At 41.1% G+C, this 144,179-nt stretch overlaps 1 protein-coding gene across 2 annotated transcripts; it reads right to left on the bottom strand.

Annotated features, from left to right (window-relative positions):
* Positions 1 to 37,351: 37,351 nt before the first annotated feature.
* WNT7B (Wnt family member 7B) lies at positions 37,352 to 131,376 on the bottom strand (the record flags this gene model as incomplete). Of its 2 annotated transcripts, none has more annotated exons than XM_080350499.1 (4): positions 131,218 to 131,376; positions 77,261 to 77,487; positions 49,099 to 49,370; positions 37,352 to 37,831 (listed from the first exon to the last, which is right to left on the bottom strand). In XM_080350499.1, exons 1-4 carry the CDS (start codon positions 131,286 to 131,288, stop codon positions 37,352 to 37,354), a joined length of 1,050 nt encoding a protein of 349 aa, XP_080206625.1. In that variant the 5' UTR covers positions 131,289 to 131,376. The 2 variants fall into 2 exon arrangements, with proteins under 2 accessions (XP_080206625.1, XP_080206624.1); XM_080350498.1 differs by lacking the exon at positions 131,218 to 131,376 and adding an exon at positions 124,042 to 124,254.
* Between the last annotated feature and the right edge of the window lie 12,803 nt (positions 131,377 to 144,179).

Here is a 144,179-nt window from a genome sequence, read left to right as displayed (position 1 = left end):
GGTTTTCAACCTCAGCTTCATTACAAATTTCTTCTGTAATCACACAGTTGTTATTAAGCATAGTGGCCAAGACAGCAAAGTTAGCCCAGGAGATTGACCCCTAAATTAATGTAGCCTCAATAGGAGTATTTCCGCAGCAAAGTTTTTGTAAATTATTCCTACACTACTGTATAGGTACTGGGCCATATTTTATCTTCTCTTGGGCTGAGGTGCTTTTTTCTGAGTACCTGTAGAGCAAATCATGGCTAAATAATGCCCTGGGTGATTTAGCCACTGCAGATGTTGATACTGTTAAATCTGCAGAATGCCATTGGGTTTAGAAGCTGGACAACCGTCAGCCTAAAATCCAGAAAAGCAATGAGATTTACTCTACAGTAAGGGTAATAAATCAAGCTGACTCTAAAAGTTAGTGTCTCACAGAGTTAAGGTTAAATATATTAAATGTTTTTAAATAGATCATTATAATGGTGGAACATACATATATTAGATGAAAGCCTGGAATAACATTGTGAAGTAATATGCTACAGTCCAGAAATACTTAGAAAGCTGATGAAGTTATGGAACTGTGATGTGGCACACACCTACTTCTGGTACCATTTAGAGGTCTCGTAAGTATTTCCATTAGACCCAGCTTTGTGCCATGCAGACATCACTTAACATTTCGATCCTGCACCATCTGGTTTCACCCAAATACTTGCTTCCCAATGAGCAAATTCTGTGACTGGTGGAGATTTAAACTGCTCATGACAACTTGAGCAATTGCTGCCAAATGATGTGGAATTATAATCCAGTGGACAGCCATTCTTCTCAAGATGTCTAAGCCCACAAATGAAAACCTGTAATTCTATTTTGCTATTTAGGAGCATGAAAACAAGATCTATGTTTTCCATAAACCTGGGTCTGCACCTGATATTTCCTGTCAGAAGATGCCTTATACTTCAAATCTTAGAAAACCAAAGCCCGTTACCAAACTGTTCAAATAAGGGCTTAGGAATAGAGAAGTAGGCACCACTTTGGGAAATTTCATCTCTAAGCAGAAGGAGCTTGGCATAAAACCACCCTAACAATGAAACAGCCCAGTCTTCCCCAAAAGAAGTGAAAGATGGCATGGAAGCTGGCCAACGTGAGATCAAAGCAGCAGTAGCAAGGCTGGAGAGAGGTCAGCTGCAGATGAAAAGCAGACATTAAAAACTACTTCTTTTTTTTTTTCTGAAGCCCTGTGAGCTTGCATTCATGTGAGTGAGTATCACTGATTTTCTAATGAGTCACTGGAGCAGCAGAAGCAAACAATTAAATGTTTTGTGTTGTAAAAAATGCTAAAGGAAGCAGATTGTCCTCAGTCTCCTGATGCCTTCAGACAAAACCTTTTCTGGAAGATTGACACTAAGAAGATGTAAGTTACTAACTATGGTGCTGAGGGAGCTGAGAGATAATGGCTTGTTCATAGGGGAGAAACTTCTGAACTTAGGACCTGATTGGCTCTTCATTGAATAGTTGGCTTGGGTACATAGTTATGGTCCAACGTTAAAACTTTGATTCCTCTGCTATGTAGTGGGAATAGGGAACAGAAGCCAGGTCATTAAGAACAACAGCAAGAATAATAATTTGGATGTGCATCTCTGATGACTGCCTGTGGGACTGAGGGGTTGGCAAATACCTGTTCTATTATTTATTAGGCTGTAACTGGGGACCTTTTTCTCACTGGCCTTGTCCAAATAGCTCTTTCACAAGTTTTCTAGTCAGAGAATAAGCTTGGGTAGACTTATGCAACCACAAACCAGATGTTTCCTAAAGCAGTAGTTGGATTAAAATGCTCCAGGTTGTGGATACCCTCTAGGGCTTCCACATTTGCCCCTGAGTGATGATGACTTGGATGAGCTCTGTTGCATTGGAGGGTTGTTTTCATGCTCACCTGCTTTGCTGGAACACAGCATAAGTGACTTCCCTTGCAAATCTATCAGAAGATAGTGCACAAAATTCAGCGTATCTCACACTCTGCACTTCTCACATCCCACTAGTAAAGTTGTTTCCTGTTTTATTGAATCAGTTTATTTGATTTAATTCAAAGTAGTTCTGCAGCACCTAGACTAGTCTGCACTTCAGTATGTACCTTTCTTTGGTAAGAAGGAATGCAGTTCTAAGTAGCATTGATCACAGTAACTGTAGTTTTACCCTTAAAGATTTACTGTTGCTTCAAGTCTGCACCTTAACATGCAAGAAGGTATGGATAAATCTACAGGGTTCTGGGTGGGATGTTGTTTTATGTGCAGCTTTCCACAAATTATGAGTACGATTCACTTCAGGGCTTTTTCTTTGAATTGTGAGATTTACTTCAGCAACTGGAAAAATTCAGATTCAATGCCACCATGTAAATTTTCAGTTGGACAAAATGATGACATTGCCTTGTATACGATTATAAAAAGACCACATCAAACTATGCAAGTGTCCTGTAATGTCATGATTACAGTGTTATCCTCCTACCAGTTGAAAAATATGACTAATTGAATATTAGATTATTCCTTCGATTATATGTTTGGCTGTCCACATAGATATAGGCAGTCTTTTAAAATGCTGCGTCTATTTGTACTATGGTAAGCTTGGAAGGTTTCCTGAGAAGGAAAAGGGAGGCTGAAAGCGCAGCCTTTAGGCTTCATTGTGGGATCACCTAATCCTGCCATCTCATCATAGCCCACTCACAAAAACTCCAGAGAAACACCCAGATGGTACAGGAAGGTGCTGCTAGTCACCAGGGTGAAGGCTGCTTTTCCAGACCAAACCCATATCTTGTTGTGGCATGAAGTGGCATCCTTTGGCAAAAGGAGGCCTGTTTCGGATGATGGGAGAAACCAAGATGCTGGTCACAGCATGGCTTCTGTAAGTGTCTATTTGCAAGAACGTGAAGCACTTTTTCAAAGAACCTGGTTTCTTTTGCCAGATTACAGGCTGCGTAATTATATTCTGGTTGCCTCAAGTACTCCTGCAATTTCAATTGAATGCACAAATAAATAATAAATAATGTGTTTTAAAAATGCTAACTGGGCAGAATGTCAGAAGACATAGGGGTGCAGACATGGGGGTTGAAGAAGCATACTTTATTTTAGTTTTTGATACTTTTGCCTGAAATAGCCTTGTATTTTCAGGTCGGTTTATGGCCAAGAAAAACACAAATCAAACCAAAGCCCACAGGAAACAGTAACAGCCCTAAGAAAGGCCAGTGAATGAAGGGTGTAGAAAATCACTGTGAGTGATATCATTGACCACTGGCAGTGGGAAACTCTGAGGACTTGTAGCTGCTCATGAGGAGGGGTTCAGGAAATTAAATGTTAAAATATTCTGGATTTTTATTTATTTGTCTTCTGTTTTCTAAGAATCCTGGGAAAAACAGCTTCGTTATGATTGCCACCCATTGCTTTCTGACTTCTAGGGTCCCATGGACACAATTTATGCCTGAGTTGTGATAGACATAGGGTATGAAAATCCTTGGCCTTGCTGAATTTGCTGGGAGTTTTGCCATTCAGTAGGGGACAGATTTCAGCGTGGTTTTTCAGCAGCACGATCTTTACTTCCAACAAAAGACAGAATAAGTCAAAATGCTGTGACTTCAAAGCACAACACTTTGCAACAGAAATGAACCTACACTTCACCATTTGTGGTTCAGAATTGCTTCTGTTACTTTGTCGTCATTGCACATGCTAGCACAGTGTGAATTAAGTGCATGTGATAAGCATTCAGGTGTTTAATTAGAAGAAGCTTTCTGTCAGATGTTGACATGGACCTAATATTAGAAAGCAAAAGTGTGTAAGCATAGAAGAAAATTGAGAGTGCTTCAGTTAGATATTGAGCCAGACTTATTAGATCACAATCATCTTCTGATGAGACAAAAGGGCTTTATATTCAAGTATTTTTTTACAACTGGCCATGATCTTTTGTTAATGCATCTGAATGGACTGGCTTGTGGACTGGGGTTGTATTGCTCTCCTCTGCTGCCTTTCAGAGACTTGATTTCATTTGTGTGGTAGACTCCATTTTAACACAAAGCTTGTATAACAGATCACCTTTCCTGCTGTTTCTGAATACAGATTGTGCTTCTGTAGTATCTGTTGCAAAGATTTTAATTGAAACGTGATACTAGGAGAGCAGAAAAGATATTGTATATCATCAGCTCATGGTTTCCACTGCTCAAAAGTCAAGGAGCAAATGGCATGTGATGAGGCAATTCTCAGCAGACCACAATCTGGGGAAATTGGACTTTAGCTGCACTACCCTGATGCTTGCCTGGTGGGAGAGCAGGGGCATCTGGCTCTTGAGCCATTTCTGTGCTTTGGTGTGTAGGCAACTTCTCATTTCTAGTTCATGGCACAGCCTCTTTGGTGCTTTGCTGCTGCTGTTTGGATTTGGTACTGCAGCACACAAGAAACTCCAGCTTACTTGCAGTTGCAGATATTTCTACAAAAGTGTGCTGCAAGATTACCAAAGTTAAAATTGAAACAGAGGCAAAGTGATCCAAAGTCACAAATCAGCAGTAAACTGAGGACAAATCCATAGCTCTGCATCATAGGCTAATGCCATGTCCACCAAACTCGGTGTATTGGCCTATGGTGCTCCTTTCCCAGCTTCAGCATTTGGCTAATGCTGGAATGGGTTGGCTCAAGTTCAGTCCAAACAAACTGAAGGTGATGTAGGTAGGTGTTGGTGTGGTTCATCTCACAGAGATGGTGAAGGAACTGCATTAAATACCACAGTTTTCTCACTATCTTCATCCCCAAAGAATCACAAAATACTTTACAATGTTAAATTATCTGTATTAAAACAGTCTCTCTAATGCAACTAAAGACCACCCAGAACTGATCCTAGATATAGCAGCACCCTCTCCAAGGACCTAGGCTGGAATTATTTGGAGGTCACTGCCCATAAGGCATATTCTGGGCTGGATATACGCACACAGGCATTGCTCAGGGGACTTGTCTCAGAGCGCTCTGTTTCTGGTGTGCTTTGTTTACATTTGTGGAATGGAACCATTTAAAAAATAAATAACTGTTTAAAAATAAATGAGAGATCTTCATATTTCATGTTTATCTAGGATAACTGGCATCTGTGTCTATGCTAAAAAACCTTTGCTGACTTTATGAATCTGTTTATTCAAGTATCTGTATTTCAAAAGAGGCTTGTAATATTTGCATGTTAAGTAGCACACAATTTATTCTATCAAGAAAGTTTCTTCCCTATATAATCCCATGGTGAAAAGAGAACTTTGTGCCTTATTAGAAAGCTTTCAACTAGATTTGTCAGAGTCTCGGCGGGGGGGGTGGGGGGGGAAGTGCATACTGGTGTTGCCAGAGAACTTCAGAGAGAATTTTCTGTGTGATTTTTCAAATTAAAGTCAAATGACTTATCAGGCATTGATTCTATATGTGCAGTCTTCACGTATCGTTGCAGGCAATGTGGATTATTAGAGGAGGGGTAATAACAAATTGAGAAGATCAGAAGATCTAAGAAGACACAAACCATTATCACCCATTTATTTTGGATGGCCCTGTGTGGACTGTCCCTTGATTTTGCATCAGGCATCTGACAAATTGAGCAGATTGTCCCAAGTGTTCGGTGCCTCAATAGAACTGGCACTATCCAAGTCCCCTTTTTGGGTGTGAGTGTCAAACATCCTTCTGCTGAAATAGTCCTGACATTCATTTCAGCTGTGTTGGAAAGTTAGCTGATGTCCATGGTGCTAATATGAAATACAACAACACAAGTGATGTAATTTAATTATCTAAAGCCATTTTGAAAAAGCTTGAGTCTTTCTTAACTAGCCCTAGTGTAAGTTACATTGGAGTGAGCTTACTGTGGGGATTTGAAAGACAGTCGCGGGGATCAGACACCGGAGAGTTCATACCCGTACGAAAGGAACAGAAGAATTACAATGCTCTGTGGAGCTTTGATTAACTGTCTCCAGAGTAAATACAACCTCTGGAAACAAAAGCTTTCTCTCACACCAGGGCCCAGAATTGGCAACTTTAGCACATTCTCTTTGTTCACCTCCAGGATGGCTGGCAGGTTCAGCCAAAGGAGAGAGACTGTAAATTACAACAAAAAGGGAATTAGAAGATGTTATTTTAATCAGACTACTGAATGACTTCATTGCCGAGCTAGTGCATGGTGTGCACAATAATCAGACTTCTGTAGGCCCAGTGCAGTAGCTTTTACTGTGGGGTTGTGCCGGAGGAGGCTGAGAAAGAAATCTTTCAGCACACCCTTACGGTTGAATGATCAGGCAAGTCCTGTATGCCTTCCCTTGTACTCCTATTGTAGCTACTTCAGATTGCTCTTTGCATAAGCAATAGGGCTGAATTCTTTTAGCCGGGACATCAGGCACCAGATTTGCAAAACATGATCTACTCATGTAGACCCAAGTGTCCACAGAGAGTCCAACATCATTCCAAAAGAGGGTCAGGGCATCCTTTCTAGGAGCTGCTGTTGAGTGACTGATTTTCACCCAAGTCCCCTGCATTATTTTAAACTCTGTCCTCATTCTTACAGAGAAGTGCAAAATATTAGAAAGTGCTTTGTGCTGTGCTATGTTTTATGTTGTCAAAGCTAAAATCTCACTGTTAATTACTGGATTTAGTTTCCTGCCGTAGCTCTCCCATGCAGGCAAGCTGAATTTCCTTGCAGTATTTCAAGTGAGACATTTACTGCCAGTGTTAGCCAAAGAAAGGATTTTTAAATGCTCCCTTATTTTGAGTTATTTTCTCTGTTGACTGTATACTTCTTCATTCTCGCTTTCCCTGGGCTCTAGACATCTCTCAGAAAAAGCAACCTGTCTTTCCCACAGCAAGGTTCAATAGTTGTCCCCCACAGTCTGTTCCTGAGATTTGTTATGCATGAAGCAAAACCGAATTGCAGGATTGGGTTTTTCAAGGGAACATACCTGACATTATTTAAAAGCAAAGAATGTTTTCCATTGAACATTGCCATCATGTAAGTGACTGAACAAGAGGCAGCAGGACTAACAGACTGTGACATAGTTGGAAACTTAATTAATAAAATTACTGGTCATGAATCTATTTAAAAGGATAATTTACAGAAGAACATTTAGTCTTCTGAGTGTTTCTGTGTAGCTTAGTGGAGTGGATGCCATGACTATTTGAACCTTTTATACGGGGAGGAGAAACTGGTGGTGCAAGTCAGGAATATTCTTTACTGCAAGGCTGAGTCTTTGGAGAGACTCTGTGTGCAACCCTGTTTTCCAGGTGAAGATGCATACACCACCATCACCGGAGGAGGTTGAAATTACCTCACTCCATTTTTTAAAAGCTCTGGGTCAGATCTGCTCAGGACAATCTCCACATTTGTATCTTCTGTTGTCCATTCCCTTTTCCTAATACCACTCACAAATGTACATACCTGCTAAATTCACCATGTCCAGTATCACTTGGTGTCACCAGGCAAGGAGAACTTTGCTCCACAAAATTCAGCTTCTGAGTCAACCTTGCCATGCAGCACACTGCTTTTCAAATTTATTTGTACTGATTCCATTTGGAAAGTGGCTAAATTGTGTGCTTTTTAAAATATGTATATTTAAAGGTGCTAGTTGGCCTTTAATTTTTAATGATGACTATTATTATTCTGGACTGTGTTACCTCCAAGTGTTGTGAATCATCTTTTCCAACAATACAGCAGGTTTTCTCCTTTTTTTATCCTTCTCATTAAATTCTCAGGACAACAACCTGTGTTCTCCAAAGTCCTAAGTGCAAGTCAAGGATCAGAAAAAGGAGCACCAGGCAGGGAGCTCATAAGGCAGTAGGGAGTGGGTGACTTCTGAGAAAAGAAAGGGGAAGATGCATGCTGAGGGACTTCAGGTTGTGCTGAGACTGCTGCAAGCCAGGTAGGTCCTGCCTCACTGTAAGCAGAATTATGGTTGCTAAAGAGCAAGCAAGTCCCATAAGACGTACCTATTAAGATTTACCCTTGAGAAGGATGGGAGTAAAGGAGTATCCGGAGAGAGGAGAGATGTACCCGTGAGAGAGAAGGGGATAGAAGAATAACATGGATGATAGCAAGTTTAACTAATGAGATGTTAGTGCTGTAACTTGTAACCAATAGTGAAAAGACACATGAACTGGCAGAATTGTATAAAAATGCACTTGTAGCAATAAATGGCATCTATTACTTTCATCTTGAAAGAATTTGGTCCATGTCGCTTGTCCGTTTCAACCGCGACACGTCCCCTGCAATGACACTGGGATAAGGTGAGGAAATAATTACTTTTAATCCATTTATTCTGTTCTGCCTCACTTTGAGGGCTTTTTGGGGGCCAGAGGAGTGCAGAAAATGAACGTGGTGTTTGAGATTAAAAGCCTTATAAGTATTTTTAAGGTGCTTAGGATAAGAGCATGGGCAGACCCATCTCAGTGTCATGATTCTCTGGTTAATGCCTCAATATCTGACATCATTTTTGTAGTGTCTTTCATCACTAGAATCTTTAAACTTCTGGTGTTGCATGTGGCTGATATTACCAAAGCCGTGCTAGGGTATGGTGTAACAACCAGTATGAGCCTGTTTGCAGAGAGAAGTCATCTAGAGAGGAGGTGCTAAAAATACACTCACAACTCAGCTTCCCTTCTGACATCCCCTTCCTCTCCCAAACCCCAAGGGCAGGTTTGTTTAATGTGAGAAGCAGTGATGCCTACTGTTGCATGGGGCATGTGGTACAGCTAAAGCCTTTTCTTTGTGAAATGCTCTTCTACATCGAAAAGCCTGTTTCCACAAAGCCTGTTTGTTTTAAGCCTTCCATAGGACTGATTTTGAGAGCCTAAGGTTATTTGTGTCCCTCAGACTGCTTTCCAGAATGGTAAATAAGGTCAAAGTGTTGCCAGGAGAGAAGACGACCTAACCTGGACATCTCTTGTGGAGGGAAAAGGGACTGCTGCAGAGACACAGGCAAAGAGCCTTTGTGATAAACTGTACCATGACCATGAATATAGCTACATGGCTTTATTGAGAAGATAAAGATTAAAGATAAAGCAATTTTCTGTGATGGTTGTGTAGTGTTTTGAATGTCCTCTCCTCATACAGTGATGCCCCATGGTGGTGTCTACAGAGCTCTTAGTGACTTGTCTTGGGAGCAGCTGTGAGTGCAACACACAACTCTGGTCTGCTTTCCCACAGAGAGCCTTTCCAGTCATACCTGGCAGCGTATCAAGCCACTTTGTCTCCTCAAGTATGTGGGGACCCCTTTGTCATGGAGGGACAAATGTGCGGCTGCACATTTGCAGATGTGTGGCGCTCCTGGGCAGCAAATTGGATCTTGGCAGCAGCGCTGGCTTGCTTCTCCAAACGCAGCGTGATCACTTCCCCTGCATGGTGTTTCAAGGGTGTCTAGAGAAAGTCTTGCAAAGTCCTAATAGTTTTCTTGGACTGTGCTAAAGCCACCAACTGATGATGGCTAGGACTGATTGGCCTCCACATTGGTTTGTCCTTCAACACCTTGGAACCAGGCCACCCCCTTGGCAGGGCAGGGGTCTGAGGCATTAGGAACTCCTGTTTTACCACTTCATTATCTACCTGGATGGCCATCTTTTGCACCATATGGTTTGCTATTGTTGGCATCATCTTAGAATAAAAAATACTAAAAGAAAGTAAAAGAAAATGCACACATAAAAAGTAAAGCCAAACCCAAACCAGAATTCAAGGTTGCTCCTTGAAGTTAGGGCTTTCTGTTGCTTGCATGAGAGAAATGAGGGAGTTGGGTTTGTTCCCTCCCCCTTAGCCCTTCTTCCATTTTCTAATTTCTTGTGATTCCATTCGTTTTCTTTCTCAGACACAGTTCTCTCATCTTAAGCCTGCACTAAGTCATGAGCCGGGCGTGCATGTTGTTCATCACACTATGAGGACCTCACTAGCTGGACATCTTGGTACAGTTTTGCATGGATGATTGCAGAGTCTGCAGATCCTTTTCCCCCTTCCTCATAGCTGTTTGTGAGGTTTTGAGCCCCTTTCTTTTGCAAGCCTTGCTGCCACAGTTTTCTTTTCGGTGGCTTGGATTCTGAGGCTAGCATCAGTGCCAGTGCCATATTGCTTGTTTTCAGCAGCACTGCTGGACTACATAACTTTTTTCCTGACTCAGATCTAATCTCACAGTTCGGTTATCTAGCATTTTTGAAGTCTGCCTCCAGCCATCCTGGAGGAGCTTTGGCATCCTGTGGGTAGTGGACTGCTTCTCTTACCTCAGCTTCACTACTGGCTTCCTAGGTGATCTCGGAGAAGTCAACTTGGATGCAGTTTTCAAAAGCGCTGTTGAAAGTAAGTGAGAGACTTCTGCTCCTAAGCTATTTCAGCCTTTCAGAGCATTGTTCTGTGTCTTTACTGTCTGCTTGTCTTCCCTCCTGTCCTCCTAATGACTTGTTCAGACTGCCAACTCTTTGGACCACTGCTGCTTCTTGCTGCTGTTGCTGTGCATGTATCTTTGGCCTAGCGCAGTGGCATCCTGGTCTCAGTTAACAGTGACACTGAGGCATACAAATGCAGGACCAGACTGGAGCTCATTGTGAATTAATCTGAAATCTGGGCTGGAATGATCTGAGCAGGGTGTGTTGATATTAAATGTTCTTTTCTGTTAATTAGTTACATATGGTGGCCTGAATAAATAGGTGTATGCAGGGCTGGGTGCAGCCCTGTTTACCATTCAGGAGTCTGCATCTGCAAGTCTGGGTCACAAACAGTGAGTACGGAGGACCCAGGGTCCTTTAGTGAGCCAACAAGTCGTGGATGTGTCCGATGCCCATGGGCAGGGTAACAGCTGCTTGTCAGGGCTTGCAGATGCCATAATCCAACTGCATTTGATGCTCTGATCCAGTCAGACAGCAATCCGAGAGCCAAAGCAACGTGCTGTTGCAGCCAACGAAAGCGGAGGAAGGAGAGAGTAAAGACTCATTAGCCACCCTTAATAGATCTGTACCCAGTCATAATATAAAGAACTGTGCAGAAGGTACCGGTGGGACTGTGGGCTAGTGCAGATTTTTTTTTTAACCTCATTTTGGTTGAGGAAATATAAAACACTGCTGTGTAAAATATTACAAAATACATATTTTTTTAAGATAGATATCACTGAGGAGTTTATTCCTTCAGCATTTCCATAAACATGTTGCAGTATTTGAATCAATGTTTTAAAAAGAGGAATTTAAAGCAGAAAACCTGATGCAGTTTACCTAAATGAATGATGAGTATACATCAGTTCCATCAGAGGTTGATCTGAGGTGCGTGGGAGATATTACTGGGTAGTGGGAGTTGTTGCTCTTTGTACAGTTTCTTTGCAAGTGGGAATTTGGGACCTTAGCTCTATGGCTCTGTTTTGTAAATCCAGTATTGCATTGCTCACTGGAAGTAAGTATACTGTGCCACAAGCCTCAAATTTTCATCACTTTATTTGTGTGTAATTAACAGCTTACTGTCAGATGATAACTAGAAAGTTACATTAAAATGGAAAACCTAGGCAACCTGATTTTCTATTTTCATTTTAAACGGGCAAGAATAGACACCACAAATGCATAATGGTCCCTTCTGTGGACATACTCTCTCAAACATTCTTAGAGGCTTTACTCTTTTAACCAAGGACATAACTGGCTGAATGCATATCAAACACGCTGTTATTCATGCTAATATTTTCAAATTAAAAGCTATCTGTGGTATATTTTACAGAAACTGTTTCAGTCCTAGCCAAAGCCTGAAAACTGCACTTACTGAAGTTCTGGCAAGACAGAAATCTAATGTTGGTTTAAAGGAGCAATGTCCTGTGAGGGCTTGACTTGCCTTCAGTAGCAGTTCTGATAGACGAAAGGTTTTAAGCTTATTGTTAGTCGGACAGATGGTCTAATGCCTGTGTTGCCCATGCTGAATGAACATAAAACTGTCCCAGAAAGGCTGGGCTGAGGCAGACAGTCTGCTCAGAGCAGGAAACAATGGGGACATCTCTGTGTCATGGCTCCTGGGTACCATCTGCATTTCCAGAGGTGCCCAGAGGAGCACGACACCTGAATCCCATTGCCTTGCCTGCTTAAATGGCAACCAGAAAAAGTGAGTGCCAGCCCTGAAACACACACACATATCCCAGTTTTATGATCCTCACATCATATCCTTTCCCCAGGACTAACATCTCTGCCACCAGACTGCATGCAGCGCAGCACAACCACACAAACCCTGCCCAGCCGACAGCGAGGTTTCTGGTTACAGAGCCAGCTTCAGAGTGAACTTGGCCCCTGCTGCAGAGTTAATTGGAAATATTTGTCCAGTGAACTTGCCTGGAGGATATCTTGTGCTGTTTGATTTCCTCATTCTTGGTGTTTAGTCTGTCATATCAGAATGTGTGGCTTAGTACAGCTGGTTGATACTGTCCAGGGAAGCAGGAAGGGTGGTGGGTGAAACCAGAAGACAGTGCAGCCCCCAGAGAGGGGAATCCCGTAGATCTGCACCAGCTGGCAAGCCCAGTGGGGACAAGGGGGTAAAGATTTCGGCAAGAGATTTTGGAAGAGGACAGTTGATGGACGTCTGCCTGCTGATAGCAGGCACTGGTTGGATCATTGGCATTCAGTACAATGCCCTCCTTTGGGTAAAAGTGATAGAAGCAGGATATCTCTGTGCAGGATCGTTGGCTGATTACCCCAGCGTAATTGCCAAGCAATCCTAATTACATTTGTTCTTTAGTCCAAAATGTTCTTAACCGAGTCTCCTGACTCTTTCAAGTAAAAGATTTTGTTTCATTGCTGCTCTAAAAATAAGAAAAGATCTTCCTTGCTCTTTTTAAGCTAGTTGAGCAATACCTTGACTTCATTTTAAAGCCCTTTTACCAAGTTTTTGCCTTAAGCACCAGTGGTAAGAATATGAAAGGAATTAGAAAATTATTATGGGATTAAGACAGAATCTTGCTTATACACAAAAGACATGTTGATTCCTTGTCCTCCAAAGAGAACAGTATAGATTCTCCCATTAAATCTTGTGTAGCCAAATATAGAAGGGGCTCATGTGCAGTAATGTACATGGTACATATGAAAGTAATGGATGGAACAAGCTTTGATTAAAAAAAAAAAAAAATCCAACACCCCTCCCCCAAACAGTTTTTAATGGAGTAGCCAAAAATCTCTTTCAGTTTTCAGTGAACTGAAGAAAAAGTATTATTCACCTACATTTGAGGAGAAATTGTTAATTCTGTCTAGGGTAAGCAGCAAAAGTGGCTACATTTCTGACTTGCTGATTTTATGTGTTGTTTCTACCTCTCTCCTAAGCAAAGAGATGCTTTGCTGGATGGGCAGACATTTTTCTAGTTCCATAATAATTTCCCATACAGAGTAAAAATAGATGGGATATAAAAATAATTTATTTGATACTTTTTTGAGAGTTGTCTTCCACATCTAAATGTCTCTCTCTGTATCCTCTTCCTTTGAACCACAGATAAGTCCACAGTTTTCGTAACAATGCCATGTATATGAGAAGGAAACTTTTTTTGTGGAAAATGACATACAGCTCTCTGGATTGCTGTTTGTTACAAAATGTGACCAAAAAATAATTACTTTAAAACTCTACTGAGTGGACTTTCAGCTATTTGAAAATCCCAGCAAACTGACAGTCGGTCTTAAACCATGAACTCTTAAGCTTAGGGCTTTCAAACCATAAAGTTAATGTTAATGGGAGTCTTGCATCAGTGTGGACCTCAGGATGTGGCCGTGTGCATTACTCTGTTGCTTATTCCAGTTCCTGTTTTCTTCTCCCTTTGAAAGCCTCGTTTGAAGTTGCTTCTTAATCTCCTAAGTTGTTGACTTGAAAGTGCATATCTGCCCTCTTAAGTATGAGTCACACCAGCCCTCAGTCATCAGTATTGTCCAGAAATGTAATGTTTCCCTTCTCATCTCTTCTTACCCCCTTAACCAAGGGCAGCTATGATTCATACTGTAAAAGGGCTTGATTTGCATTTGATGTGAGTCAACAACTAATTCAAGATCAAGAAACAGCATCAAACAGGCCTTACAAAAAGGGAAGGAAGCATTCTTGTTTGCTGTGGCTGAATCAAAAGTAGAGGCCTAGACATCATGCTTGAAAAATCAAAAGGTAGATCACACTGTCTTGAAAACTCTTTTGTAGAGATACCACAAGTGTTTGAAGAAATCAAATATGCTAAAATATACTATATTCCAAGCAAATCAAAATGTTGTTTTGTTCTTAAACATCCCTGCCAAGGAAACATTTCCGCTCTTATTTATTTACAGAAATCTTTGTGCTAGACTCTTTATAGGTGAGTAAAAATAAAAAATGAATGCACTTAAAGCATACAAATCTCACCTTTATTTGAGACATAAGTAATTATGTGCTTACTTGTTATTGATGTCTGTAGGCTTTAATTGCCTCTTTGAAGTTAAGTACATTTATAAATTATTTTCCTCTATTGAGGTCTAAATGTACAAAATGAGGCAGAGATCTAGGGGAGGGGTCAAGACAGGCCAAATGGCTATAATAAATGCATATATCCCTGCTTGCAAATCAAGAAATTTACTTCAGGGATCTTGAACTACTACCATTGATCAATTCTGGATTAACAATACAGCTGAGCGGGAACAGATATTGTGGGATGACTATACCCCGTATTCTTGGGGCAACTTTCCATGGAGCAAATTAAGATATGCACTATGAATCTTGGCTATCTTTTACATTCTCCTTTTCAAAACTTACTTCGCCCACAAGATGACCTTTTTCTTTAAATTTTCTTGAAAGAAGATGCTGTAGGAGATGGAAAGGGAAAATTTTAATAACACAGTAAAGGAATTAATGTGCCTTTTTTCCCCTCTGCTTGTCTCTTAATATTCAGCTTCTGTTGCTTCCCTTTTCCTATCTGCCATCATCACGGTTGTCTACTTGAACTGTAAGTTCTGTGAGGTTTGTCTTGTTTCTTTAGGTGGTGGCCAACAATGTACTTGACATTTTCGATGTAGGCTGATGAAAAAGGAAGAGGTTTGAGAGAAAGGGAGAGGAATCCCTGATCAAAGGCAGGCTGTAAACTGAATAGACAAAATAAGGTGTCAGACCTTACCAAGGACTCATTAAACTTTCCTTTGTCAATGAAAGAGGGGAAAAAATTGAAGTCATGATACAGAAAATTCTGTATAGCTCTCTGTCAGGCTGTGAACTCATGCTCCTTTGCTTATAGCTCTCCACAATGTTTTGTACAGTCCCTTAAACTAATGTTGGCTGATTCTCTCTCACTTTTCTAGTCTGCTCTGGTTTGGATCCTCAGGATGTTTGTCTTTCTTTTGTGAATGTTTAAGGTGGGCACTATTTATGTGGACTTTCTTAGTAATCTCCTCAGATAAATGAATAAACTTGTTTTACAGGAGATGAGTGATTTCTATAACTGCATTTGCTGTCAAATACCTTGTGTCTGCTGTTCTGTGACTGCAGATTTTAAGATGTATGATATTATGCCACAGTATATCTTCTGCTTCAATTTGTTTCAATATATGTATAAAAATCTACAAAAATACGTGAACAGCATCACTGGTTCTCCAAGGCAGGTATCTTCTGTGTGAACAGAAATTTTGTATATAAGTACACATATTTCATGGTTGCATACTTTACTGGTGATATTTCTGTAAATTAGGTATAATAATCCACAACCAAAACATTAATAATTATTTTTATATATATATATATATGTTAGCCTATATACACCAAATGTGGCCTATAGGTCTAACCTTGTTTAAAATTACAATCAGGGTTTCTTCCCTCCCGCCCCATTTCAGAATATTGTTATTTTTGGCATTATTTGTTGTGGTGGTGTGTTTTTTTCCTCCTCTATATCTGCATTAATTCTCAGGCAAATGGCACGTGTTGCGACTCAGTCTTCACCTTTCATGTACTTACTTTTGTATTTCCTATGTTAAAATGTTATACACTGCTGACCTAGAACCTTTGAATAAAGTACCATCTGCAACATAAGTTTCTCTTCCACAGCTGTTAAAAGGAGTAGGTTTACATTCAGAAGGCCAGCCAGCCTTAATCGCTGATATTACCTTCTGCAAAGTCTCATTTTTGCATTATGGTCTCTTGCAGTGACAGACCGCATCCTGTCTGAGATCAAGAAAATTTTCTCAAACCTATTTACATGAACAACATCAGACTCCGATGTTTGTACTACCTCTCTTTTATTGAAAGCTCAGACAGAGTGTCTGCTGACACAAGGTCTTTTCCAGGTTCATATTCTAGCTATAAATCATCCAACTGCAATTGAAAGAATAACCTTTTCAAGCAAAGTTGTGTTTGTGAAGCCCTTTTCTCTGCCATTGTCGTAAGCAGTTTGCAATATGCTTCCACCAAAAAATGAACTGGATTTTTGTGCATTCATAAGCGCCAGAGACTTTTCATTTTCCTGTCCATATTCACTAGCATTCAGCTTAAGTTAGGTTTCCTGTAGCATTAACTACAGCCTCTGGTCCTTGCCATCTTTGTAAAAATGTTGTTGTGAGGCCTCACATAGTGGGCTCAGTTGACCATTTTCTACAGCAGTTCCCATCAGAGAATCAAAGAAAGGGTCTCTCCTTTATAAACCGTTCTTAGGCTAATTGTTATGATTAGCATCTTTCATGCACTGTCCATTTTTGCTGATTGGATACATTTTTTTCAGCCAAATCTATCATTCCTCTGTATGTTGTTTCTCTGTAAGTAGAGAAATATTGATAATCATCTACCACCCCCAAGGCCTAGTAGGCCCCCTAGATCAGTCCTGGTTTTCCTACATAAGTTAATTATTCACCCCTACATTTACATTGCCATTTGTCAAGTTCCAAGCTTACACTGCTGGCTCCGTGTCTGTGATACCATTCTGTTCTTTATACTCACAGCAAAATGTCATCAGTGAACTTCAGTAGCTTCCTGTGCTTGTATATCCTTTTGTGAAATGATGTGGGTGCAGAGTATAGCCTAAAATTTACTGTAAAGATCTATGTTCAGAAGGCATAAGCTAAAATTTCACAGACGTGAACTTCCTTTCTAAAGAAATTTTCCACAACCCAGTTGAAGTACTTAAGGTGAGATAAAAAGGAGAGGGGCAAAATACATTCTATTAGGAAACTTCTTTCTTGGTAGATACATGGAGTTCTAGACACAGACTTGCCCTTTAGGAGCTATGTGTAGGTAAAGAGTTTCCGCTTTCTCTTCTGGAGCCGGTAGAGACAAGAGCCCTTCTAAAGATACATCTGTACTCTCTGCTAGATTCAGTGTAATAAGCTTAAAAGCTTCTTTAAGTTTTAGTGTAAGAACACTTCTAAGTATGTGTTGGCGCACATATAAAAGGAAAATAAAGTTCTGTTAAGTTTATTTTGTGTACTGTTGGTAGGTTTTCTCTGCCATTAAAAACATGTGAGAATATATTTTTTACCTTTTAGTGGCTTCTGTCCTCCTACTGTATTCACTTTCTTAACAACCTGATATCTGGATTTTTCACCCCTTGAATAAGTACACCCTTTCCTGAAAATGTTTAATAAGAAAACAATTATAAATGTTATTTCTTCAAGATTTTGTTATACTTTCACATGGAGTTCATATCCACACATAACAGTTTGATTTCACCTTAGTGTCATCAAAGAAAGCTTTTATCAACTTGTTTTCATATAAATAGGTTTTCTTTTCAAAACCATGTTTGTAATTTCAACTAACTAGCAGCCTGTACACACCTTCTGGGTGTGAGAATAACTTATACACCAAAGTCTAACCTATAAAAACACCATATTTCAGTTACTAGTTAGAGCTGTATATGAAAAGAGTCCCAGAACTTCTTCCTCTCTTTTCCTCTTCACAGGAGGGTCATGCGCACTCTGTTTCTTTTTTTCCTGAGGCTGATTGACTTGGACCATCCTCCTTTCTACCTTCTTGCAGAGGGGTGTGGTGTTTGCCTTTTTCCCATGATCAGGAGTCTCCCCCAGCTGCCATGACCTTTTGCAGAGGATAGAGAGCAGCCTTGTAATGACACTGGGCTGCTCCCTCAGCACCCTCGGGCACACACGTCCTGCTCCGTGGAGTTCCATATGTCCAAGTGACTTAAGTGATCCCTAACTTCATCTTCCTCTGCTGGGGGCACTGCCTCATGCCCATGGAATCTTCTAGGAGGCTCAGGAACCTGGCAGGTCTGGTGGTAAACCATACCAATGAAAACTGAGGCAAAAAGGTATCGTGTAACTTAGCCTTTAAGATGTCCTTTGTCACTAGATCCCAGTAAGCAATTGGCCCACGCTGGCTTTAGCCTTCCTTTTGCTGTCAATATACTTACAAAAAACCCTTCTTGTCTTTCACATGCCTTGCCAGTGCCAGCTCCAGCTGAGTTTTAGCTTTCCCAGACCCATCCCTGCCAACTCAAGCAGTGTCTTTATTCCTCCTGGGTAGCTCATCCCTACTTCCACCTTCTGTGGACTTCCCTCTGGTATCTAAATAAGATCAGTCTTCCTCTTCAGCTCTGGTTCTGTGCTCCACAGAACCGAATCAAAATCTGATTACAAATTTAAGCAGTCACAGTCAAAAAATTGTTGTAAATACCTCAGAAACATTTTCATCCTTCTATTCCTCCTAGAAAATTTCTATCCCTTTAGCTTAACTTTTCCTAAAACTGTATTATTGTTGTGATTCTGTAGTCTAGGATGGCAACTACTTTGCTCTTCTCCATAAATCTAGTGCTTCTGACCTTGTACTACGAAAATAATGGCTACTTTTGCCTTCCCCCCACTCATTGTCTTCATGAAGAGGAGAAAGTTGCTCGAACCTCTTCCAGTTGTGTGTCAGATGTAGCGGAGCAGTGCTGTGACCAACCTGAGCCCTGCACTTATCCCTTTATTTTTTCCTCAAGTTCTAGAGGCCACCTCTAAATTCATGGCACCAAATAATGCTCAGGACTGATCATCACTCCAGTGAGAATTTTATGTTGCAACTTTTAAACTATAGCAAGGCTTTTAAAGAATAAGCAAACAATTAAAAGAAGGAATTAGTGAGAAACCGAGGCAGAGAGGGCTCTCCACTAAATCAGCTAAATCTGAGGACAGGATAAAATTAAAATGCTCTATGCCTTTTAGAAGGTTAGCTCTCTTGCAGTTTGTGTCTTCCTTTGCTCCAACCCACAAAAACATTGCCATCATTCTCGCAGGAGTAATAATACACTCGTCTTTTTAATCATGTTCCAGTTACTCTTGTGCTTGATCTGGAAAGGAAACGCAGGAGGCCAATACTTGGCAAACTCTTTTTGTACAACAGTTAAGATTAAACACATGTACCACTGAGCCAATAATCAGAGAAAATATATGTCCAAAGGCGATTGGGAAAATAGGTATTAATTTTTTTTAAATGTTTCCAAACTTACTTCCCCTTCACAATATTTCAAAGAAACTGTTAATTCAGGTTTCCCCAGTTTTCTGTGTGAACCATCTTCCTTTCTCAAGAGTGCACAGGCTTTCAGTGGAGGCACTAAAACTTAAGTTCTGCTCTTTGTCAGAGACTTCCACTTTGACGGGATTATTTCCATTGCATTGATGGTATTTTGAATTATTTTGGGAAATACAGTTTGAAAATTATTTTATTCCAGTATTCAAGCTTTTGGGTATTCATCTTTTCCCAACAGGCTTTGAGCTGCTCAAATATTAGTTGAAGGACAGGAATGAATCACAAACAGAATTGAGTAAATCTTAATTTTGCATTTGTAATGGATTATTTACTGACCATTTCATCCACTTTTGAAGTGTAGAAAGAGGGAGGCACTTACAGATATGAGCTGAATGCTTGTAAACTCATCTTTTATTTGTACAGGATAATGCAACTTTCGTTCTTACAGTTTCAGAACAACAACACAGAGCAATTTTTTATACTTGTCTGTAATACAGAGCACAGGTTGTAAAGCCAGACTGATTTTAATTAAAATAATTACAAATGAGAACATGCTGAAGAAAGAAATGAGCAAAACCTGGAAAGTTTTCTACATCAGAGCATGATTCAGCTTTTACAATATATCTCCGTTCTGATGGCTGCAAAGTTATGCTTATGTATTGCCTCCCTGGTCTGTTTCAGTCTTGGATTTTCACTTTAAAGAAGTTTACAGGAAATTTTTGATTTCTTAAAGTACTCAGAAGCTAAATGGATAGTTTGAAAAATGCGAGGTGAAATGGCACCTTTCAGGGTTCACAGCTGGTTTTCCTAAGTTTTGGAGCAACGTAGCTCTAAGCCAGTGTGTCACAGTACATGAAGTTCCTGTGAAAGCTGGTTGGGATATATCCTGTAGGACTGTTATGGGGCATGCAACTGCAAAATATGGATCAGAAACGTAAAAATTGACCCAGAAATCTGCAACTAGTTAGGGCTGTGCGAGATGTCCACAATGAAAACAGAAACTGCATGAGTTCGTTTAGTTTGAGAATTTGTTTAGAAATTCAGAGTAAAGACTGCGTTTGTCCGAAGGTTTGTTCAAGTTCAATAATTTGCCTCCTGACTCCACATTTTCAAATAAATGGGTTGACTTACAAACTGATATCGAAATCACACTAAACTTGTGGTTTCTTAGGGTTTCAACTGGCCCTGCTACTAAACCAGGTAGCACTCAGTGGTTTTGTCTGGGTTTTGACTGGCTCTTTCGAGTTCACTAGACCCCCGAGCTCAAGGTGGAAATCCTGGGGGTGCCAACACTACTCCACCGCCCCCCCGGGAGCCTTTGACAGGGCTGCTGAAGTAAAACAAGGGAGCCAGGTCAGCTTCTGCAAGGGCAGGGGTGCCAGTGAAGGAATCGGTCTTTCTTTTCGGAGTAGAGGTGCTTCTGTGTTTGATGGCAGAAGGAAGCATATGTGTGTCTGTGAAGAGCTGAAAAGCTGATTTGGGGAGTATGTTTTCGGGCGGAGTAATTGCTGCAAGTTCAAGACTTATTGTATCCAGTTGTGAGCTGAGAGTGTTTCTACTTGTGTTATTATGTCTACTAGTATTGACCTCTTTCTTCAAGGCGTGCCAGATTTTATCAGTTTTGAGAGATGAGTAGCTATTTTTGCAATGGGGCTTATGTTTCTGTGACCGCTTCTTCTGCGTCTGTCTTTGGTAATTCGGAAGAAAGTTCATCCACTTGTCTGAAGTAAAACCCTCCACACTTCTCCCATTATGTGCATAATTTCACATATTAAAGTTATTTCTTGTTCTGTATGTATTTTAAAACTTTATTGAGTCACGTGTCTCTGTGTGCATTTAAAGAGAGCCACAAATGCTTACAAGGCAATTTTAACACTTACCAATTACTTTTGTGGGGCTTGGTATTAGAGTAGGTGCTTCAAAAGCTGTGGTTGTATCAACCTTGGCTGATATGTCCCAATTATTCATATCTAGAGGTGTTATCAGCCATCACAGAGCATTACCAGCATCATTTTAAGCTCTCTTCACCTTCTTCAGTCTGGGCTTTATTTGAAAAGCAGACATGCAGTCCCCAGTGAGAATTAAAGTAGAAGCATTAGCTTGCAAAATATATGCCAATGACCTAATGATTCTGACATTTCCACAATACAAGCTTTACAAGAAGGCATGCAGACAGCAAAGTCTGTTTTTCTATCTCATATTTTTTAATGGCTAAATGTTTGGAGGAAACAAAATGGATTTATTCTGCTCAATCCAGGGTATAATATCAGGACTTATCCGGTTCCGGGCCCCAGGGCTTCAGACAACTAACAAAACACATCTTACTTCTGCTCTGCTAGTTCTCTGTTATGCTTTTCACATGCAGGAAGAAAGAGTAAAAGCATAACCCAACTGAATAAAGCAGCATGGCCTGCTATTCTTTGCTTATGAAGCATCATATGATAGACACCAAATTAAGAAGAACCCCCCACCTGTGGTTAAGTATGTATGCAACTATCAAGCCATTTATATAATATAAAGGGGATTTTACCATCCCCTTCACTGCAACAGTGCAGGAATCTGTTAAAAATGTTAATGTCTTACCAAAGCACACTTCATTATTTTTGAATAATCCAGTGATTTTACGCCATTTAAATAAAATCAAAGATGCCGCTTTCCCATTTATTTTGAAGTGCTTCAACTTTTCAAATCTTTTGCTCTGCTAGATGGAAAGAAAACTAATCTGAGGTTCTCCTTGTAGAATTTAAGTTGCAACTTGTTTTGTGGCTATTCAGCCACTGTTTATGTAAGGATGTATTGGGATAAGGCTGTCTGCCATGATATGGTAAAAAAAACCCAACCATCTTTTCTAATAAAAATAAAATGCTATTTAAACAAGACATTAAAGGAAATCTATCCTTTATATTGACCTTTCAGACTGTGGTAAGCATAGAACAGATAGTGCCAATTTTATGACATAGTCAAATCAAATAGATTGCATATGATACATTTTAGTTGCACTTTCAAAGGTTTCAATTGTGAGAGTTAGAAGGAAAAACTCATTCAAATATGTTGTTCCTTTTTGTACAGTAACTTCATGGACCAACCACCACACCATATTCAAGAACATTCCCTTCACGCGGTTTTCTGGTTCATTTGCTTGAAATACTCCAGTTTTTTCCTGTTGTTGCCCTGAGAAGTTCCAAGCAAATCTGATGGTGATGTCAAAGCCCTAGCGGTGTCTGGCATTTGTTCAGATACTGGGCTGGCAATTTTGTCTTTTGTGTTTTTCCTTCCTCTCCCTCTTTTGCAAGCTTTATCTACTCAGGTGAAGAGCTAGTTATGGTGATTTATCATATCTATGTATATTATGGTCCTTGCAGCAAAAGGTCTTAAATTTCAGAGGTGGCCTGTGTACATTAAAACCTTGTGAATTTTGATTGTTTTCTTGTGATACTGTGTTCAGTAAATGTGCAATGAAGGAATAACTTCAAATTCATTAGAAAGATCTGTACTACAATTGCTGTCACTGACTTCTGTGACACAAATATTTCAAATACCTGGCTGTAGACCAAGGCAATGCAAGCTTCAAAAGTGGCTCATCACTGTGCGTGAAAACCCAGTCCTTGCAAAACGTAGGAATGGTTAGTTGCTTCACTCTGGAATTAACATGTCTCCTTTTCTGCTAAAATTTCTTCCCTGCAGTTGCTGTTTCTCTCTGTGCATGTAAAGGAAAAGCATTGCCGGTGCCATCATTAGCGTATGGCGTCTTTCTTTTCTTTTTAACGTTGGCTTCTATTTGCAGCAGAGGTGAAAGCTGCGGAAGCCTTCTGCCTTTGAAGAACTACTTAAGATGAAATGGTTCTCAAGTGCATTTAAGGGCGTTTACTTTAGGCACTTTATTTTTTTCTTTATTTTTATTCCTATTGGAATTGGCTGATGTTATTCATTAAACTAACAATTTCTCCCCTGCCTGTTCTTAAGTGTGACTTGTGACCTTGCAATCTGTGTATTTTGTCATCACAATGTGTTACCATGGAACTGATTTTGATGTCATGAATAAGGGCATTGTGAGTTTCCACGTTCCCAAGCATATTTGAGACACAGGTTTGGAAACAAAAATGACTTCACCAGTTAAATATTGTTAGATCCTATAGTATATCAAAAGTAAGAACACTTGTGCCCTATATTCCTTTACACAGAAGAATCTCAGGTTAGGAATTTCAAAGCAGGTATATACAAGAATGACACTACAAATAACATTTCACAAGATTAAATATTTTGGGAGAGCATTGAACTCTAACCCCTTTATGTTACTGTAGACAAGAATCTTTCATATTGTTCATGGAGACTTCTCAGACTGTCTAATATTGAGCCTGTATAAAGAGGAAGAATCACTGTGTGCATAACAGCACTTAGATGCGGCTGGGACTTAACTCCTTCAAGACAATAGCGGCTGAAGGGAATTTTCTGCCTGAGATCACTCACAGGCAGACAGAGGGCAATGTAACATTGCTGGTTTTGAAGCTGAGAGTAATATTTGGGCATTTTTCAGAAGCAAGGCTTACACAATGCACAAAGGAAAAATATACTTTCCTTGTGCAGCAGAGCGCGTGTATCGCATGCCTTAAATTAAAAAGAAAGCAAGTTCCCTCAGTGATGTACCTACCAATGTGAGGTTAAAAGAGTTCAATTGAATCTCTTGTCAAGCTGTTCCCCAGGGTGTTTAATTCATCACAGTCAAAGGGTTGATAAGATTCTGTAATAATGAAAAAGTTTGGAAAGCGTCAAGTGAGGTTAAAATCCCAGGCTGCATAGAAAATGCTGGTATAGCAGTCACTTCATATACATTTCTGTTTATTTGCTCTGCTGTATGGTTGTTGTGATTGTTGTTGTTGTTGTTGTTGTTTTTTCAAGTTGAAGCTTACCCATCCTTTGCATTTTACACTCTAGATCAGTACCATTTTGCTCCTGGCATCAGGCAAATATGTCCTCATTAAGTAAAATTTATGCTAATATCATTCTGATTAGCCAGCAGTCATTGATATTCACTCTCATTAGCTAAATTGGTTTGCTGGAAGACATCCCACTGAGGATTTTTTTTCCTGTTTTAAGTGGAATATGAAATGTATGGATTCGCAAGGATGACAGATGATGATAATTATACCCTATGTTTACTTGAGCATTTTTTTTAATCCAAAAGGCTCCCAAAGTACTTTGCAGCATTTCCATCTATAAGGAGAGAGAAGACTCTTTTTTTTCCCCTTCTGAGAAAGAGTCTCTGTCAGAAATATAGAAGCCATTCTGGTTTCACTGTTATTAGGACAGATTGCACAAAGGAATCTTCCATTCTGAATTCAGGAGCACTTTTTAATGAGACAGAACGCAGGTCAGTTAATAGGAAATCTAGCTGGGGAATAAGCTCAATTCATGCAGTAATGGGACTTTCTACATACGATCATTTTGGAGCAGCCTTGTGACACTGGCTTAACATCTCTGGGAGTTCTGCCTGCAGTAATGTTTCAAAATTAGCCTCAGCATGAACCTTTCATCAAAATTACAAGGATTCTGTCACCCTACTCTTACACATCTCGGTTGAGAGGACTGATAATTTCAGCTAAGAATTGTGTTATGTTTTCTTGTATTAAAACGTGTGAGATTACTTCAAGCCATGGTTTAATTCAGTCTGATATGATGCTGTGATAAATTATCATCTATTTTCTGTTAACTCTCTTAAAAGGCTCTTGTTATACAGGGATGACCAAACAGAAAACTGTTATTGCCAAGGTGTGATAGTCTTGTCATTAGCACTGTTAGGGCTAAGAATATGTTCCTTTATATCATAGTCTCCATTTCAAGTGCCAGGTGGAAAGCAGTGATCTTAATACCTAACATTCTTAATTATATTAAAAAAAAAAAACAACTCAGTAGATATCTCTACATGCAGATGTATCTGTTCTTTAGGAGCTCTGCCCCTGTATTCATCTGACAAAGCTCTTTTACCCTTAAATATTGGTACTGCATATACTCTGTTTTCTGTAAAGAGGGAAAAAATTTCTCTGATCCGTTCAATCCTTGATCTCACTAGCAGAATTATAAATAAGGATGTCTCTTCATACTAATTTTTTACCTTTTGAATCTGTAATCAATACTACTTCATTTAGGCTGCCAAGCAGCAAGCAGATGGCAGTAACTATTGACCATTGGCAAGGGCAAGATGGGAAACACTGGCCTACAGTGACCTTCGACTGGGCTTGAAATTCCTCAGTTTGTCTTTGAATCCCCATGGCTGAATAGTTCACATCACTCCTGTGCAACAATTGCAGTGTTTTCACATGTGCTGTTCTGTTTCAAATCATCTCACCCTTAAATTGATCTAATCTTTTCTTCAGTAATCAAACCTAATTTCACATCCAAAAGATGCTTTGGAGGGGAGATCTGTGGCCACAAACAGTGACATGAAGCCACCCAGATGCAGATAAATTGCCATTCTCCCTCACTGCACAGAGAAATTGCATCCTAATGGTATGGCAATTACTTTGTTTCCATGGTGATGTGTGTGTGAGAGAGTGCTATAAATAATGTTTCGTGTTTATAAACAATTCCGTTTATACTGAATTATACATACTATTTGTATGCTAATATTGGGATGCACTTCCAATTGTTTCTCAGCAATAGAGAAGCAAACAGAAAGCTGAAAGTTTTGTGAGTGCTGCAGTGAACCATGGGAAATTTTTTTCACATTTACATCCAAAGGAAAAATCTACATGAGCTGAATCTGTATTCTTATCATATGATATAGACTAAATAACTGTAAAAATATTTGAAAGAGAAACTTACAGTATAAACAGATTTTTTTGCTACCCATCTTTGTTGCTATACCAGTTTTTTGTCCCAGAAGGTACAAAATAGTTTGGTTACAATTCAGCAAACTGTTTCCATGCATTCTCATTTTTAAGCTGATAAAATATCTCAATTAAATGTTTCGAAGATTTATTTTCTTCCCCGGTTACTGTGTAATAGAAAAATACTTTCTATGTTTTCTTTTTGGCACTGAATTTTCATGGATGTGGCAAAACCAACAGAGAGCCATCAGCATTTCCTCAAAAAAGGCAATAGTGTTACTTCAATAGCAGCTTGTTTGTTAGTCACAAAATTGTCAGGGGAAAAAAATGGGGCTACTACTACTATTTAATATGGTTGTAAGAATAGTTGTGGTGAAGGCAAGTTTTAAGAACAAAGGTGTGAATATCCACCAACAGGTAGAAATCGGTGGGCAAGGGTGCAGCTCTACAATGAAGGAGCGCCGTCGATAGCAACACGTTAAGAGGCATGAAGGAAATTCCTCCTCCTTCTTCCTCCGTGGCTGGGGAAGCACAGTTCACTTCTGCAGCTCCTTGGCCCCTGGCCAGTGCGATTAAAACGCTGCACCCTACCTCGATGTGCTTTAATTGCTGCCTACACACTTTGCGAGCAGTGTTTGTACTTGTTTAGCTTGGGACCTTTGGTAGGCTTAGCAGCCAGACTGGAAGAGGGAGGCAAACACAAGCGAACAAATTCATGTTAACAGATGGTAAGTGTTCCTACTGCATAACACCTGTGGGCAGACACGTAGACAGCGGTGGGTATGCCATTTAAACAGCAAAAGAGTGCCATTTACCCATTGTTTAGGAGTAAATGAAATACATTGCATTAAATTTGTTCCTTGGCAGTCATCCCAGTCAAACTGCCATGCTGGTTAGCCATGGACGCCCCTGTATTTACATTAAAATAGTTTGGAAAATTTCGCCTTTATTCATGCCCTGGAGTACACAAACATAATCTCCACAGCGCGAGCTGTGAGGTGTGCCGAAAGCTGGGCTTGCGCCTCTCCGGCTCCTTGATCGAAGCCGTGGCTGTTTGCTGGTGACAGGGCAGCCTCCCAAGGGCACCAACCCCAGTCTGGTCCCCTGAGCAGATGGGGTCCCCTGATGATTTTGATTTCCTGACACATGCCACCGCCAAAATGACATGAATGGCATATTTGCATTATCAGCTGGGGCTGGGGGTAACAGGGGCAGTGTTTGCCTCATCCACACCCATGGTGACTCTACAACCTGTGCTGAAGATAAGTAGCAACATGCTCTCATGGCAGATCATTGATTTTGCACTGATTTGTCACTGGTCTTAAAAAGAAAGGCACTTGCTGCCGGCTTTTGCAAAAGCCCCAAGAAAACAAATATGACCCGAGGCTTTCCAATTAATAGAGGCTAAATATTGTGGGATTTGGTAAGGAGCTGTTAGCATTGCGACAGGGCTGCAGTGTCACACGAGAAGAGCTCTGCTTGGGCATGGACTGCATCTCCTTTCCCTCTCTTAATTTTTTCTCCATTGCTGACCACCAAGTGTTCTTCTGCGCTGGTGCCATGATAGGTAGAAATGACCACACCAATGCTTCAGCACTGGTTTTCCAGCAGCTACCTCACCTGTAGCTCCCAAAATCAAGCTCTGGAGACTCACTTTCTGCCCTCATCTCCCCCAGAGGATGCAGAAGTAGTCACCACCCAATGGTGCGGCGAAGTTGAGCACTTTTCATCAGGCTGTAGTCATGACTGAAAATAATTCCAGGGATGTTGGAAAAGCAATGCTAGTCTGCGCATTGACACATCTGTCATATGCTCCCTGGCTTTCCATGTTTGATTTGGTCTCCCCACTACACCTGACCTCAGGACTGAGTTCTACCAGGGTTTTCTGACTGAAGGAAAAGGGGGGATTAGTCACTGGGCAATATTTCACAAATGAGGTCTTGAGTCTGGCCAGTAAACTCATACCTAATCACTTCTGTTTATTATAAAACTGCGAAAGAATATGACAGATCACGCCATCCTCTAGTCTGGCCCTGCTGGACACAGAGCTGGAGCCGAATTGGGTGGTAACCATCACCTTTGACAAGTTTCAGATCAAGAGTTTGAGCAAGGCCTGATTTGATTTACTGGTCCTTAAATTAATGTGGCTCATCTCACAGTCATCCACGGTTGAAGGGTAAACTCAGTTCCCTCCTCTTGCAACTGGAGACAATGGGAGCAGGCAAACACTTCACTGCTCTGAAGTGCCAGCAGAAAAGCTTTCAGGATTGTGGCCAACACCATCTACAAGTACTTTTTGGATCTGCCTCAGCTTGAGCTGAAGTGGAGAAAGAAGCTCAAGTGAATCCATCTAGGGAAAAGAGGTGTCTCTTGAATGCAAAAGGTTTTAAACAGAAAACAGAAGGTACTGTTTTTAAAGGAAAGTAAATGGAGGTCCTTCAAAAAGCATCCATTCTGCCGTTTTTTAAAAAAACGGATTTCTGTTTGTTCTCTTTGCTGGTGCACAATTAAAGATGGGGAGACAAAGAAAAATACCTGAAGACAAAAATTGTCAGTCCTGGTACTTTTACTAAGTGTGTTTTACATATATATATAGGGCTGTTCATACATAGTAAAAGACTATAAAACGAGTTCAAACACTAGTAGAGGGCATCTGACTTATTAAAACTAAATTTACACTTCAGGGAGCCATCACCAAAGGGGTGTATGACCTATTACCTGCTTGTAAAAATTATTTTAGTGAAGTACTTCCCTTCTTTTTTCAAATTTATACAATTTGAAGAATATTCACTGTTTATAAATCAACATTTTCCATACATACATAATTATTATTATTGTTACTTTAATATTAAATTCCAAAATACAGTCAAATCAGACAGTAGCACTACCAGCAGTGTTTATGACTCCTTGCTTCCTACTTCAGGCTTTGGTACTGAAAGCTGGTATTTACAGATACCTCTAAAATTGTGATACCTCTAGATGAGCTAATGGGAGCATTACATGCACTCAGGAGTTTCTGTTTTATGAACCTGAATACTAGAGGAGCTGAGAATGAGTGAAGTCCTGGGCAACAGGGAAATTCAATGTTTTGACCTTATGCCTGTGTGCTTTTCCGATTACTTTTTCCTTTTATAAAATGAATTTGATAATTTTATTGGATATTGCAGGGTACAGAATAAATGGACTGTTATGAAGGGACTGGAGATGAAGAGTACTAGGGGTACAATTAGTCAAAATAAATTAATGTGGTTGAAAAAAATCCAGGATATTCAAGTTCTGTAAAGAGACTTTCAACAAGAATAAAAGAATCCTGTTCAGAGGCTTATACGAAGAATAAAATGTATTATTAATGCTTAGGAGTGGCTCTGTTTGACTAAGAAAATGCCATTAGAACCAAGTATTTATGACTAAACACACTTGAATAGAAAACATGCAGAGAAAACTCCTGGTAGTTCATTTGTCAAAAGCTGGCTGAACTGTAGCCCTGTAATAATTATGTACTGGATATCACAGGCAGAGAAGCTGGTGACCGCAAACTGACTTCCTCATTCTTTCTCCTTCCTCCAGGAGTGGTTTGGATTAGGTAGTCAGCTGAAACTTCCAAAGCACATATTTTCTTACCATGCTGCTGCAACCCACCTCCAGGTATTTCTTGCTTATATTCCCACTAAATACTCTTTTTTTTCCTTTTGTCCATGAAATAAAGAGGTTTTTAACACATTGACATATTTAAATGCTTCCCAAGGCCCCCTGCATGCGTGCACACATGCAGACACACAAATGCAGAGAGGAAAGCAATATATGAACTGAAAAAAAAAAAAAGTAACTGGGCATTGCTGAACGTAATCCAGGAACTCTCTGGTTTCTTGTCCTGAACAACAGATATTCTGTATCACCTAATATTAACAAACAAAAGTCTTTTTCCCACGCCATTATATATTTACATTAGCCTACTGTTCAAGCTTGGTGTGTTGGCTTCCTAAGACTATTTGATCCCAGATGCAGCTTTGTGCCAGAATTGCTGGAACAAAATGCAGTGGGTGGACAAACCTGTCCTGCTGCATTACTTCTAGTCTTTTAAAAACAGAAAGCATTTATCTGACTCATTACTGTAAATGTACTAGCAGAGCATACCAGTGATGATTTTCTGACTGAAAGTGGCTGCATCTGCTCAAAAGGTTAACATGGGTGCAAAGTAACTGCATATCATGACACATTTGTTGATAGCAGCCAGGGGCAAATATTAAGTAGCTTATCTTTTAAAGGGAGAGATAAGGAAGGAGGGTTGTGAGGTGCTTGCCAATAAATATATATTCATCACAATGGATGCTCCTGTGCATTGCAGTAGGGCTGGTAATCAGAGCTCCGGCCCGAAAACCAGGACATGTGAGTTGTAGCCCTAACTCTTGACTTTTGCTGGGGCCTTTGGCAAGCGATTTAGAGCTAAATTAGGCTGTCTCCTCTTCCTGAGTAGGTGAAGGGGGAGAGGTTTCACACATCTCCTCTTTCTCCAGCTGCAAAATGAGAGATTTTTTATTTTCTTTGAGACCTACAAATGAAAAAAAGAAGGGTTATCAGGTGTTACTGTGATGCTGGTGACACAGTACATCGGGAAGGAAACGAGGAAAATTTGTATCCCAGTATTTCAGTAAGAGGCTACAAAATCCCTTCCCCTTGAAAAGGTAAAAATTGAGGAAAGATTTTTGAGAAATTGCTCTGATTATCTGCAGTGTGTATTTTTCAAATACATGCATATATATATTTATATATTTTTAAATATATTTACATATATTTGCATGTATGCATATGGAAATACATGTATGGTGTGTATGCATATTAAGCTATTTATTTGGGAAATGCAAAACAATTTGAGGAGTGCCTTATTTCCTTTCTCTGGGTAGGGTAATGGCTTTTTTAGTAGTTATGAATATATTTATTTGTCTTTAAAAGATATAATACTTCAGAAAGGTGTTGTGACAAGTAACTGTATTCTATGTGATAGCTAGCATTACTGAGAATATGTGACTGTTAAATTTCACTGCTTTTTTAACAAGCCTAACCTGCAGGCTGAACTCAGATTCAATGGCAGGGTGCAATCTGCACAGGTAATTGGGATGCAGCTGCTGCGAGAGTAGCCTGATGTGTTCAAAAATAGCAGCCTAGATGCACTCTGATGAAACAACCAGGAGAGCACTGCAGAGCACACCCATAATGATCCTTCACAACCAGTATCATAATACTATTAAACATTCAACCCTTGAATTAAAGTTCCCTGCACAGCACATACTTAAGGGGAAGTAAAAAATCATAAATAAGCTGCTTCGTAGGCAACTGCTTCATCAAATTGTGGGATAATAGTCTGGCTTTTACGGTTCTCTTTGAAATAATTTCTGCGGGGAAATAGCTCATGCATAAAGTTGGGAGTCAGAAATTTGTTTGAAAAGACAAGAACATGGTGGCAGTAAAAGGAAAAGCAAAGCCAATTTCACTGAGATAATAGAATGTCTATTCTACAACACGTAAAATAATAAAGCTTGCAGTTAAAAAGAAATATTGAGTGTCTAAGAGAAGCTAAAGTAAAAGGTGGAAGGGAAATGGCAGTTCATTCACACGATGCAATTTTTGGTGCTTAATTTCAGCGGATAAATTATCTGGCATGTCTCCCTGGGGTTCTTCCCTGGTTGAGAAGGAGGAGAGGGTTTGTCAGAGCTGAACTAACGCCTCCCTCGGAGCAAGTTCACCTCTCTCTATTGTGGAGTCCAGAGAGGCTGTCAGCTCACTTAGCCGTCTTTTAAGCTGAGTGGTGTGAATAGTCTTCAAAATGCCTTTGGGTTTCCCTTTACCCAAAGATTGAGGGAATGCTCCTTTTCATTCTCAGCCACAGGAATTAAACAATAAGATCAAAATCGTGTAATCTCCTTGGGAATTCCTTTTAGCTGTATGGGATCTAAAATGCTGGTTTTCCCCTAAATTGCTGGGGAAATGAAGGCAGAGGCTAATCATACTGCTGGTTTTTGATGCAAACATTTCCAATGTCTGGTGTGGTGACATTTGTTTGGGATTGCCTCTGAAACAAATATCTTAATTGTTTTTAATGCCTATGCACAAGTTTAGATGTCATTAAACTGGTTCCTTATCTATCTTATGGTCTGTTTACAGAGAGAATAAGAGCACCCAGAACCAAAGTAAAATTTATTATTCCTATATTTTTGCCTTTCATAGTACCAACTTATGGAAAGGATCATCCTACAAAATAGAATCATACTAGGTTCTCCAAACAGGTAAAATTTACTCTACTGCTTTCAGTAAAAACAGCACAACTAAAGATTTTGAATTTACAGCAGTATCATTCCCTCTGCCTCAGAGCTCTGTGGAACACATTACAAACACCACCTATGTATTTTGTGAAAGACTGCCCTCTTTATTCTTCACCAGACAAATCTTTTTAAGCACATATATCTGTACTGGAGGAATGTGCAGCTTAAAAAAAAAAAAAAAAAAAAATCTTAGATCTTCATTTTCAAAATGAGACTCAGATTTGAAATTTGCAGCTCCATCTCACTTCTCAGAAAATCATCCCCACAATTTCTTAATAGCAGCTAAAACACGAAAGGGAAAACACTTGCCAGCCTTCGGGTGCGCTTGTTCTCCGGTGAAACAGTCTGAATGTGCAGACATGCAGATGGAGACTTTGGATTCATGGGGAAAATGTTTGTGGGTGAAGTTCAGCCTACAATGCGGTTTGTTTTGCGTGCAGGAGGTTTCTTACAATATCAATGTCACAAACTGAAATTGCTTACAACTTCCGCTGCCTTTTCACTTTAATGTTTTTTCCCTTACACATAGTTTAAGTTGTGTACATCCCACATCTTGTTGTGGCCATCACTCGGAGAGAAGAATGTTGGGTCTTTACTGTACCACTTACCATACCGCCTTCGCTGTGGGAACTGTCATTGAAACAAAAGGTCTGAAGGATTGGAGAGGAAACATGCAGACATTCTGTCCAGTTATGAAAATTGCTGTGAATGCAAATTACCTCTAGCCTTATAGAATGAGTTTTCTGTTCATGCCAATAGTGCCTTCAACAGTGAAAGGCATATCGAGTAATTTGCATGGGAACACTAGTATAAGGGAGGGTCTTAATTTGTTATGTTCAGTATCACTTTTGGGTTTTAACCTAAAACTAAGAAAGAAATCTATGGAAATACAGTTGAAACTTCAAGTGACTTACTTGCAACAAGTTTCCTATTTGTTAAAAGATTTGCAGACCTTTTGATGAGTTTCATCTACTTCCAGATGTCATTGTAGAAGTGAATGTAATATTACGATTTGCTGTAAAAACTTCATGCAGCTCTACTAACAAGTTTCCCATGATGTAATTAGAAAGAAGGTGCAGTGTTTTCTTTGGCATCTGTGGATAAAATGCTGTGCATACTTATGCTGCTAGAAACCCAGGGCAACTCAGTTCATTTTAATTAAGTTATTTTGGACTTAGTTCATGTGGAATTTGGCTATACCTTTATCTATAGCTGGATATCTTCCCCGAGAGGCAAATACAACCAAGGTTGTACATTTTCTTTAGATTTCATATAGGAAGATGCTATTTCTAATATCAAGGGGGTTGCTACTATTCTGACCAAGGTAAGTGCTCCAAAAGCCTCTAGGTTCAGATTTGGGTTGGTTTTCAGATGTGCCCGTAACTTTCTTGAATAAGCTGGAGCATGTGCAACTGCTGAAGTCAGGACCCTCAAGCCTCTGCTCTATGCCTCTTATTCCTCTCTCTTTTTGCTAGTCTGGTACATGAGGTTCATGGTTGAAAACCCTTTTGGAGTCTAATGCCACATTTCTATTATCATAAAACATTTGTCACCTTCTCATTTGAGCCAACCAAAGTCTCTGGTAGGAGCAAGGCTGATGCTTGTGTCAGTTTCTCTGAATCATTGGTGTAGGTATATGACTTTGATACCAAACACAGGCACGTTCATTGCTGTTTCTCACAAAACATAAAAACTGCTTTGGAGTTGGAATCTACCTACCATTTCTCAGCCAGAGAAGCCTGTATACAAATGGCCTTTGCATAAGGGCTTGCTGCCTTCTTTCTTTTTTTTTTTTTTCTAAATGAATAACAAACGAAAAGAAAGGGGACTAGAAGGGGAAAAAAATAAGTTTTAATGGAAACACATTTCATTTTTTGTTTTCTGCTTGCCACAAAACATTAATGTAGTAAACAAATTGATCTTTGCTCTTAAATTCTTTAATAACATACAGTATTTTGAGTTTTGTCATGGCTAAGGTATGGTTAAACCACGTCGTGTTGCTGGGCGCATTCAAACCTCTATTCTCACAGTTCTTTGACATCAGTCTACATTTTTAAAAACGAAAGTTGTGTGTAATCCACTTCTGTTCACAGACACCTTCATTAAAAGGTCGACCTTTTTGGGGGGTGTTTCGGTATATTAGTGGTAATGGTGTTTTCCTGACCAAAACTGCTTTTTCTTTGGACATAGTTGAAAGTCCATGGATTTTTGTGGTCAGCCCCTGCTTTGTGCAATACAGTACCTTTCTGAATGCTGCACCCCACACAAGCAAAGCTTTTATAGGATGCTCTGAAACATTATATTCTGGACAGCTAATCCAATTGATCCAATTGTAGGATTATTACCATGGTGTTACAATAGCTGACAGAGGTATTTGAAATAGGGGTATGTAAAAAAAAAAAAAAAAAGGAGAAAGTGTCACTTTGGTCCACTTTTCAGAGTGGTTGGTGTTATAATATATAACCTTTTTTTTTTTCTTTTTTAACGCAGTGTAGTTCACAATAATTTAAAATACTCTATAGACATTTAAATGATATACAATAATATAACTTAATTGGATTCCTCAATTGTACTTAACAAATACTATTCTAATATATTTACAGTACCTAGTACCACAAGACTGTGCATTACTGTGCTTGGGAGCTTTATTTGCTTCCTGTCAAGAATGTAGTGAAAGTACAGTATATCACTATTATTCAACAACAATACCCATGAATCAAAGGGATTTTTAAATTATATGGAGTGACTCTAGCATTTTGGGGGCCCCTGCTGACTTCTGTGGAGTTGCACTCGTTCACGCCAAGGCTGAGTTTGAATTTCTAGCTAGTATTTAGAAACCAACTGCAACAAGGGAAAAAATGAGCTCTTCAATTTTGGATTGCTCCATGGAGGCTCATCAAAGGAATCTGATTTTCAGAGGGTAAGTGCTTGGGGTTGGTCAGACAGGTCCTCATAAGCGTTTGAAGCAAGGTCCCCAGGTGATTAGTTACTTTTGATAGTACAGGTCCATAAATTCTGGAGGTAATCCTGGCTCGTTCACACATCCAGCACAGGAGCTGGCAGAGCAGTAGCTCCACCACCCCAAGTGCCAAGAGCACTGTTGTGGTATGGGAAGTGCTCCTGTGTTCAGTGTCCCTGGCTGTGCAGACCCTCGATAAAAGTAATAAAATGAAACAAAAGCTAGAAATGCAGATACGCAGACCTTAGGAAATTTTTAATCCAAGTTTTCAGAAAATCAGGTAGGGACCCTTGTTGCAAGCAAACATAGGATTAAGTGTTCTGTGTATTAAGTGGGCATATCTGGCTTTGGGGCTTAAAAACACTAGATTTTACAGTAGTAAAATATCTGAGGATTTTTTTTTTTTTTTAATCTCTCATAGGGAAAAGGTGTGTGAATTAGAATTGAGTGTTGGTGTAAAAAGTCAGCTTCTTTCTCAACATACATGTATTTACTAGGGGGCACGTTATTGCCAGCCTTAGAATAACAACAACAGAGACTAACTCAAATACTAGCTTTCTTATGCTCATGAAGCCACCACAGCTCACAGGTTGCAGCAACCTAGAGCTCAGCTACCATATTTGTATTATCTTCTCTGTTCATACTGAGCATAAGTTATTTAAAACTATATGTAATATTAACTTTCAACCATTAAAGGCAAAATGCAATGCTTGGAAGATCCTGCCAGTGCATTTGTCAGCAAAGCAAAACCTTTGACATTTGTCGAAGCATGTATTCGTATCCTAAAACTCTATGAGGAGCTGAGGGCAGGTGCTCCACGCCTTAAGCCTGAGTCTAAAAAGAGTCATTCTTATTCAGGAGGCAAGCGGGAAAAGTCTTTATCAAGCATTTGTAACCACAGTTTTGCATGATCTTTCTGCTCAGTTCTGGTAATTGCTTAAGGCCTACAGTAATTGAACTCTCTAATAGTGGAGTGGCAACAGATCAGTAGCATTGAAGAACTTAGGGAGAACCAAATACAAAAATCATAAAGTCAGAGTTCCAATAAGTTTACATTTAGTACAGAATTAAGACATAGCTACCCGTTAGTGCTTAGAAATTTTTGATACTATTAAAAACATAAATAATTATTTTCAATGTTCATTCAAAGAGTTCCAGTGTCACTGGCAGCTGATGTACTTTTGTTAACTGTATTTTTTTCCAAACTGATAGTGGAGTATTTCCGCCATAGATTTTTTTCTCCCTACCAGTTGTTTTCTTTCTACCTGCTTTCTTAGAAACTCAGGTTTTTGCAGCAAGACTGCTGTGTTCTAGTCAGTGAAGGTTTCACTACCTAAAACAAAAACAAAAACAAAAACAAAAAACAAAAACAAAAATTTAAAAAAAAAAGAAAAAAAAGAAAAAGTCTTTATTTGCGCAGGGCTTAGTGGGTTTTTTTGTTGTAAAATAAGAGAAAATGTCTTTTTCTTTTGAATTTCATGGGAGCTGTGGTGCAATCAGCTTCTCTGATATGTATAACTTAAAACACATACTAGGAGAACTCTGCAACACCCAGATTTTAGTTAAAAAAAGAGAGAGGGAGAAAGTTTCACGTGGTTGTCAACATCACCTTAATCCTGTTACCCTTGTTTCCAAATCAGTTACAACAGCCAGCCAGCCAAAATGCACCATCCTTAGAAGTGTACGTAGTAGGATAGGGAGTGGTTGTCGTAGTGTTGTTTGTTTTGTGTTGGTTTGTGTTTTGTTTTTTTCCCCAAAGAAGACTAGATGTGCAAAATGATGCTGTCGTCGTTTGTTGTACTCCACTTTCTTCACTCGTGGTCATTTGTTCTGTTCATTTGCACGTGATGCCATTATTTGCAGGTGAACACCTCTGTCCGCTCGCTACACGTGTTGCACTTCACAAAGCAGCACCAGTGGAATTTGCAATTGCATTGCCACACCTTGGTGTACTGGTGTGTGTTGTACCCTCTCCCACAGCACATCATGTCGCACCCATCCGCGTTGGGAGAGGTACGGTTGCAGAGTCGTCCCTGGGTACCGACGCTCCCCGTGGAAGCATCTTCCTCACAGTAGTTGGGTGACTTTTCGATATACACTAAATCCGTTTCCATGGGTTTCTGGTAACTCTTAATCTGCTTGATCTTCAGGAAGGTTGGCTGCCTTAATCTACTGGCTCGTACCACCTCCACTTGCACTGCAGCATTGTATTTCTCTTTCAGAATATATCCAATCTCTCTGAATTTAGGAAGCGTGGTCCAGCAGGTCTTAGTTGTACAGGAACCTGAAACTCCATGACACTTGCACTCCAATTTCATTCTTTCTTCAAGAACCTGTGGGTACAGACATTTGCGTGTTGTTACTGCAGGAAAATGGTATCACAAACTTCCCTAAATCTCAGTCTGTTTAGTTCATATGAATATTAATTACTACTGGTTGAAATATTTCAAAGGCATGCTTAGAAATCTTCTCACTTCCCAGCAGAATGCTCATAACACATTTTGTTTTACATGGTGCCTGGTCAGAAATGCAGTGTCTGGTCATTTTATTACAAAATATTTTCATTCTCTTTCCAAATATTAGAGAAGATTTACTCAAATTTCGGAAGACATGTCTTTAGAGACAAAGTAATTCATGGGACTCCAGGGGCATTAAAAAAAACATCAAACTATTGTCATTTTGAAAACAGAAAAAATATGGAGTTTAGAAATGTTTTAAGATTCAGAATGTTTAACTTTAATTGCCTTAACTAATGTTGAAGGAATATTTTTAAAATTTTCACCGTCTTTAATATCACAAATACGTACTGTGTGGCTGAATAGGCATCCACGTTCACTGCATAATGAAAAATTTTGCCTATACTGGCAGAGGCAATAGCAGAATACCTACTAACTATTTAACCCACAGAACATACCATCCCCTTTTAGAAGCAGCCCTCCTTGCAGTATCTACCAGAATATTAACCAAATGTTCAGCCACAGATGCATTTTTAGCACTAGAGCAATGATTGCACAATGTTAGAAGAAATAAAATCCACTGAAGGGTCCTGCTCAGCTGTGAGACAAAGAGAGGTGGGAGTATTTATTATTGCTATAGATAGAGGAGTTCAATCCAGCATCAGATGGTCCCTAGAAGGGACCCAAACACTGGCCAGTGCTTGGGTTCGCACTCCACTCCCAAGCTCCCGCTTGGGCTGCAGCCGAACCGCACCAGAACTGGCACGTCCCTCCCTCCCTGAACATGACAGATGCCCGGGGGGACGACAAGCAGATGCCCTCCCGCTCCATGTTTGCAGCAGAGGGGAAACCGGCCTCACGGAAGCGCCTCTCTGTTTTTCTGCCCTCGTGCTACCACTTAAGCCTGACCACAATTACACCCACAGTCACCATTAGCTTATGAAAATCGAGGCCTAAGAACAAAGCAAGCGGATCTTTCCCCTTCGCAATGGGATGCTAACAAAGAAATACGAGCTACCGAGCTTGTCTTAAAGTATTACTGATGCTGCAGACCATCTCCTGTAGTGGTTTCGCTGCAGATCCCAGAACATGACTGAAATGGGCAAGGGATAAAAGAGCCGAAATCTGAGTACAATGGCATAATGAAGTAGAAGGGAAGTAAAAAATGCTTACTGCTTAAGAAACTGGCCTTAAAATAAAAGCTATACAGATCTGGTTATCCCTGCAAATAGAGGGCACCCTCCTGAGTTGTTTGAGTTTCACTTAAATTGTATGTTTTGTTTTTTCCCGAATTTCTGGGGTTTCAGTATTAAAGAGAATATTTGGTTTTGATTCTCTCTTGCCAACACACAGTAGCAAGTACAAGATATCTGACCATCCTATTCAAAAAAAAACCTTAGACCTTCTGGAACCACAGGCTTTTCCCAGGTCAAGGTCAAGTTAGCCTTTCAGAGGCAGAAAAGGTGATTTCTAGGATGGTTTGCTGGGTTAGAGAAGAAGTTCCTATAGCTGCAACTGCTCTAAAAAGGAAATCAGCAAGGCAGTGATGGGCAGCTTTTTGTGGACACTGGAAAGACCACTGATCTCCAACAAGCTGTATCACCTTCCTGTCTTCCCTATGGAAAAAAGGGAAAACAGAAAACTTGCCACCTTCAGCTCCAGCAGCAACATCTCAGTGACAGTGAGCAGAAAAATGCCTCATGAAACACCCCACGTTTTTTCAGGATTCCTCTTTCTCTACTTCATGCCTTTGAAGAAGGACACGTTTTTTTCAAAGACTCCCAAACAAGATTCTAATCGAAGTTAAAATAATCTATTGGTATTTAGAAGTCCATGTGGATACGTAAAAAATTGCTTGTAAGTGTTGCTTGATGTTGCTGAATTAAAAAAAAAAAAAAAAAGAAGGAAAAAAACAGCAAAACAAACAAACAAAAACCAAAACCAAACAAACAAAATCAAACTAGTCCATTTCTTTTCTATGGCTCTTTCAACAATGCATCAACATGCAGTTGTAGCCACAAGACTGGCAGCAAAATCCTTGCTAAAAAGCTAAGTCTTGATTTCTTTTTTTGTTGTTGTCTTTCAGAAGGTCCAGTTTTGTGAGTCATTTTGCTGTATAGAAATCTGTTTTCACTGCTGTATTTTTTCAAAGATTCCCACTGTTTATGATGGTGGAAGAACTTGCAAATGCAATCCACAAAGGGTGGATGAAGGCAACCTTATCTACACCTTCACCAAAGAACACTAAGATCTAAAGACTTCCAGGAGACCATTACCAGTGGGATGGATCTGCCACACCTGATTCGTGCTCCTCTTCTCCCTAAGTAGTAAACCTTGGTGAAGAGCAGGTTTATGGTTAAATACATGTTTTGTCAGGTTTTGCAAGTGCTTGTGATGCACGTTTTTTAGTTTGAAAAGGCCAAGTCAGTAACTTGCTCAAAGAATGGGAGGAGGTGATGCTTGTGAGGCTCCTTGTTCTTGTTGGGGCTCAGCACTGGACACAGTTACAAGGATCCTCCATCTCGCTGGTGCACATGCTTCCCTGATACAACAGAGGGTGTTCCTGAAAAAAACAAGATATCACCCATTCTGCTGTCCTAGGTGATATCTTTGTATCTGTGTGTTTATATATGGATGTGTGTGCATATATACATTTGCTTGTGTGTATTTGCCTTTGGTTGAGACACTGCCAATTATATACAGCACTGCCTGGCACCCTCCAGTAGTACAATCTCCAGTAACTTTATGCTAAGTCTTGATTTCTTTTTTTGTTGTTGTCTTTCAGAAGGTCCAGTTTTGTGAGTCATTTTGCTGTACAGAAATCTGTTTTCACTGCTGTATTTTTTCAAAGGTTCCCACTGTTTATGATGGTGGAAGAACTTGCAAATGCAAGCCACGCAGGCTCAAAAAAACAGACGTTTAAAAAGTATTAATTCATGATCCCAAAGCCAAACTCGCAGGTTTTTTTTATTTTTTTGGAGGCTTCTCTCATGAATGTGGAATGCTTGGGGTTACAACACTGAGCGCAGGCCCAATCATCAGGTAGTTAAATTCCTGAATGCTATAATTTGTGTGCCCACAGTCAGCTGTGGGTATAAAATTGTGCCCAAAAACTTGGAGGTCAGGGAATATAAGGCCCAAACTAAGCAGAATCTAAGTAAGATTTTTTTTTTCTCTTTTTTTCTTCCATCTTTCCACCCAAATGCTGCAAAGCGCTCCTCTTTGCTGACAAGCCAGCACCCTCTGGCTTTCCCAGAGTTATGTCTGTCTGCGTGGTATCTCGAGCAGCTTCCCACTGGGCCAGCAAGGTGCCAGTGGACCTGGCAGAAGTGGTAGGATTAGATCCTGTCCACTCAATGCTGTGAATGAAGAGTGACTAATGTTTTTCTTCCTAATTGTCCCTCCAGCTCAGTTTTCCCCAGCAAAATTCCCATCAAAGCTTTGACTCTGAGCCTCAAAGGTACTCATTTACTCAACATACAGTATGCCAAGCTAGGTGCCTGATTAAAGATTGAAAATCATTAGCTCGTATGACCCACACTCTCAGCAGTTTCATTTGTCATATGTCAGTGCCTCATATCTAATCTTGAATGGTTTACAGCAAGATCTACCTCCCAAAGCAAATTCCCATCATTGGACTGTGCTGCCTCAGACTAATTGTAGGAACATTCCTTAGGTCCCCTTTCCACATACAGACCCACTCCCACCCCAGTATCATCTTGCCAAGTAAAATGTTCTAGCTACTGCTACTTTGTTAAATGAATTGTGAAGTATAATGGTAAAGCTTTCTTATTCCACATATTTTTATACCTATATAAATCATACACTGAAAATGCAATTTGAGGGTTGTCCGCTGCCAGTTAAGTAGAAAAAGACTTGCAAAGACTGAAATAAAATAAAATGATACGCATGAAAAGAAATTCATTTTTTCAAGTTCCATATCTAGACCCAACTGCATAACATCAGATACAGTTTCTGTATGTATTAAAAATCCTATCTGGATAAAATATGTAAAAACAATAGTAACATTTTGTGTGTGTTTGTTTTGGCTTGCCTTTTCTGGTTTGTGTTTTCCTTAGTGGAAATGCACATTTTTGGACCAGATGTTGAATGTAACAAAATCCATATTACTTTCTGACTGGAGTATCAAAAAGAAACAGAAGACTTTAGGAGTTTTCCCCCATCAAATATGCAAGTGATCAACTTTTGTTTTGGGTAATACCAGTACCAAAAGAAATGGATCCTCGTCGTAAGATGTCACCACCCCTTTGATACTTGAGCGGCTGCAGCCACAAGAGCTGATGGCTTGCCGATGGTGTGTGGGCACTGGCAAACCTTAGTCTCCACCACTGCTGACAAAATGCTGATCTCATGGACCCATCTGGGAAACAAGGTTGGGTTTGTCTGGGTTTGATTTTTTTAACTCTCATAGCCAGGGGTATAACTAACATTAGTAGGGTGTAGTGCTACTCCTCTAACACAGATGTCCTGAAAATATTTTTCATTAACAGCAGATCACAGATGCCAAAAGTGAGCAGTTCATGCCATGCCTCCTTCGGTTGTGTCCAGCCATGCAAAAACATGGAGCCAGCAAGAGTAGAATACAGGTGCTTCATCTGCATATTTTTCTTTCTGCTCCTCTGTGAGGCTGCCCCATTAACCATTAAAACAGTATTTGTAGTTTGTGGGATGGGAGAGGAGGAACTGAATTACTGTATTTACTCCCTTTCTTGTCACATCCCTGTTTTTCATACTCTTCTCCCATTGGTTGGCAGGAAAATAAGTCTGGGATTTTGGGACCTGCTGACCATCAGATGAATGTCCCTACTATTATGAGGATGGGCTACACAGCCTAACCAATCTGTGCTTCTTCCCGGCCTTCTAGAAGATGACAAAATAGCTGCTAAGCTTGGGCAACCAACTGCTGCAATCAGTTAAAACTTCCTGAATTTTATTATTACAGGATAATGTTCCAAAAAGAAAAAATCTTGAGAAGCACCCTTCGAATCATCCCAAAACCAAGTATGATTGCAGTATTTCACTCTCTTTTCTATGAAATTTGCTGTAAAGCTTGAAGGTAAGGTTTTAAATATCATCTTAAAGTGGTGAAGAGAGATGTCAGGTTTGAAGGGGTGCAATAATATTTTACTAGATGGATGATATCTGTCTTCCATACATTGCATGGTATGCATGGGCATGTTCATTTCTAGAATAAAACCATTTAGCAGTCCTAAAATATTTGGCTATTCCCCCTCTCTAATTTTAAAGCAAAGTGTTCAAAAAGTAGGGTAGTAACAGATGTAGCTCCTGGCAGTCGATGTTAAGGGTGTGTTTCTGGAAGGAAAAAAAAAAAAACAGGCTAGTAAAGCCAGCTCAACTGGAAGCAGGAGAACTATCCTCATGAGATTTTGAGCTGAAGCTTGCATATTCAGGACATATGGATAAGCACTAGTTATCCATCCAACCCACCCAAGCTGTAACACCAAACTTTTCAAACTGGATTTGTATCTGTCTGCAAATCAATTTAAGTGGGAAAGCAGAAAGTATGCCATCAAGCACAACTATCAAAAGCTTTTCTTTCACGAGTATTCTCACAAGGGATGTGTGGTGAAATAGTTTGTCTCTTTTAGAGAAAGAAACTTTCAGCAAATTATGGACTCAGGGCTGTAAAACCTGGAAAGTCACATTCTTTGAATCACTGAAATGACTCAGGAAACAAAGTCACATTTTGAAGAATATTTTAGGCTTACAGGAGCACAAAATTAGTTGTCTCTCACTTCTGAAACTGGGATTCAGCCTCCACTGCAATTTCAGAGCATTTCATCCAGAGTCTTTTCCTAGGGATTGCTTCTAATTTCTATGTCCTGTTAGGAGACAGTGGGGGCAGTCTGCAACATATTAGGGCATGCTGTGCATCTTGCAGAGTGAGCTTATTAATTTAAATGTTTCCTGTGAGGTGAAGTAAGCTAACACTTTCTTACATATTTCATGCAGAGACAACATATATGTATAAATACCCATAATAATGTACACACACACTGTCTACATATATATGTGTGTATGTATCTATATATATTATATATGTGTGTGTATATATATATAACGTGTGTTTATGTATATATATAATGAATGGTGACCAACAAATCACCTCATTAACTGTTCTACTGACAAAACACGTCGGCAAAGAAACCTTTCCCACTAGCACAGTCCTGTGGTGCCAGGAACTGTGAGAATGAGCCATGGCTTAGAAGGAAATATTGTCCCAAGTAATTGAATAATCTCTTCTGAAGACAGTCTTACTTTTTCTTTTGTCCCCACACTCTTATTGTTTTAAATGTAAGATATGACGTTGTTATCTTCCAAGCATCCCAAAAAAACAAGGAAAACCTATTGACATTACAAAGGAATAAATATAGGGATGGTACCAGGCTGGCTTGCTGACAGTCAGTGTGATGGGCGTATCTCTGGAAGGGAAAGAAATAGGCCAGCTTTTTCTCCTCATAACCACAGTCATTGTCTGTCATAAGACTCTAATTGATAAACTGTTAGAAACATTGCTTTTATTCTTTTTGGTAAAAGCTGTGATCTGCTACCAATTTGTCAGCTTGTTCTTTTCCTCCTCCTGCCTTCAAAACAAACAAACAGAAAAACCCATTTTTATAATTGAGATTCCCCATGAGAGCCAGTCATTGTTTTGAAGCTTTCAGCAAAAAGTAAAGATTAATGGTGTGCATTCCCAGTTGTTACTCTTTCTAAATCCACTTATCCCAGAATAAAGATACTTGTTTCTAAAAATACACGGTAGAAAGCTGTCTCATAAAACAGCATCAAAACTAACTTGGTTTTGTTGGTATTTAATTTTTCATTATTCTATCAAAGTTTTGCCCACAGATCTCTCTGTAATGATTCAGACTTGCAACAAGCCATTCTTTCAGTAACAGTTGCATTAGACTTACATTAGTCTTCTTTCGGGGGCTTGTTTTCATTTATCACATTTGTACTTTCTGTCCTGAATCCTAGCGGCCATTTAAAAAATGATGGTGAAGTTAACTACTTTGCTCTTTTACACAGCACAGCGCTGTTTTGTCACAAAGCATAAATCTTCCATCAGTGGCATCTCATGTTGTCAGGAATCACTAAGCATTTATGTCTTCCAAATGGCACCAATGGCAAGTTTAATATTTTGTAACTGGTGCTATTCATTACAAATTCATTAGAAACTTCACAGACTTGCCATTAGATGAAACAATTCTCAGAAATGCAATTCAGAGCCATTGGGGGATGCAATGTGGGGCAGTTAAGGACTTCATTCTTTCCACAGTCAACAGAAATTCCCTGAAAATCCTAAATATAATGTTTATTTTTTTTTACAAAGAGATACTTTATCAGAGTGTTGTGCTGAGTACCTCAGACTCAAGTTAAAGAGCCTCCGGAACTTTTCCGCCCCCCATCTGTTTGGTAGGTTTCTGCAATTATTTATACAGCTCACTGTTTTTTCCTCAAAGATAAATTCCTTAGGACTCTATTTTTAACAACAGTGAAATACTGGCAGGCCAGCTTTTGAGAACATCCCTACAAGAGCAAAACATTATAGTCGCTGCTATAGTTACAAATGCCTCTGACTCCTAGGCATGTCTGGGTCAAGTGCTGGTAGAGATTGAGGATGGGCAAGATTCCTGCCCCGGCACATGAAAAAGTCCATGCAATGGTGTAAGAGAGCATCCGAGTAATTGTTCTGGGGCAAAACTGCTGGTCAGAGTCCCAGATAATGACCCTAGCAATGATCTTCTGGCCACCTGGTGGAGGTCTAATGAGGTCATCAGGGGCCACCACTGACTTCAGAGCAAGTTGGAGATAACTGTAGGTGGGGCTGGAAGCTCTTTGCTTCCTGTTTTCCTCATGTTTCTGTTTTAGGAGGCTCTGGGATTTAAAGAGAAGACTAAAATGAAGATAGCAGATTTATTGAATAAATATTGTTCTTACGTAACTCAAAAAGCCAATTTGGTATGACTGAAAAAGAACTGCAAGCCTTACCATTACGGATGTAAATGTAGGGGTTTTTAAGTAGCGAAAGTGCTGTGAAATCTCTGTAGGAAGCTACAAAAGCATATATTTACTTTACCATCTCTGCATTCCCTCCCTAGGCTTCAAATAATTACTTGAGAACTTCTGAAGAAACAAAGAAGTAAAAAAATCATCTGACTTGCCTGTGTTCTCCTTCTTACCTTTTATTCCTATTCATCACAAAGGAAAAATATCCTTACTTTAGTCCTTAATAATAGCAGTCATGAACCAGAAGTTTGGCTCCAAACTGGTTCCACATTTTAAGACAAGTTGCATGCAGATCAACAGGATGGTACTGACAGAGTGTTACTCAGAGAGGTACAAGCTTTTCCCGGTTGCATTGTGAGATTTTTGGAAGGGAAAAGAAGGGAGATGGAGGTTCAGTGTTGTGCTTCAGCAAGTGTCTAGACATGAATGCAGTTATTTCTGACTCGAGTTTGAATAAGGACTGCGTGCAGTATGTCGGAATGACATTCACACATAAGAAAAATCTCCTGGTTTCAGATTTTGTTTCAGGCTCACAATACAATCCAGGTTTAACCAGGACCCCCAAAACTGTCAAATTGCAGGTGAATATAGGTCAGATTTCAAGTTTACCTGTATTCTCAGAAAGCACTTGTGATTTTACATTGGATTGCACAAAACTCTGTGGTTGCTTTTCTAAAGATCCAACCAAGAAACAAAGAAAACATATCCTAGTTTCCAGAGTTTTGTTCTAACCTTAAGTTTCAGTCAGTCTCAAATTGAGAATGTCTAATTTATACAAATAACCGATGATCTCAGATGAACCAAAATCACTAAGGATTATATACTGTACAACTTTGCATATTTATGTCATGGGAATGTATGTCAGCAACATTACATCTAAACATGACCCCCAAACCATCTTTTATATTAGCACATTCCTAGGGATTTATTGTATTGTACTTAAAAACAAAACCAAAAAGTTGCACCAAATCCTTTCAGTCATCTCTAGCTTTTGAAAACATTATTATGCACTAATTATTACAATGCAAATGTGTGGGTATAAATAGCAACTTAAAACTGCCAACAACAAAAAAGTGTGGGAATTCCTAAATGCTGTTTATGAAAAAGTATATTTGGGGGAAAACCAAAACCAAAACCAACAAAAAAACTAAGTTGTCAGTATTTACAAGCCTTTTTACTCCTATCTCAAAAACACTGAAGTGAGTATTAGTGTTCGGGGTTTTTTGCAAGAACATTTGCAGAAAATGAAGGCTTTAGAAATGTTGAAAGAAACACATTTGCACGGATGCTGCTACCAGAAATATCTGTAAAAACCCAGGCTTCTTTGGTTTGCTTATGTCCCCCTACTTATGAAATTCTGATGAAAAGTAAAAATGTAATTTGCTTAATAAGAATCAGCAATGTGGTCTAGTGGTTACTGGACTATATTTAGAACTGGGACACCTGGGATCAGTGCCTGGCTCAGATATTGAGCTGCCTTCTGTCCTTGGGCAAGGGACTTCACTGTTCTCCATTTATGCATCCACTTTCGCTCTTTCGTCTTTCTTTCACATGTAGACTGTAACATGTTCAAAACAGGACATACATCAGCATCTCTGTGGGAGTGGCACTGTGCCCACCACAGAGGATGGCCAGTTTAGGCAGGGATGATAATGTATCTAGCAGCAATAAACGCTCCCTTGCAAGTTTAACAAGTGGTTTCCGTCTTCTTTTGCATCCAAATGCAATGCATGAAGCTGAGGTGAAACGCCCAGGCTAAGAGGAGTGACCAGACCTGGAGCCGGTCTTCCAAGCTGCTGGTCTTCTAAGAGCAGCTCATACAGCAGTATGAGGTTCTCACACAGCTGTGGCAGCAAGTTTGGGGAAAAAAGTTTGTTCCCATCTCAAGGATGTTTTTTCTGTCTAGCTCTTCAGTCAGCTGTCTCCTTCACATCTGGAAACCTCAGTATCAAGCAGCAACTGAGTATCAATCCTGTCTCTATATTTGAGGTTATGACCCATAACTGGTCTCTCACCACGCTGAATTTAGATGGTCTTTCCATCCCAATGGGTAACTGTCCATGTACCACCTTCAGTTTCAGTGCACAGCCAACAGCAATCCCCAGGAGGTTTTGTTGCACGCACTGGATATTAATAAGCATTCTCCAAAATACAGTTAGTGAGATAATTGCAGTGCTTCTGTCACCACTGATTCAGCCATCTCTGCCCATCTCAGCAGCTAGTGCTTGGTGTAGGACTGAAAGCACACATTGTTTTAGATAAATTGTCAGTCTAACTTTGGGGGCTAGGTGTGGAGAAGTGGTATATTGGAGTCTCCTACAAACACTGGAGGGTAGAAGCAACATTTTTTTACCTGGGTGAAAACACTTCAAAGGGTATAGTAAAATCTCCTGAGAGAGGTACATATTATGCAGAAATATTTATTTCACTTTTTAAAGAGCAAGCTTTGAGAGCTATAGGGATTATTATTTAATGGACATAAATAAGGTAGCTCTCTGATGTTAATTGTTTCCAGCGCAAGCAACTCAGTCAGAGTTGTAGGCATGAAACTGTTTCTTCTTTCAAAGTGACACTTGTCATATAGCTGTTTGTAGCCTGCCAGTGCCGAACAGACAATTGTGCATTTGTTATGAAGTGTTTATTTCATTAGAGCTGTGGTCAAAGTAGTGTTTTGGTTTGGGCTGGAATGAATAACTGCAAGTGCTGTGGGAATTCAGCAATGCAGACACTCAGTTCTGTCCCATCACAAGCCCCAACATCTCTTGCTAGATTTTTGCACAGGAGATGAAAAGCAAAGATTTATCTTTACGCCAAACAGCTCCAGCAGAGTCCTCTCTGTTATCAGTGGGACTGGAAAGAAGGCTTAAAAAGCAGAAACATTTAGAAGAACATCTATAATACATGGCCAGCTCTGAATAAAAAGAAAGAGCAACAAAACGTTAAACGTCAGATGCCATCAGAGAACTTGATGTGGGTGTGGGATAGCAGCAGAGAGAAGGGTAAGTTCTCAGGGAATGCCTCCTGCCACCACACCAGCCTCCCCCCGTCCTCCGGCACACACATTTCCCCATCCCTCGTCCTTTCTGGAGTACCTTTCTTCCAGCCTCATTGTTGTGCAAGTTCATCAGCCTCCGTGCATTCTTTTTGATTTCTCGGGCATCAACAAACCTTCGGGAGAACTCAATGCCGTATCTGATATCCGCAGAGCAGCCTCCCCACTTCCAGCCCTCCTCCTGGTTGTAGTAGCCCTGTTTCTCTCGGTCACAGCCACAATTGCTGAGGTTGCCCTGGCTGCAGGCGGCCGTGACAGCATGTGCAACCCCGGCAGCAGTAATGGCATAGGTGAACGCAGCTTCCCTGCTTCCTGTGGAGAGAAGCCAAAAGCTGATGGGTTTGCAGAAAGGCAGCACTTACTTACTAAAGAAAGTACACACATTATCTACAGCAAAGGTGTCAGGCAGGGATGTGAGGAGGGCATTACTTCTGGTGTGTATTTCTCATTCTTACAGAGTTACACATGTAGTTAAAACGTTTGGCTCAACTAGGGCATATTACTCCAGGTCAGCACCAGCCTTTTAACAGTCCCATCTAACCCCCTTCACCAGAGAATTTGGCAGTGAGTCTGGGCAGTGGTGAGGCAACATAACTTGTTTTTATTTTACACTGTCTTGTTTACAAGCTGAACTTTATCTGTCTCAGATGAATAATACATGAGTCACTGGTAGCAATGCTCACCAGAAAACAATAGTTACCTTTAATCATTGGCAGTGCATGGGAAAAGAAAAGTGTTCAGACAATATATGAAATACCAGACCCTTTCAGATGCACAAGAAGCCTAGGACACAAATGTAGAAGATTATTAATCCACCTTTATAAATGCTCCAGTAGTATCCATTAGTGATGCTAAGTGTAAAGTATTGCAAGGCAGGTCTGTAGACATCAGTTAGGTAGATTTTGGTTTTTTTCAAGATAAAGTAGAGGCTACCCCTCTCCCTTGCTGACTTCTCTTGCAGACTAGTTTTGCTATAATGATCCTTTTGCATTCATTCCCACTCTGACTCAAACCTCTGCTCTACCTTGGCTATTGAGCATACAGGCAGTACGGAAGTGCTGTGGCAGCATTATTTCCTCTCCATAACTAGTGACATACTGTCATGGAAGCAGTCCTGTTTAGAAAAAAGTCTTTTTAGGAAAAAGTTCTTTAAATTTTATTATTATGATGCCACTAGTTTCCAAGGTTCCTCATTCCCAATGCCATGTTATACCTGTTGACATTGAGTATATTAAGAGAGGCAAATTAACCCCCTTTCTTTACTAGACCCTGGTTGGCAGAGTTGCCTATGGGATGCACATAACCAAGGAGATACAGAGGCAGAACAATTGAAAGGGATGCTACATCCCATTCCTGTTCTCATGTGAGACCACACTCTGTTACTGACTTAATGTAGGGCTGGATCATGGCCCTTGGTGTTTTGCTGTTCGTATTTATAATGTTTCTCTAGAAGTTCCCTTCCCAGTGCTATCATTGTTTTCCTCTGTGTGTTTATCTGGTGATAAGCAGACAACCTCATAATACCACAGCCAAAGAACACCTGTAAAGAATTTACAGAAAGTTGATTAAATGCTTTAATAACCACACATAGGGCTTTAATATTGTTAATTGATTTGGGAAGGAGAAAAGAAAAAGGAAAAAAAAAAAAAAAGCTTGGAAACTACTTTAAATTTTTCATTTCAGATTCACAAATATCACAGCTGTTCTGGAATGATCACTGCACAGTGTGGAGGTTTTTATGTTTTATGTTTCTTATTTTCACAGATAGCTTCCTGAAAGGTTACACCACTGCTGGATACGAGAAAGAACCTACAAGAAACAATCATAAACCGGTTTTTGGTACCATTTACTTGTTTCTCCAAAGCAATAAAAAAGAAACTTAAGGTAAGAGAAAAATAAAGGGGTGTTATGTTCTTCAGCTACCAAGAAGGTTAAACTGACATGCGTGTTATTTGAGCACATTGCGCAATAGAACAACTGACTTTGCTTTCAGACACACAAGTGTTTTGTTGGGGTCTACGATGTGTGTAGTCTGGTTCAGTGGTTCCTAAACCGTGGTCAAGAGAACACTGGTGGTCCAGGAGGCCATGGTAAAGGGTTCACAGCTAATCCACAGAGCCATATTAAACACTGTTTTAAATAGTGTTTTCAATTAAAAGTTTGAGGATAATGATGCCTGGTGGTCCACAAGAAATTGTGAGGGTTGATAGCAATCCAAAAAAGTTTGGGAACCTCTGTTGTAGTTCCTAGTGTGTTCTCTAAAAATGTGTATTGATATTCACTCCTCTCTTCTTCACCTGCTAGCTGAAGTCAAAGCCAAGACCAATGTTTTAAAATGTATCCTGTTGGGTTGCAGGATTTCTTTCTTCACCTCCCTCAAAAAAAAAAAAAAATCTTTGCTTATTCTATAAATTGGAAGAGTAGAGATATGAGATATAATAGAAACTACATATATAGATACATTTTTCCTTCCTCTTCAGGATAAGAATAAATGAGCGGGCAAAATGAGACCCAGGAAAATTTTTGAGTTCAAACACCTTTGAAAGACATGTAGAAATGCTTATAAACAAGCAGAAATATATTCCTGCTGGGCAACATAGCAGCTGTGAGCTACAGTTCAGTAGATTTACTCAGAGATTAACCAGACAGAGGTTGCTTACATTGTATGTTCAAGCTCAGTGTGTTCCACAAGTATTCAGACAAGTTAAGCCATTTTACCATGGCCACTGTGTCCATGACCTGTCCGTGAGTTTTCACATGGCACTTCCTTTGAGCAGTTCTGTAAAACTAAAGAATTTCCTATATTTTTCTGCCTTCTACTGCCCCTTGTTCCCATTACACTCCTGATTACCTTCAAAAATAGATGAAAACATCTTTCCTGCACCCACTTGAAAGCTATAGCAGTCATGGAATTACCTCAGGTCATGGGATAATACAAAATGGAAGCTTATTTAGAATTGACTCTGGAAGATACTCTGGAGTCAATACCAATGGAATTGATTCTCTGAAGATATTACTCTTCTGTTTCAATGCAGCTATAACATAAGAAGGGTTCCGAAATAAGATCTGGCTTGAAAATCAGATTCCTTTTGCAAGTTAAGTTGTCCTGCTAAGACTTAAGGTTTTTTGGGTTTAGTGTTTTTTTAACTAGAGAATGTTCCAAAACTCCTCTTGAACTTCAGTGTAAGCATTACCTCAGCAGTTCTCTAAAGTCCTAGGGTCAGTAGAGTCTATCAGAAAATGCTGATGGAGGAGGAAGGGGAACTCCTGTGCCCAAATAATGTGTCTGCCATACACAAAGCTTTCCATTAGCATGTCATCTCTTGGAAACAGTTCTAAGCAAGTCTTTGTTAAACAGCTAAAAATATTTAAGTAATTATTTCTGTGATATCTGAATGGAGAACAGTAATCTCATTTAATGGAATTTTCTAAGATTTTAAAAACATTTTTGTTCTGCAACAGAACAGAGACAAGATTTTCCAGGAATACTCATGGAGAAAGTTTATAAATACGAGAAGATTTGGGGTTTGACCCAACTTTGAAGCTAGTTTGTTGGGGTTTTTTTTCCAGGGAATATCCTAGCCACGTGGTTATTTGGCACTATATATGCTCACTATCCATGTCTCAGGAGAAAAAAATCTTGTTTGACTTTTTAATGTTTTCTATCATGTAGGCCAGAAATCTGTGGAGATTTTATTTTGGTGGAAAATACATGTTTTTGTGTGACCCTTTAGTTCATCCATTTCCCTCTTAGACATGCCTGCTCCGATTTCAAAAACAGATCTGATTTAATTCCAAAATACAGAATTTCTGTTTTCATGAATAACGTGAATGTTACTCCTTCTGATCTAATAACTGTGTGATCTAAGAATTCCAATAGTGGGTCATCACCGGTATTCATTGAAATGAAGCCTTTTGTCTGTGGTGAAGGTGCTGAAAGTCACTTCTTGCAATCTTCTGAGCCATGAGTGAAGTCTTGCCTGTTGTCTGCTGGTCTGAGTTGCTGCCATTTGCTTGAATTCATTTGCATTCTGAGGGCTGTATTTTTAAGGTCCTCTAATACCCAGTAATGCAGGCAGTTGCTGCTCAGACAGACAGATATTTGATCATTGCTTCCTAAAGTGAGAGATTTCTGGCAGATAGGGTGAGAGGAGCTTATTAATCCGTTGTTGGAGTCCTGGAGCAGCCTACACTTTACCTCTAATTTAGATGTCATCTCTAAGTTTTAGACTGCCAGCTGAGCACTAAACTTAGCGTGATCTGATGTGGAAATTACTACAAGTTACATAATTGCTATCCTTTACTACACTCCAGCACACATATATACAGCAGCATATTTTCAGCATGTAACCACTATCAGCTGAGAATCATATATGCTAAATACAGATTTTGATCATTTAGCTGGAAGTGCAGGGTTAAAGATTTAACTGTTTCATAGTTATTAGCATGGCTTCAATTTTTTCTGAGTAACTGGATGAGAATATTGTTGTTCCACACATAATTCTGAAATAGCTTATGTCAGCAGCTACTTGAATAAGACTGCCACTGAATGTCAGCTATTACAACTGTAATTTAACTTGAAATATTAAACTATAGAATGTATGTTGTTTAGCCAGCAATTTGCTAAATCTTAGGTCAACAATGATAGAAAAAAATCCTGCATGCTGCTGTTAAACAAAACAAATTCCTCATGTACTTACACAAGACACCAGATTGATTATATGACACAATACAATACAGGCCAGTGGTAAAAAGAAATGAACCACCACAGAAGTTTGATTTTTTTGCCAACCCTATCCTTTTCAACAAGTCTTCTTTTGCGAGTGAAAGCTGAGGACACGTTGAGTCATTTTTTTATGGGCAAAACACAATAGATACCTCTAGATGAGTAAACTAAAACTCGGACAACTAAGTAGGGCTGGATGAAGACTTTCACAGACAAGTTTAGTTCCTTTGTAGTTTTGTATTTTATTCAACACACTCATTAGCAATTCTCGAGGAAAATAGTACAGGCTCTTCTCTTTGGGTTCTATCCAAGGGCAACACAAGTCAGCGAGAGTTTTCTCACTGTCTGGAGCAGATCCCTTCTCTATTTGCATTTTCAGTTTAATTAATTTGGGTCTTCTTCGATTATAATCTAAAAGCAGGGATTGGTTTAATTTCTCTATCCCTCTAATTTACTACACCTGATGCTACATGTCGGAACTATAGACCACTGAAATGACTTTGTACAAGCAGAAAAAAGCACTGTAGAAAAGCAGGGCTGGCAGGACCCTCAGGAGTGTCTCTAATCCATCCCCCAAACCTAACATAGACTTATAACACAGGTGTCCTTCACAATAGCCTTTTATTTACCCTACTCTTAAAGATCTTAAGTGGTGGGGATTCTAAAACCTATTCCAGTGCCTCAGGATCCCTGTCGGTCCACATTTTGGTAATATTAACCTGAAATTGTCTTTCTGAACACAAACCCACTGCTGCTTTCTCTACAGATGCCAAGAACTCATTTCTCCCTTCTTCTAGCAGCAGCCCTTAAATATTTAAAGACTTCTACTCATTTCTAGATGTGTTACACCATTAGTCCTTACAGAGTGGTTTCAGGATCTTTCCCCCTGCTCTCGCTGGGCTCTCCCAACAGGTTGGTCTGTGCCTTGTGGTGCTGGAGATGTACAGGGAGCTCTGGCTGAGGCCTTGTCTGCTTGGGGCTAAAGCAGAAGGAGCTCTTCATATGTCTGCTATGTTTCACTCCTGTTTACTCATGCCAGCATGGTGTTTTCACAGCAGCAGGATATTTTTGACTCTTGCTCAGTTTGCAGTTGTCTTCTGTGCAGCTGCTATCACACCAGATGTTCCCCATCTTGCATTTGTGCAGCTGATTATTCCCACATATAGATCTCTATGTATTTGCTGTTCTAATTTGCCTCCTCTTACTTTTTCTTTTTTCTTTTTTCTTTTATCTTTTTCTTTCCTCTTTTCTCTTCCTTTTCCTTTTTCCTTTTTTCTTCTTTCTTTCTTCTCTTTTTCCTTTTTTCTTTCTTCTTCTACTTTTTCCTTTTTTCTTTTTCTCTTCTTTCTCCTTTTTTCCTTTTTCCTTTTTCTTTTCTTTCTACATTTTAATTTTGTCTTTTTCTTCTTTCTTGTTTTTTCTTTACTTTTTTCTTTCTCCTTTTTTATTTTTTCCTTTTTCTTTTTTCTTTTTTCTTTCCTCTTTTTTCTTTCTTTTTTCTTTATTATTTTTTATTTTTTATTTTTATTTTTTCTTTTCCTTTTATCTTTTTTCCTTTTCTTCTTGTTTTCTTTTCTTTTTTTTTCTTTTCCTATTTTCTTTTCCCTTTTTTTCTATTTTTTTATTTTTGCTTCTTTTCCAGACCATTTCTCCAGAGCATTTTCCAGACCATTTTCAATTTTGACCCAAACTTCTTCCAACTACCCTACAGTCCTTTCCAGCCTGTTATTAGTTGTAAATTCAAAGAGCAAAGCTTATTCCCCTTGGTCAAGTCAAGAGTATAACACTGACAGGTCCTAGATCCAGCACAGATTACAATGGTCTAACTAACCTAGTTAGTACATCCTTTCATTTTGATAACTGCTTTCCAAGTACGATTTCCAGACAGTGTGTAACCACTTGGCATTTCCTTAGTTTTCTTATGAGAATGTCATATAAAGCAGTGTCAAAAACTTCATTGAAGTCCAAGATATATGGTACAAACTGCTGCTTCTCTGCTTCTGAGGCCCTGGGTGGCAAAAGAAGGAAATTAGATTGGTTTAACATGATTTGCTCCTGACAGATCCTTGTTGACTGTCATCTCCTTGTTTTCAGTTATGAGCTTACAAATGGGTTTTTGTTCCCATATGTTTTCATTTACTGAAGTTAAGCAGATTGGTCCTATAATTCCTTTCTTTTTTTTTTTCTTTTCTTTTAAACAGAAGCAATAAATTTGTCTTTCAAATTCTTCTTAATTAGAATTCTCCACAAGTGTTCAGTGCTAACAGCTGTCAGGACTAATGGCTCTAAAATGGCTTCATTAAATGTTCTGAGATGAGGGGCAGCTAACTAGAAAGATTCAACCTGTCCAAATATTAATACTTCTCTCTATCTAATGCTGAGATGGCATTCCTCTGTCAATGATATTAGCTTTATCATAATTTGTAAATGATGATGACATTGTCCTTGGTTTACACTCTCCTGAGCGGTCCACTTTACTGAGTAGTGGACCAGCCTTTTTTTCTTCATCTTCCACTCACTGACAAAGCACTGAGTGAATGATTACTGTGTACCCTGTTGTCAAAAAAACAGATATAGTCATCCATGGTAATGAGGTTTCCCTTGTAGAACCTGTGCTTAGAAGTGCTCCTGAATAATGAACCTGGTGCAGATTGAATACCTGTTACCTTGGCAGGACTTTCTAGTCAAATCTGGTGGAGTCTTCTGATGGACACATTACTTAATGTTCCCTTTAGAATATTTTTTTCCCATTTCCTCCCTAAAATATATTTTTCTACTATGGTCTAATTAAAATTCTCCTGTTTAATTTTATTTCATCCACACAGGTCTGTTTAGTTGGCCTAGAGCTAGAGCAGAAGTTGCACATGATTTCAGTAGCTTTTTCCTAGGCTGCACCTGTTGTCTGTTTCCAACTACACTTGGTTGGAATGCAGACCAGAGCAGATTTCAAAGCTGAAAACGTGTAGTGCTGTGACATAATGGTTTATTTTCAGATTCTTCTCTTATTCAGCAATTTTCATCTCTAGACTCCCACTAAGTTTTTATGGTTGGAGGTGCCAGAATTTTGGCCATGAGTTTAGAATCACTCTGTTAACTGGATTTTCTGCTGCTTATGTGGGTTAGTCAAATTTTACTTTAGAATGAGTTGTGTATGAGCCGCATTTCACACTTGCCATTTAGCAGGTCCTTGCTGGCACTATTTATATACTTTTAGAAGTATGTCTATTAAAAAGAGCCATTTACTATGCCTCTGTCTTTCACATTTTTTCAAGCATTTTTCCAATTTCATGGTTATTTTCTAAAGGCTTGATGGTACTTTCCACAGTGGTTTCTGTAATGAGGCTTCCAACAATTTACAGGGCTTTTTTACTTCATTTACCCCCAAAACATATTCAGTTAACTCCTGGCAACCATGAACAATAGTCAGCATTTCTGTTCCAAAGTGAGCATAATTCTGTTGTGTTTTTGACTGTCTTTTGGCAGCATGTCCCTCGGTGGAGTTTTCTGGGACAGCTCCTGTGAGGTTAGTAAGTTAGCTGTGATCTTTGAAAGGATGTTTAGACATGCCAAGAGAAATATGGAATCTTGAGGCTCTCCCCTGTAAAACTGTGTTTGTTGTAAAAAACAATCTGTATCTCAGTCTTAACAGAAAATGGGGAAATCGAGTTTTAATCCAAAAGAACCACTGCTTGTTCTTGCCAAGGTTTAGTCAGAACATGGTGCTATGCATTCATTTAAAGAACACACAAGAGCATGGCTTGAGAAACACACAGCACACAAAGCACAAGGGGGCAGTTCCCAGATACACTGCGTACCATTGAGAAAAGCCTGTGCAGTGTCACAGCCGGCTGTGTTTTCACAATGCTGCTGCTCATACTGTCACGGTAGTATGTGGGAAGCAATAGCTGGAGCAGAGAGATTGTCTCCTGCCTGCGTTCTCTTCTGGACTTAGTGACATCCTGTTGTGGAACTTAATGATTCCCTGCTGAATGTTGTCTGCTTTTTCTTTTCAGTGATGACTAGCGGTTTCATATGTCGTAATATGTGAAAGCTCAGCTGGAGGCACCTTGCAGCTTACTGGGCTATTAATTCTTTGCACATTCTCTCAGAAAGCATGGACTCCCGAAGGCACCTTGGAGAAACTGTGTCCTAAAGTATGCTAATATCTTTAAATTAAATGGGGCTACGAGGAATCAGATGTTGTTATATATTTTATTATATTCTAGTTTATTAATTCAACCACCTCAATCTATTCACTATAGCAGTTCTTATGTGCAGGATTTGCCAATGCAATGTGGTGTCTTTTTTTAAGGGCATTTCACAAGGAGAAATAAAATGACATTTAAGAAATAGGGAAGGGAATCTATAGCTATGTGGGCACATATTTTTCTTTTTTTTTAGGCTTACTCTTGATAGTGTTCTTACACTACAATGTGGCCTGTTAAAAGTTTTTGAGATATCTGCGTGGTGCTCAGCAAGGGAAATGTTGTCTGCTCTGATTTAAGAAATAGAAAATATACTTGCCACATTATCAAAAAACAAAACAAAACAAAACCCAACAGAAAAGAAACCTCCACTGTGAATCTGTCAGAGAAACGGAGGACAGTAGTACCACATTTTTAAAGAAAAATTATTTTCTGGTCAGTTTAATGCTCACTTTAGTAGGATACAACAACACAGTAGGTTGCTACCAAACCATTTTAGTTACTGACATTTTCATGTGTGTGGATTGTATAGGCTTGAGTGTTTAGTCAGTGAATCAGCTCAGAATGGATATTCTCATTGACTGTCAATAGACTACATATCCAACCTAAATTATTCTATGATTCTGTGTTTATATTTGACTTTGCTATAGATTCAATTTCATAAATGCTCTGTCATCCCTGCTACCATGCTCATGAATATTAAGAAGCCATCGCCTTGCAGTATCAGACCTTCTCGGTGGACTCTCTGCTGGGTCAGTATTTTAATTAACTCATTTCAATCATTTCAGTTGCCTGACATAACTATGTTGAAGAACAACTCTTTAAAAATAAATCTGCACTGCCATTTGCATGAAGTCATCTTTTTCTGTGTTATCTTATGTCACTTCTAACCTAGATAACAAATCCCTGAGGGCAGTGGTCATGTCTGTATTCTTTTGTAATTCACTGTGCACACCTATGCTTTGCTGTAGAAACATGTTAAATAATAACACCTTTCAAAGGGTTCACTGAATTATGAGTACTTGTAAGCACCAAGCTCCTATACCTGGGCATGTCAGAGTGTCTGAGGGTGAGTGCTGTGGATGCAGATGTCTGTGTATGCTACAAATGAAATTTCAGCACTTGCTTCAGAATTTCTTGAGGCGGTTTAGTTAAATCATGAATGTTACCTCAATACATTGTGCAGAGCCTATTAATGTGCCATAATTCTTGAATTACAGGTATACTACCTAGCTAAAATTGGTGTCAGACACAAATCTGTTTGTGCAAGAGGTAGTCCTCGCCTTAAGAAGCCGCATCTTTCAGCTGGAGAGAGCAACAGAAGAGATACAATTACCTCTCTTTCACAGGGGCACAAGAAGGTTAAGGAATTCATCCATAGGGCAGAAGGACCTGTAAGAGAGCAAGCTGTCCTCTTGTTGGATTCTCTTTGTGGGGAGCTACCAAGGAATTTAGCTGTAGACTTCTTAATGAACAACCGAAACACAAGTTCTACTCTGTTTTAAGGTAGGATGCCCATGCAGCTGCATGGAAAGAAAGAAACAGCATGTCCTGGGACTAGGATTTCTCTCTTGTGCGCTTCCACCTACTGTTCTAGCACAGTATGGAACTTGTCATTACTGCCAAAGCTATAAAGAGATTTGGACACAGCAATGCTCAGCATCGCCATGCCTGCCAGAGAGGGACGCGGTATTCAGAGTCCACTCCTAACATTCTGCATTCACATCTCCTCACATGCCATACCTGCATAGCATTAGATCCGCATCCTACCTTTACTTTTAATTGAAAAAGTAACTAATTTAAATGTCTTGCCAGAAGTTTTGCTGAGGTTGCATTTGCTTCTCTTTCAGAGAGATGCTAAATGTTTTCCTGTCTCCATTTGGAGCTGATGACATTTCTTGACAACTAGTAAGACATGTGCAACTTTAAGCAGGATCTTAAAAGCTGGCTTCTTCAATTTGTCAGTATAGTCTTTTTTCTCATACTCACTTTTTATGTTAGCAAACACAATTTATATATAGATATATATATATATTAATCTATAAACCTCCTTTTGGAAACATGTAGAAAACTTGAGCAGTATCAAGCAAAACTAGCCCAAGACATTTTGTAGGTATGAGATACTGGTTTTAGATTAGATGCCAATGTTGACAGTAAAAAAGATTTATTACATTTACAGGACAAGAGCCAGACACCTAGAGCTAGATCTGCAAAGGGATGTTGGCTCTAAAGTCTATCTTTCAGATGTTCTGCCACCTAGTATTTTCTATGTGGCTGGGATAGGAATCCAGCCTTACCAAGCACTGAGGGAGTTAGACACCAAAAATCAAGATTTCCAGAAGCTATCAAGCTGGATGGGGAAGCCCCAAAACTGAGAGCAGAAAATGCAAAGAAAGGAGAGCATCTACACTTATCCCACCATAGACTTAAGCTAGATTTCCCTGCAGAGAGAGCCTTTCCAACTATGCTGGCAGCAGTCATCTAAGTCTAATTGCTGAGGGTATACAGTGGTTTTAGAAAAGGAGATCCCACCCCTAAAATATTCCACTATCAGTCCATTATCCTGTTTTATATTCTGACTGGGGGAAAAAAAAAAAAAAAATGTGTTGCAGTAAAAGCCAGAAGATGACTTTGTTGGTTTCACTAATTAGGATAAAGATACTCTACTGAACATCATATAACTTCTTCTAGTGTATTTTTTTCTAGGGTTTTTTGAGTATCATTTAACTTGATTCTATCAAGTACAGAATTAGAATGAGTTTATATAAGGTATTAATTCTACTTAGTAATAGCATTTGTAAAATAAAGGTTATGAAGAGTAGCAGTATCATTTATTAAACTGAATCCTTTATAGTAGGCATCTACTTGGTCTAGACAGGACCTCATAAATAAACATTTATTTAATTTATTTGACTGATTTCCGCTCTAAATTCAGAGTAATATCATTAAATGGCATAACCATCCATCATGTTGTAACTTTCGCTGCAACAGCAGTACAGGAGGAGTATTGTGTTAAACAACTATGAAACGGTGATATCTAGAAATACCTTGACCTCCTCACCCTTTTGTGGTAATAGCAATGAATGTGGAGGAAGTACTACCCAACCTCAGAAATGGTGATAGCCAGGCTGGAGGCTCTGAAAAGCATTTTAGACTACAGGCCATGGAGAAACAGTTCCTGTGTGCCTGAGATAGAACTTTCCAGGCACAGAAATTATTAAGCTTTCATCTTGTCCAGTGACCCTGCTCTTCAAGGTGGCCTCAAGATATTCTTCAAAAGTGTATAGACATAGAGAAAAGTCTATTTCCTGTGCTTGACCAAAAAAAAAGTGTCAAATAGTGTACTAGATTGTTGTCTTTACCTATAAAATTCTGCACAAGGACATAGCAGAAAGGTTCTTGTTGTATTTGCTGGGAGTTGCTGTTGGATTGTCTCCTGGAGGAAAATTCTACATATTGTTCATTAAGGCTGCCTAACAAATCTTTTGCTCACATGAAGTCCTAGCATGGTTTCTGATGCCTGGAAGGACACCTTAGAAGACCAACTCAACATGTCAAATTTCACAAGCAAATCATAACGTGAGCACTATGGCTGGTGACTGACCACTCATTCTTTAGGTGCGAGGGCTTTAATGTGTTTCTCTGGTGCATTCTTGGCAAGGTAGGGTTTGACAGGTGTGATATGGTGCGTCCTGATGTGGCTGTTTAGGACGTTACCACTCCTGTGGTAGCAGAAGGACCATGCATCGTGGATATATCTTACAGGCCAGCCCAAACCAGCCCTTCCTTGGTGGGAGTAGTGTAGAGGCTGGGTTTGCAGATCATGACTATGAGCCTGCATTGTGCTCTGCTAATTTTGCTGCAGAGGCAAGGTGCCCTTGCTTCAAGGCGTAGGGCAAACAGCCAGGCACTACCCCCATAAGTCACTGGCATCCCCTATCAGAGCTCAGATTTTGTGGAAAGCAAATGAGAAAGTTCTGGTGAAAGGACTGGGTTGAAAGTTGCTTTCTGATTCACTTCAATATTTTCCAAATGCTCTTACACTACTTGTGTGGCTGCATTCACATTTATGATACATTTGAGTTGCCTGACAGTCTTTCTGGGAGGAGAGCTAGATTCAAATAATGATGTCTGCCCTTCTTGGTGTTTGAAGGATCTTTCCCTGGTAGTCAGGCTTGTAACCCCAGTGAACAAGACACGGCACAAATCACACATATGAAAGAGATTTAAATGAGTAAAGAGCTCAGAGGGTTTTGGATAAATACACAAAGTTTAGATTCTGGTCCAAACCTCTCTGGTTTGCAAATTGAGTCTGGAAACATCACAAGAGCAAAGATTTATTTTTCAGCTCTGGAGTTTCTGATCCTGATAGGAGTTGGGAAGTGACAAGACTCACATAAACAAGGAAGAATTAAATTAAGAATTATATCAAGAATGGTGTTTAATTTGAACCTCTCCAGCTAACTCTACCAGTCAGGTTGTCTTCTGTAGTAGACTACTAGTTGTTATTTATTTTCTGTGTTGTGCTAAGCTTGTGTTTTGCCAAGTAGTGAACAAACTCACCCCAAGATACTGATTCACACAGGCAAGAGTTTGACAAATGGGTGGATTCTGGCCAGGTGAGTTCAGCTGAAAACACTAAATATTATGAGGATAAAATGATCAAATTTCTAGACCACCAAGAGCTTTCATTGTTTTTAAGTGCAATACCCTAAAGCGGAAGGATGAGTTTTAAACAAAGATCAGAAGCAAGATCCATAAATTTTTAAGGTATTCCAACTTCAGACCAGGATCCAGGCTTTGTGATTAAGAAAACAGGGACAATTCTCTTTCTGCAGTATAAATACAAGAGTATTTAAATAGATAGACTGGTATTAGCACCAGTCTTCGAGACACTGCTTACATAAAAGTACCTTTAGAAAACACTAGCAAGTGTCTCTACTGCAAATCTGCCATTAAAACAAGATGTGGGTCTCATTAAATGAGCTTTTCAGCCCCCCGCTTTGTAGCAGCCCGTTTCCAGATCTGAACTTTGAAGCTGACCCCTGTTTTTGTGATGGGCCAAACCAAAAGCCAGATCTGAACACCACTGAACTCTGGGAAAGTTCAAATCTATCGTTTGTGGTTCAGGTTGAGCTCTAATTAAAACAAACCAGTTAGAACATCTTAAAACCAAAACAAAACAAATGTTTCACGTGAAAAGTCTTGGATTAGGCTATATGGTACCAAGTAGTGTTTTTGTCTGTCACATGATGTAATGTTCCTCTGGCTAACACAAAGTGACAGCATGCACGTGCTGCTGCATGAGATATTCTGTGCAGATCAGACTTTGAATTTGACTTTGAGAAGGACATAATATTCATTGAAATACTTCATGCTGTGTAAAGCCCATTAGCAATCTCACTGCCTCTCAGATTTGAGGGTAGCCTGCTGCCTCCAAACTTTCCATGCCCATCCCTCATAGCACAGTAGTCCAGGGTCTTTTAAAAATCAGTGTCTTGCCTTTCTTGAGTGAAGTTTATGCCTCATTTTGTCATAAGTATGTGGAATATTGCTACTAATGCCTGAAAACAGACAAGAAAGTGCCACTGCAGAAACTTCAGTTGCGTAAGAGGGCAGGGAAATCCTAGCTAATTCCTGCTAAGAGCTTCTGTTTATGCTGGAGTTAATATTATAGTGTCTATAACAGAGCAACATGGTTGATCAATGGACAAGAGAAAAGCAAAAAAGGGAAGGGAAGGGAAGGGAAGGGAAGGGAAGGGAAGGGAAGGGAAGGGAAGGGAAGGGAAGGGAAGGGAAGGGAAGGGAAGGGAAGGGAAGGGAAGGGAAGCTGGTTTCAGCATTACTGAACTACCAAAGTAAAAGAAAATGTGAGACAGGAGAAAAAGAAAGGGAAGAAGAGAGAACTTGTTCAAGCCCCATCACTGGGGCTTGAACGCTGTCATCAGGATGACACTGTGCACGAGTAGCTAGAAAAAGCTTCTTCTTTGACATGAAGATTTACTAGAAGAATCACAGCACACATACAGCAACTGTATAGTAAGTAACCAGCAGTGGTTACTCTTCCTGTGGGCTTTATTCTCTCTGTTTAATATTACGTGTAAGTACTGAACATGTACGTATTTTCTGTTTGTGAAATTTGAGTTTAGGCTCTTTGTGGACAACTGCCTAAAGTTTCCAAATTTTCTCATAATAAGCTAATAATCTCATCAGGCCTATTATATCAAGATTTTTCAGTATTGTCTTTTTCAGGCCTGGAGTTGGTTTCTAGAAGAACAAATCCTTCCATGACATTTCTGTCCTTTGTTTCCTGTTTGGATAAGAAGACCTTAACAGCAACCATTTTTGTTTGAGGATCTCAGAGTACTTCAGAGAAGTTTAAGTGGAGGTTAGTCCACATTAATTAAACCTTTCAATTCCCCACTGAAATTACTCTTCTTTAGTCTTCAGACAACGAGGTATGAACTGACTTGCCCAAGGTCACAAGAAAAGTATATGGCCCAGCTAGGAACAGAATCCAAGTCCATTATCTCCTGGTCCATGCTTTAACCATAAAATGATAGTTCTCACATTGAACTAGGAGCCACAGGGTATGTGAAAAATGATAGGACGGGAATTGTGTTGAGCTTCTCGAGGATGCCTTGCTCTTAGCTTGGACAAGGAGAACAAAAAATGATTTTATCTGTTCAGAATGAGTACCTCTCGTGTTAAAGAATATGCAAACATTTTCACTCTTTACTCAGAAGAAATTTTCAGTTCAGGCATTTCTTTGCTAATCAAATTGTAATTAAAATAGCAACCTTTCTAATTAATCATTGGCTAGCAATATATTAAATTCTAAGGATGGCAACCTTTAAAACACACCAAAACAACAGGAAGCAGTAGAAGACACATCTATACAAAGGAATAAGATGCTCACAATATTTTTTAATGCATCAGTTTTGTAATGCTCATGGAAGAGTCTTGCCAAGAACCTACATATTACTTTACAATATTCTTTAAAGCAAGAAGTAAAACAGAATAGGAAAAGAGACTGACTCATGTTACAGATGATAATGTATTGATTTGCAGCAAATCTAGTTGAAAGAATCACATGGTCTTGTCACATTTGGAGATATATGGCAGAAAATACATGCTTATCAACTTGTGCTAATCTTTCTCCGAGTGTGGAGTACCACAAGTGCTTAGGAATAAGAAGCAGTTAGAGAATAAAAACCACTTCACTGTTTAGGAAAGTTCAACACCCTTGATGTGCAATTAATAAAATATCCCATGTGTTTCTCCTGGGATACTGGCAGTGAAGTTTTTCCAAAATACTGACTTATACATCAAGACTATCCTTCAGAAATGCCCTGACCTCAACCTTCTCCCAGCTGCCTACCATTAATAGCCAGAAGTAGCCCAACTTAATGAAACAGCAAGGCATAGATATTCTGTGCTGACAACTTCTGATTTTGGAACCTGTTCATTGCCATCCACCATTACCAATTTTGCCTGATCCTGGCCCATTTCTTTGTCTTTCCTGCTCCCTTTACATGCATTTGTAGACCTGCTACGCTCTTTCCCACTTCCTCACGTCTCTAGCCAGGCAGTTGACAGGTTTCCATCGCAGAGATTGAAAACATACTTCATACTAAATGTAACAGAATAGTATGACCAGCAGGTCCATGTTTCAAACACATTCAATTTATATCGCAGCTGAGAATAAACAGCAAGGGAAGTAACTTGGTGGGTTGCTGGAGGTTGTGGCTATCCTTTCTTGTGGAACATGTCTCTGTCACTTACTAAATAGGTGCACCATCTGGTGGTAATTTTGGACTCCCACTTGTTCTTAAATTTCCAAAAAGCAGTGGTGAAGTTAAGCTTGTGGTTGGAGCATATTTCTTTTCCAGTATCTGTCTGAAAGTCATCAGCTAAAACAACTTTTGCAGGTACTACTAGTGAATGAGTACCAAGAATAGCTAGGACTTTAAATGAAGATCAGGTTTCCATGTCTGTTATGTAAGGCAAGCAGATATAAATTCATGAGAGATATCTCCCTGAGATACATGGAGAGGTGGAAAAACTTTGTCGACAAACCAAAATTAGATATCAACAAGCTTGATACCTAATTAGGGAGTCTAAGCTTCCAGGGTAGTCGACAATGACCTCCAGACAGTCATGCAGTCAAATTAAGGTCCAAATTGCACCCTGGAAGTGCTTCTCTCTCTTCTTTGACTATACAAGGAGTATAGGTTCACTAGGTATCTTAGACATCTCATGCAAATGCCTGGAGCTATGTGGCATGCAACTGGGCCAAAGGAACAAAGTGAGGAAGGAGCTCCCCATTTTTCTGCCTCTGTTTTTTTAAGTCCTTTCATTCAACAACAGACAGAAACCAACACTACCTCTTGTGCTGTTCCTCTCAGAAAATGCAAGGTTTCACTGACCATGTCACATGGCACATTGTGTGAAGACCTCTTCTGAACAGAATGGGTACGGGCTGAATCAGACAGAAAACAATTTTCCACAGTGTCATGAGGAAATGAGAGAACACGTATAAACAAATCATGATCCATGTGTAAACTTTGTTCATTTTAGCAAGTTGAATATAGCTCTCCCGTCTACAGCAATTCAGTCCATGCACATTGATCTTCTATCTAGAGATAGAAGTGTCTTCTCCCAGTGCACCAGTGAGCTTTCTGGGGAGCAGTCTACTTAAAGACTCCTCAGCCATCCAAGCCCACAATTTACACTGACACTGGTTAAGTCTTAGAAATCATCTTTCTTTCACAGTCCCCGAAATTGGAGGTTGGACCTCTGAGTGGCCACAGCATTCTAGATTGCAACAGATTACACTTGTGCCTAAAAGTTGTCTCACAGATCCACTTAAATCCTAAGGCCAAATCTGATCAAAACTGGATAGGTGTGACAACTTTTACTAGCTGAAGGACTTACTGTCAGCACCATCTTGAATGCTGGCTTTCACTATGACTTCTGTATTCTGCAAAACACTTGGGCATGCATTTAAAGTGAAACACTTTTAAACCCTCTTTTACTTAGTAGGACTTAAAATGGAGGGTTTAAAGTTAAGCACATATTGGGTAAACAGCACAACTAAAGTTGTTGGCCAGTTTGAGTCCTGAGAGAACAGCCACCTTAGCTATATTCCTTAACAACTACCATGCTAATTTATTTTTTCAAGCCTCCAAATAGTAGATAATTAAGTGCTCTCTTTTGCTTTCTTTATTTCTCTCATTTTAATTTGACTTATATCAGTAACAATAGTATTATACTTCACAGTTATGAACATACAATATGTCAATAAGTAATAAATTACAGTCACGGGTAATTTAATCCAATGCTGAAAAGTCATGCACAATACCCAGAAAGGAAATTTTATCAACTAGAAAATAAGATATTTGTTGGACATATTTTGGAATATACCAGCCATTTCATTAGAAAAAGAAATTGCTTGTGACTAGAGAACAGGCAACAAACTATATGGATCGATAATCTAAGCCTGAATGCTAAAACATTTCTTTGCAAACCAAAATGTACAGATCAACAAATGCTGTGCTTTTTGTAATGTTTGTAAATGTCTCTCAGTGCTTTTCAAGCTTTTCAATTTAGAAACAGGTGGTTTACCAAACAAAGTGTATCCCAGAGAACAGAGGAGGAAAGGGAGGGATGCTGCTACACATGTAACTCTCAAGTCTAATGTTATGTTTAGCCTGTCCTGCTTGATGTAGAGGTTGAACTAGATGACCAAACCTATCATCTGTAATTCTAGGGATGAGATTTTGACAACATAGTGAACCGCAGTAGTAAAGCTCAAGGAATCTCCAAAGTCATTAGAACCCCGAGTTACTACAGGATCACGTATCAACAGGTTAGCTGCCCTCCTGTGCCGCCTGTCATCTTACGTAAAGAACTTTCCTTGCCATGGTAAGATTTGACGGCAACTGCCTGTTCACACAGTTGCTCTGTTCTTAAAAAAATCAAGTGTCATATGGTTGATTTCTATTTAACTAATTAGGTTTTAGCTGAGTCCTTGCTATGAAATCCAGCTCCAATTTGAACTTCTGCTGATGCCCAAAAGCCAGGAGCCTTTTTAGTGGCTGTAAAATCCTGGCTCTGGTGAAAGCAGTGACAAAATGTCTACTGACTGCAATAGGGCTAGAATTTGGCCTCTGTCATGTTGGATTAAGCCCAGTACCACTTTATTTAACATTAAATATTATTTGCCTTCCTGTTTTAAGTGTGCATTACATTATAAGTCATTAACCAATAGGACTGCGATACTGGAAGTAACTAATTGAGTCAACATGCTATGGATCCTTCCTAGCCAGCAATTTTATTACAAAGTGACATAAAAAATTTGACATTAAAGGAATATTAACATTCCTAGTGAGGCACTTGGAAGAAATGAAATGCCAAACTTAATGTTGCTATGCAAACTTAGTGCTGTCGTGTCCAAATTTTAGTAGAGTATTCAATTAAATAATAGCCTAGAATTTGCATACTATCTTTTCCACGGGACCTCTGACTCACTCATCCCAATGCAGACCAGAAAAGTAACATGGAAAATGTTATCCTGAGTAGCTAAAGACAAATTTAAAAGCAAGAGAAAGGGAGGGATTTTGTTCTGGCCAGTGCTGAGGAGGAGATGATCAGACTCAGCCTGTAAGGCCACATTATACACAACAGTACCCTTTTCCACCACAGCTAATTACATATTTATTGTAACGATTGCAGAGTGCCAAATACCATAAGTACCCACCCCTCTCCAAAAAAGTGTTTCTTTTCCACATCAACACTTAAATGGAGATATTCCGTTTAATAAAATGTAGCTCCATTTAGTTTTGAGCTACTGAAACAAAATATTAAACTGCATCCTCATGTCAGTCCATTGTTGTTTTGAGAGCATAATGGCCTTTTCTTAACCTGAGGTTTCAGGTCACAGGAAGGCAGTGTGTCATGCTATGTGATGTCTCCTGTCAAGCTGTGCAGTGTGTTATGGAACAATATAGCTTAGAATACATGCGGAAGCATGAGAGACCAGAGCTCATGAGATACAGAGACTTGAGTCTCCCCAGTTACAGTTCCCTGCATCAATTTACATCAATGCACTTAACTGATTTAAATTAAGTGCACTAACAAACTGAAACAAAGTTGGCCAGAGTGAGGCATATCAGCATATTTTAGTTTGAAAACATCTCCAGTAAAACATCAGTTCCAAATAATCTTCGTTTTTATATGTAAAAATCAAACGAAACATCATTTTAAAAAGTTAGCACTTCCCTCAGGATGGATATTCCAAATTTCATTCAGGTCAACATCTACCATTTCTCCTCCAGCTGCAGGCCATGCAGAGTTCATTAAGTAATTGTACTAACATATTAGTGCTATGTTTAGAATAAGGATGTCTGCCTTTTAAAGCAAGCCTGCTGCCAAAGAGGCAAATCTTTAAATGACAACAATAAGGTTTTAGTTTAAGAGAACTCATACTTTTCTTCAAACTTTTCCTTGAGGGAAAAGCAAACACAGTTGAGCTACACTTGAACTGGACAGTAGTACCTTACAAAAACACTAGGGCATAGAGATTATAAATTGGGAAATATAAAAATTTGACTATTTGTGGTTGGGAATCATTAAATGCTACAGACAATATATGCTAGACATTTCTTTTATTAGAATACAAAGAAAAGAGATAGACACGATAAAATTAATGTAGCAAAGCAACATTTTTTCTAATGTTGTCAAACAGAATTTATTACTGTTGACTCATAATTTACAAATGGTACTGTCCACTCATTTATCTTTTAATCTATGATTTGCAGTGTTTTGAAAACATTAATTAAGCTTCATGGATCATTATGAGGCTCTGGCATATAAATACATTTTTAAAGCACAGATGAATTATCACCCACAAATTGTTGAATTGATTCACTAAGCTGGATATCCCCGTCCTCTCAAAATAGGACGTGTCTTTAATATGATTGTACTTCCTTAGAACAGAAAGATATTTTTATTTTTCTAAAAACCTCCAAGTAACAGAAACCTAGTAAAATGAAGGAGTCTGAACCTACAAGTCTCACAATAGACTGTCTCCTCAGTTAAAATAATATAAATTCTTAGCACAGTAGTTGTTTCATAACTTTTTTTACCAATCCTTCCCAACTTCAGCTGCCGCCAGCTGGGAAGTTTATTTTCTTACTCTGGTTTGGGTTACTTTCTTGCTTTTCTACTGTGATAGTAAAAAGCTTATCCACCCTTCCACAGCCAGAAAGTATGAACTGTTTGAATCAACCGATTTCCTTCAAAGTTGATAATGAAAAATAAAATAGTCCTCTCACTAACTTTACCTTGTAACTACTAGAATATTACAGCTTTTATCCCACTGTTTAGTCTTCCATCTAAACGAATTGCACTGGAAAATTGTCATTTTAAGGCAGCTTGTGTGCCTTGTACTACTTACCCTACTGCCTGTACGGTAACTACTACAAGTGTGTGGGTCTTTAGGTGGAATAGCCCACTGCTGTTCCAGCATGGCTTTTCTGCCTTTTTAAGGCAACTTGTGGGATAGTCACTGCCACAACTGAAATCCTTCTGTAATAATATATATCTAATAAGTTAAAACAAATATACTGGATATCCTTAAGGTTAAGGATATTTTTGTTTCTAATTCCAGCAACAACATCTCACTTGTGAAAAGAAATGCACTGTTTGAGGCATTTTAAGAGAAGGCTTTGCAGTGAGCATTTGCAGTTTGATAAATCTTTCCTGCAAAATAAGCAAAGTGAGGTAGTCCTCAGATTTTGGGGCTTTTTTCCCCTTTACCAACTGCCTCTATCTGCCTGCCTGTCAGTTACCCAGCTGGTAGGGGTGATAGTCCATTATGCATGTCTTCTTAATTTTTTTTCCTAGTTCAGCTTAATAATGAGAAAATTCTCTCTTGAAATAACCAAGAATTATACATCTTGTTACACATCACTGTGCTTCTATTAAAAACTACCCTTGCATAAGCCACAGATCATCACATTTGCCATGGTATTTGTACTATCTACTAGTTTAACTGAATCACACTTGCAAATGCAATGTCTCTGCAAGACATTTTGTGAAATGGACATTAACAGTCACTCCAAGGTAGCCGTGCAAGTAATAAAGACACAGTCTGTATTGTTCCTGTGCTGTCTTCTGGAAGTCACAGACAGCCTTAGAAATGTGACTGATTTCAGCTGATTGAATGCATCCTGTGCACCTCTCTCCTGTCATCCCAGGCAGCTGCCTGCACTAGGAGTTGGAAGGTGATGCCAATCCCCTGAGAAGCCACCTCTCACACTGAGATGGTTTTTTTTACCATATCCTAGCACCAACGCAGACAGCCAATTCAAATTGCTGAAAACAAGTTTCTTTCTGATCGGTTGCTTGAATGCTCAAAGGACATTGCTGTCTGGGCCCACGCTATATGACAATAACAAGAAAACCAGGAATTTTTCCACGTTAGGTCCAAAAGCCACTGTGCAATTGAGGTTCACAATAACTGACAAATGCCTAAACCAATCATAGCACCTACTGCTATGACAAAGATAATTACTGCCTTTCCGTCAGTGAAGTGTATACCCTGCTCTGTATCATATTTAAAATAATCTAATTCCAACTCATTTTTCCCCTCCAAATTGTTTCCAGCTGTATGATTCCTTTCTTTCCCTCATATTGTTTTTATTGGATATAACGCAAGTCCGTAAAGATAGATTTTCCCATAATAAATACACACATGTTAGAATAATAAACATACAGTCAACCTGATCTATGAATATTACAAAGCATTAATAAATACATAACTAACAATAGAAATTGATTAAAAATTGGAAAATTATTACAAAGTAACAGAGAAAAAAATGGCAGGAGGAAAGAAAGGTAAAAAGTATAATAGAAATGTCCTTACTTTAGGCAAACTATCTGGATTCATTTATGGTTCCCTTCAATTGACTTGCTGATAGTATTAAAGCACAAGTATGGCTGTAAAGCATTCCTAAGAACGCCCCTTCTCTTCATGTATTGGAAGCTTTCTGCTCATACTGAAAGCCAAGCTTTCCAAGTTGGCCAACTCATACCATACTAGACCCTACTGTGCTAGATTAATGTATCTGCTTGGATGCAAATTTCTATTTTTGGAGAATAATGAGCTTCTCTACTCCTCCCATTTTTGGTAGGAAGTTTTTATGAACATTTGGCATCATGGTTAAACCACCATCATAGCCCAGAATAAAAATGACTGGATTTGTAAGTCTGAATCTGTATTTAAGCCTATATATGGCATGAACCAAGAATAATTTACTGACTGACACTCCCTGAGCATGTATAATAAGATTTCAACCATTTCTCCATGATGCCATCACTTACGCATCTCTCATGCCCTATTTCCTTGTTCTTTCAGGCCTGCAGCTAAAACACCGGGATCCAATGTGGACTTAGTTACCTGTTTCCGGTACAAATATAGAAAGAATCACTTTTTTCATTAGTATCTTTCCTTTGGAAGATACTCTTCTCACTTAGTCTCCTGTTTGAAATTACGTTGTTGTCTTAGTGGTTTATGTGTGCATGTGTACAAACACATGCTTGTAAATAACCATGACATTCAACTTTATTTTCTGATTGTGTTTCTCAAAATAATTTGTAACGTCTTCTTCACCTGTGAGTTAATAAAATCCACACACAGATTTTGTTAGTCTTTAAAACTGTTGTTTTCTCTCCCATCCCTTCTCCTTTCTGCCTGGAGAGTGGATCAAAAGTTGAGCAAATGCATGGCAACAAGAAGCTGCTTAAGATGATGTCCTCCTGAACCTCCCATGGCAAGCAGGTCTTCAACCTCACTTCACATGCATCCTTTCAACATGCCAGAAAGCAACAGATCAATACAAAATATCAGAGATTAAAAAAAAAAAAACAAAAAAAAACCTCCAGAACTCCCTTGCTTTTGCCTATTTGTTTATTCTTCCCTGTCAGTTGTCCAGTTCAAAAATTTGTCAAATCATTGTATCGAAGACACAGTCAAATGAATACTAGTAAATCATTACCATTTCCCACATCATGAGGCTGACATAGGAGACATCTACAGAATACTTTTGATATCTTGACAAATATATTTTTCAAAACACCTAATTTTTGCCCTGGGTTTAGCACTAGTAAAAGCAGTCTGTTCAGAAGCACTTCCATTTGGAGAATCCCAGTGGAAATGGTGAGTGATTAGTAATTAGCCAGAATAATTGATTGTCAGAGAATAACAGTAAGTTTCACTTCCATTATTGATTCTGACTCCATACTTCAAAGTCTGCACTGCTTACTTTTGTGTGTGTGTGGAGTTATTTGCTTCCAACTGTTATCAATGACCTGTAACTTTTAGAGGTACCTCCATTATTGGTTTCTCCAACCATCATCTGGGGGAATAGAGGCCAGTCCCTAGAGCTGGAGCTCTTTTGCATCAATAACCTGATAGGACCAGAGGCTTTGCTGGAACAGGGTTCTTGCCTTCAAAAAGTTAGAAGGACAATCATCTTTCAGCAATGGTTATCAATAATAGCAATTGATATATCATTAACCAATTATTTTTTAATCCATTTGTTAAAGAGGCTTATAGCAAGAAGAATGAGTGGAGAGTGCAAGAGATGACTTTATGTGAGAAACTGACATGAAAACTAGAGATGGATGCAGGAAGGTGACAAATATGAGTAAAGTGATTTTAGTAGGGAATTTTCTATGGGGATGGCATGATTATAGAAAAGTTCCCAGCTATAAATATACCAAAAAAAGCTATACACAATCCTTGGCTAATGCATCCCATGCCACATCCTTCACTCATGCTACTAATTTGGATCTCTCCATGACTTTTAATCTTTGGCTTCTATAAATCTTTCACACCAACACGAATGCCCCATGCCTAACATAATTTCCACAGTTGTTATTCTGTCCTCTGAACTATTTCAATTGTTTTTAATACAGACTCCCAGGTATTATATAGGTAGTACAGCCCTCATTCACTGATGTACCTCTTCGAAAAAAATAGCTCAGCACCAGTCCAGCTTAGCTAACGTACTGGGGATTCCCCTGGCACAGTAGGATTCTCAGAAGTCACAAGAGTGCACGTTTGCTCCAGTGTCATGCCGTCCGGCTGCCGCTTGGTTGTGGCAGGAAGACATGCATACTTGGAGCACAATGGCACCCAAGAGGTGGTGTTGGCAACAGATGTACAGCTGTTGGAGAAACCTCATGTTGGGTGACTCTGGGAGTTTGCTTTGAATTTGGGGAGAAGGAGTGTTGCACCAGATATAAATTATAGTATAATAACCCTAAATCTGCACCTGTCAGTGCTCATGGTAGAACTTCGCCCCAGTGGCTAAAGCGTAGGTCCTCTCTTTGCCATACAGATAGAGAGCAGTTAATATCATGCTATCATGTCTTACTTGCCCTCTCCTCCTTATGTCCTGAATAATTAGCCTTCATTGTTCATCTTTCTAAACGATTCCAGGAAAAAGTTAGATGAACTTTCAATTGGGGTGAAGTACTTAAGTACTTAAGACTTTTTTAATCTTAATCCTTTCTTCAGTCTATTCAGGCAGAACCAAATGCCTGGTTTAGTGTTCCTGCATGTGTCAGACACAGATGTGTTTTGTTACACAAATGAATATTTATGCTTACAAGTATTTTGTACCTTTGAAGAACTTTTTCTTTTTAGCTTAGTCCTTTTTATTTTTTTTTACTTTTTTCCCCTTGCTAGTGTAATAACACCACTTCCTAAACCATGTCCTTTTCCTAGATACTGACCACATCGTCTCTGGGTGCTACTCCACTAATAAAACAAATAAAGACATGTGGATTATGGGATCCTTTATAGACCTGCATGGAACATATCTGGCTCAGCTGGCAGGGGTCATGTAAACCTTCTCCATCCGTTACAGTTTGTGTGGTTTCACACCCAACAAATGTCAAAGCAGAATCTAGCTGCAACTGCCAAGTTTCATCTGTGTTTGGGTTAAGCCATAAAAGAACCCACCAAATTCCACTTCAGTCATTTCAGAGTTTGAAGAAACCACTCAGGTTCAGTGAAGGGGTCGAAAATCTGGCAAATACTTTGGCAAATATGGCCTGAACAGTAGCTCAAGAAAACCTTGTTTTTTCAGACTTTGTGTAGTCTGACCAACCTACCTGGTCCATCCTTATGCCAAACAATTTTTGTTCTCTGTAGCTATTATTTTGTATAGAAACATTCAGAATGAAAGCACAGGCACGACCTGTCCTCTTTAGGCATTTGAACTGTGCTCACAAGGTTTCTGAGAATGAAAGGAGTGTCTCAGTGGTGAAGAGGATTAATGCTCATGAGTACAAGGACAGAACTGATGAGATGTCACAAGATTCCTAGTTTGAAGAGGAAAGCAGAAGTGGAGAAAGCATTCTCACCACGAAGCTTAGTGATGACACTGACTCTGGTACAACCTTCCAGAGTGTGCCTCTTCAAGGACATAAATGATCTCACAGAAGTTAAAATGACTTACTTGTCGAAGGGTCAGACCATGCCTGCAAGCGTCTGTAGATAAGACAACATAGCATGAAGAAGTAAAATGGTAGCATGCTTGGCAGCTATATATTTTCTGGCAACAACATCATTTTGGGCATCAAATTAAGAGAACCAAGCATAAGACCAACCAAGAAGGACCAGACCTGTGCTTCTAATAGTCAAGACAAGTGACTAGATGTTTTTCTCTTCTTAAGAAACAAAAGTTAGGCAAGAAGTGTTATCTAACAGAACTAGAAATATCTTAAGACAAATGTGGGGGACGACTCCTATGAGCAAATTCATCACCACCAGCTTATCAACATCAAAATCAAATTCTACTGAACTTTTTTCTGAAGTTCAAAAAGTTTGGACTTTTCTCTTGCCATTAATTTGATTTACTGGGTCTTTTTAGTGTTATTTTTAGCCCTCTCCCCTTCTGTGATTTGGTTTGGAGTAATTCTCACAGAATATGACAGATTCTCAGTGGCTGTAGGTCAGTTCCCCTGATGCTAATGGATTTACCCAATTACAACACTTGACAGCCGGGCCACTGTGCCCTTAAGAAGCCCAGACCTCAGCCAGATGCTCAGACTCACATGTTCTTTAAAAAAATATTTAGTTCTATCATTGACTTAAGCATACCTCAGCTTTTGGCATCCATTTCACAAAGGTGTTGGAAAAGAACCCCAAAGCCTTGATCTCCATAGCAACCAAAGAATCATATAAGTTGTTTCCTCTTTGTACAGATGGGATGAAATATTATGCCTTTTTTTCACAGTTTTGATGAGATCTTATGCCTGATCACATTCAGTTGTGTTGCGGTGCAAGACTCACCTGAACCATTGAACTTCAGAAAGAGGTGTCACCCAAAGAAGAATCAGACACAATATTAACAGGCTGAGAAGCTGAATGGCCCTTGTGAGAGCCACACACCACAAAATGTTGTCCCAATACTGAGCAGCAGACAGGATGGAGGATGATAAGTGAACAGCCCTTAGAGGAGAGAGGGAAGGTCAGGAACAGGCTAAGGATACTCAGCTGGGTGATGAGGAAAATAATTACCTCAGTGCTGGAAAAATTTGCATAATCTCTCCTATGAAATAATATCAGATATAGGGTAAATTGAAAGTGATTAATTTAACTTCTGCCAGCTAACAGTTTATCAGGCCAAGGTCCTGTATTGTTTTCTTTGAATAAGTTTCCTGCCTCAGATCACTTGCAGTGTTTTCTTTACAATATGATAGCAACACTAAAATGGACATGCATCACTGATGTATATTGGAAGGTCAGAGTCATATGCACTATACTTCCGTCAGTTAATTGGGACTCTCCCATTACCTAAGTTTTTCGGAAGTCTGCAGAGGGTTTTTTGGAGCTGATTTTAGTTCTCTTTTGACTGATCATAACATGCAGCATGGTTATCATGGCAACTTCTAAAAGGATGGCAATTGGAAATATTTTTTCATGGGGTGTGATGACTGTGACCAGCCATTGCTGGGTATGAAGCTGCACAGATATGAATGACTTCATCTAGAGATCACTAGACACCTCCTGTCACTCTCCAGTTACTTTTCAATGAGTGAAAACATACAGAGCACAGTTCTGGGAGCATCACTGTTCAACTCCAGAATGCAAATACCAGAGATATATAAACCTTTGCAGGACCACAGTGAGAAAGCTAAAAGAAACACAGCCCCAACATATCACTTCAGAACCGTATTAGAGACACCCTTACCTACTCGAAGCTCTTGTCCAAAGACTGTTTTCTCTCCCAGCGCAGAGCAGTTCCACCTCCCGTACCGAAACTGGTACTGACACTCATTGATTCCCATTTGTGCCCCTTCCCCAATCACAATGATGGCATCAGGGCGGCTCTGGCAGATCGCTCGCTGCCGAGGGGCCAGGCCTGGGATTTTGTTGCAGATGATATTAGCTCCTAAAGCCACCACGGATGACAAAGCTCTGAAGAAAGAAAAGAAAAAAGCAGAAAGGCATGTTATAACCAAATTGAGGCCATTAATTGCTTTTGCCATGTGCTGCTGCGTGGCAGTCAAGACGCTGGGCAAAAGGGAAAGGGTTGGAAGTTGGGTTCCTAGAATTATGCAGACTTATCCCAACCTCTCTGGTCTGGCAAATGAAGTTGGAAATCTTGCAGTAATTCCTGATCTGATTTGTGCCAGAAACAACAAACAAATGGAATTTTGGCACTTTCGCTTCCACTCCTACATGCAGCCATCAGCTGATGAGATGTGGGAAGCAAGACATGTTTTAAAAAAAAATAGTGATATAATTGATTTTTCACAAATCTCTGGAGCTCAGGTCTGCTTTGAATGGCCTACATAAATTCAGGCTTAGCATTTCAGTTACTGCAGCCAGTTCATCCATCCCACATGTGAAACCCTTGGGCACAGTTTGGAGACTGACTTCATGCTACCTACCCTCTTGCCTGTTATTACATTCAGGGTATTGAGTGATTAATTAAAGTTCACTAGCATAATCGTACTTCTAGTCCTGGCAAATATCATAGAGCACCTAAGAGTGATCCTTAATATGTACCATCCAGACTAGAAACAATTGTAGTTCTCATTCTTCAAGTATATTTTCAGAATTCATTATAAAGTTTGCATATAACTTGCACCTGTCATATGTTTTCACTTTAGTGCATTTATTTTTCATTTTTTCAACTCACTTTTCAACATCTTTACAGGCTCATTTTTCAACAACTTTACAGGCTATATTTTAAGTGGTAATATTTTGAAACACGAGACAAGATGGGTACATGTTCAATGGTGCTTCAGGTCACATTTACCAAATACCAGCCAGGCCCATGCCAGATGCTTCAACTGGCTCTGGACAAATCAGTAGGAGCAAAGAGAGCAGTACAGCTGTGTTAGCAAAACAACCCTTGCCCACCATGGTGTGACAGACCCTGAGACAGCTAAGTGACCAAAGGCCTGGGAAAGCCCCTGCCATGCTTCCCAGCTGGTTGCCCTGCCCCAAGACTGGCAAACTGGGATGGCAAGAGCATCGCTGCTTCTCAACACCTGCAAGGAAGCGTCTCCACAAACCCTCTCCACTCTTCACCATCTCTCAGCCTCCTATTGGATCATATGGGGGTAATCTCATTTTCCCATCAAATGCTGTTATTGACTGACTCTGTAATGTAAAGATGTTTGCTCTTGCTGCAGCAAGAGAAGTCACCATATATAAACAGGCTAGTAACAGGATACAGACTAACTTCCCCATTACCTTTCTTTCTGTCTTGAACACTGACTTAAGCCTTTCTCATTAATGTTAAAAATTTCCCACTGGAAATCCTTCTTTTGGAAAATGCTGACTAAACAGAACTGAAGAATTTTATATAACTTATCAACTTCATCACAAAGGTAACTGAAAAATTGCATAAATGTTGCATTTCAAAGAAATCAAGGTGTTTCATTTTACTGTTTCAAAAAACTATAGTAAAGCCAGAGCAAAAAGGGTAAAACAGAGAACTCTTCACTAGCCAAAATGAAATGCTGCTTTTACTGTGGAATGAAAATTCCATGATGATTCACTCTGCCTTTAATAGGTATTTGTGCATCTTTTCCAAAGTTAACAATCCATGAGAAATTCGCCAATTGTGTCTTTTCACTTCTGGCTTGTGGGAGGTTTATAGATAAAGAGACAAGGCATTGCAAACACAGAGCATGCATGCAATGTGGTGCTACCTATTAAATAAAAATAAGAACGAATTGTAGTTGCAGCTCCAGCCACTCACAGTGTTTGAAACAGGAGCGCTCAGACTTGTAGCTTTAATTCATGTTCCTCTGGGTACTGAGCAACAAAGCTGGATCATCTTTTCGAACCAGCAGGTTTCCAAGATTCATGCAGGTTTTGAGCTAAGGTTTTGTTTCTGGCTCACCCCTACTTATACAATTGAATAAAATATTTAAATTACGATGTCTTCAAATCAGAACTTTCCAGGAGATATGACAGTCTTCAAGAAAAGCGTTATGAGTTTGATGTAGAGATAATGAGATTCCCTGACCTTTGCAATGGTACTTTATATATAAACCTATGTCTTCCAAAGTTAATAAAAATCACAGGGAAAAGTATCAATATTTAATTTTTGAAAAAAATCACATCCTTCTTAATACTGAAAAGTAAAAGTATTGTTTTCTTTCATAGCTCATGGAGTTTTTATCTCTCTGTTTCAATGACTTTATACATCAAGTAGGATATACATTTTCAAAATGTTATAGTAAAGCGCAGAGAAGAGTATTTTTCCATAATAGCTGATGTGTTGTATTCAGAACGCACACTCTCTGATTACTCTAAAATGCTGGGATCCTCTCCCAAATCATGTTAGGATCCAAGACTGGTCTTTCCATGCTTTTAGAGTTATAGCAAGGGAAAGGTATCTTGTACAGAGTAAGTAACCTGGGGATATTGTGAGGACAGGGGACTCTGCCATTACAGCTTAGTCCGTGGTTCTCCCACCTGACGGAGGCAGAAGGGAACCCAGATCAGCCACTCGCTCTCTGCTGGGACACACAGGCAGTGGGCCTGCTGAAGAAATAGTGAATTCCTACAGCCATTCTTCAGAACAGAGCAACAGCCAGGGCTCCCTGGCAGCAACACCTCTCCAGGTGGGCACATGCAGCAGTTCTCTGGGTGCCTCTGAGGCTGTGCCCCAAGCCTTAGCCCATCCCTTCCACCTGGTCTTGTCCAGTTCTTTGGGACAGAGCAGGTACCCAAGCATCCTGCAAGACCTCCCCATCCCATAACCCTTGCAGCAGGAACTGCTTCAGACATCGACCCTTCTAGGAAAATCCATCCTGAAGGAATGCAGGCTTGGGTCCTCAGAAACAGACAAGCACAAACTTTCACAATCTAACATGATGCTCAACACGTGCACAAGACATGCATTTCTGGTCCCCTGGCTGCCCGATGGTCATTGATTTACTGATGCCACACAACTAACTTACTGATAAAAATTATATACACAAATTATTTGTATATATTTTTTTAAATAAAAAAAAAGAGAAACTAATAAAGGCTACAAGATAACTTTCTGACACAATTTTTTCAAAGGTGCTGAGCCCCCCAAGTTTCCACTATTATCTGAAGTTGAGCAGCAAAAACTTATGACTTTGAAAACAAAGGAAAGCGAGAAAGAGTTGGCTACAGTATCTACCCCTTGTATAATTTGCACTTTAGTTGCTTCCTCCATACACATTGCTACTATCTCATAATTAGGTTAAAGAGTGCATTTTTCTGTCTCCCTTTTTTTTTTTTTTTTTGGAAACAGGCCTTGGTCAAAGCATTTTAATACAGTGAGTCAGTTTACTCATCCAGAAAATAAGCACGACTATATTGGCCTCAGAAGGTATTGTGAGGATATCATAATTATTACGTGTTTATAAAGTGCTTTAAGACATTCCTCGTTAAAAGAATTAAACTGAAATTACTGGAGGTAGAGGGGGGTCTTTTTTTATTATTACTTCCAGGGACTTTCCCCTCTCTGGCCTGAACTTATCAGCATATTCCCTCAGACTTGTTTAACCTACTTTAAAATTTTACTGTAATTTCAGTGCCAAAAGGAATGCTGAATCATGAAACTGAGGTTTTGGAAAACTTTATTTATATTAAAGAAATGTACCCAACAGCATTTCAAGCTTTCTCTCCTCTATTTCTTGCGGCACCCCTCAGTCTGTGCATCCATCACACATTCAGCAGGGTTGTGTCTTGCTCCTTCCTCTTGGCAGGTTGAAGGCTACGTATTTATTTTTTTATTAGATGGAGAATGTTTCACTTTATAACTATCAAAAGGCAGATCCCCACGCCACATTTTGGCACCTTCTCCTATCTAATGTTTCTCTGCGGTGCAAACTTCCTTGATTCTTATCACAAGGAAATAATGAGTTCAGCATTTTGTTAAGATTTCTGGTGCAGTTTACAGTAATTGTAACAGTCCCATACCACAACAGCCCATGTACACTTCAGAGTTTTATGCTGGGACGTCCACATAGGTTATCCAATCAAACATCATCCACATGGGTTATCCAGCTAAACAGCACTAGCGAAGTAATGTCACATTTCTTAGCAATTAGCAGTAGTGACTGGCATATGGAGAGCCTTCACCTTTCTTCACCACTTAGTCATTAATCCAAGAGAAACACCAGCACTGAAATTGAGCAATAGCTATAAGCAGAGTTACATTCAAATAAAAAAGAAAAAAAGAAAAAAAGAAAACATTGATCTGGGCTTGGATAAGACCTTGCAGTTCGAACTTCCAGCAAACTAAACAGGAGGAGTGATGCTCTGGAAGGCCTGGTTGCTGCATCAGAATCATGAAGCATCAAGTTTTGCATTCTTTGAAAAAGTAACTGTGACTGCAGTCATAGCAAGCAAAAGTCCATGGCAGTGGGAGACAAATTTCAGCTTATTTTCTAAAATAATGATTGTTTAATTATGCAAACACAAATGACTACTGTCACAAAAACTGAAAATTCTCCCTCAAAATATATTTCCTATGATGGTTGTGTCTTCTTTCCAGCACCTAAACAACTATAGCTTTCCTTTTCACAAAGTTATGTGGAAAAAATGAAAATTCACAACCATAAAAATTATGTATTCCAAGAAATTCATAAAAGTAAAGGTCTTTGAAAACACTTCAGTAATTAAACACTAAGGCCTAAAACATGTGAATTTTAAGAACATAAAATATATTGCAGTATCGCTTGTCAGAAATGTACTCGTCATTCATAATCTGCTTTCTTGAGTCTCTAATATTTGCAAATGTAGGCATTTGCTTAACTTGAGTACATTAGTAATTTCATTTATTTCGAATGTTATTATGTTCTTGCAACTTCAAATGAATGTCACATATACAAACATCACCACTTTAACTGTAGTTTATAGAGGGTCATAGAGACTGCACAAGTGGAAAATTCGTAAAGTTAATCCTCATAATAGACAGTTGTACAACAACATGCACTACATGAGGAAAATTTTTACTGTTGTTAGAAGAAACTGAATTTTGACAAAACTATAAAATATAACTGTCTACATATAGATAAACAGCAGTAACTAACCAGTCTTTAGAGTTGTCTCCAAGCTCCTGTACAGGCAGAGATGTGTACCAAGATCTCTCCAAGGAGCTTAAAATTCAGTTCCAAAAAATGTACAGCAAAAGAAGATGTAACATAGAGAGAACAACAACACATTTCATACAGATGAAGCACTTAATCAAGCTGATTTTAACCTTTTGATTAGAAAAAGAAGATCATCTAAAAAATTCTTCTCTAGCAATCCTTGCTCCCTGGGCAAATATTTTATTGCGGGCCAGGGGTGGCTTCAGGAGCTACACCTTGTCTTTGAACACCCTCACTCATTTGTATTCCTGGCTGCACAGCAGCACTGTGCACATTACTCCCAAGTCAGCCTTACTACAGGCCCTTTGAATAGGTGCCCATAGGGTCACCATGATCTCCCCCCTAACCCTGCTACTCAATATTCACCTGAAGCTGCTGTTTGGCAGGGGGTTCATTTTCAGCAAGGAATGAAGGGATTTAGCCTCACGAATCCCATTAAGAGCAAAGAAGCTGCAAAGCTTAAACCTCAGCACACTGTACCGAAAACTCACCCCACCGTCTCTGATAAAAATCTCCATAATAGACTCTTTGTTAGAAGGGAACCACTGAGATATTTTGTGATGACACTGCAACTCATCTGAAACAATACACCACTACTGAATGGTTTACTTAATTAAGAATTCCTAAGTAAAAATTCGGAGCATGCATCAGTTCCATAAACTGGCAAGAGTGTCCAGGGTTTTGAATGCCATCTGCATATGTTTAGGCTTTCAATTTTGTTTTCCACCACTGGCTTTGGGAAATCATTGTTCGGCACACATGTTATTGAAATGTAAATCAAACAAGCCTGCCTCGTACTGTCCTACGGTGCACCCATCTTTGCTGGAGCTCCAAGTCGAGCCTTCAGACCTGGGGGCTGTGGTCTGCAACCTGTTCACTCCCATTAAAATCAAAGTCAGAGACTTCTCTGAGGAGGTCACCCCCAAAAAAGAAGGTGGTAGATTATACAGTGCAACTGCTGGCATGGTCCAGAATGGAAGTGGTGGGATAGGTGAGCTTGAGGACTAACTCACACAAGGGCAGACCTTGGACTAAACACCTGCTTCAGAGAGGAGTGGGAACAAGGACCCCATCCCTGCACATTATAGCGATGGGAGAAACATCATCAAAGCCTTGAATTCATGCCCTCCCCTACCTGCCAGCTGGGAGGCAAAGGATGGCTGCCGTGATTCCAGAAGCGAATGTTTAGGCTTCAAGAGGAAGGAGGGGAGACATCATTGCCTAGCAGAGAGATGTCCCCGGGTCACAGCACCAGTGTGGTGCTGGCCTGCGTGCCACCCCTGGGACCTGTGCTGACAGGCTGCACCACAGCAACAAGCACAGGCTTCCATGAAGGGTCTCCTCAGGGCCCACATGTTTTTGACTCCTTAGTGATGACACTTTCATGCAAAAAACCGCTGATGTTCCATTTACCCCATCCACTAGTTTTCTAGCGTCTACTAAAGAAAAGCTTGCACTGAGTATCAGAAGCAGCAGTCCAGGTGTGAATATTATGAGCCAAAATGGAGATGGCAAAAGCCCCGTTACTCAACAGAACGCCTTCCTTTACAGGCAGAGTTTGAAGCTTGCACTATATCTTTAGCTGCTGTGAGAAAAATGTAGGAATACCAGTGGTCCTGAGCCTGGAATGGAGGATAACTGTGGAGTGATAGTCACTGAGGCTTCCTAATGCAAGACAGCTGAAGCTCCAACAGAAGGTCCAGGAGCTATTCCTCATCTAAACAGCTTTATCTAAAATAGGAAGGCTAGGAGTGGTTAGAGACAAAATTTGACTGTCCTACTCACCAGCTGTTGCAGATCCCATCAGTGCTTGGTAGTGTCCTTTTGCTAACTCTTACTGCTAGTGCCAGAGTAAGAGAAAGCAAAAACATCTCAGGCGTATTTCTGGCACGATGCCTCTAAGAATTGTCCCCAAAAATGACAGTCCAATCTCATTATAAGTTGATCCATGTTTTATTTAGTGTATGGCTGGTCCACTGTGATATTTATTAATCAGTCAGTGAGGCAATAATTGATATATAACAGGTTATCTCGAAGACATTTTACATCTCTAGTTTACGTGTATTCAATTTTTTTACACCAAGATGTATAGATAACACTGGCAAACGGGACCTTTACATTTGATATTTACTTTCTTACAGCAGGGATTCTGAATTTGCATGGCAAACTACAGCATAATAAGCTTTTTCTTTCTTGACTCCACTCACATTATTCTAGGGGCATATTGTTATATGGTGGAAAATATTCACATCTTATATATATAAAAATCAATAACAGTAAAATAGGATGTCAAAATATCTGAAGTGTGGAAAACACTGATTCCAAAGGAATCTGGGTTTCAAGAAGCACTTGATTTGCTAAACCAGAGGAAACTGATAGGCTTTAGCAAGCTGTGGCCTGTGTGGGAAGCTGCAGGAAGGCAACAGCTCTCCTGGCATGCACAGAGCAATTCATGAAAGGCTGGAATATTCCTGCTTTGGTCTCGCCAGTGATGAAGGTGGTGACACACATGGCATAACTGAACTTATCTGAGCAAGTTTAATGAAAAGTGCTGTTGATAGAAAATTATTTGATTCCTTTTAAAAACCCAGGACCTTATCAGATTTGGAAATCAAATTGAAACACTTCTCATTCATGTAATTATTTTCTTATGGCTGTATAAGCACATTTAACAGGACCTACCATTTGAGTTCCGCAAGCATCCACACACCTGTGTTATGCCCTGCAAAGTAACAAGCAACTTCACCATCAGTAACAAATACGTCCATTTCTGAATGCCAAGATGCCTGTTGAGCACGTCCAGTTGGTATTGACAACTAGTGCTGCTATTTGCCTTCCACCCCATTTCTGTTTTCCTTTAGCACTAGAAAGAATCATGCTGACATCTGACAGAGAGTTGCAGAGTTGTTTGCTGAATAGCGGTCCACCACAGAGGAAAGCAAAATTACCTTGCAGAGTAACTGTGGTGGGATATTGCAGTTCCCCTGTGGGGGAATATGGCTTTGAAATACTAAAACGGCTGGAAGAGATAAGCTGCAGATTTTTGGTGTTTACACAAAAGCAATTCAATATTATAGAGAAATAAAAATTCCACACTTGAAGATGTAAAATCCATGTTTTTGTTATGTTTTTCATATATAATAGCCAATAAGAATAAATAAACTCTCTCCCTCTTACATGACATACGCATAGATATGGGTATTCTCCAAACTTTACCAGTTCCAAGCCTTAATTAAGCATAAATAAAGTGCATATTTCATCTTTGTCCTAAGTTTAGCATTCTGCTCTCTCCTGTGAAAAGCTTAAAAGGAGAAAAGAAAGACTAAGTCCTTCAGGCCAAGTCCAAGACTTGGCAAGACCATATCCTGCTTAACTTCTGAGATCTGATGGAAGTGCGTCACAGTCATGGTGTGGCTCTGAAACTGTGGTAGAATGGTTCTTATGCCCAAAAGCATATATTCCTTGGTTACCTCACACTAAAATGTCATTCAGTTAATAGCAGATATGCATTGTGGGTTTAAAACTTAAAGATGGACTATTGGCAGAATCTTTTTAAAAATATATGCTTTGTTATATTTTCCATGTAACATTTAAGTATATGATATATCTTAATTTTTTGGCTTTCCATGGCAAGGGCTTCCATGGATATGAGACAAAAAAAATAAAAGAGGAAAGCATGTAATAGTGGGACTACAGGAAAGAAAGATACCTGTTTCCTAAAAGGAAATGATCTGGCTTTACTGCTATGGTAGTTCAATGGTAGCTCATTTTTCTTAGCCAAGATCTGAGTAGTCAATAAGAATATATTCTGAAAATCTATTAATGAGCCATTATGTTGGAAAATTTAGTCTTTTCTGTTAATTTCATGACTACATAGCAGTGGCTCTTCATCGTGAGTTTGAAAGCATATATGTGGGTTTAAGATTCACCTTAAAAGCCATACAAAGTAGTCTCAGAGGTTCTTTTAAGTGAGGAATGTGGAGGGGATACGCAGATTCCACACATAATGTCCAATTTGGACTAAATGACCACTGGAGGTTGCTATTTGTGCACAGATATATGACCATAAATCAAGCTGACTGACTGGTCTTCAATCAGCAGCAGAAGAGAACAAAATTAAATTCACTTTGTCAGTGACATTTAATTTTTAAACATTGAATACACCAATATACTCTGAGTCATTACATAGTTTTTCCTTTCCTCACCATTGTATTCATGGTTGTAAATCTTTGCTAAGGTCATGAGATATCAGGATATGAAATTAAATAGCTGCAAACAAAATTAAAACAAAAAAGCCGTAGGCTTGATGCTGTCAGGTTTATTTACTGGCCAGTTTCTACATCTGGAATGGGCTCATTGCTCAAACCAGTGGTAGCGTTTGCTGTTCCCATCTGCTCTAATTGTTCCACTTAAGGCAAGACCATTGTCTACCAACACAGAGGATGAAGAGAATAAGGTTGTCTCTGGATTTTTCTCAACAATAGATGGAGCTTTGGGATGACACATCACCAGGGGAAGGGCAGCCCCTACTCTAAAGGTGTGCAGGGGGTAAGCAAGTGAGCATTAGGACTGGCCGCATCCTTGACAGCACCCAAGTGTACCAGGTAGATAATTGGTTCCTTGGCATACTCCCAGTCTGGCTGCAGAGCCTTGAGCCCCAGACCTTTTCCTCCTTAATGGCCCACTTTTACCTTTCCCTCAAACTACACCACTTGGTGTACACTCATTTATAGTGAACACATTTGCATTGCTTCCAAGATGTGGGAAAAACTGGGAAAGAAACACAAAGTCCTAGAAGCAGAATTCATCGACTTCTCCAGGTCTGGCATGAACACAGGTATTCTTTGCCCTTTTTCAGAGCAACTAATTATATCACTCCAGGTGATTACATTCTCCCAGGTGATTTGCTTTTGCAATCAACATATTTTGTCTCTTCTAATATTTTTCTATTGATTAAGAGGCCCCACACCCATTCTGTGGTTAGTACTGTCATGTTCCTACCAGCAAGTAAAATGCCATGTTACATTACTCAGTGGCAGGTTGGTGCAGCCAGAAAGAATCCACAGAAAATTACACAGGCACAAGCTAATGGAACCAACAGAGTGGTATTTCTTTAATTTTAAGTGACATGGCAGATGCAATCTCCCTCCTGGCATTGGTGCTGGTGATGCAGGGAAGTTGTACAGTTAACCCACCTCTTGGACCAGAGAACTTCTGCACCATCACCCTGCCATGAGCTCAGCCTTGTGGAGACATACCCAGCATTTACCTGGGTACTTGTCCTGCTCCCAGGACAGGTTTGGCAACGAGGACGTCATGGCTAGACAGGTAGCTATGGCTAGACAGGTATCTTTAGATGAGCTCACTAAACTGACTGTGATGTGAGCATGCTCCTCCAACACAGGTGGCCAGAAAGTCCCCTTCAGTCTGCACAGCTCAGATAATATCTTGCAGAGCAAGATATTAAATGCAAGAGATCTATCGCAGATTTCAATGTGCTAGTTGCATAGTTGACACTCTTCGTGCTTTCCTGGTCCTGTAGTCCTATTTGCTTCAGCAGGAAATTTGTTGTTAAACTGCAAGTCAGCCTAAGTAAATGTCTCCAAATACATCCCTGCATAAAGACTTCATAGTCAATATCAAATCCCAAAAATGAATCGAAGAGGTAGAAGCTTTGCACTAAGGTGGATACCTAAGAAATACAGAGTGTAAAAACAGTGCATTCAGTAGGCTTTTTGTTTTTAATAAATATTTGCCTAAAAACAAACAAACAAACAGAAAGAGTGTATTTTTTAACAAATAGCAAACTGAATTATTCTTGTAATTTTTTTTTCATACCTATTAGTGCATTAACTAATTTTGCTTTTTCTCTTCAGGCCCTGTCTGGTGATAATTTCTTTCTCAGGCACAATCCTACTTGCAACCTTTCTGCACCATCATAACCAACTGTAAGCGAAACTCTTTGTCTTTTTTATGGAGCAGGCCTGCATTCCTTGCACCCAGTGAAACTCCCACTGGCTCTTGATAATCATGCAATCAGAAATTCTGATCCATAGGGGAGATAATTTATGTTTAACTTCCTTACGTGAATTATCCCATTGAAGTTGCAAGACAGTTTGTGTACGTGAGGTTATTCACGTTAGTAATAGAATGAAAGAGGGTTTGGTTGTGAGTACGCTACCAGACTCATCAAATCTTCAGATCTGTTCCCAGAGGTTGGACATTTGCTCTGAAATGGCTGCAATTTGAGAATGCCTTGAGGGTAAAATAAAAAGGGGGAGAAGCCCCCAAAAACTGCAGAATATAAAAATATATTTCCTATGTAGATTTCCAAACATTCAGAGCATTATTGTATTCAGCACGTGGGGTTTCTGTGAACAGAAACAATGTGTTTTATAAACCGAACTGTCAACACTGGTGCAAAACAATGTAACACCCAACAGAGCTATCCATGAATTTCTAAGGTTTCTTTCAGCTGCTCATTTCAAAATTTTAATTTTGAGTGATGTAAGCGCCATGGTAAACCACATAGTAACTTTTCTAGTTCCCTGGCTTATTTAGCTTATTCCAGGTGTTCAGAAGGATTAGCAAAAGCCATTTTGAGTTGTTTTCCCAGAGGGAGTTCCTAAATTTGGTAGGCAGCCATAAAAATCGTGCATCTGTGTTATTATCCCAGTGGCCAATGCTGGGTGTGTCCCAAGCTTTTTGCAAATCACTATAAGCTTGTGAAAGCAGCTGGATGAAATACTTCTTCTAAAATCTTCTCTCAAAAGATCACACACAGAGACAACCATATGTATGAAGCATTTACCTGCTTTTTTGTTATGGTGTGTATTGACCCAAATTAAGCTCCTTCCTGCCTTCAAACTGATTATTCTGTTGGCTATGGGCAACTGCATGCCTTCTTTCTCCAGTTCTCTTTCTAAATCTAACAAATCAAAGAAGTCCCTTTATGGCCATGTAATCCAAAGTGTGAATGTGTTTTAAGAGGTAAGTGATAATAAATATTTTGGGTTCACAGCTGAGCCAGCAGAGGTGGCACTAAAACAGCTACATAAAAATGAAGCATATGAAATCTATAGGGTATACGGGCAGATGGTGTGGCACACACAGTGTCAGTCAGTGAGCACCCAGAGCAGGTTAAGTGTGGCTTAACAGCTACATCTGAGTCGCACGCTAGGCTTCGTCTTCTGCCAGCCTCACAGTCTTAGATAACTCATTCTTAACTGCCGACAAACACTCACTCTGTTTTTTTCCCAATTCTGTTACTCTTTTGCCAGTGATTTTTTAACCTTTTTTACCCGTAAGTGCAATAAAAATTGATAAAGAATTGTAACCTTTCTGCCTGAATTACATTAAATCATTCTAGAGAAAAACTCAAACTAACAATAACATCATAGACTATAATTAAGTCTCAAAACTACTAAATTTTCCTAAAATCCTACAAACTAAATATCAGTAAGCCCTATGGCCCTTACCCTCTACTCAGAAGGTGAGGTTAGTTAAAAAGGGTTGTGATTATAGCCAAGGATAGTCATGGACATGCTCTGAGATGTGAAATTTGCAACCTGCACTCTTAGTTTCTCTCAGCGAGTACCCAGATGACATAACATGCCTCTGTCTATGGTTTTAAGCCAACTCTGGCAAAACAAAGTGCACACTTATCCTTAAGTGCACCAGGAGAACATGTGCATCAAAGGATCGACAAGCATATGCCAAAGCACTTTGTTGGACTGGCATATGTACGCACAGCAGTGTGCAGAGCCAGCCACTGTATGCTTACATTGAAAGGCTCCTGTTAGGATATGACAAGACCACAAATGCTGGAGACTGAATGAGCTGCACTCCCTGGAGAGAGTTTTGTGAGAAAGCAATGTGGTAACCACTTCTGTCTGAATGGTGATGGGAAGGCACCGTTTTAACAACAGAAGGGAGTAAATAGGACAGAAAGTGACCTTAAGGAGACAGTAGTCCATCCACCTTTCCTGAGGCAGGACACTTCTCACCCCCAACAGAGACATAGTACTATTTATAAAGACACTCTAACTTAATACTCACTAATCTTCAACAATTAAAGCTCAGTGCTTCTTCTCTGATGCCCTATGGAAACAGATAATATTTTGTCCCCAGAGGTCTTGCACCATCTTTTACATTTTTTTAGAAATCTTTTGCAGAGCAAAACAGTCCTCATTCCACTTTTCCTCTTAGGCATGAGACCACCAATCATTTCTATTGCTCTCTTCCATGTTCCCTCTCACTGGTCCATGATTTTCTGCACAAGAAGGCACTAAAAGTTGATATGACTGGCACTGAAGGAAATACACTCCCCTCTCCTGCTCAAAGTGGCACAACAATAAGATAGCTGGTTTTGCTACCCCACACATTTAGTGCCATTCTGGATGCCGCCTGCTACCCATTGATCCTGGGCTTAGCTTTAATATGGGTGATACCCTAACACAGCTGTAATCAGTGGGTATCTTCTGTATCGTGCTCTAACATTACACCCCAAACCAAACTCCAAAGTGTCCCCCTCCCTTAGTATCACAGTCTGAAAAGACATGTAGCAGAAAAGGCAGATGTGCTGCTCCCCTCAGATTTGATCCAGCAGAGAGCTGTCCTGTACGAGGGGGATGAGTGACTCCATGGACTTAATTAAGGACCAGAGACCTCAGGCCACCTGCAATACTGACACTGCCTGAATGCCCATGTTAGATTAACCACCACACTCTGGGACAGCTGTAAGTGAGGGGGAATGAGCTGATCTGAGAAATCATTAGTATCATATTGATATGGAAACAATATATTGAGGGTATCAAAACCAATACTAGTTCAACACTGACATCTTCCTTTGTATCCTTCACAGCAGTACAGGAGAAAAATGAAGCAAAACACTGCCAAATCTGAAAATAGATACATGTGAAGGCAGAAGAGAAACAGTTGGGGTAAGGTTATCTTGTAGCTGAGTCAAATGGGCCCTGCAAAAATATTTTGACTCCTTGAACTTGTGTGTCACTCCCTCATTAATGGAACAGTACCAGCTGTGCAATTAGCGGCCAGTTATCAGCACTCCTTTGATTTGCAAATAAGGGGAGTTGCAGCATCTGACTTTGAAAACACGGGGCAGATGGAGGGGAAGTACCATAGAAGTGTAGAAACACAATTTGCATAGATTATGTTTGATATTTACGTTAATAGCTTTTAGTGTCTGAGACAGGGTAAATCCTGTCACTAAACACTTAAAATACAGAAAGGTCATGTTTTAAAATAATCTGGTTTAATAGTCTTAGAAATATTGCATATGCTAGCTCCCACTGATACACAGTCTGAATAAATCTAAACCAAGTTTTGGTGCAGTACTGAGTAGAATCACAGCAAAGGAAACTAGTTTCCCAGTAAGCAATAGCCAAAATAGGCTTGACGTGTTTTGGTTTCATTGCACTTCTGAGATCAGAACAACCGCGCAGAGGAATTTCTCCCGTCGGACATCCGTGAACTGGTTAAGAGAAATGAGGTGGCATCACTTCCAGCTTTACTGGGTCTTTCTCTCATGTCCCAAAACAAAGTCAAAGAAGCTTTTGTTGTAAGGAATAACATGTGTTGGTGAAAAAGTGTCTTTCAGTTTCAGGCTGAAATGAAGTCTCTCTTACATTTCTAGGCCAGTCTGTATGCTCAAGGGGCCCTAGGAGTTAAGATCAAGAGTCCAAATCACTAGATGTTTCTGAATTTGCTATGATTTGTGGATTTGCTATAGAATGTTGTATCAAACTTTCTGTCTGATACCACTTTAAATAAACAACTCCAGAATTAAGTCAGCATTTACATTTTTTATTCAACTTCTGAGCATTTCATCCTAGTAAAAATCAAAATGCCTTATTTTAATGGATTACCATGGCTTTATTCCATCAAAGTGAACCCTTAAACTCAGGTTTCTCTTGTTTAAAAACAAAAGACTTGTACCGTATCCTCAAGCTTTCCTAGCTTAGCCTATAGGATCCAGGATGAAAGTTTACTGTTGTGACAAAACAAACATGTAGCATGCAAAAGAGAGCACTGTAATACAAAATTACCTGGAAGCTGAAAACCTGAAGTAACTTTGAGAGCTGGGTTTTGGTTTCTTTGGATCCTTAATCCCCAGAATGACTTTATTTTTTTGTCCAACTTGTTCACCCAGGTCTAATGACCATTGAACAGTCTAACAGGCACTACATATGAGATAGGATTAGGAGGTCATGGGTTCAGTCTGTAAGCAGGACCACTCACCCCTGTCACAAATCTACTCAGTTGACAGACAATTCTTTGTGATGAGTTGGCCACCCATTTGGAGGGTCAACAGAAATCTCACTTATTTTAAAAATTTGACCATGAGACACAAACTGCCTTTCTGTGTGGGGAAGCCCACCCCACAGATTCCCAGGGAAAAAAAATAAATCAAGGATCATGCTGTTCAGAATCCATCCTCCTAAGGTTCTTCCTGTGGTGGCTAGTGTTTTCCAACTCAAGTGCTTCTATTCTGTTTCCTGGTGTGTTCTAAAAAGTACTTAGAGATTGCTTTATAGAAAAAAAATAGGTGCAATGGATGAACACCATACATATTTGTTCAGTAACTTTAATAAAGAGAAGGTTTTGAATGCTTTCACAAAAAAAGGTATTATAAAATAAAACCTTAATGCCAAGTCTTAAAGTATACCTTAGACATCTCTTAAGCATCTTGTTTGTTATGTTTCAAAACTTTCTGCACAGAAAAAAAATAAATAAATAATATAAATAAAAAATACCCAGAGCATTCTTTCTGTCTTATACAAGAGTAAGAAAATCACCCCTTTGGGGTTTTTTGTTTAGTGTTGGGAAAACTATAGCTTCATGAATGATCTGATAACTAACCCAAATGATGCATGATCCTGATAATACAATCCAAACATCACAAACCAACTCCCAAAAGCTAACAAGAATCAGCGTCTTTGTTGCAGAACAAAACAATGCGATGTCATCCTAACCCCAAATCCAGTTCCTCTGGAGATACCAAATACCTAACTCACACTGAAAATAGATGGTGATAGATGATGACGCATGTCCTCCAGTTTGATGTTGCTTCCCAGGGATGAAACAGAGGGCTTGATCTCTTGTGGTGTTAAAAATCCTCTGGCATTTCTTGGACTCAGACAACTGATGGCAAGTCAGATAATTATACTTGCCTGTGTAAAATTCCTGTAAGTATTAACTATATATTGTATTCTCCTCTTCATGTTTAAATAGTTTTTCTGCATTTGGTCTGCACAATGACTGTCTTAGCTTTTTTCTAGTAAAGCTGGGGGCAAGAAACTTGCTGATTACTTGAGTAAATGTGATACCATTTCCTGACGAATGGCTCGTATTTTCCAGTTCTGAACCGAATGAATCTATCTAGGAATTTAGACGTGATTTGGTATTTAACTGTATAGTCCAGTGGGACAACCTTATGAATGTAGAATTGAGGACAAGTGTCAGAGGACTGCAACTGTTTTAGGACTTCTTCATAAGGGACAGAAATATCATATATTCACGACTTAGGTCTATACAACACATGCAAAGTGTAGGTGGATGTGTCTCTAACTCAGAAAGAAAAGGCATATGATTTTGTGTGTTTGTTAGGATGTCCTCTGGCTGGAGAAGTGAAGTGATGCCAAGACAGATTTGCCCATGACCTACCACAGAGGAATTGTGGGTGGCAAAACAGCTGGCTTATAGTATGGACAGACTTATGAAATAGGCTTAATACTTTTAAACTTAAATCACATACTTTGAGGATCTCAGGGCTTTCTAGAAATGGCAATAAATGGATCCACACTGCACAGAAGAGGATGATCACCCTTCTTGTTCTGCTGCTGGAGAACAATGTGACTCACAGAACCAGAGACTTCAAACGGGAAGCCTGACATTATAATAATTTTTATGTCATAGACCCTTTTTGAACCAGAAATGTCATGATCAGTCCTCTACCCAGTTTGATTATCTAGCTCAAATCCACCCTTGTGCTATTTCAGTGAAAGACATAAACATTAATGCTCAGTTTCTTGGTGAAGTGATTATTCTCAGTTCTGCCAAATGTCCAGCACAGTGTATCCTCCATGTCTACACAATGTCACTGCATAAAACTCTAACACAGAGAAAAGTTCAAGAATAAGAAATGTTTCGGTCACTCAGAAGGAAAATGAAAACCCAAAAGAGAAATTAAATAGTTTGTGGTATAAGGTCCTAACACACTGCAGCCCACTGAAGTAATTTCTACAGCAAGGTCTGACTGAAATGCTAATAATTTCTGGGGAAGAGATAGGAAAGACCAGAGAAAACTGGAAATCTTGGGAGAAAGAGACCTCACAGACTAAACCTGCTGCCTTTCACTGCTAGAGTGTTACCTATGTCCATAATGTAGTCACAGCTGTGACAGCAGCATGGGAAGATCTATGTAAGAGATCAAGCAATATAAAGGAGGCAGAAGGGAATGCAGTCATAGTCTGATCTGAAGAAGCTGTGCTTGGTAGGACTGCTAGCCACTAAATGTGCAAACACGGCAATAGTGATCCCAGAAAAGATATGCGTTACAGGAGAGATGACTGAGCTTCTCAACCTTAGATGACTCAGCATGACAAAACAGGGATTGCAAAAGAACAAAAAGTCTACATAGTCAAGAAAAAAAAAGTGATAATTCAGTAGTGGGTGTTTGCCTGATGGCTTTTTTCCCATTACAGAAGAAATTCTCCTCCAGTTCTTCCAAGAGTACTTAGTGCTGAACTGGAAATATCTCCTCTGAGGGTGAAAAGATGGTTCATTTTCTGTAACCATTCAGTACCTGAATCTGTGTAGAAACTGTTGACAAGGGAATGGCAGATAGTGGCAGCTGTGGTGTTTTGAGCTGCTGGAAATTATCGCAAGGCTATTCAAACTCACATCATTCAAAACTACTAATTTCATCATGATCTGAATCAATGATGTGAAAATAAAAAGTTGTCTTATATTTACCTACAGCAACTTGTCTGCTTGGTCACCAGTCCTTTGCAATGTCCGTATGTCTTTGTGGGTTTAAAATTTTGCAGCAAGTACTGCAGATTCTGCCAATATAACCTGTACTTCACTTAGTTCTGTGAACTCACACAGAAGTAAGCTAATATTTTCAAAATGTTGATACTTCAATCTAGAGGGGATAGAATTAAATATCCCTTACTCTGAAGCATAGTAAACTGTTGGGTGGCTTTTATTTTGTCTTATTGACAGACTGTCTTCCTAGTGGCTGAGATCCTTGAGTTTGATTGCAAGTTGTTGACTTGCAAGCTTATAGCTGTCCTGGCCTGTGTTAAGTCATAAGGAAAGTTGTGTAGAAAGCAGCCAAATTGTAACCTGACACTGGTATGGATGACTAAAAAGAAAACTCCAAGAAGTAGGTCTCTGTGAAGATTTTGTGAGTTACTGCAGCCAGGAATCGAAACTGGACTTCTGCGATTTCTGTACAGCAATCTTATCAAGGAATTAAGTGTCACTGCAGCAACTCTACACTTATCCTCACTTCAATGCATTTGTTTTCATTATTTTTTCTGAATTGGCATCAGCTGTCAGTGGGATCCAACACATTTTGAACCTTCCTCTGAGCACGATGACACATTGTACAGGCAAACCAAATCATTTTCAAACCTGTCCTGTGTGAAACAAATAAAAGCCTGGGGTCTTAAAAAATCAGGGTTTGAAAATTCCTAGCAATAGCAATAGATGAGAAAGTGGTACTGTTAGCCATTTAAATACCAAGGCACAGAACCATGCAAAAAACTGTTTGTTTTCAATTTGAATGTGGCAATTAATCCAGAACATTCTCTGCTTCACAAAGCTTTTAATGAACTTTAATGGAAAAGCTGGAGAAAGATATCTTAAATAGCTCCCTACCATCTTAACTTAGTGAAATTTTTCACATGCAGTATCTTTGCCAAGCAAACTCTTACTCAGCGCCTCAGTGCTTTCTGAAACTTGCAGAATTACCAATTCCTTTTCGCACCTGAGTGATTCCAACCATAGAAGCACAATGCAAAAGGAAGGGATCAAAACCTCACACAAGAGTTTGTAGAGAATTGTTAGCTACAGTTTCCAACAGATGCATACCCTTAGACAGAATCAAAACCAAGCAGTTTCTGGACACTAAATTAAGTTTTGCCGGTTTTAGTTGTCTGCCTCAATACCCTCCACATTGTGGTGGCTTACAGATTCTAAATGGCATTAGGAAGCCTCCTTGGCATATACTTAGTGCAGTATTTTACCACATTTACCTTCCTGTTGTCTTTCTGAGTAAGAAACCTTAACACTATAATGTCAAATCAGGGACATGATAGGCCAGATCATCACATATGTTTAGGATTTGAAATGGAAACCTAAGAGACTGTTCTCTGGAGTCACAGACTCATAGAAAATCAGGCAACCTGACTCAGTTCTTACGCTGCTCTGTTTACACCTAGAGTGTTAATATCACCACATTCACAACCTGAATCAGGTTGCGTGAGGGATATACCAGGTAGGTGCAGGATATAGAGGGTCTTCTGGTCCCAAACATCAGCCTACACTTGCTCTCCCTGCTTATCTATTCTTCCAGGAAGTCCACAGGCGAGAGGTGGAGAGCCACTTTGCCAGCGGCTCGGATACTGGATCAAAACAATAAGATCTGGTCCTACTCTTAGCTCTGGTTTATTGTCTATCTTTGTACAAGCTACTTCATTGCCTTGTGCTTCTTTCTTGCTTCCTTGCATTCATCTTTTTACCTTCCTAGACAGTATATGGACCAGGATGGTGACTGCCTGTTCTTATAAGCTCTTCCACAGTACATACTCAGTGCTAGGCACTAATTTAGTTGAAAAAATAATTAGAAGGCACATACCAGCTGACTCCCACATAGGTACCACCAGTAACAAACAAGGTGACAGCAAAGAAGGGAGGCACTAAAAAATTAAAGAGTAACATAATTTTTAGTGCTTTCTTCTGCCATCCAAATTATTCTTTTAAAACTATTTCAAATGGTCCTGATCATTCTTGCTGTAGTTGCTGTTATTCATTTGCATGGAAGATGCTGGGTCAGGATTTTGTTTTGTCTTTATAGCTGCCCACAGGTTTTTTTCCTAACTGAGCTGATGTTGTGGTCAAAGTAGTAATTCTAAAACAAACCATCCTCTTCACTTTTGCCAAATGTATGTCAGTGTTTTCCAGCTCCAGAGAAGGTACATGACTGTAGACACAGCAAATCTTAAACGTCTTCTTTAAGTGGTTCAGCAGTAACATCTTAAGGACCATTTTCAAATTCAGCTATGTTAAACAAACATTAACTAACATGTTAGTTACATGCCTAAGATGTTAATGTTAGTTTGTGTATCAGTCATCTCCTGCTAAAGACAAGGAAGGCACACTGAATGTATTGTATCTCAAATTCTTATCATAGATGCAGCCCAAGCATAAATACAGCAGGAATTCTGTGAATTTATAAATGCTGACTATGTTGACTCCTCACTTGGCAATAACATGTCTTCCCTGCTTCACTGTCCTTCCTTCCTTGCTTGCTGCATAGCCCCCTTGGTTTGGAGGAGCTGAGCTCCTACCAACAAACTGAAGCTCCCACACTCTGCCTTGGCTGGTGCAACCATGGGACACCCATACCTGTGCTGCCTCTTGTTCCTGCACGTTGGAGGAACCAAGTGGCTGCATGCTGCCATCTAAAACTTTGTAACATCACCCAAATCCTCTTTTGACCCCTGAAGAGCTCATGAATTACTCACCTGAGAAATTCGCAACTAAATCAGGTGCCAGAAAGGATCCAGACTTTACATGAGTTCTTCCCAAGGTGCACAGCTCATCACCCCCCTTAGCTGTTTGTTCTAGTGACTCCTGCTCTAATGTTTGCTGTCATAAAATCTGAATTATTCTGTTTTCAGCTTCCAGTCATTGATTCAAACACGTTTGTCACAAAAGAGCGAATGACAGCCAAAAAGAAAAGTGAAACCTCTGCAATACAAAATTTAGTTCTGCCCTATAACCGTGACAGTAGTATCTTAAGTTATAGTTGCTTTCTCTCTTTTTGCTGACCAGTCTCACTGCTTGTCCTCAGGGTAGTTAAATGGCAAGATATTAAATTTAACCCATTGCTTCCCATGGATCAGGTTCTTCCCAGCTGCTCACTCTCTCTGGGTGTTCAAAGGCTGGAGGGCACTACAGTGCTCACTCTACAAGTTTAGCCACAACCTGGGTGCCTCTCAGAGGAAGAACTCTTACCTTTCCAGGCCTGACTCTTGGCCTTGGAGTAAACACTGGAAATAATGGTGTTAATTAGTGCTAGTTCCAGAAAAGCTTGGTGGTACCCATGGGGGAGCTGCTGTCAAGCCACAACATCCATTTTCTCCTCAGTCATCCAACAGCTATGATGTGGTATCTTCCAGTCAACGCTGCTCTAGACAGAATCTGGGCTGGTCACTATGAAGCTGGGAAATCTCTGTTCCACAAGCTTTGATCTACCTCAGACCACCACTCTTCAGTTCAGTTGTATTTCACGATATCCTACTTCAGCCTCCACCCTTCCTCATTTGCCCTGACCTAACACAGCCAAGCAAACCCAGGAATTGAGAGGGCTGATATTTTCTTTCAAATAATAGTTAGCTCCACCTTTGTTACAGATACCTGCACACGCACATACACATATACACATATCTGTGCTCGTACACACCCAGCCATTCACCTGGCTTTCCTTCTCTTGCAAAGTGTAATCAGCTATAGAAATTACAGTGTGTTCTAACGTCTTTATCTAAAAATACACTTTGTTTTAATAAGACCTATGGTTTAAGAGTTAGGATGGATTTAAACAAAAGCTTATAAGCAGGGTGTAGTCTTCAGCAAACTGCCGTGTGAAATTATCACTTCACAGTTTTCCATTTCCTACGTGGCAAAGTTTTAATTTGCCCTGTGAATGCTTCTGTTTCTTTGGCAAGACACAAAGTAGTTCTTTTTTTCGCCCTGCAAAGGCATCCAAATATGTCTCTTCATTTAGTGAGTTGTTGACACAAAGGAGTCCACTGTAATAGGCCAAGCTGATGTATCTCTTCATTGTGAGTAAGGCTAGCAGGATTAACCTTCCAAAATGAAAGGGGTGCAATAAGCCAAATACCAAAGTCATTAGAGTAATATGAGGGATGAATTTGGCCAATGACTCTAAAATCCCAAACTGTTAAATTCTAGGATTTAACAGGCTTCAATTAATTTGTTAATTTAAAAGTGAGTGAACCAATACATTATGATATGTCATAAAGGAAGCCTCAGGAAATCAAGCAGGGAAATAACTTTTCCCTGAAAAAAACAAAACAAAAACAAAAACAAAACAATTTACACCAGTGTTTCATGTCCTACTTCATTCTATCAGACTTTCCATTTAAACTGCTGTAAGCATACATAATATTAACTGATAGAGGACAACTCTACACTAACATTTTAAGATTATGAGGTCAAGCGCTTGTAACTTAAGAAAACCCAGAACAAGGAGTGACAGTGAAGCTTTAATTTATCTCTCTTCTGTGTGTGCACAGTGATAGAGCCTGCAGTTCAACAGTAACACAACCTTTTTTTCCACAGGACCCAGCACTCCACTTATGGCACAGGGCAGATGCACTCCCTTGAGCAATTGCTCTGTGTTGCTTTCTCTTTGTTCACTGTGAACAACCCAGCATTTATTAGTGTTTCAAACTACGTTTTATTGATTAATTCTGATCTTGACTTCGGCTTTCGTATAGTGCTGATCAACGCAATGTGTGAGAGAATCACAGAAATATAATTTCATAATACCCCTTTGAGGAGAGGAGACATGATTCCTCCCACCTGAAATTTAGGAAGATTTAACTATGAAGTATTTGCTGATCCAAGGAGTTCAGTTTGACAGCACCTAGGACACCAGCCTTCAAAATAACTGTCTGAAACCCTGATCCTTCTGACTTCTGCTGCAGCTGGGATTTCTCCCCACTTCAACAAGTCACATATTTGGGAACCCAAATCAAACAACCCAATACAGGGAATGGCTACCACTAACTTAAAAATTGTAATTTTTTAAAAAATATTTAAATGACTCAGCTAGCAATACACAGGCAGTCAAGCCAGGGGAAGAAACAGGACATAGTTCCCAATAGCAACATTCAAATGCTTGACTCACAGGACACTCACATTTGTCTCCGGACAGCCTGTGCTCAATCATACCCCTGGAGGAAAGCCTATTGACCCAAAGTCACTCTAGGCAGATGTTCCAGAGCATGCACTACTGAGGCAGAGATCCTGTAGAAAAATGTAATTGCAAATTGAAGACCACATACCAACGCACACTCAGGACTGGTTAGCAGATCTCAGGGGGAAAAAAAACAAACAAACAAACAAACAAAAACCACTACTAAACTGAAATTTTAGCCCAAACTTTGAGCTTTCAAATGTCAAATTTGGACACAATTCCAATACCAGCTGCAAAATCCTGTTCAAGAGCACTCTTGAGGTTATGAGAGAAACAGTCATGAAGGTCAGTGCAGCATCCTTTTCTGCAGCCTCTTTCTAAATCTTCTGAACTTTTTTGTCTGAAATTACTGAGGCAGTCACAGAACAGGAAAAGCCTCGACACCAAATTAAATGCATAATAATCTGTCCTATAATTTCAGATAAAAATTCTCCCTCCTCTCCTTAGCCTATATGCGTAGTCCTAACTTATATCAACTGCGGCCTAGTTTCTCACCCTTGTATCTATTCTGAATAGTGCTCTACTTAACCTGTAGATGGAACCATCTGAGAAGGTTTAGAGTCCAGCATTGACAATTATACTTGAGATTCACTGCAGTCTATCCTCCAGCAAAGGAGAAAAAAAATCACTTCTGTACGCTGGGAATGCCCACAATTTGGGCTTTATTTTATCGCTTTCTAAAAGAGTCGAAGAAAACTCTGTCTTTTCCCAAACATTGTTTTGCTACCTTACCTTCAAAGATGCATTTCTATTTTTTTTTTCGCACAATGTCTTTTTTGCTATTAAAATCAAAAAGCTATGTAAGAAGTCTGTTCCAGTGTTTGTCATTTCTTTGCACCCATCAGTGCATTTTCTGAAGAAAGAAGAAAAACTAATAATTGACAGGCTATTGCACCTCACAGGTCAGCTCTTTGTGAAGTAAAAGTAGTAAACAGTGATCTCTGCATTGGCAGAGCTCCCCAAAAGCAAATTTCAAAGTTAAAAATATTTCTTCATAGATCATAAGCCTCACATTTCAGTGCCATCTGAAAACCAAGGCAAAACATATAAAAATGAAATGAAGCAGCACTTAAAAAAATAAATAAGTAAAACCTTGTAAATACCTTGTAGTGCTTTTTTGTGTAAAACTTATGGAGTTATGGAAACAAAAGCCACTAGAATGAGAAGGGTTTTTCTTGCATTGTTCATGCATTCTAGCACCCTTTTAATAAGAGATTACCAGGAAAAACAACACAGCATCTTTCTGGAAAAGCTAATCATCTGATCTTCTTGTCCATGCCACATAATTGCTGCTAATCCATATTCCATTATGTCATACTCCACAATACCTCTTCGCATGCATTCACAGTCCTGTTACCTCTTCTTCCTCCACTCACATCTTCTTCTCTGGTCCTCCTAACCACAGGAAACAGTTTTCATTTACTACTTTCCGAGAGTCTGTGGTTGCTAAACCTTTTTTGTATTTATGATAAATATTAGTATCTATAGGATTCAGTTGACTCACATAGCAGCCCTCTGCTCTTTCATGGTATTTGCCTTCCACCCACACTCTCTACCCTCCCAGATTTGAGCTTGCTTCTCTTTCTCTCTCTCTCTGGCCCTCCCTGTGACTCACTCTTGCTGCCTGGAAGTCCCAAGCACACTTTGGCAGCTCTAGAGATTGTGTTACCTCTACCCGAACTGCTGCTGAACCCCTTACCTGAATTAGAAAATGGGTTTGCTCTGCCTCTTCCTCAACTGTACATTGACCATGGCATCGATAACCAATAAGAAAGTTTCAGAAGATGTTTGCTTGTTTTTTCAGGGACAGCAGTGTGTTGGTAGAACTGGGTCTTCACTATTGCACCTTCAAAGAACTGTCGCTGTTCTACCAGTGCCATCACTCTACTCAGTCCAACAGCTTACAAAATGATACCACTACTACAGCATCTCAGGACTATTTTAATTTATGAGCAGCTCCCACAGCTCCCATCTATCAATCTGAAAATCCATGCAGCACAAAGACTACCAGTGCTGCATTTTTGCTTGCACTACTTGTGACCCACGTGTATCATGGGAGTATGAGCAAAGTTTGGTCCTCTGCCTCTTTAGCATCCATCCCATTTGCTCCCTTCTAATTCTCTTTTGTCTCAGCATTCAGGCAGACAAAGTAGATGTAATTTGTTTTAATGGGAATTAAAGATGTTTGGTAGCCTTTTCACTTTGCCCCATTTTCTGTGTCACTCACAATGCTGCCAGAGGTGCCCGAGTTAGGTAACCAGGCACCCCAGCTTCCCTATATCATCAAGGAAAGAGCTAGCCACCTCCCAGCATGACTCAGAATGGAGGTGGATTGAGTTACTCCATGGACCTGCCTGTTTCTCCATTAACTATAGGAGGCATCCAGGGAGACCAGACTCCTAACTTGAGAGCCTCTCCTCATTGCCTAAATTTGGGTGTATGAATCCATCTTTGCATGTTGCTGCAGATAAACATTCAAATGGATTGCAACATGCCACTGCCTTTCACAGCTACTTTGTTCTTCTCTTTGTTTACCTCTTATCGTGGAGCAGTTGTGGTTTCTGCATATTGAATTTTTCAAAGGAAAAATCCTACACGCAAATATGTATTCCAGTTGACTTTGAAAACAACTCTGGCTATTAACACCAAAGCCAATTTTCTGCCACTCTGCAGTGTATCATCTCTGAGAAGCCATTCTAGTATGCTTTGGCTTTAACAGGAGCTACCAAATATGAGCACAAGCTGCCATATCTGCCATCTTTCTGGGTCCCATGCTGGTGCTCAGTGTGCACTATCAGCCACTCCTAGTCTTGATCCAAAGCCTATTGAGAAGAGCAAGATTCTTTTCACTAGACTGATTGGACTGGGAAGTCAGTCCTCATATCAAAAAAGACTACTTTGCATGTTAATGGATATGTGACAGACAGGTGGGTTTCAGATGTTTCATGAGGAAGGGGTATGATCCATGACTGGATTGAGGTGTCAGTTTTCCAAAGATCAGGGGTCATTTGGGTCCACTCTTACAATTTCTAATATTTATACTTTTTAGCCCTGCTGGTGGTGCACTAATCTACGTTTGTTAGGCTGGGGATGACCTGTCATAACACATGAGTGGTTTAACAAGTGAAGATAAGAGCCTTTTCTAACACTAAGCTCTTCTATATCTGCTTCATACAGCATTCTGCATTGGAATAGCAGGGCTGCCGAGTAATCTCAGACTTGCATTACCATTTATGGCTTAGCTTTTGACTTTCATGCAATTAGCAGAAGTGGTAGCATTTATTTGCTTTCAATGGACACTATTCCTTCTTCCCCCTTCCCACTCCACACCCTCCCCTTCAACCAGCTGTATGTCAAACTGGGATGCAACTGTAGTAATTTGACTCCATTAAAGCAAATGATTGTATCAAACAAAGGTGGCCTGAGCCAAAGTCTGTTTAAGTCTACAAGAGTCTCTGGGGACTCCAAAGAAATTACTGTTCTCACTGGCAATATGTATATAGGAAATCAGGGTCAGTATCGGTGATGACTGTTGTTGGTGTTTGTTCCTGTCCTGCGCAGGACCTCGCCTGTGTGAATGTTCTTTCCTTTTCCTTCTCTGCTGGACCAAGAGATGGGTGGTAGATTATGAACTCTGCTGGTGCTGGTGATTGGCCCTGCTGGAAGCTACTTTGTATGAGCGGGTGATTACCTTCAGTAAGCTTTTAACAGTGCTAGGGATGACAGCAGAGACAGATAATTAAAAGAAAATCTGTCCAGCATCCAGATATTCCAAAGAGTCGAAAGCTAGATTTCCAGCACAGGAGCAAGTCTGATTTCCTAAAGAGCTCATATCTCCTTTAGGCATCTACGTGACATTACACATTTAGCATGTTCCATATGCAAATTTATCCCTCGATTTTGATGATTATGGGCAGGTTTCCCAAAGAGGTCTGAGATCCTGCATTAAAGGCAGCTGCTAAAAAGCAACACAAACTGTCCAAGCAAAGGTCTGAGAGCAAAGGGACAAACTAAACAACTCTGGTCAGGAAAAAAATGTAAGTGAAAACAGTCTGGTGAAGCAACCACCCACCCCAGGGAACGTGCTGTGACCGAAGCACACACGTCACCAGTGGCTGCTGATGACACTCAGCCTTTCAGTGTTCATCCCATGGAGCACACCAGGCACAGGCTTTAGATATGTTCTTAAGCGTGTGTGGAAAGTTTTAAACACGAATACGTTCCCACTGAGTTCAAGCCAGAGCCAGTGGGATACTCCCAGGCTTAAGTACTTTAGTGAAATTAGGCCACAAAATGTAAGCCTTTTGCTGAACTGAGCTAGGCGGGAACCCAATACAACAGATTGCTTTGTTCAGCACATACATTGATATCACTTACATTGTGGTGATATCAGCTGGTAAGCTGCGGAAATGCCTCCTGTGTTACTTATCCTGCACCTCTCATACTCCCAGTCCATTAACCCAGGCTTGCTGGAGCCACTTCTGAAGCTCCAAACCTAAGAAGCAGTTATAAAACCACTAGTGCATAAATAAACATATTTCCCCCCAGAATCGGTATTTCCTATGTCAGAGATGCAACAGTGAGCCTTGGATGATTGACAGGCTTCATGTGTAACATAAGTCATTATCACTGGAAAGGAGCATGCTGTAACACTGAGGAGCAAGGATTTGTCTTCTGTCCATTTCTAGGCCTTATACAATCACATTTACTGTGGAGCAATCTGCACTTTTATGTAGATAGTGGCCTCACATTACCTAAAAACCCTTCCTGTTAGGACATGTTCTCATTCGCCCTCTGGCCTGTAAAGCAGGAGGCTTTTTTACACTTAGAAAAATACACCACATTTTCTCCTGGTTGCAAATAACTACACTAGATAACAAAACATCCCATCCAGCATTGGGACCAAACTGAGAGGACATGATGCTGAACTTCAGTTTCCAGATCTACACCAACTGCCAAGTCATTAGGGCAGTGTCGGCTGAAGGGATTTTGCACAACTGGACACTTTCATAACTGGACACTTTCACAACTCCACAAATACTGGTGCTGTATTACAGACAAGTCCTTGAACTCTTCATGTTAACAGCATCTGGCTTTAGAGGGAGACAGGCATGACAAGCCGTAAAAATAATAATCATAGAGTCATAGAAGACCAGGTTGAAAGGGACCACAAGGATCACCTGGTCCAACCTTTCTTGTCAAAAGCACATTCTAGATAATATGGCCTGGTACCCTGTCCAGCTGAGTCTTCAGTGTCCAATGTTGGGCAATCCACCACTTCCCTGAGGATCTAACTCTCTCAGGTATTTCTATGTTCAATCCTTTTCCCGTACAGGGCATCACACGAGAACACAGAAGGCAGGCAGCACTCTGGGCACTGTCTGGCTGCAGTCACACCCCAGCACACAGGAGCACCCACAGGGTCTGCTTGTGCCCTGTGTGGGGCTTCAGGAAAACCATTCCTGGAATACATGACAACAAAGGCAACAGGGCTTTGCTGGCAGAAGCTTACACTCTGAAGTCTGGTGAAAATAGCAATTCGTGTGCTTAACCCTTTCACTCCTGCTAATGTAACCAGGAGCTTTTAGGCAATGTGCTCACGGATCACCTTTGGTTGAAGTAGCAGCTAAAATGGATGCAGCAGGGAGAAGATTCCTCAGAGCCACTGTTGGTAGGGGGACTTAAGGAGTTCAAGCTCTGCACCTTTGCATAACAGCCCTGCTCCACATCCTGTCTAGAAGATATCCCAGGGCTTCAAGCCACCAACATCTGTGAGAGCTTCCCAAGCTTCAGAGTCACCAGCTTTCAGATTCTTGTGTTCAAATCTCTGCTTCTCCTCTGACAATCTCTTGCATTAAGGAGTAATGGGGAAAGAACATTGCATAATTAAAATCTGGAGCAAAGCAAAAATACCATGTATTTTATATCAAAATATATAAAAGTACAAAATAAGTCTTTTAACAACAAGAGGTCATGCCTAACCAGATGTCTTATGTGACTTCGGAGGTATAATTTAACTGTGATGTTGCTGCGACACATTTTGTTGGTGCAGGTATAGGCCAGATGAGCACAGCTCCATTTATTTTCTTTCTCATAAAATTCAAACTTGTTTCCAAAGTCACAGCTCTACTGAGATCAGAGATTTTGATAAAGAAACTGTTCAAGTTAACCCTTGGAGCTAGTCCAGCTTCAAAGATGGTGCAGTACAGAGGGGGAGAGTAAGCAGACCTAAAAATACTAATGAGAATGCATGTAGGTTCTCAAAGGAAAAGGTGTAGATGAGTATTGTTCTCATATTAGTTTTCCCCCTGTGCTCTGCAGGATGGTTAGCAGCAAAGCCCAGCATTTTTCTCTCTGGTCTGAAACATGCCAGCATACCGTCAGACAATTTTTGAGAATTCCCTGCTCCTCAGTAGTTAAATTTGTCCTTTGCAATTTTCAGATTTCTGACAGAACTGCTGGTGACAGTTGTAATAATATTCTGTAAAATGTTGTGGTGGTGATTCTTTGAATGCCTTTGTGGTTTGCTGTCCATAGTTATAATAACCTATGTTTGCCCAGATATGTGTTCTCAACTTGGAAGCACTGGAGCTAGCGTTCACTCTTCTGTCTGGGTGACTGCACGTGTGTGCCAGGATGTGCTGCTGCAAATGTGAGAGTCTCTCTCCAGGTATTTGCCAGGTGCTTCCTGGTCCCTGGGAAGCATATCTTTGGGTTCACATCTCAGGGAAAGTGGGTGGTTTCTGAGCCTCCTTTTAGTTTCCCGTGTTTCTCCATCAGTCATCCCCTTTCTTAGCCATTTCATTTTAGAAACAATAATGGGGGGAATAGAGGAGAGGGAGACAAAGAAAAGTACAGCTCTGTGATTGTATGACAAAACTGAAACCAGCATAGCTACACCTAGGTTAGTTTCAATATAATAGTTTACTTCAGATTACAATCTTGCTCTGTTCGTCTTAAGGAGTTTAATGTGAGCTCTTCAGAAGGATGAGATGCAATAGCCAGCTTACATTAACACTTGCCTGGCCTTAGATCTATGTATATATGTCCTTAGTGAAAACTGCTGAGTGAAACTTTGAGAATCAGGTTTGTGAGAATGGGTTGAAACTATCTATGTGTGTATGAGGCACCAATTTCAACTAAAACTGTGTGCAAGTTTGGAAAGAGATCTAAAGAAAGCTAAAAAGAAGATCACAAAACTGTTCATAGTCAGTCATAAAGGATCTTCTCTGGAGTCTTTCTATATCTTATAAACCTTTTATATGTGTTGTGTCCATGAAGAAAACAATAGAAAATAAGAGAGACATGTGAAATGCGCATGGCACTGGACTTAGTTTTATATAAACAAAGATATATCCCAAAAATATACTTTACAAAGTAATAAATTAGGCCCTGGTAGTCCATAGATGTTATAAAAGCCAAGCTCTCTCTTCTGTGCCAAGCAATAGCTTCACTATATATTTTAAAAACTGGATCCCAGTCAGCTGAAATATTAAAAAGAGTTAGCTCTAGAGATGGGAAGAAAAGAGCTGAATTTAATCTGAGAAGAAAATCCATCTTGGTTTGGCTGCACACAAACAATGCTATACCCCCTGAAAGCTTGGCTTTTGAAATGAGTTCATGCTCTAGAGGAAGGAAAAGCTGAGTGTCCCCTCAGCAGTGACTGTGTCTATTCAGCCTTGCACACCGGTATTACACAGCATTTGCTGTGACTGAAGAATTGTAATATTGTGGATCGTCATTATACACTCCAGTTGTGGACTCTCAGGCCATAGAGTACGTTTACCCCAACACTCACAAATGAGCTCCTGTAAAGAGAGTCTTTAATCCACGTCCTTTTTAACCATTAGTATTACAGCATTTCTGAATCTCTAAACTTAAAAGTGCACCCACACAAAGCTTTAGGTTTCGTGCATGGTAGCATATTGGGATACTAAATAGCAAAATTGTCCTTAGGAGTTCAAAAGCCTCACCGGAGACCCCAAAATCCCACAACTGTAGAGCTAAGCACAATTTATATGGAGCAGCCATGCAGAAAATCTTCTTCCAAAGCCAAATTATCTTATTGATGTAAACTGCGCTTTGTCTCTTACCTCTTTTACATTCCCTCTCTCTCACCTCTCCCTCTGTCCCCTCCTTGTCCCCTCCTCAAAAGGCGGATCATCCTCTGCTAGCTGAAATTAGCCAGCTATGAGTTGTGCTCTTTGTTGTCTCTCTTCCTTACCAGTGATGGTCAGGCACATCCTTTCTGGGGACAAATGAGCCTCGGCAGCTCAGTGGGTGTCTCTGGACTGAGGCTGGTTTCCTGAGCTGCTCTGCTTTCCGAGCATACTTCCTAACTCCACACTCATTTGCTTCCAGGCTATGCTCCTCTCCACACTGTGGCCCTCATGCTGAGTTGCAAAAAAAAATGGCTCTCAGGTGATTAATTTCTGACGAACCAATGGAGCTATGACTTGGACCAACAAGACAGGTTGAATGATGATTCGGCTAAATGCCGAACCTCCCAAAGAACAGCCCCCCCTCTCTAACAACCATCTAGAAGCCCATTTCGTTCTTCAGCTCCATCTTTTCAGTTTTCCATCCTTCCCTGACTTCTCACTTTCTTCTTTCCATTTGCTGGGCTCCTTCTCCTTTCCAATTCCTGGATTGCTCACTCTCCTTCCCATTGGGTTTTCCACCCCACACTTCCCTGCATTCCCTACTCCCTAGGGAGCACACGGGCCCTGCCCTGGCTGTCCCTCCCTTGCTACTCATCACCTCCCATCACCTCTCATCTCAAAATCCTTGAGACAGTAAGTTTGGTCCTCACGCACAGCCAATAGACTGACAGGAAAAATCTGATTTTCTTATATCAATGCACACATCCAAAGCTGAGATTTCACTGACACTTTGACACTGTATGTTTTCAGATGACTTTTCATGGGTTTACTAGTGAAAAACTAAAACTGAGGGCTATCACCTGAATTCAGAACTTGGTTTAGGAAAGAGTTAAGCATGTGTTGGAATCTCTTTGTGCTTGGGGAATACACAAGGGTGCCAGGAACTGTATATGTCCTATGTTTCCTACATTTGGGATGTAGTCTGCTTGAATATACGCATGTAACTACAAGCTCTTCTAAGCCAGCATGCTTATATTTCTCCGTGTGTTTTCTTGAATTTAAGTCTTGGCTGCTATTGAAAGGGAAGTTTTTATTCTGCAAAGAGAAACTATATATAAAAGGGCTACACATAAGCAGAGAAAATTTAAAAGAGAGAGCTTTGTAGTGATGCATTTTTTTAAGAATTATGATCTCTATACATATCTATATGACTGCTTATAATCTTTCAAACACAATTTTTTCTCGAGTTTTTTTCTAGCTTCTTCTGTTTCTCCTAACAGAAACAATTTTTCACAGTGGAAGAATACATCAAATAAAATGCAATAAAAGTAGATCAAAAATACATATTTCACAATCTAATACCAAAAAAACACTGTGAGATATCTACTGGTAAGATGCTCCTGATACTTTTCTTGTGTAAAAGAACAGAGATTATACCACAGCCTCGCAATACCATCAACTCAATACCATAATTTTTTCCTCTATCTGTTGCTTCTGAACATCTGGATCTGTAATGGATTTGCTCAGAATTTTCTATCATCTTAACAGTCAGTCCTTTGATATCACAGCATGCCTCACTTCCATGTGTAATAGAAAAGAAGGTAGGTGACTCACCATTCTGTGGAACTAAAGCAAAGTAGTGCCTTTGTGCTAGCACAAATGTAAACCACCCCCAGCAAAGAAAAACTCAGTCACCTCTTAGGATTTGCTGGTGGCAATATTGCGCAGCTTTGTATTATCCAGAGGCCAGAAAGACACTCCTTCAGCATGCTGGCAATGTGCTTCTCATCCTAGGCATTCTCTGAGACTGGGTCTCTTTTGGGCAAGAGACACGACCACAGGAAGTAATATTATTCATGGCCAACTAAAGTAAGAATTTCAGTTGGCCCTAGCTCCACTCTCTGCTGAGGAGAAGGACTGCTAATGGTTTGAGAGCTAGGCTGAGATCAGCAAAACTCCACTCCAGTTCCCTGCCCTGCTGGGTTGTGTGATTTGAGCCAAATGATTTAGCCTCTGCCTGCTGCAGTTCTGCAGCATCTGTGAAATAAGTAATCTCGTGACAATGCTGGGTGCTAGTGGGCACACATGAAAGTTTGTGGTAGGTTCAGCAGGGACCACTGACAACATAACCAACTGCTGGAAAAGCTGCCAGCAAAACTGGCTGACACCACAGAGCTTACACAGATACCTAGGTATCTCCAAAAGAACAAGAGCGAAGGAAGCAATGTGATCTTCTTCAGTTTAATGGCCATTTCCCTGCTGGTGGACTGCGTGATAAGTTTGAAGGTGTAAGATCAGTTTTAGGTCCAAATATCATGTCAACTGCAATGTCAGAGTGTATAACCACTATCTTTGAGAGATCACACCACATGAATCCGCCACCTGCCACCTTCAAAAATCTTTCCCAGCATGTGAACTCTCTACAGTCAAGTAATGAAAATTATGCACTTTAAAGGGCCAATATGCACACTAAAAATCAGCAAATCAAAGTAGAATCTAGGACAATACATAATGTTTTCCTTCTTTAAAAAACTTATTCTGGGAAACTGTATGGCTCAGGGGATTAGTATCGGGATACGGAGCCTATCATCGCTGATCCAAACATGACCCAAGTTAGTAGTGACCAAAAAAAAATGGTTACCGTTTGGCAGATGCTTTGTGGCCTAGAGTATTTGAAATGAGTTGATGGTCTTAATCCAGTTCCCAGTGGACGACTATCCACATCACAGAAACCACCACCACAATTGGCACCCTTATTGGCAGCCTTAGCAGGTTGGCCAAAGATTAAATAAGTACAGAGACTGAGCCACCCGCTTATGCCTAGCTAGAGGTTGCCCCTCTAGGTCATGGATGAGACACAAGGATGGGGTGGAGTGGGGAAGCTCACACACCCTCTGCTTGTGCTGTACTGGTTTTGTGGGCAAGGAGAGGAATTCATTTTCCAGAGCTGAGATTCAGGCACCCTTCATAAGCAGTATATTATGTACATGCATTTAAGAACGAATTTTAAAAGGAGTTAGAAACTGAGAGAGTTTCAGGATGTACTCTCAAAAAACAAGGGGCCAGATTTATTTCTGGGGAAATCATCAAGATCAGGGTAGTTCTACTGGGGCTGCATTTAACAAAATGCATACAAGCAACCTGTAAAGCAGCTGTACTTGGAGAAACGTTCCTTTTGCTGTGCTATGTTGTCAGTCATCGCTTTAATTATCTCACAAGATGTCTTAGAGAGAACATAATCCATGCCAGCTATTGTCAGAAAGCTAAAGCTGATTTCTAATTAGGTATACAATGGCATCTATCATGTAAGCAAAGATCTGATACACCTCAAAAAACATACCTGTGCGATATGAAGAAACGCAGGACTTTTGTTGGCACTGGAAGTGTTTTTCATTTTTGGAGAGGTGAAATATACTGGTCCCTCTGATTTATCTTTATCCAGCATGAGAGACCTGTTCCAGTGAGTTGACAGATTTTACCATTTCTTTCCAATAAACAGCACTGTCCTAACAAAATACTGTAAGCTAAATCCTGCAGTTACGCAGACAATGCTTGGATGAAGCCAGAATTTCAACTTGAAAACTAGGCAGCAACAAGGCTGGCTGAGTGAAGAGCAAATAGCACAAATTTTGCACATGCTTCTCTATGTGAAGGCACAGAGAGATCTTCTCCCCCTTGCACTCTACACAGGAATGGTTAGAAGAGGAACGCAACATGCAGGCAGATAAGGCTTTCCCAAAGTCACACCAAGGGACCTGGACACCAGTTGAAGCCACTGTTTCATTTTATACCTCTTACAGTATTGTAGCATTCATGGCAAGCAACAGGTCTGCTCAAGTAAAGACATGGGAACAAATTCTTCAAGCAGCTAGAGGCCACCCTTCCCTATTCACCTCTGTGCTAGCCACAGCCTCATTATCTATCAGTGATTACTACACCAAGTTTTTCAGAAGAAGATAGGAACCTGCGTATCTGCCTGGTATTCTTCTCTATCAGACTGATTTAACACCTAGCTTCCATACCTGCTTGTAGTAAGACTGAAATGCAAGCCATTTTTCTACCTACAAGAAGAAACTGTCATTTGATCTTTGCTGCAGCACAGCCCTAATACATTTGAGTTTTAAAAGCGCTTCTTGCAAATTCAAATCCCAGGAAGCAAAAGGGGAAAACTCTTAAATGGTTCCTTGTCTGTGACAAACCTGAAACAGAGTGTCTTGTCCCAGGGAGCCATTTCCATTTATTTGTATTTGCACTTGAATTAATACTCAGATTAGTGGGTCTTCATGAAGGAAAGGTCTGGGTTCAGAAGCAAGCAGAGAGCAAAGTGGTGAGAAGTAGGATCTCTTCCTGTTAGTTGCAGGAACACCACTCAGCGCAGTGTGTTGCCTGACCCTGGACGTCCACTTGCTCCTGCCATGCCAACACATGTTAGATGTGAAGAGCACCCTAATAGAAGTACTTGACCTAAACTGAACAAATTTCCTAATTGCAGTAAGACAGCACTTGAGGGTGTGGTTACCACAGAAAATCACACCCATGGACAGATTAGGAGCACCTGGCTGCACCTCATGCCTCCTAATGTCCCAAGGGCATGATTATCTCATCAGGTGCCACCTGCCAAGTCTTGTTGCTGAGGAGCTGGCTTTGGCACACCATGTAGTTGGGGTGGGGTGGGGAGAGGAGAGGTGCACACAGGAGCAAGCACACGTGCTTGTCCCAAGTGCATTCCTTAAAACTGAGTATTTACGCTGAGATGATGCCTTGGTTCTGCTCAGACACATGGCTGCATTTGGGGGTTATAGAGAAGCAAGCTATTGTTTCTAAATCCTGTCTTGCACCCATAAGATTGTCAGCACAGCTTGTATTGTGCGTTACTGGTTAACGGACATCCCTGAACTTGTTACTGTCCAGCCATGGCTTTTCCAGCCACTCAGTGCAGTCTACTAGAGACCCAAACAGATGAATGGCCCTGAAAAATTACCCTGCTGGCAATTTTCAAAATGTTTTGCCCTTTTCTCCCAAGACAGGAGGACATAGCCAAAGTGAGACACAGGATCCATGACTTGCAAAGTGCTCTGACCATGAAAAGAACATGCCAGCTTCAAAATAGATAGCACATGTCCAGGTGAGGTTATGCTGTGCATATTGCCTCTGCATGCAAGTCCTTTTCATCTTTCCTATTCTCTTTCATCCCCAGTTCGAGATGTGAAGCATAACCTCCATGCAGCAATTAGTGGGTCACAGCCCAGCAAGAGAAGACCAAATCTCTGCCTCTACCAGGGATGTTGAGCTCCTCTGGAACAAAGATGATCATAAAACACAAGACAAAGCTCTAAGCCCAGAGGTAAGTTACTCTCGGTCGAAAGGATCTGTCTGGGTGAAAAACTTTCGGAGATTAGTCTAATCCAGAGGCTGATGACCTTTAGGTCATAGTGCAAGAACTTCCTCTTTGATACACCTTTTACAACATAACCAGAGTGACATTAACAACAATAACCTGACCCACATCCCTCCCCTCAGAAGCACCTACCCTGGGCAGAGCTCCCCAGAGACAGAGAAGGGAGAAGAACAAAAGACTCCAGGAAGTCTATTAGGGATGTGCCAATCTCATTATTATGGGTGGTGCTCAGATACTGTGATGAGAGGTGCCACTAAAAGAAAACAACCAAAAACTGTAAAGCTAGATGGTGTACCCTTTAGGCCATGGGAGTGGAGAAAAAGGAATTTACTATGAATCAGATGAAGCCATATTTATTTGCACTCCCTTCCTTGGCCCTTTTGATAACATCAAGGTCCACTGGATTTGAAGCTACCCTAACAGACTTAGCTGTGGCCCACAGCAGTAGGGAATAGATTTAAGCCCCGTCCTTTGCTTCTTGCTCACTGTGCTGTACAGCAGTGCTGTTCTCCATCCAGCAAAATCCTTCTCTCCTTTAAGACTCAGCACAACAGGTCTGATTCAGAAATGTTCTCCTTCCTCTTCATTCCCCTTGAATTTCTCACCCTGAGTCACACCGGACTACAATATAACTTTAATGTGGAAAGTTTTGTGGGTACGTTTTGTTTTCTTTCAAATTCAGAAAATAAAAGGTACAACCGGAGGGGGAAAAAAAAGTGTCTCATGGTTGAGAGGACTCTTTTAACCAAGGAGTCACATGGCTCCCTGGCGAGCAGCCAAAGGAGTCATGAGAGATGCTGCCATTCCCCTCAGCACTCCCTTAACCGTGTCCTGCCTGCTGCCTAGCCTGCCACCACCCATCTTGCACCCCAAGGCCAGCAGCTCTCCTTGGCCAAGCCTTGCTTGGCTATGCCCATGGGTAACTGGCTGGCTACCATGGAAAGCGGAGGCACTGTCAGAAATTATGCTCATGACCTTGATAAGTGGCACTTTCCCCTTGCCCTCTCCTCAAGGCTGCACTGGACATGGTGGTGAAGAAGGTGATGGCAATGCCATGTTTCAGACGAGATGCAATAATGCCATGTCCGCTGTTTGTGGTCAGAAAAGAGTAACTGAAAGTAATGACATGGCACTGACGCCACATTTTCTGTTTTCAAAGTGCTGTAGCAGCTTTCACTCTCCTGCCCCTCCCCGACCTCCAAGCCGTGCCAACATTGTTATTACCATATTAAAGCTGTGGGAAACTGAGGCTCGCAGAAGTCAGGATGCTGCTATTCAGCATCTCAGGCATCGCTCCCATCTTGGACCTCACCTCTCTTCACCATAGAGCAAATGGAAAAGCACACTCTTTAGAGTGTGATATCCCACTGCCCTGGCCAGGGTCTGGATCAATTAGAGATGCACTTGAGCTTTTTCAGATGTTTTCTTGCCTTGCTGCCAGGGATGTTAGGACCAGTGCTGGTCCTGCATGCCCATACAGCTCTGCAGGGTGCTACATAGTAGCTGCTGCATTCCACCCCAGACCGGAGTGAAATGATCCTTGCCCAGTTCACTTGAATACTGGGAGGATTAATTCACTTACAATCCTTGAATGAAAGAAACTATTATTAAATAGTAGTCACATTTCATAATTATGTCTCACTTCAGCCAGATTAGGAGGGTGGATATGATATCCAGTCCCAGTACTGAAGCACTTCAACAATTTTAAATTAAATGCACCTCAATTTGTTTTCCAGGCAGACAGTGGTTTATATCTTTATGGCTTATGCTTACTTTCAGCTTTGAAAGCTGGGCTGCCCCACAATGCCTTGCACATAATGAGCAAATGCCTCAGTGCTTTTGAAATGCTTCTCCCTTCAAAAAATAAATAACATTTTGTTGTTATGTCAGCTCTTACTGGCACCAGAGGCCATAATGATTCTTTCAATAGCCCATAGAACTGATTTTGGGTTTTGTCTGACATGGCCTTCTATTAATATTGCTTTTGCTGTATGTTCTTGGGAAATATGGCCACATTCTCTTTAAATTGCGTAATATGGCAGCCTGTGCCAAGGCTGTACTCAAATGGATACTGGAAGAACAAGGCTTATGCTGAGTTTCTGTTTTGTTCTCCTCTCACTTGCACCAGAATCACTCCATTTACTGCAGCAGAGTTGTTCCTACTTTATTAACTTACTGATCTGTGGATGTAAGCCCAAGGTGGGGAGGCCCTCAAAGTGGAAAATACAAGATGTAAGAGCTTCCCAAAATGCTGCACAGATCTAAAGTGATGGCCATCCAGAAGAATATGTATTTTTTTATATGCCTTTGTTGTGTACTCCAGGTACGTGCTGGTGGAATATACAACTCATCAGCATTATCTTTGGACCACAAATCTGTCAGTAAAGTCCCTGGAGTTCAAATAGTTTTGAAAGTGGTGCCATTGACTAGCAACAGGGTGGCTCTCCTTCAGATAAAAAATTTGGGACACACAGTACAGTGACCAGCGGACTTGATGCCACTTCACAGTGGGAAATTCTTCTGCCACATTTTAAAAATCTGAGGCTGGCTTTTGCCCTCATTTGCACACTTACTATACCACTGGATGTCCTTTTCTCTTATTACTTAGGAACTCAGGGTGAAATTTGACCTTGGACAAAGAGCTGGAACAAAGACTATGTCACCATGATGATTAAGTGGGATTTTTGCATAAACGTGAATTTTATCCTTTGTGGGTTCCTGCCACGAGGGAAATCTGATCCACAAGCATTGGCTGAAAAGAAAATAAATGTTCAAAACTGCAGCTACAACGTGGGTACAAACTGTATGCACTATTAAAATTATTTCCAGAAAAAAAAGTTGCAATAGGTCTCTAATTTATCCTGTCTTCAGATTTTCTAAAGAAGGTATGATTTGCTGTAAAATAATTAATAGGTGATAATCATCTTGCTGTCAGACCCTCACAGAAGAAAGATTTTTTTATGATGAGAGCAACTATTTTAGGCCTTAACTATCTTAACTTCAGAAAAGCTGCCTGTACTGCATTAGAACTGAATGAGGCAGCTAACTTTCAGCTCCATTCCACTATCAAGAAAACTGCCTTTCAGAAATAAAGCCCAAAAGGAAAACATGGAAAAGACAACTCAGTACTTTACCTAAAGGTTTGTCTTAACAACATGTAGGCAGTAACAGAAGTGGGAAGTCATAGAAATATATTGCATATGGACAGAAAAACCTACTGAGAACAGACTTCAAGTCTCTGCCTCTAGCATTTCTTCACATTTGCTCTAGTTGAAGTATTTGCAATGTTCCTTATGCATGTGTTGTAGCAAAAGTAAATACATAGGAGTTGTCTTCACAAGAAGTAGCCAGCAAGTCCTATGCAGCTCTCCACAATGCAGGGAAAACGTATCCTTTCGCCTTTTGGGGGGCCTGAAGGGAGAGTAAGGGAGAAGGAGAGGATGTTAATGAGCCTTAAAGGACTGAAAGACATTCTTCAGGAACCTGTCTGCCTTTGTTTTTCTTCCAGAGCAGTCCTGTGCCTGAGCTCCTGGTCTTTCTTAACCTCACAAGTAAGTCTGGGCTTATAAACCTGAAACTCTCAGAGACAAGTTTGTTTAGCTCATTGCCAGGGTACTGACATGCACACAGCACAATCCCAGAAACCAGAAGTCATGGAGACTTCACATTTGTGTAGATATTTTGGTCATGGTTCTCATGCCTAGAGGTCTGGCTGGTTCCAATAGAATTCTTCCATGTAGAGTGGTACTCTAATAGTATCTGGGGCAGGTTGGGACAATGCTGTACAGGAGGGCAGTGAAGTTTTCAGAAGGAAAAAGCAAAAATATTAATCAGAATCAAGCAGACAGATGAACCTGGAGTTGCCAAAAGCCATCTGCCAGATAGTTGGCAGATAAAGGTGTTTTGCCAGCATGAAAGACATCTTTGGGAATCCAGTGAGGGTAAAATGACATGCAAAGGTTATAGGCTGAAGAAATCGGGCTTGCAACATTAACCAGTTCTGTAATGCATGGCGTCAGCATGCCTGCAGAAATTCCTTGGTCTATAGCTGGTCCCAGCTTTCTGTTGCTTGTGGTAACTTGGGAAGACTAGAGGGTTAGACTGTATTTTTGGGATTAGGAATCTCTCTGACAGTATTTCAATCCAAATTACAAAGTCTCATGCACTGAGAAAACACTTGGCACCATTCTACCTTTAGCATGCTATATTGCCAGGTACGCACAGTGCATTTTTTCCATTGCACAAAATGTGTTTGCCAGTCTAACTGTATAATTGCAGCTCATTTTGCTTAGCTTTTTAACACCTCCTTTGAAAGATTGTCTTCTGAGGGATTAGCCTTGTTCTTTGTTTAATATATAAGCATATCTGCATTTAATCTTACCTACTCACCTGAATATTTCATGTTGCTTTATACTCACTTGTTAGATTACGTTAGTAATGCAGCACGTTATAATTCCACACTGTCATCCTACGAATTCTGGATGCTGCCACCTTTCCTTATAATTATTTAAGTAATTACTTTATTTTCAACTTTTAAGGTGTGTTAGACATCTATTTCTCAGAACCTGCTTGCCACAGAAGGTTGAAAGAGGTGCCTAGATCCAAATACATTTAGATTCAAGGATATTCACAACCTGGATGCTCGGCCTGCACCAGGGCAAGGAGAGGGGTGGCCAGTCGCACATTTACCAAAGCTATGCAGTTTTAGACAGGGAATTTTAGTGTGGGTCTCTCAGAGAAATGATGGCCTTTATCTTCTAAAGCTACTGAGAAGTCATATCACAGTAACTTTACCATCTTTGTGTGACATCTTCAATACACGGAAATAGCCTGTATCAGGCAGGTAAGCCAAGTTTATTGTGATTATGACAGCCCAGCATACAAATATTCTTCATCTTTCTTGTTTCTGCTGAGTGACAGCATTAATTTTAAGTGACCCTGCAAATAGTCCATACTCCTCGGTGGTTCACCTGTCCTGTCTCTAAGCAAACACATCTCTGTGGGACAGTAAAGTTGAAGACCTGTTCTGAAGCCTCTCATAGATGACTGTTACAACAGTACTATGTAAAAGGAGTATCTAAAGATCTCAGCAGAGCTCTCCTCGGGCACAAGATACTGCACAAATGGAGACTGAGAGAGCAAACGTGCCCTGAAGCATATGCAGTCTTAGTTATAATACAAATAAGGTGCAAAAGCAGGGAAATTATGTATTTACTCCGCAGTCCAGTGACTGAACCAGGGAAAATCCTGTTCCCATAATAGCCAGTTTTATCGCAAAGGTCAATACAGCTCTGATGTAACCGGGATGGGAAGAGTGACCCAGAGTGTGTAGCCCTGACTGTATCAGCTAATGCAGGAGCATCAGTTACACAGGTTTATATTAATAGGAAAGCTGTGCTCGTCATCCCCTTGAAGGGTCTGCACCACAGAGCAGGCTGGTGTTCTCTGCTCGCGTAGCTGCTTCCCACACTACACAGACTAATAGACAAGACTTAGGGACTGTCTCCAGCAGCCCTAATCTTCAGCAATATAGGTACGAGTACTTTCTTGTAGGTATATGAAGTAGATGCGTTCCTTCTAACTGCTTCCCACAAGTGCAGAAAACCCCTGTTGTAAAGGACATGGAATTGTAAGGACATGGAAACATCAGCAGAACAGATGCAAAACATGCAGAGGATTTTTCTCTATATACATTTCCTAACCAGCCAGTAATATCTACTCACTGTTATAAATTATTTGCTGTATTGTGGTACTAGAATACATAACCGCTTGGAAGATTTATGCTGCTATTAATATGTACACACACTCTCTCTTACTAGTTATTCCAAATCGCTTTATAGCAAATAACTGAATTAACTCCGTCTATGTACCAGCAGATAATCCCTGAAATAAGCTTCTTAAGAACCGACTCTCATGTTGCTGGTGAATACATCCAGCTCTAAAGAAGATGAACAGTGAAAGGAGTACACAAAAGGAAAGTTGGACTATCACCATTTCCTTTAGAAGAAGCTAAATATGTATATGTGTACATATACATGCACACTCAAACATGCACTGCCAGAAACAGTGCCAGACAGTATTATATATAATCCTGGTTTTTAGACATTTATACTAATTACATCAACATTACTAAATGTCAGTTTTATGCTTTAAATATGTAATTGGATTACCAAAATATGTCCAGTGCATTAAAATGCATCAATCATCCTACTACCAGCTATTCTAGCTGCAGTCAGTTTTATTTTTTGAAAAGTCAGACACTAATTGCTTCTGGTTGTAAAAATGTCTACAGTGTCTCAGAGAGCCAAAGGTTACTGGGCAAGCACACCAAAGAAGATTACTTTATCAGATAGCATGTTTACAATATAAAAATTGGTTTTATAGAGGAGTCGGTTCTTTAAACTAGTTTTGGATGTAGTCTACTATAACTTCACTTTCTTCCCAGCTAGTGCACACAAAACACTGAGTCCCGGTGCCTTTTTCATTCTAAAAATTAAATTTAATTTCATCATTGCCTTTTTCATTCTAAAAATCCCATTTCATTACGATGTGATTTTAGCTTTACAGCTTTTCTAGCAGAATAAACGAGCTGCATCGTATGTCCCCCACCTCGCCCCGACTCACACACACCAACAGAGACAGAGCATGGACACCCTGTGCTCAGTTTGCTCATCCACTACATCTTTCCCCCGATAGGTTCGTCTTTATCCCTGAAGGACCAGCAACTCCGAGGCCGAGGAGTTGTTCCCACAGCCAAAAGATGATAGAGATCTCGGGCAAAATTAACGTAACCATTGACAGCGCATGAGAGCTCGCTAAATAGCAGCTTGGGAAGCATCCTCCCCTCCAGAGAGCGCGGGTAGCAGAAACAGACACCAGAAGATAATGCTCGAACAGGCTCTACTATGCTTTAATCTTCAAAAGCTACCATTAGTAAGCCAGAGAAGTATATTTACCCACAAGATAAACACCACAAGTTCGCTAGGCTACTATCCATTAAGCACTGAAATAACTCTTCTTTCTTTTAACCTTCCAACGGGAGCAAGGCGAAGCATCGCAGCGCGCCCGGCTCTCCCCGTCGCTGCTCCCCGCTTCTTGGGGGGCAAAGAGGGGGGCCACACAGCTGAGACACAGCAAGCCGGGCCGAGGGCGGCACGGAGGGAGGGCGGGGAGCCGGGGGACCCCGAGTAGCCTGTCCCCACCGGCGCCGGGTGCGCTTCTCTCTCTCCGGGAAGGCAACAGGCTCCGTGCCTCCGGAGTGATGGATGGAGGGAGGTGCGCCTTTGGTTTGGGGCTCTGCTTTGTTGGGTTTCACCTCCTGATCCCTTTCCCTTCTACTCTGCTGGATTGCAATAGCCACCTCGGCTCTGGCTCCGCGGGTCCAGCTCCCAGTGACCTGCCGCTGAGGGGATGAACTGGGGATGGCACAGGGAAAAGCGAGGGAGCATTATTTATCCCCAACAGTCTCTCATTGTCGCGGGGCAGCGCTCAAAAGATCCCCAAGCAGTTCGCTCTAAATAAAGCAGGCATTGCTTCCCTTGTATTTCCCCTCAGCAGTCGCCTTAGTATTATTATTATACTTCTATAGCTTTTGCTTTCGGACCTTATAATTATGTCACACAGCAAGGGAAACCGCTAGCATCCCAGCATCTGGTGTGCGGTTTAAAACTTTTGTTTCAAGATTTGAACTATTTATAGAAGGAAAACTTTGTAGGATAGTAATTTCCTACGGTTTTGAGAAAAATATGGCTACGCTTATATTAAAAGGGTGTATTTATTTATTTATTACCACTCCTTCCTCCTGTTAGGGAAAAAAAAAAAGATAGGACTGCAATTTTTTTACAAGCAATTGGTCACCTACCAACAGACGCATCTCTCCTGTGAACAGAAACAGACAGCTCTGGCTATTTGGTTTAATCAGTAGCATCCAACCGAATTAAACCTAACGTGCTTCCATAAATCTTTAAAAATCGGTAGCCAAGGCATGTGCATTTCATTAAGAATTAAGAATGTAGAAACAGGCGTTTAGTTTCTTTTTATGGGTGTGTTTATTCCTACTTTACTTCCACAGCGGTGGGTTATATTTTTCCATAGCCCACAGAAATTACACACACACACACACATAGAGGAACACACACACGTGCTTGTTATGTGCATGTGCTTCCTTGCATGCATACAGAGAAAAAAATAAGATCTATGGGTATAAAAATCCACACACAGCTCAGGGGTAGGAGCTCAAATTTTGCACCCGCCGGAGTGAAAAACATCTGAGCTCGGCACGGGGGTGGGAGAGAAGGGGAAATCCGCCCGGATCCCGCAGCTGAGGTGAATGCGAGGCCGGGGGTGCCGAGGCGGGTTTTCCCCATCACCGACCAGATCTCGCCCCCGCCGAGGTGAGCCCCTCTGCCGTGGCCCCTGGGCCGCCTGTCCCAGACCCGAATCGCCTGCTGCGCTTCCCGGAGCTCCCCCGGGCCCGATCCCCGAATCCCGGCAAGAAGGGAACACGCCGTGCCCCGGGGCTGTGAGGATGCTCAAGGCAGGGAGAAGGGGCCCGATTTGAGACCGGCTCCACCGGCCGGGGGACCGTCCGCCCCCAGCGCCCTTCTCTCCCCACAGCTGGCCCAAAGTGTGGTCAGGTCTCGCCCGGGGCGCAGAGAGCAGAAGCCTCTGACATCTCTCCGGCAGCTCCTCCGGGCTGCGGCGGGCAGCCCCGGCCGGGCCCGGCTCCCCTCAGCACCGCGGCTAGCCGGCTCCGGGAACCCCGGCCCGCCACCCCCGACCCCCTAAAGTGGCGCTCGGCGGGGACAGAGACCTGCCGGGGGACCTGCAGGAGCACGACGACGGACACTCTCTCCGCAGCCCGCACAGACTAGCCCAGCCGCTACTTTTCCACCGCAACGTTAGATACAGATATAGATATTAAAAAAAAAAAAAAAAAAAAAGAGACCGAAACTCCTTGCAGTCCCACCCACCGACTCTCATTTCCCCCACCCCTACCTCCACCCCCTTCCTCACAAGGAAAAGGTCCTGGAGCCAGCTCTAACTGCGGGACTGGAGATACCTCCGGAGCAAAAGCAGCCGGCTAGCAAGGGCCTCCACGGCCGGGGGCTGTCCCCGGGCTGGGCGCTCGCCGCCGGCTGCAGCAGCTCCCCGCTCCTCGGGATCTCCGCGCAGACACACACTTCCCCCGACGAGCGCGAAGAGATGCCCATCTCCGGTTTGGCAGGAGGAGGAGTCGGGGTCGGAGTCCCCAGGGGAGACGCCGGCCGCTCCGTGCCCCGTGCCCCGCCGCCCTCCAAGGTGCGCCGCCCTCGCTGAGGGCACGCCGAGCCCCGGCCCCGCCAACGGGACAGCCCCGGGAGTTACCTGGCGGTGCGCACCTTCCCCCGGCGGCGTCCAAGCAGCGGCGCCAGCACCACCGCCACCAGCACAGCACCACCGCCACCGCCACCACCGTCCTCACCACCACGCACTGCACGGAGCTGCCGCCCGTGCTGGCTTCTCCCGGCTCCCTCTGCTTGCTTTGCGCGTTACCCCCAAGGTAGCTGCTAGCGGGGTAATTTCAAACAGGATTTTGAAAAAAAAAAAATAAAAAATAAAAAAAAAATCTGGATCACTTACAGGTAACTCCCACTGGTAAGGATGAGGAAAATCTGAGGGTAATACACTGAGAGTAACACACTGCGAGATGAAAAAAGGATCATGGCTGAATCCCGTTTACACTCTTGGAGTTCGCTTCCTTGGTTATTCCTTTCTGGGCCCCCCTGGTCGTAATTCCCCACCCTTTTTGGTGTCAGCTGTGGCTTGAATCTGAGTTGGAATCCAGTCCCTTGGGCTTGGGGGGGCTTTGTCTGTTTGTTTGTTTGTTTGTTTGTATTGTTGTGTCTAGTATTCCCCTGGTGCTAATGCTGCTCCCTGGGCAGAGTATGTGCTGCTGCCGCTGTTCTCGCTGCTGCTGCTGCCTCTGGGCTCCTGCCTGTCATGTCTCAGTGGTTGGAAGTTGTTACAGTGGGTTCTCGTATTGGAATGAGAATGGTTTAAGGGATTTGGATGGCAGAAAGTGCCTCTCTCTCTCTCTCTCCCCCCCTCTCTCTGTAACTCTCCTGAGACTCGGGGCTGCCATTGGGCAGTCAGTCACTGCAATCCGCCTACTTTTTTCTCTCCCTCTCTCTCTCTCTTTTTTTCTTTTTTTTTTTTTTCTAAAGGGGAGGTTGACAATGGAGAGACACTGATCTCGCCCGGGCTGCAATGAATTCTCGCTCCCTGGCTGAGCCTTCTCCCCACGCTTCGCTCCGAGGGCGCTCCTCACCCACTTCATAGGGCATTTTCACAGCTCTCGCTCGGCGGGGTCCCGGTGTCTGCCGCGGCACCCTTTCAGCTCGCCCTGGAGAGACCTGAAGGAGTTGGCAGCTCCCAGCTCCGCTCCCAGTTAATTGCTATATTATAGGCGGCTGCCTCACTTCTCCCCGAAGACCACGGCCATCCCTCCAGCTTCGGCAGGGTTTTGGCTCTTGTTGTCCCCGATGTTGAAAATTAAGCTCCGGTTTCAGGGGATCTTTCAAAAAAAAAAAAACCAAAAAACAAAACAAACCCAAACAAACATATATGTTGTCGTAACCCGCCTGAGTGGGAAATAAAAACATGAACACTCGTAGCTTCCTGGCGAGATTGGATTTCGCGTGAGAGAAAGGGGAGGGAAAGGATTGGTGTGAAACAGCCGGTGTGGTGAGGCGAGCAGGGGGCGCAGCGCCTCGCCGGTGCCGCAGTCTCTGCCGGCGGCTCCCGGGACCCCGCACCTCTCGCCGCTCCCGCAGGAAGAACTGTGGTCTCCTCTCTTCCCTCTCCCCCTCTCCTTCTTGAGAAGATGCCAGTCAGAAGAGACGTTTTCCGGCAGGTTAGTTGCCTCTCCCCTGCCTTTCCCCAGATCCGGGTGGCTCCCGCCCCTCGGCACCGCCGCGCCCCGGGGCGAAGGGATGCTCGACTCTTCCCCGCTCCGGCGGGAGGGAGCCCTTCACCCCCTGTAGCTCAGCCGTGCAGGAGACAGTCGCTCTTCCTCTTTGCTACGTTGGGCGTTTGTCCTTATTTTCGGGGAGGGGGCTGAATAGTTGTTAGTCGTGGAAGAGGTGGTGTAAAGACGTGCGCTGTGGACGCCGGGGTTAGGGTTTGAAAACGAACCCCGAAAAAAGAAACGTGCGCGGCAGATAATTTAACACAACTGCAGCCGAAATGAGAAAGAACTGGACTCCGAAGTGTCCTCTGTCCGTAGAGTTTGTTGTAAACTTTCGTCTCAGGTTAATTGCCTAATGAGGGAAGGAGCTTTCTTGGCCAAGAGTTCTTCTCAACACTCTGGGAACACCTCCTCCAGTTAACCAGTCCCGGCACATGGGTGCAGCTGTCCCCGTGACACAACGAAATATTCCTCCACATGGAATGGGAATTGCAGAATTGATGTAAAACGTTGTCTGCCGCTGAATACCCGATAAAAATCTTCTCGAGGTTTGGTTTCATTTAACCACTTTCATCTACAACTTCAGTGCAGAAGCTGGTACCGTCAACGTCCTTTTGAGAAATGCTGATCTCGTTTAACAAGGGACAGAATCTTAAGCATCTCAACGATTATTTGCATCCCAAAATAATCTTATTTATAATTCTTTAAGTTTATAAATTCGTCGTATTTGTACTTATGTACGTATGGGGGGGGGGGTATGCATATATACAGACATATAGATGCGTATCTCTTGTAATCCCCGTTCTCCCTCTCAGACATGCAGGCTGTGGTTGGGGCAGCTGCGCTGAACGTGAACTAGGAGAAGGGGTAGCCACTTTTGATGTTTTATTTCTAACATTTGTTCGGCTTCGGATATATTTTTAAATGTGCATCTGCTTTTAAAGACGTGCCTGGGGAAAAGAAGAAAGAAGGAGAACAAGAAGAAGAAGAAAAAGAAAAGTGAATTGTAAAAATGAAAAGTAAAAGCTGGAGCTGGAAAATTTCGAACTGATGCTGGCAGTTTGACCCAGTCCAGCTGAAACGAAGACCGTTTACCAAGCTCTGCAATTTTCGGATCGAAGCTGATTTATCCACAGTTTAGCTGCGTAGGGGGAGGAAACTTGTATAAAATAAACCAAACGTGCCGTTTCTTGTCGGAAGTTAAATTTTATTCTAAAACCACGGGCTGTTTGTTACGTCGGAGAATTAATAATGATGAGTATGATTATAAGAATAACCCGTTACATTCCATCCAAAAGGTTTCTATACGCATGTCAGCCAGGGGTAGCAAGAAGTGCACTTGTTTTGTTGATTGAAGCCGAATATATTCCCTTCAACAAACTCGTGTGTCACTGGAGGAGAGGGTATTGTTGGGAACGCCTAATATGGGCATTTCAGCATCTGTCGTTCCTTCTTCCAAAAACACGTGTATTTTTGACAAAATAGAGGCAGAACGGCACCGAAAATGGCTGCCGACACCATCGTCGGGTAGGTGAAGCAGAGCAGGCATGAATAGAGTATTTATGTGTATATATATATATATATCTTTTTTCCCCCTTTTATCTGTCTATTCCCAGTTGCAGCTTCTTTCTTTCCTTAAATCTGCGGAGTGTCCGGCACAAGAGCACGTCGGAAGCCAGTAAGAACTTTGAAGGTCCGCCCGGTTAGGAACATACTGCCCTCCTTTCTGATCAGAACCGGGTATTTCTTGTAGCTCGTCGAGCTGCAAGTTTAGTGTCAGGGGAAAGAAGCGGAAGGAATTATGAGTTTCTTAAATTTCGCGGACATCTGGTTGGTGGGTATAACGAGGAGTGGCGGCGGTAGCGGCACAACGGAGAGTGTCCGTGGAGTGGCCGGGGAGAGTGTCGTTCCGCCGAGGGGATGGTGTCAGGTGGTCCCGATCCCGGCCCCGCAGCCGCCCTGTTCGGGGCTCCGAGCGTAAATCCCGCGGTTCTCCTCCCCGGGAGCCCGTGGCCTCGCCGGGACTCCTGGCGCTGCCACGTGGTGCCCGCCGTCGAGGCTGCGCCCCAGCTGCTGCCGGGCCGGGGGCACCGGGCAGGGCTGGCCCGGGTGCCCGGGCTCTCCGCCGCCGGACAGCCCCGGGGATGGGCAAGGGGAGTGGGATTTCGTTTGCTCCAAAAGCAGCAAAGCTAGCGTGAACTTCACCCTAGGGCGGGGAGCGGGGTCAGCTGGCCCGTCCCCGCCGTACGGTCCCCGGGAGTCCCGAAGGGGAGCAGCGTGCTCCAGCCTTCCCTGTCGGGGCCGGGGTGCCCGGAGCCCGCAGCCCTGTGCGCCCCCAGCTCGGATCGCCTTTGCTGCAGGGGCAAGGAGGAAGCGCCTCCGCAGCACCCCGAAAGGGTGCCGGCGCCTTTCGTTGTTCCCTTGGGCAGCGCCAGCTCCCACCGCCTCTATCCCTCGAACCTTGTCCTCCGACCCACGGGATGAGAGGAGCCCTCTCCGCTCCCCTTGGCGCTGCCTCGGCTGCCCCCCTGCTCTCCCTTCAGAAAAGATAAAGAGGAAAATAGTGGGGTTTTCCCCCAAAGCCCTGATCCCCGCGGCTCCGTTTTTCCAAAGGTCACATCCCTCATCCCCAGAGCATCCGCTGTAATCTGCATCTGCGGTACAGCTGTGATTTTTAACTTCCGATGTATTTATTAATTAAACTGGAACCGAGTTCTCTGCGATCTTCACAGGAAACGTTTCTGTTTCAATCCTGCTGCTAGCCGGGCTCAATATTTGATGTGATTTATTTTCGCGAGGGGTTACATTGAGTCAGCAGGTTTGCAGTCCCTTTACGCTTGGGTGCCCGGCCGGAAACGTCATCGACAGAAATATCAAGGGATGCTTCACCTCACGCCTCCGGCAAACTCGGGGGTAGGAAATAGAAACGGGAACAATGGGAATTCCCTGAGGGAACACAGCCTGAGCCATATCTCGCTCTCTCCTCCTGGCTGGACATAGCGGCTTCTTTACGGTATCCTGCAGTGTCACCTCATGGGACACCCCCCGCTCCGTCCAACCGCTGAGTGAATACTTATGTATTTATTGCGTAATTTTCTCTCCCGTCGGTCTCATGTTTGCCACTGAAAATGGAGCTTTTAGCACGTTCTATTAAGACATGAACACGTGCTCCGCAGAAAAGAAAGAAAGAAATAAAAAAGTCTGCCAAGTCTAACCTCTTTGCTATCGCAGCCACAATGGCTCTCTCCCTGACGCTGCAAAATAAACCTAATGCACTGGAAGACAAACTACGTTTTATCTCCCTTCATCTCTCTCCCTTTTCTATGCAAAAAGCTCACTAGAAAAGGTATCATTACACTCAAAGGATATGGTTTCAACAAAATGGTAGTTCCAGTGGTTGATGAAAGAGGAAATAATTGCATCTCACATGCCTAGTCTAGAAGTAGCCCTGGATCTCATAGCAAATTTCTCTCCTATTGTTCAGAGAAAGTGAAGTGTCCTCATCGCTTTACAGGCATGGTGATGGATCTGATGGGGTTTCTGTAAGGGCTTTTACTGATCTGCTGTCCACTCAGTTTTACTTCTCAGGCTCAGTCCAACAGCTTTCTTGTGATTTCTGCTTTGAATCCCCTTCTAAAACAGCCACAATCGATTTCGAAAAGAGATCTGCCTTCCAGACTGTAACATGTGCCCAGGCTTCTGTTCCTTTTAAAAATAAAACCGCAGCGAAAGCGAACACCAATATCATTACCCTTATTTTGCAAAGCATTTTCTTTGAGTTCGTCTGCCTCTCTGTGAGGGATGTGTTGTACGAAGTCCTCCAGCTATTGAAGTAGTGCCCCCGTCATAGCTTCATTTATGTATGCACAGCCTCACCAAATTCACTTCTCATCCAAACCCCTGTCAATCTGAGCCTGCAGGACGACAGAGCCCATCGCTGCCGACCATAGCTACGACAAAGGTCGGCGCAGGTATTTAGCCCTGCAGAGGTTAGAGCACGGGTAACTACTTCATGTCTCCAGCAGGCACGATTTAGGGCTATCCCCGGGCATGTTCGCCGGCCAGGACAGGGAGCGGTGAGGAAGGCATCTCCCGTGCCCCCTCCGCGTCCGCGCATCCTCCGCGGGTCGCCCGCGGAACAGGGCCGCGCTCCGCCAGCCCCCCCCGCAGCGGCACCTGTGGCTGTGGGGGCGGGTTGAGAGCCGTGCCAAAATTAAATAAATAAATAAATAAATAAACAGGCGTGCATACACAGGGATGGAACCCGGTTGGTGACCCTCCGGAAGGTGGCCCGTGGCTTTTGACGGCGCCCTGCAAACGAGGCAGCCCTTGCTGCCCGCAGCTAGGGAAGGAGCGGGCAAGGGGAGTTCCCGGTGGGTGGGCACCGACCCTGCTTGGGCAACCGTTGCTTCTCTTCTTATCCCCGAGGAACCTGATTTAATTCTTGCCCCCTCTCCCGGAGTAACCTTAATCCTCGCCTCTGGCGTGCTCCCTTTCGCATATTCCCTCCTTTCCCCCGCCAGCCCCCTCCTCTCCACCGCTGCTCGGACTGCTGACAGCGGAGACGGGGCTGTCCCCGCCGCGCACTCTGCCCGAAGCAGCGCCCGCGGCTGTGGCGGCGGGGCGGGCGGGAGAGGCGGCGACGCGGCCGAGCTGTTGTGGCCCCAGCAGGTCCCGGCAGCCGGGCGGGCAGGGCCGGGCAGCTGCCCGCTTGTCGCTGAGCCTCTGCTCTCCCGCTGTGCTCCAGGAATGGGTGCTGCGCCGCGCAGCGCTGCCGGCTGGCCTGCTTGTCCCTCTGAGGAGTTATCCCCGCTCTCCCGCCTTTGGGGGCTGCTCTTTGGCTCCCCTCGTCTTGCCCGCATTGATTTCAAGGTGAGAAGCGAGCCTTTCTGGATTGCAACTCACCTTATGCATTCTTGATCATTAAAAAAAAAAATCCCGCAGCTATGAAAAGACAGAATCTTTAAAGAGTTTGTAGCTCGACAGGTAAGGACTCGGCTGGGACTCAGGAATGTGGAAATTCAACTCAAGTCAGCCTCCTGCGACGAGCAATATTAATAAAGCCATACAGGTACGGGGTGGGGAAAGGAAGAGGGAGAGAGGGGAAAACTTGGCAACTGAAAGAACGGAGTGATCTCGATCGCGGTGATCAAACACCGAGGAGCAAACAGCGGGCCTCCCTGGAGCCCCCGCTGCCAGCCGGCCTGCGGGCCCCCGGGCTGGTCCCGTCGGCGGAGCCCGCTCAGCTTCCCGGGCGCTTCAGCGCGGAGGTAGCCGGACCAGTTGTCAAGATAATTTCAACACGTCCGTGTGACGGATAGAAACGCAAATTGTGTCTAGGCCTGCATAAAACAAATCCCTGAGTGCAGGTTCCGAGCAGGGATTCCCCTCCTCCCGCCCCTTTCGCCTTTTTAATACTTAAGCTCTGCTCTATTGTCCCAGCAGCAGCGGCTGAGTTAACTCTGTCAGGCTGCTTTTTTTTCTTGCCTTTTTTTTTTTTTTTTTTTTCCTGAGGGTACACTACGCCAGAGATAATATTTAAGTTCGCTTAAGCAGTACAAAATAAAAGGACCCGTCATCACCCGCGACCGGCTCCCTCCAGGCTCGGGGCTGCTGGAGCTCCCCGTAGCTGAGCGGCCCCGCAGCCTCGGGACCCGGGAGAAACCCACGGGCGCTTTGTGGGGGCTGCCACCGCTTGGACACCCGCGGGAGGGGGGACGACAGAGAGAAATAATCACCTCTTTCTTTCCTTTTTTTTTTTTTTTTTTTTTTCTTTGCAACATTTTGTTCACAACTCTGTAACAGCGTGACCCAAAAGCCAAGGAGATTTGTCGTGCACAAGGACTTACCCTAATTTGACATAGATGACTCCAAAGCATAGAAACACGTAGAAAATCCACTTCCGAAAGTTTCTGTGCATGATCTAGGGAATGGACTGAGCCATAAAAATTGCACAAAAAGTCGAACTGATCTTGTCGGTTAAATCCCAGTCAAGAGCATTGCTGAAGCTACCCAGGAGCAAAGCCGGCCGAACTGTAAAAAATCAACACCGTGCAGGTAAGCAGCTCTTCCCAGAGCCATGGTGACCGAAAGCGGCTACGATATTAAAGCTAAGAGGGAGGAAAAAAATAGAGAGAGAGAGCTGCTCAAAACGGTAAAACAAAAACCCAAGACAGACAGTCTGAGGGAGAAAATGAGCAAGCACTGATCTTGATCAACTGCCTCATAGAGCCCTGAAGTTCAATGTGTTTTTACTTGTTCTGACTTCCCCAGGTAACACTACGTATCTTGCAATCTGTGGCTCCAGGTAGGAGGATCTCTCTCTCTCTCTCTCTCTCACTCTCTCTCTCTCTCTCTCTCTCATGCTCTTCCCTCCTCCCCGTATGTGTCAGGATCCAATACATATCTTATCTGTCTCTGTGCATGTTCGTGTGCGAGTTATGCGTGTCTTTGTGTTCCAGAAGGCATGTCCTTAAGTCGGAGTGTTGGGGGAAACACATGAAACGTATCCAATAAGGGAAATAAAGGATTCGTCCTCTCAAACCGAAGCATTTTTTCATTTCCTCTAGTATGGTAACGCGGCTGGATTTGCAATGTATGGACTTCGCAAAAGAGATTGTTTAAAAAATTTTTTTCTTCTTCCTTTTTTAAATTTTTTTTTTCTTTCTAATCAAAAAGAGGCAGGCATTAACCCTCATTTGCTTACAACCCCATATCTTAGAAACCGATGTGTATGTGTGTGTGTGTCCACACTCTTTCTCTTTGGCCATTCAACCTTGCTGAACACAAATGCCTGACACTAAATTTGATTTCATTTTCCACAGTAAGAAAACATTCTTCTTTTTTTTTTAAGAAACAGGTATACTTGGCTTTTAACACTGGTTTAGGATATTCAGTTTGCCGCTGCTAGGGAGATTAATCGGTGAGACAAAACCTCACTTTGTGTTCAGACAGTTAAGCAAGGCTTCCTTTTCTTTCTGTCTTTCTCACTGTGTTTTCTTTCTTCCTCTGTCTTTCTTTCACACTGATTTCTGAGCTGCCCATTTTATTCCTGAATTATGTGGAATTATCTATTTCACTCTTCTGCACAATGTGTGCCTGTCTGAAGGCATATATCTGCATGCATATGCACGCTTAAATAGCACTCAAATACAAGTTTGTGGGCTGTGGTAAGTTATGTAGATAGGGATAAACCCGCGCACCTATGCCCACTTATACACATACATTTATATACATGTAGTAACAGTAAACATGGATAGCTCTAGGCATCTTTCAAAGAGAATCGGCTAAACACACACCAGTAAAGGCTGAAGGGAAAGCAGGCAGTGACAAGCAAGCAAAAGAGGCTGAACACAGAACTTCATCAGAAAGCCTCTATCTTGATGGAGAAAACAAAGGATTTTTTTTTTTAAGCCCAGCCAGGCTGCCGTGGTTGAAGAGATGCAGTGTGAAATCGCAGGTCGTGTTTAGATGACTCCCACAGTCAGCGCTGCCCGCACCTTGCCGTCACCCACCCAGCTCTCGAAAAGAGGGTCTCCTCGGGGCATGGCGCAGAGATCCCAAGCCTGTCCCTGGCAGGGGCAAGCGGGAGGGTAGCGGGACTGAGAAGGGCCCTGCTGTGTGGTGGCTCACGTCGAGTCCCCTCCCTGGGACGGACGGAGACGGCCGAGCCTGCTCACCGCACGGCCGCCCTCCGCTATCTCTCCCTGCTGATCGGTGTGGCTCTGCCTTTCCCCCCGCATTCCTCACGTTTTATTCTTTAATACTAAATGCTCCGGCCCTTGCAGGCAGCCAGCCCCCCTCTAGACCGCTTCTGCTACATTTTTCCTAATACTGAACTATGATCAATGTGTCCTTTCAAAATGCTGCGTTTTCCCTTCATGCTCTTTCCCTTGCATTTAAATGTCCTTTACTCTTTTCCCCCTCTGACCAAACACCTTTTTTTTTTTTTTTTGCATCCCTACTATTTTTTAAGGACTTTCAGGTGAGACCATGTTTCACTTTTGCAAACCCATTTCCCCAAGAGCCTCATGACTTTACGCAGAGCTGCCATCCAAATGGCATCCAACACACAGAGGACATTCCAGATGCAGCCTCCCTTCTCCTTACCCCTCCCTCTTTTTCCCCGCTGTTTGAAGCCTTTTGCAAGCGAGGTTCCCTCCCGAGAGCCCCGGGCGCCCGCGGGTCGCGGAGCGGGCGCTGCCCGCGGGCGTGGGAGGCGCGGGGGACGCACAGGCCTTCCGTCCGGCCCCAGCGGGAGGAGACGCGGCGGGCGAGCCGAAGCGGCGGCCGCGGGCAGTCTCTGGCAGCTTCTGCCCCCGGCCCCGCGAAGGCCACGGAAAGCGGGGCCGGGGCGGCCCCGGCGCCAGGCGCGGCCGCGTCCCGCGGGGTAACACCGCCACCCAGGGGCGGCAGCCGGTGGCGCCAACGGGGGTGGCCGGGCCGGGGCGAGGCTCTGGGCGGCTGCGGGGAGTCGTGGGGTCCGAGGGCGGCGGGGCGAGAGGGGGGTGCTCCACGTTCCCACTGGGTTGTGATGGGATCAGAAACGGCGGTTCCCGAGCGCAGGCTTGTGCCCTCCGTCCCGGACCCTCGCCGCGGCCGCTGGCTTTAAGGGCGCAAAATCTGGGTGTTGGCCGTGAACTGCTTTCCTTTCCCTTGCACGTACCCCACACCCGCGCACAAACTCGGGCGTGGGGCTGAGTCCAGCGTGGCGGGGCACCCTTCCTCTCGCTGTAAAGCTGTGCCGCTGCGTGGGCAGGAATTAGGCCTTTGCTGAGCCAGGGAGATAAGAAAGAGAGGCTCAGCAACACAGCTATTAGTTGCTATGTGACTTCTCTACATATCACTTACACCTGTTTGGGTTTGGGGTTTTTTTGTTTGTTTGGGTTTTGTTTGTTTGTTTGTTTTGTTTTTGTTTTTGTTTTTGTTTTTGTTTTTGTTTTTGTTTTTTTCTTACAAAAGCCATGGAAGTAGGGCAGATCTTCATGTCCTCAATGACTGTGTGCAAACCATCGGACCAGTATGCTCTACTTGCTTCTTTGAACTAGTAGGCCTTTTTCGTGTTTCTACACAAAACAAAGAAGTTTCAGCAAAAGAAACGAAACTAGATGGTGTCTGAACTAGCTTGGAGATAGTCTCATTTTCAGGGCATTAGTATCCAGAAATTCATATAGCTATTTCAACTTTATAGGTAAAATACGTAAAGCTTGTTAAAGTACTTTAAACAAATACTACCTTAGTAATGCTAAAAGACTTCCAGAAAGTAAGGTGATATTAATTTCACCAAAGTATTGGTAGATGTGGGTTGAAACCATTTGCTGAATGCTCTTCTAGTACACAATCATTATTTATTTCTCATCCAAAATAATTGGCATGTTAGGTGATACAGTCAATTGAAAATGTAGTGATTCATTTTTTCCACCCATTGAACTTCTGCTGACAAAGCTTAATGATCACTTCTCTCAACCCACAGAAGGAAAGGTCATCTATACCACACCACTGCCTGGTGCCCTTACTTCCCCATAGCCTTTTGATAGAACGGCTCCCGTGGTAAAATATGTCAAAGACCTGTTGGGCTTCAGCTTTCACAGTCCATCACAAACACATTTATTTTCCCTCCTTCAAGTGGAGAGACTTTTCCAGCACCTAGGCAGGAGAACCCAAGTGAACTTCAGAAGTCACCAGTCAGGCTGTGAATTTGTCTGACAGCTTAGTCAACCGGAGGTAATTACTCAGGGGTAGCTCAGGTGTATAAGAGAGCTCAGGTAGCTCTCTTATAAAAAGGAGATTACAGGAACATGATTGACTGGCCGGGGCATGGGTCTCTTTTTATTTCAGACTGCACATAACTCATGCTATGGCACAAGGGACACAGTGCTGTGAGTCTGACCTGGGCTACTTCAGCTTGCAGGACCTTACAGATACGGACTCTGTCCAAGCAGGAGGAACAGTCCTCACGGTGTGAGGAGGGAAAAGCCTGTTGTAAAGCACTGTAAATGGAAGTATGAACAGTGCTGAAGGGGAAAGGAACTTTAAACCGTCAGTCACAGCTCACATCATCTTCCCTAGAGCTTATTTCCAAGCATAGTGTTCAAAATCAGAATAAATCCCATTAAATTTCTGGGGAATGCAGACAACAGGGATAGTTCTTCTGCAACTCTTTATATGTCTTTCTCTTCTTTCTGTACTGCTCAAATCAATCACAGGTAACTAGTGTGCTTGTCATAGGTCTCAAAGGCTAACTACAGGAAAATCCAGCTGCATTTATCCCAGCCAGCCACTGTCTGGCACTGTTGCTCCGTGCAATTGTAAATGAAGATTTCCTCCCCCCCCACCCCAATAGTAAGAAAATAAAAGTGTGAAAATGTTCCTCAGGGAAAATATACAGTGCATATGTGGTTGAAAAAGAAAGAGAGGAAAAGAACTAAAAGAAGAAAAGTAAAAATAAGCATACAATGACGAGTATCTCATAGCTGACCAGGATCTTACACACAATTTACAGGTGTTTTTTACAAATGTCTGTTAAGTATGTATACATATATATGCATATACAAAATATTTCATATTTTGCATTTGTATTACCAGGCCTTCGCACATGAAATTTTCTCTTAAATGATTCTCTCTCATTTACCCAACTGCTTCCTAGGTCCAAGATGTCCCTTCTTTCTGAGAGACTACCAAATGCACTCTCTGCCTCTGGAGCTTTTCTTGAGAATCTGGATATCCTTCAGTGGGTTTCTGATGCCAAGCCCGGTTCTCAGTCATCTGGTCTTGGAGCTTTGATTCAGCAGAAGGGCATGAAGCTTATTTGATGGGAGGGGGTAAATTACATGCTATTTATGCTTTTTTGGCATACACCTGGCAAGATGTCCAGCACAGTGCTCACTAATGGAAACAGAAAGTTTGGACCAAGGTCAAGGTTTGAATCTGGTTGTCTAAATCTGATAATAGCTAAAATTTCCATTGCTGCTTTTAGTTGTTCTCTCACTTGGTATTACACAAAACAGCATTTGTCTACACCTTTGGTAGACACCTCCCTTCTCCATTTTCTGTTCCCTCTTCTTTTGTCTCTTTTACATCTCATTACGTGGAAGATGTTCTACTTCTCAGGGTATCTGTCTTCCTGTAATTTCTAAGCCTGATAACATTTTGTCACTTTAACAGACACCAAATTAGATTAATAAGTAACATAGAAGTCCCTAGTTAGTTGCTTCATGTATTTCATATTTTCAGGTTAATCCTGGTTTGAAAATTTTTGTTTACCTTTTGTTTCATCAAAGCTGAAAGCCATTGTTCGAGCCACAGAAATGTGTAATTAGATACATTACACATCTGGGGTACCAGCATGAAATGGCATTAACAGACTTTCTCACTAACTCCTCCTTTGCTAAGTCGATATTTACTGGCTTTGTTGCACCGCACTGCACTAAATACAATTTTAGATCTTCTTTCCTATTCTTCACAAACTAGCTTCTTACTCCATTGACTATGTTAGTCTAAAAGATTCTCTGCAGAAGAAGGTTCAGTGGTTAAAATGAAATGTGAGTCACTAATATCATATAGCTGAAAAAAAGTTAAATAATATTAATAAACTACCGTGTCGTATGTACATGGCCTATGTGAACTAATTATTTTGCTCTTTGAAGCAGTAGGAAGCCCAGACTGAGGGATGAACTGTGTCTTCTGGGCAGCATACTTCAAGAAGGATCTAGATTAACTGAAGGTGACCCAGAGGTGAAAAACAGAAAGATGTGTAGGAGACATGATCCATGAAGAACAGTCAAATCAGCTGTGTGTGTTTATTTTACAGAAATATGGACTGAGCAGAGAGAGAATAATAGTATTCAAATGTGAAAAAATATGTTGGAAAGATGGCAAGGTAAGAAATTGTGGTCTACAGACACAGGGGAAGAATGGATTTGAGCAGCATTTAAACAAAATTAGGCTAAGAAGTAGGAAAAGTCTTCTCAAGATTTAAGATAAGGTTCAGTAAACATCTACACAGATTGTTTAGTAGTACAAGATCCTACTGGAGGCTAGAAGCAACAAGGTCCCTTTTAGCTACAATGCCTGTGATTCAGTGACTTTGCTTTCAGTCACTGTGATGCAAAAATTCTGTTCTCCATAATGGTGAGAGATAAAAATAAGCCTTTCTGACCTAGTCAGAAAGAGTTTTGGAAAGCATCTATCTTCACCAAAGGAGATGTAGTTTGCATCCAGGAATTCAGAGGAACACCCAAAGCAGTTGTGTCTAGGGTGTATTTCATGAAGGGACACATTTCACCCAAATTCTACATTAACAAGCGTTACTACTGGTTCTCACACACAAATAAACAAACAAAAACAAATCAACCAACCAAACGAAAAATCTAATGAGTCTTTGCACATTTCTAATTAGATCAGCAATTCAGAGACTTAGGGTTTCAAACTTTAGGTTTTGAAACTCTGTGAACAACTTTGATTCCCTGCTTCATGTAATGTATTAGGATGAGACCTCATTAAACTCAGGCCCGCTGTTTGCCTAAGGCAGCCCTACCAAGGCAGCCCAAATGAATGCAATCCCAATACTGAGTTCAGCAAGGTTTATACTGGAATCACAATAAAACAAATTTAGCCCTGTGATTTAATCTGTAATCAACACAATCTTCTATTTTACTTTTTGTGGTATTTAAAGAGGACTCCCTCCTCTTCTCTTTTTTCTAGAAGGCATTGCAGGTTTCTAAGTCAACAACTGTTAAACCTATGATGCCACAAAGGAAAATCAGGACTCAGGAGTTATTTTTGTTGTGGTTTACATGCTCCAGCCATGTTTTCTAATCCTATTCTCAGAAATGTCCAGGTTCTTTTTTTCTAAAACATCTTTTCAGTTATCTTTTTGAAACAGTGAGTACAAAAGATACTATGGTGGTTTTAAATTACACGTACATCTTAAAATAATTTTTTCAAAAGCTAGGTGTCTGAATAGTTTTACGACATCTGAATTATATATTCAGCTTTTTTTTTCCTGCCTATCGTGTGTTTATAGCATTAAAGAGAAGCGATACATTGTTAAAGACTCTATAGGATAGAGTCTTTTTTCCTAACTGATTTTCTATTGTAACTTTACATTATCTGTTGCAAAAATTACTTTTGGCTTCTACAAGTTGCAAACCAATGAGCATTGATAATCAGTCTGCAAAGACTAAAGCCATGCCTAGCCTGTGTATTTGGCCTGATGTTTTGCCCCAGTGAAACGGCATGACTGTAGATCTCAAATATGACTTAGAAATTATTATTTGCATCAGAGGAACAAACCTTGAAATCTCGCTAAGACAAAGAGTATCTTTGTCTTGGTTCAGATACAGAGAGACACACAAGCTGTTTGTCATGGGGCAGCATCCCAGTGTAGGCCACAGTACCAAATTATGGGATGAGATTGTAGCATGACACTCTCTACCAGTGCTTAGGGGTGATTGCTTCCTTGCAGATATATGAGAGAAACATTCTTACTCTTTAATCACAATCCAGAAAACTCTACCAGGCCCTACCTAGAGGCCTTTCTGCCACTGTAGCTGTCCCCTCGTTCCCTGTTATGTGTAGTTAGATTGGGAGTCTACAGTTATAAGTCCTTTTGATGCCTTCTTCAGGCAATCCTCATCAGAGGCACTTTTCATTGTAAGAAGCTGAGGCATCTTGGTAAGAATCACCAAAAGTATACAGTGGGAATACTCAGTAAAAAAGGAAGTGGTAGAAATACTGAGGGGGTAGCATTAGTGATAAACAAAATGGTATAGTGGTGCTCTCCTCCAACTGAGTCAGATGTCAACACTTGGAGCTCTAAAGTATAGTGAGGTTTCCACCTACTCTGCCCCATCTCTGTCCGTACGTGCCCTGGTCCCATTCCCAGACAGTAAGAGAGAATTTACTCATTTCTAGTTTGAGCTGCGTGGAGATTACTCACTTCCCATTGGCTTGACCACAATATGGATGAGTTTACCCCTTTTTTAGTTTATCAATACATCACCGATGATACAGCTTAATCATGTGAATCCTCCTTAGCAGTTCATCTTATTGGTTTCAAAGGTATTACTCATGATCTTCCAGATAAATCATTAAATGTGTTTTTGTCATCAGAAGAAACACACGCCTCTGTGGGATTGCCACCAGACCAGTAAATAATCACTGCATTTAAGCATACAAAAATCTTGTAATTTCACTAATTGCAAATAACCATATAAAAACCTGCCTTTTTTTTAAATTTCTGATTTCTCCAGTACATTTCCCAGAAATCTCAGGTGTAGAATCAAAGTGCACATCTGTCTTGTGCTTTAACAGCTCCGCTGTCTGATGTAATTGCCTGTTAGGAAAACACCCTGAAAGGCAAACAGGAAGTGCAGAAAACCATATAATGGCATCTTTTTAACCTCTATTTTAAGAAAATATCAAACAGATTTCAGAACCAGTAAGAAACTTTATAACAGCAGCCATATGTTTGGGTCATATTTTATATCTTGCAAGGGAGCTTTCAAACTTAATTCTTTCCTAAGACTAATTCATTAAAGGACTTGATAACTATCTCTGCATAAAAATGCAGGACTTGAAAGGTTTTATTAATACTGAAATTATTAGCTTTTTACATTGTATACTGCCAATGATTTTGGGATAAATCTGTGTGAATGGGTGCTCTCCTATTTGGAATAGAAGTATTGTCTCTCAATTTTGTGTATGTTGTTTTTGAAACTGACTCTGATGATCCATATTTATATCCACTTGACAGGACTTCATTGCCAGATTTCAAAAGCTAACCGCGTGCCTTACAACGCTTGTTATTTTTAAATAAGAGATGAGATGAGAACCTCTGGACTTTTTTTTCCATACATGTGACATGCCAAGAAAAACTCCTAAATGTGATTTTTATTTCCCCTCCTCCCACAAACTGTTGCCTTCTAAGAAAAGAAAACTCTTCTAAAATTGCTATTGTAAAAATTATCCTGATTTTTAAAGTAAATCTAATAATGAAAGTGAGGGAAGATTCCAGGCATTAGTTTTGAAAGCACAGGACTGATGATACTAAAGCTGCCAATCTAAATGTAAGAACATTGGTTTGTTTAGCTTCCTGTCTCTTCCACCCAGCCATCATCAAGGACCATCTACTGGACCACATTTCATTTAAAGCTACAGTAAAAACAGTGTTGAGATCTATGTCCATTAATTAGCCTACTTCTTAAGGGTTTGGCCCATTGCTACTCTCTTAAATCTAACAAAACCTGTCCCATTAAAGAGGTTTTCAGGCGAAGACAAGGCCTAGTGAGTAGTTTTATAAAGCTGTGCGCAGGCAAATTCACTATGCCCACTCTTGTGTCTGCTTTGCAATATATCTGCCCCTTTTATACTGATATTTTAATCTCTGTCTCTGTGTATCAGGTTTTGACTAACCTGGCTCTGTTGTCGCACTGCAGTTCTATGATATAATTGTACTGGATACGTTAACTTAGTTACACAGAAATTGCCAGACTTTGGAAACAATCTAGAAAGGTTTGCCACTCTTCTCTTTACAGTTTTCAACGATTCATCAAATAATATTGTTTGTGTCATGTCCTCCCTCAGGTAATTGAATTATAATGATCACTTATCTACAAATCTTTCCTGCATTTTCTTTCTATTACAATAAGCCTCTCTTTCATCAGGATTATTAGCAAAAGCTGCAGGATATTTTATCTGGCTGCAATTCAGCTTCATGTGGGGGTGCTCACATGCACCCTGCGGTATTTTGTGCAGTTATAAGCAATTTATTATATGTTTAAAAGTGCATAATTTAGTTTTCAGATTTAACTCTTTGCTTCAATCCAGTATCTGATTCATCTCAGTACAAAAATTCTGTAGAGACGAGGGTCTAAATCTTAAGTGGTGTTGACTGCCTCTACTCTTTCATCACCTTCATTGGAGCTGAAGGTTCTCAGCATTTTTTTTGGATGCAGCTCTAACATAGCTTACATGATTTATAAAAGACGTTAAGAAATTTTTTTCCAAACTAAGCGCAAGCTTACCAAACAAGGGCCCGAAAGGGCAGTAAGTTCCTCCTTATGCCTTCCTGGTGTGACATGTGCACTCCTGCATTATCTGAAACCAGAGTGTGTCTGCCATAGTCCCTGTATCCCCACTCCCATCTCCCCCTCCAGTGTGCTCCCTGAAGTCTGCAAGGAAGCATGGAAAACAAATCTTGTAAGACACTGGGCTGGCAGATGCTGGGCTCCTGTGGTGCCATCCACGATGACAAAACACATAAAGCACGGAGCAGAAATCAGTTGCTTAATATCTTAAGCAAACAAAGTCTCCATGACCCTGCCTTAGTACAAAGTCTTCGATTCCCTGTGGCTTCTATAATCAATTCATCTTTCTGCTTTTTTAAAAGAAGGGAGGAAATAAGTATATAAGTGCTTGTACCTGTGCACCCATACCTGTGCCTCCAGAAAAGTGAAGAATTGGGGCATCTTTGGAGAAATTATAGCCAGTTCCTGTAGGATGGACAGGTTTCACACCAAGGTATAAATGAAATTCTTCACTCCTCTTTGAGTGCAGACAAGGACTCTTTCTACATGTTCCTACAAGGGTTAGCAAATTGGAGACTAACTTCATGACCTTAACATGACACTATTATATAAACATTAATAATAAATGCTATTTGTGCTAGTAGGAAATGGTAAGGCAATATAATCTGTCCATGGAGATTTTTTTATATAAAGAAGAGTACCTGTAAAACAGCTATATTAATTCATAGAGTCCTAAACAAAGAAAATGCATCAATATAAAGGTAATGTAATTCACACCAGGAAATGTTTTTATATAGTCTCTGTGTATATGAAAATGCACATAAGCCAATGATAATTCTTCCTTTTTTAAATGGTTGTCTATTGTGTGGTCTAGCTAGAGAATAAAGGCAGTCAAGACTCTGGAAATCCTGACTACTGTACTGTCTCTTGGTTCCTCCATTAACCTGTTAGACATCCTCTTCCTCCTCCCCAAGCTGGCATGACAACACAGAATTGCTGATTCCCAACCTTACATGATTAGTCCCCAACATCCTTCAGATCCAGATTAGATCCCCAAAATCTAGTACCAGTCTGTGAGATGTTCCTCACCACATCACATTGTGTCTGCAGGGTCTGTGGGTGCAGGAGGGTTTTACACTGAGTAAATTATTCCCTCTAAAGTAATAGAAAGCTTTACTCACAGAATCATTATGGGCTCATTTGTGTGCGTGCCAGAGCTAATATGGTCTTTTTGCTTTTTGCTCTTTGACTGGTATAACAGGGATCTTTCATACAACAATCGATTGTTACACTATTGTCTACCAAGTCTCCATGAGCCATAAACCGAGAACCTATTTATTACTTTTACCAAACACGAGCTATTGGCTAAAAGTCTCTTTATTATAGTTTTCACTCCGTTTTTATTTCTTTTAGAAAGACATAACTTGGTTTGATTCTAAAGGCAATGTCCCACTTTGCTTATGGACAATGTCAGCAGACCATAAAGGTAAGGGGGAAAACCCTTCTTTTGGCTGACAGCTGTAGATGTCCATTTGCTTTAGGCAATTAAAATAATATTTTTTTTTAAAAAGACATGCAATTTTCTAGAAGATTCTTTTCAATTTTCCTATTGTTGTATGGGTACTTTTAATTTGTAATGTGGAAATCAAATCCTAATTGTCTGTCATTCCTTAGAACTGCATTGTGTCAGCTCTTATAATGATTGCCTTATTAAAAAAATCTGTCTTTTTTGGTGTCATAATACAGAGCAATCTGTTTTCTGTAAGTACACACTTTAGAAGAATTCGATATAGGATGATATGTATTCTACTCAAACATTGACCAAAAAATACTGTAAGAGAACAGAAAATGTAAGGTAGTAATTTCCAGAGTAACTGGGAAAGAACAGTAATATAAGAGAAAAAAATGGTGTGCAGAAGAGAATCGGTAGACAGTGAAAAAAGAACAGATGTGTTAATTGGAACAGGAGTGAAGGAAATAAGAGGCTTTGAACCAAACAAAACAGAAGCACTTTGGCAAAATGGGCCATAGTATTAAAAACGTACAGGAAATACAATATTTCTTTGGTATTTCTAAGAATTTGTTTGTGACTCAACAACTATATTTTGAAAATAAAAATGAAAGTTGGGTTCAAGAGTGTAATCCTACAGCATGTATAGTATTTCTGGAATCCAGAAAATCCTGTTTCTACTAACAATTTCCATGGCTATAGTTCCACTTTTGAAATTAGCATCTGTTCCCTCTCTCCTTCAGGCTAGTCTGGCTTTTCTGTTGGTCTTCCTTGTAGATGTTGACAGACCAAGTCAGTTCCAGTTGTTTCTAAATGTATCACATCATTTGTCTGTCAAGACATCCTGCTGATAATGTGAAATAATACAACCCTTACCCATAGAAATCTAACAACAGGCAAGTGGATGCCTTCTGCCTTTTAATTCTTTGTCACAGGTTTCTTCAGCTAGTCATTGTTCATGCAGTTTGTCACATCATCTAGGAAATTTGAGTATACTGCATTTGAAACGCCTAGTGCTAGTCATCACTGCAACACTGGGCTATTGAATATTATGTGAGTCACTTTCCTCGCTGTGCCTCCTTCCTCAGCGAGGAGATGGGAACATTCATGCTAGTTCCTTCTCTACATGCTCTTCTTTATCTGCTCATAGTGCTATGGAAGACAATGGTGGTATTATTAGTGATGCAAAATCTAAATGGATCACAGTAGATTTGGTTAACACAAAAGAAGCAATACAAAAGCCAAAGGATATGAATATACCATCTTCTCTGGA

This window comes from Nesoenas mayeri (genome assembly GCF_963082525.1).
Source record: "Nesoenas mayeri genome assembly, chromosome: 1".
In the NCBI taxonomy this organism is placed as follows: Eukaryota; Metazoa; Chordata; class Aves; order Columbiformes; family Columbidae; genus Nesoenas; species Nesoenas mayeri.
The sequence above is the reverse complement of the archived record's forward strand: the minus strand, read 5'-3'. Positions and strand labels throughout refer to the sequence as shown.